General features: G+C 41.7%; 1 protein-coding gene and 2 long non-coding RNA genes across 9 annotated transcripts; 2 read left to right on the plus strand and 1 right to left on the minus strand.

Annotated features, from left to right (window-relative positions):
- Positions 1 to 15,098: 15,098 nt before the first annotated feature.
- On the plus strand, positions 15,099 to 62,911 carry esrrb (estrogen-related receptor beta). 5 transcript variants are annotated; one of them, XM_054797047.1, is made up of 8 exons: positions 15,135 to 15,200; positions 21,637 to 21,705; positions 30,121 to 30,530; positions 39,847 to 39,972; positions 45,473 to 45,583; positions 46,916 to 47,077; positions 56,709 to 56,978; positions 60,159 to 62,911. In XM_054797047.1, the coding sequence occupies exons 3-8, from the start codon at positions 30,134 to 30,136 to the stop codon at positions 60,401 to 60,403; spliced, it is 1,311 nt and encodes a 436-aa protein (XP_054653022.1). In that variant the 5' UTR covers positions 15,135 to 15,200; positions 21,637 to 21,705; positions 30,121 to 30,133; the 3' UTR covers positions 60,404 to 62,911. The 5 variants fall into 5 exon arrangements, with proteins under 5 accessions (XP_054653021.1, XP_054653022.1, XP_054653017.1 ...); XM_054797042.1 differs by lacking the exon at positions 15,135 to 15,200 and adding an exon at positions 18,069 to 18,435; XM_054797043.1 differs by lacking the exon at positions 15,135 to 15,200 and adding an exon at positions 18,069 to 18,435 and having other exon boundaries at positions 39,847 to 39,963.
- Positions 62,912 to 66,002: 3,091 nt separating this feature from the next.
- LOC129193112 (uncharacterized) lies at positions 66,003 to 78,919 on the plus strand. Of its 3 annotated transcripts, XR_008573549.1 has the most exons (6): positions 66,003 to 66,116; positions 69,247 to 69,317; positions 69,401 to 69,778; positions 73,496 to 73,678; positions 75,966 to 76,026; positions 77,141 to 78,919. It is a non-coding gene; the product is annotated as an uncharacterized LOC129193112 (long non-coding RNA). The 3 variants fall into 3 exon arrangements; XR_008573547.1 differs by having other exon boundaries at positions 75,966 to 78,919; XR_008573548.1 differs by lacking the exon at positions 66,003 to 66,116 and adding an exon at positions 66,558 to 66,794 and having other exon boundaries at positions 75,966 to 78,919.
- A 3,024-nt stretch (positions 78,920 to 81,943) lies between these two features.
- Positions 81,944 to 88,744, minus strand: LOC129192871 (uncharacterized). The gene is made up of 3 exons (XR_008573514.1): positions 88,653 to 88,744; positions 87,302 to 87,392; positions 81,944 to 82,171 (listed from the first exon to the last, which is right to left on the minus strand). It is a non-coding gene; the product is annotated as an uncharacterized LOC129192871 (long non-coding RNA).
- Positions 88,745 to 105,367: the final 16,623 nt, after the last annotated feature.

Consider the following 105,367-nt stretch of genomic DNA (forward strand, 5'->3'; position numbering starts at 1 on the left):
TTTGGAATGTGGGAAGAAACCGGAGCACCTGGGGAAAACCCACGCACGCACGGGGAGAACATGCAAACTACACAAGGAAATGCCCAAGGGAGAATCGAACCCGGTCTTCCCAATCTCCTGAATATGTGGCCAACATGCTAAACAATAACATTTCTCTCTATACATTTTCAAGATTAAAAGCATGAATAAAATACAATGTAGTAATAATATAAGAACGTCAAAGACAATTAAATAGTTGAATTTGAACTGAAATCACATGGGAAATGTACATTCTATAATCCCTGTTATGTGAAAATGGAAGCAGTGCAATTGAAAAATATACTGCAGCAATTGGACCAATTTTGTGAAATCTGTGACAGAGTCTAACACGGTAAAACTCTAAAATACTATTCACACTAGGTTTTTTTCCCCCCCAAACTTGGTAACTAAACTGTTGGTCATGGTGTAGACTAAGACAACCCCTCTGAGACCATGTAGAAAACATGATTGTGTGGAGAATGCTGTTCAATCTGGTCCAATCAGATATGGCCTTAAAAACATAGTATGATGACATAAATTAGTAAACTTACCAATCTTGTCTTCTTACTTCGTTGAATTTGACCTTCTTTTCAATTTTAAGTCCTCTAAAACGGTATTTTCAAAGTGTGAGACAGGCCCCCGGAAGGTAGGCCAAGGTAGGACTTGAGAAAAATAAAGAAAATAACATTTTCAAATCTGCGAAGCTAATAAGTTCCATCCATCCAAAATTGTTTTGGGCATGTTTGATGCGAGTGTTTCCAAACCTCCGTTGCCTTCCATGCCCAATTGCCCATCCGCCATTTGACGACCCTGCACCACCTGAAGCTCCAGTGTTCCACTGAATGAAAAAGCACCCCAGACAATGATGGACCCCCCTCCACTGTGCCGGGTAGAAAACATCTCAGGTGGGATCTCCTTGTCATGCCAGTAACGTTGGAAGCCGTCTGGACCGTCAAGGTTATATTTTTTCTCACCAGAGAATAAAACTTTTTTTCCACCTTTCAATGTCCCATGTTTGATGTTCCCTGGCAAAGTCTAAACGGGCAGTTTTGTGCCGTTGAAGGAGACGAGGTCTTTGAATTCGTTTTTTGTTTTTTAAACCCTTTTCCCGCAGATGCCGTCGGATGGTTATTGCGCTACAGTTGGCACCAGTAAGGGCCTTCATTTGGGTCGAAGATGCCCTGTGTCTTGATGGACAGCCAATCGGATCCTCCGGCTCAGCGCAGGTGTGTTTTTTTTGGGTCTACCACTTGACTTTTTTGTTCCATAATGCTCAGGATCTTTCAAAAAATGTAGAATGACTGTCTTACTGCTCCCAACCTCAGCAACAATGTCACGCTGCGAGAGGCCTTGCTCATGCAGCTCGACAATCCAGCCACGTTCAAAAAGAGAAAGCTTCTTAGCTTTAGCCATCAGGAGGGCCTGACAGTGTGAATGCCTGACAGAAAATGATAATTTTGAGCAGATTTTGGCTTTTATAGCATGTGGCCTTAAACCTTTGATCAACTGATAAACAGCCAATTTCAGTTTAATTGTTGTTTTCAATAAATTACTTTTTCAAAATGTTTTTCGTCTCACTTGCCTTCTTGGTTTTGCATGTTGTGGCTCTACTTAAAACCTCATTAAGATCCAAATGTGCAAAATGCAAATTCTAGCAATTTTTCAACTGGTCTTAAGATTTTGATCAGGAGTGTACATATTTTCATCCCACTTCCAAAATCTTGCCAAGACATAATAATGAAAATATATATAAAATACATAATACATAATAACAATAATGAAATAGTAACATACAGTGAGAGCAGTAGGAGTTTCTGATGCCAAATTCTGGAGACAAGTAAAGCATCTGATTAGCAGTTTTGAAGTTAAAACGCTTTCTCAGCAATATCTACTTAGATTGTCTATTTTTCACATGTGCAGGTTGCCATTTATTAATCATTGTTTAGGGGAAATTACAGAAATGCGTTAAATGAGGCACGCTATGCATGGGCTGGCACTGCACTGCCAGCATTTATCAATCTCACTCTCTCTGTGTTACTAAAGTGAAAACTGAGGAAAGTCATTTGCTCCCAATGAAAGTTTTCCTTTGGAAATGTTGCCTTCCATTAAGAACCAAATTAACCACTAGACCAGTGCTTTTCTCCAGTGTACTCCCCACCCCCCACCCCTAGTGAAGTAGAGTTGTACACTTCTAATGTGTGATTTATTATGTTCTTGGCGTGGTTGTATTGCTGCTTGGTTTATCCGCTCCATCGTGGGTACAGTATGTGTGCACACGTGGACCTGTGTGAGGTGTGTCACAGAGGCGGATGAAGCACAAGGCAGCCATCATTCACTGGTGTGGGTCAGCTGTCACATGTGACAGCAGGTGACCAGTGTCAGACAGGAAAGGTCACGTGAGGCATGGACCTGGCTTACAGATGTGTAAAAGCCCTGCATAAACCAACACATTGTGCTCCTCTCAACCACTTTACATCACACAACTTTATAATGCATGTTTGTGACCAAATTATCAGACCGGTTTGCCTATATGTGCCCTGCGATTGGCTGGCGACCAGTCCAGGGTGTACCCTCGCCCGAAATCAGCTGGGATAGGCTCTAGCATACCCCTGCGACCCTAATGAGGATAAGCGGCATAGAAAATGAATGGATGGATTATCAGACTGATTCAGTTTTTCTCCTGCTGTGTCACTAAGTTCACTTTTATTATGTCTTTTTTTTTTCTTTGTCTAGCTGCATGGACCCAGATGTTGAAGTCTGTTGCCGTTACTCCCCTTATTAACAGGTAAACTGTGTGTATCTTTAAGGCGTACATTTCTCCATAGATTCTGCTTTTTTGTTTTTTTTACTTCCTTTGATTGTACTGCAAATCATATCAGATAAAACTACATTAGATTCAAACATGGATTTGCTAAGGCAGGGGTCACCAATACCCGCTTGCACCAGGTAGCGCCCCACGACCACATGAGGAGCCTGCAAGCCTGCTTTTCATTCAGGATTTCATTTAATAATGTGAGAACACTAGAAAGAAATGCATTCTGAAATACAAAACGTTGAGTTGTGGATGCAAACATTTTGTTAATGCTCTGGTAAAACAGGCATATTCAGTTTGTTTGGGTTAAAATAAGCTATGAAAATAAATGTCACAAAAATGAGTAGCTCTTGGACGTTTTCATTTTGTGAAAGTAGCTCTCACAAGAAAAAACGTTGGAGACGGCTGTGTTAGGGTGACCTCCTGTCCTGGCCATCCTGATTTTTTTCTAAAGTGATGAAAATGTTTTTCATTGGGCCAAACAACAGAAGTCCCAGGGTTTTGTACTCCTGCTCCCATGCCCAGACGACAGCCAAAAGGTTGTGTGGTTTAAAATGAATAACTCAGTAACATACAATTACCCACCTTTGTTTTGTAAAAGCAGCCACTACCTGCCAGATTAGCGGTTAACAGATGATGACTGATTCTCTGACTATAGTGGGATATTAGTTCAAAACTAAACTAAACTTTGGGCATGAAAGGTAGAAAAGCCAAATGGCTGGGCTGTGGGACTTCTAGTGTTAAACCGACTGCCGTGTGGGCAGCTTTTTAAATTAGGGGAGTGTTCCCAAAAATCAAAAGAAAAAACTAAACATATGGAAATTATTAATTTGAGTTGAAGTTCAAATGCGGTTCAAATGCGGTTCAAATTCATAAGTTTTCTTGCGACTTTTGAGGGCACATTTTTCCCGAAAACAATACAGTATAACAATAATCCATCCATACAGAGCAGACATACTTTAAATGTATTGAAAGTTTAAGGCTTATTTGAGTAAACATTATTGCCGGGCCGGTAATCAAAATGTGGGATATCCGGGATATCCACTTTTACATTACAGCAGGGTGTGCAAAGTCTGGCCCTGGGGACATTTTCAGGCTGCAGCTAGTTTTTTACTGGCCCTTGGCATATTCTAAAAACTAAATGGATTAATTGTTACAGTAGTCCCTTGCTACATCCCGGTTCGAATGTCACTCCTTCACTCTATCGCGTGTTTTCAAACATTAATTAATTAACTAGATGATGCAATGTCAGTAGACATTGTGTGTGAATCCTGAAAAGCTGAAGCAAAACTGAAATGCTTTGAAAAAGTCCGAAAATCACAATTTAGAAACACACGAGCTATTTGGAGGCTGAAGCGCGACTGAAATGCTGTGGAAATATGCTAAAATGTAGAACGAAAGTAGGAGTAGTTTGAGCTTAACTCTGGAAATGAAACGATGATCTTTGGGTCAGGAAGCAAGCACGCTATAAGATGGACTATACAACTTGGACAATCGCCCCAGAATGGGTGTAATAGCGCCAGAGTGATTCAGTCATGGAAAATGTGAAACACCAGCAGAAATATTTTGAATTATATTTTCTTATTGATTTTCAATATGAAATGACACTAACTGTGGGAATATTTTGACAAATCTGAATCGGTAGCAACCTTGTCCCGAGTGAACTGAAGAAAAAACTAAAATGTACTATCATTGTTAATCAAGTGCTGGCTGGAGGTTAGATGGTTGCAATCAGAAATCAAAGTTATCAAACAGAATTTACCGTCTTCTCAGTAAAACAGCATTTACGGTCTTCTCAGTTAAACCATTGCCCCTAATTAGTTGACAGCTGGTAGTGATTGGAGGACAATGACACCCATCTGTAATATAATTTTATACAACATGATAAATGCATACATCGGACTTGAACCGGCCACCTTTGGGTTGGGTAACTCTTACCACATACGATAAGCCATGTTACTGCTGTAAATCCAGCCGACTGATTCTTTAATGGTATATGTAAAACAACATTTCACCAGCAGAGGGCGCCTTTTAAATTGTCCATTCATTTTCAATGGGAACATTCTCACAGAAAATATGAAATTACAATAAATGTGGGAATATTTTGAATTGGTAGCACACTTGTCCTGAGTGACCTGAACATTTTGATGTTGGATTTGTTTGAATTGGTTAAGAAATGGAGAAGGAGTTAGCGAAAAATGAGGCAGAATAAGAAGTAGGAAGAAGACGAAGCGGAAGAATATAAAGAAAATGAAAAATGGTGCACAATTTTATATATGTGAATACTTTCAGCATTCACACAATTAATGATCGCTGTTTCACGGTGGCGTGGTGGTAAAAGGCATTCAGAAGATGCATTCAAAGACGCTGTGATAATATGTAGTATTCTACGCTTGTTGCTACGTGTCAGTGATGTTACTGTAATGTTTGGTGAGACATATCAACACCAGACTTGAAACATCAACAGAAACAATAGGCTTTTATTGCAGGTTTGAATTATCTCACAACAGGCATAATAATTCCTAATAAAACAAGGGCGAACTGACAATGCTTTTTAGGTTTTTAGTGTAATGCTCATCCCCCGCACCCACCCCATCCTCCATGTATCGGGGGGATGGATATTGTGCCAAAAAAAGTTAAATAAATGAATAAATATTACTACTACTACTACTAATAATAATCCATTTATCCATCCATTGTCTTCTGCTTATCCGGGCTTAGATCGCGGGGCACCTGTCTGAGTATGGAATCCCAGACTTCCCAGTCCTCGGCAACCTCTTCCAGTTCCTGCCCCTCCTGGATAACTGAGCTCCTCACCAACTCTTAGGGTGAGTCTAGCCACCCTAAGGAAACTCATTTCGGCCGCTTATATCCGCGATCTAGTTCTTTTAGTCACAACCTAAAGCTCATGACCAGCAAATTGAGAGCTTTGCCTTCCGGCTCAGCTCTCTTTTCACCATGACGGTCCGGTAAAGCAACCGCATTACTGCAGATGCTGAACCGACCGGCCTGTCGACCTCACGCTCCAACCTTCTCTCACTCGTGAACAAGACCACGAGATACTTGATCTCCTCCACCTGGGGCAAGATCTTACTTCCAACCCGGAGGGTGCAATACACCCTTTTCTGACTGAGAACCATACACTCGGATTTGGAGGTGCTGAGTCTCATCCCAGAAGCTTCACACTCAGATGCAAACCTCCCCAGTAAACGCTGAAGGTCACAGCCTGATAAGGCCATCGGGACCACATCGTCTGCAAATATTAGCGACGGGATCCAGACTGGACTCCCTCGACGCCTTGGCTGCACCTAGAAATTCTGTCCATAAAAATTATGAAGAGAATAGTGACAGTGAAAGGGCAGCCTTGGCGCAGGCCAATGCTCATAGGGAACAGGCTCGACTTACTGCATGCTGCCAATGCGAACCAGGCTCCTGCTCTGGTTTACAAGGACCAAATGGCATGTAGAAGCATGCCACCAATACTGTACTCCCGGAAAACTCCCCACAAAATAAAAATAAATAAAAAATACATATTATAGAATAGTGAGTTGTATTGCTAATGAAAATCAGGAAAGCGCAGATGTCCTGCAGCGTAGTATCCAGCAAATCTATGATGGACATTTGATCAAAATTCTTTAGAGTGTCTTTAAGTGAAGAATAGTTGTTTTTTTTTTTGTACTTTGGTTCAAAATTAACGTTGCTTGGATTTCATTTTTTGCAGTAGGTCTGTGGGATCACGTCAACCATCAGGTCATGACTGTTATCTTGTTTTACATTTACTGCAATTACAGCGTCTAGAATTTTGATTCATCACCTCATTCTTATTTGCATGATTTTTGTAAACCGAGTGTATGCAACTATCTGAACGTCACTTTAGAGCTCTATAAAGTCGATGGCAGCTCCATAGGGCAAAGATAAATCTGTGCAGGTTAAACACTAAGAGCACCACCTTTGACATTTGATACAATGTTATTAGCAAAATATCTATTACAACTGCCTTAAAGGTAAAAAATGCAACTATTAAGAGGGATAATATCTGCAGCCATGAAGTTTTACGTTGGCAACCTTTGTACTAGCCCCTCCATTGTGGAAAAAGGGCATTGATAGGAAGGCAGATAGAACGGATCAATAAGAAGTGCAGTTTTCTCCCGAGGCATCCTTTCATATCTCTCCCTTGTTTGTGCTTTCAAGGGGTCGGGGGTAGGGCTGCTAAAGTGGTGGCTTGGGCGGGCTTTTACCCCCTTTATCAATCGGGATTTTAATTACACACGTCTGGAGCGACAGCTAGATTAGAAACCAATCGACGCTATCGGCCACAAAATCTAATTACTGTTTATTGACAGATAAGGGCAGGGCCCCCCCTTGCTTTTCCAAATAAGATAAACTTCCCCCCCCCCTCATACACAATGAAGAGCAGCTCATGCTGTCATGAAAGACTCTATGATAAGTAAACCACCACCAGAGAATTCCTCCACGCTTGTATGGAGAGACGTTACCTCTGAGGACTTCTCTCTTACGGATAACACGGGATCAGTCAGAGCGAGCAGTATGACACCTCTCCTCTGTCTTTGTGCAAGAAGAGAAGCGGAAGATGTAAGAGTGGAATGTTAGCATCATGTTTACCCCTTTGCTCATGACTCAATTAGGTCTTAATGATGAGTAATGAGTAACCTTTAACCTCCAAAGAGAGCAACACAAGTGAACAACCCTGCTTCCTGTAGATACACATCTCCCCACAGGACAGAACACTGTCCAAGAGCTGCCTCACCCCATGCCAACCTTACCCATATTGTTTTTTTTCCTGCCTCCGTGGCTGCCGTTGCCTTTAAAGCTGAGAATGTGCCTCAGGTAAATATGGGAGTAAATGATTGGATTATTGTTCTTTCATTTGGCTGTGTAGTAATGGCGGGATTATAAACATTGCAGGATATAGATTTCCTGTCAGATCCCATGAATCAGACATCCTTATCTCATTTCCAGACTGCCGCTCCACCCAGTGAGGCTGCACACACACACACACACGCATGCACACGCACACACACACACACGCACACAATAGCAGATACAGGCAGCATGTGATTGAACAGAGAGACTCTCACCACCAGCACAGCACAGGCAGTCCAAAGTCCATTTGAAGATTTCAAAAACCACTTAAGCCCCCTGTCCATATTTGTTAAGCAAGTAAATCTAAGGGCTACGGCACACAGAGGGACAGCGACGCACAGAGCATCAAAAAGCAGGAGAAAGGGAGTAAGATGTCTTCTAAATGAAATTTAGGGGAGGGATGGCTGACAGCATTTGGAGAGCGAGAGGCGGTTCGGACCTTCTGATTCAGTTTGAATCTCACAAATAAAAATGTTTGGGTTTGAATTATGCAGCATTTTTTATCAGAACTGGAGATGGATGTCTGGTTTAACCGAAGCTTGCATGTCATATCAGAGGTTGTGCCTGACATGTTTCATGTTTTTCTCTTTCTGTTAGTCTCTCTCTTGCTGGATTACCAACAGTGTAACAAAGTTAAAGATCTGAGTGCAACTGGTGCACTATGACGCTTTGTAATCTATCAAAAGGTTTGCTTACTATTCAGGTGGTCCTGGGGTTAACAACGAGTTCCGTTCCTGCGACGTGTTGGAAGTTGAATTTTAGTGTAAGTCGGAACTAAATTCACAGCCACAATATTGAGCACATTGTGTATTCTTACGCCATCGTGCGCTGTAACTATCTTTCGAAAAAGTTTTTAACTAATGTATGGGAGTTCATTCATAACTATGAAAAGTTTAAACACGGAACATCATAAACCGAGGACCATCTAAGAAGTACTCTAACCATTGATGTGCAGTCAGGGCAGGCAAGTAAGGCAGAGCCTGAGTCATGGTGAAAAATACAAAAATAAATAATAACATAAAAGAAATATTAATATTTGTCCATTGAACTATACAAGTATTATACATTTTCTGTATGATTCCAATCGTTTTTAACTTTTTGCTAACTAAAAATTGATGGATTTGCAGATTTCGTGATCAAAAAATCCATGAAATCCATGAGCGTGGCTTCTCGGCTTAGTGCGCAAACGCCTGCCAGTTTGTCAGCATGTCGCCAATAATATAGTGCTGCAGAAACATTTATTATACACCCAGCCTTTGTAAAGTCTTTAATGTAAGTGTGGCTTCATTATTCTTGCTAATTTGACAATAAAATACATAGAAATGTCACAGGGGAGGCACTTGCTGTACTGCTGCATCCTGAAGGAGTGGGGGCGTGTGTGAACTGGAAGGTGCTTGTCACTGACGTCCTTCCACAGAGGAAAAGCTGGTGTTTTTGTGGTTTTATTTTCTTAATAATAGAAAACCAAATGCATTGAATATAGTTTTATGCTCTGCTGAATGAATCTGACTGCCAAGGTGGAGTATTCGATATACCCAAACTCACCAGGAGGTGATCAGACTTTTACAACAAAGTATCAGAACTTTTCCTGTAAAAGGAAATGCTGCATGCACACAAATGTTTTTCACTGTATCAAAAATAATAATAATTGGGTCTAAGAAGTATCTGAAAACATTTCGAAAAATTTTTTTGAACCAAAGTGAATTATTCTTTTTTTTTTTTTTTCTAAAAAAAGAGTAAATGCCTCACCAGCCATGAACCTCACCTCACATCAGTGACTATAACAATACAGTATAAATCTACCAGAGCCAACAAAACAACACACAACACTGTAATAGATGCCAGGACACTAGCATAGCTATGTAATATACAGTGCTAACATGACAGTCACACCAGGCTTTGTGTACTACATGTGTAGTGAAGCCTCTTTTTTTTTACAAAGTTGCCCTCTACAAAGTGGTGGGTGTATGCACAAGAAGGGCTCATGACCAAGGAGGGTTTTTGTTCACAATGTCATCATAACCAAAAGGTTGAGTGCGTCTTCTCTCAAAAGTAGCGCAAACAAGTTAGGGAGATGATAGATTATTGTCACGTTTGGTGATCATAAAAAGGCTCTCGGGACTCATATTACTGTTATGACATCATTAAAAAGTCACTGTTGCATAATAGGGGCCTTCAAGTGCGTGTTCCTTTATCTGTACTAACAACGAAACAAAAAATACACAGACACATCAATGCCCTTTATAACATAACATGGTGTTCGCTGGCTTTATCTACTTAGCACATGAAGGTGCAGTTACTCATAGTGTCCATTCATCCATCTATCTGTTTTCTATACTGCTTGTGCTCATTAGGGCCGCGGGTGAGCTGGGTCCTATGCTTTCTTCCATATATTTTGTGTGTAAGAAACATGTCAAAACATGTAATAACATTTGTGGACTCCTGAAGCAGCAGACCGGTACCGGCAGGCCAAGAGGCATGTGGCTTCGGCAGTGGTCAAGGCAAGAACCCGGGTGTGGGAGGAGTTTGGTAAGGCCTTGGAAGAGGTTCTGGCAAACTATTCGACGCTTCAGCAAGGGGAAGCAGTGCCCGGTCCACACTGTTTATAGTGGAGACGGAGGAAGTTGAGAACAGCACGTCTGGTTGAAAGACCGGGGTGGTGGTCCCCCTTTTTAAGAAGGGTGTGTTCCAACTGTAGGGGGATCACACTCCTCAGCCTCTTTGGGAAAGTCTATTCCGAAGTGCTGGAGAAAAGGTACGACCGTTAAGCGAACCTCAGCTACAGAGGTGCAATGTGGTTTCTGTCCTGGTCACAGAACACTGGACCAACTCTACACCCTTTCAAGGGGTACATGGGAGTTTGCCCAGGTCTTCATGTGCTTTCTGGACTTGGCAAAGGCATTCGACCGTGTCCCTCGTTGTGTCCTGTGGAGGGTACTCCAGGAGTACAGGGTTGGTAGCACGCTAATACATGCCATTTGGTCCCTGTTGAACCTGTTCCCTCTAAATGTTAGCCTTCGCCAAGGCTCCCCTCTGTCATGATTCTGTTCCTAAATTTTATGGACAGAATTGCTAAGCTCAGCCAAGGAATCGAGGGGGTCCAGTTTGGGGTCCTTAGGATGTCGTCTCTACTATTCGCAGATGATGTAGTCCTGATGACCACATCAGACTGTGATCGTCAGTGTTTACTGGGGTGGTTTGCAGCTGAATGGGAAGCTTCTGGGGGAGATTCAGCACCTCCAAATCTGAGGCCATGGTTCTGAGTCAGAAAAGGGTTGTTTGCACCTTTCAGCTTGTGAGTGAGGTCTTGCCTAGGAGGGACGAGTACAAATATCTTGGGGTCTTGTTCACGAGTGGGGGAAGCCTGGAGCGTGAGATCGACTGGCGTATTGGCGCAGCGTCTGCAGTAATGCGGACCGGACTGTTGTTGTGAAGAGAGCGCTTAGCTAGAAGGCAAAGCTCTCAATTTACCGGTTGGAATGAGAAAAGAACGAGATCACAGATACAAGTGACTGAAATAAGTTTCCTCCTTAGGATGGCTGGGCTCACTCTAAGAGATAGGGTGAGGAGCTTGGTCATCCGGGAGGAACTCAGAGTAGAGCCGCTGCTCCTTCTCATCGAGAGGAACCAGTCGAGGTCGCTTGGGCGTCTTGTCCGGAAGCGTCCTGGACACCTCCCTGGTGAGGTGTTCCGGGCATGCCCAGCCGGCAGGAGGACTTTGGACACCCTGGAGGGATCATGTCCCACAGCGGACCTGGGACCATCTTGGTGTCCTCCGGGTGGAACTGAAAGTCGTGGTCGTAGACCAAGAAGCCTGAACTTCCCTACTGAGACTGCTGCCCTCGTGATCCCGACCCGGATAAGCAGAAGAAAATGGATACTTAATACTTAGTACTTTAGTACTTTATGTCTCCCCAAACTCATGGTCCTGCCTAGTATACATGGTTTTATGCCTACTGTTATTAATTGCCTACATTTATACATTTTTCTATTCTTTTATGTCAAATGTTATTGTTATTGTTAGTGTACTTAAAGGGATAGTTCGGACTTTTTGACATGAAGTTGTATGACATCCCCATCAGCACTGTGGTTCACTAACAGCGACTTAGCCCCCACTTGGTCTCCTAAATCCAGTTCTGGTCAGAATTCCGTGATGAAGAACGTAGTTCCGCTTAGTTGCTGCTGACAATTAAGTAAAGAGTTTGGCTTCTCAAAACAATATGAGTTCAAAAGATTAACGCTTGGCATTATATATTATATATGTCTCCCACCGTATTCCTGCACACTGTCGCCTGTGCGTTCATGTTGTTCATGTGTATGTGACAAAAAAGCTCACATCCAATTCCACGACGGAGCGCCGCGGCCATCTTGTTTACGTATGTGTTCCACAGCAGAAGAAGATGTGAGTGTCTTCGTCACATTCACATGAACGCACAGGCGACAGTGTGCAGGGATACGGCGGGAGACAGATATAACCCTGAGCGTTTTGTGAGGTTTGAGTTTTTTGAGAAGGCATTTTTGTGATGCAAATGTTTTTAATCTTTTGAAGGCATATTGTTTTGAAAAGCCAAACTCTTTACATAATTGTCCCCAGCAACTAAGCGGAACTATGTTCTTTATCACAGAAATCTGACCAGAACTGGATTTAGGAGACCAAGTGGGGGGTAAGTTGCTGTTATTGGACTACAATGCTGATGGGGATGTCATACAACTTCAAGTCAAAAAATCTGAATTATCTCTTTAACATTAACCTGCCGTCAGGGACTAAATTAGCCACTGGTAATAATCTTGCATATTTACATGGAAAATGATGACTAATATGCACTGTTCCTGTCCTTCTGAAATAAATATATTTACAAATCCCAGCAGACTTGGAGCAATAGGTGGAGTACACCCAGGCTGGGCACCAATCACACAGGACACATACAGAGATACAATTGTTCACATTCAGATGTATGGCCAATGTAGAGTCTCCAGTTAACCTAACATGCCTGTTTTTTGGTATGTGGGAGGAAGCTGGAGCACCCAGAGAAAACCCCCGCAAGCATGGAGAGAACATGCAAACTCCACACAGAGGTGTTGCAACAGTGATTTGAACCCAGATCTCCAGACGTAGACGCACTATCATACCACGATCATCATAGTTTAAAATAGTCATAAATTGGATTTAATTGTACAAGCTAACCAGTGTCTCATTCAGACAAATTTCTGACATGACAGAGGCTTCAATATGGGGGCTTCAATATCTCTTCATTCCCTCCTGTAAACTGCACAACAAACAGCACCCATGACATTTTAAATCTGCCGATTCAAAAGTGAGATTCAACTTTCACACTGACTTAATCCACACAGCATATGTCGAGATTTGATGGGAGGCTAAAAACATGTTTTATGACAGGTTGCAGAATAAGTGTGCAACATGTCTGCTTCCTAACTGATGGCTTCTCAAGAGAGAGTGACTGTGTGTGTGTGTGTGTCTGTCTGTGTGTTGTGTGTGTGTGTGTGTGTGTGTGTGCACCTTCAGCCTTTCTAATTTTAAAGTGCTTTAGCTTGTCTTGTGTCAAAAATGTATTTTTAGAGCACTTCACTTGTTAAGCGTCGGGCCATCAGTGCAAGCAATAGAGAGAGATAATCACAGTTTGATTGAGGATGGCTTTCAGACAATACACACACACAAACACACACACACAAAGACACACACACGCACACCATTAAGTTACACTTGGAGGAAATAATTGGTTGCTATCAACAAACAGTTCTAAAAGCTTCCTTGTGGGTCAATATTTCTTGTATTTTTGCATTCACCAGCACAACTTCAAACTTATTTAAATGTCACTATTAGTTCTATTTTAAAAGTTTTTTAAAGTTTGGGTTTCTTTTGAATTATAAATATTTTAAATTAGTTAATTTAAAAAAAAAATCTGTTTTTTGTGAACCACTGACTGATTAGTTAATGCACCCAACTGAGGGAACTGAACAGGGTTCTGTTGTCATTCCTTAGTGTTAAAGTGCTATGTCATTACATTTATAGATTTTCTCTTTGATGGGATAATTTGGCCTTTATATTTCTCTCAAATGAAGTGATCCTCAGTGCTCCCAGGGTTGGCTTCATGTTCAGGTCCCATTTTCAAATACCGTTAATTGCATTTGAAAATAATCAATGATACTTTCACAGTCACAATATCATTCTTTTAATGTCACTTAATTTCCACCATCAATAGTCTGCAGCCCATTTCTGTCTTTCAGCATGAATTAATCTATGAGGGACAATAATTACATGTTTGTAATGGAGAGGCTTTTTGTGCTGAGCAAGTCAGAGCACTTGAGTGTCCATTGTGTGCCTGCTTGTTGGCACTCTTCTGGCTGTCATTTATCTGTTTTATGAATATCTTTGTAAGAGAAATAAATAAATAAATCAAGACATCTCCGCTGCAGCGTGGCCTTGTTGTGAGAGAGCCCTCCCTCTAGTGGAGATTGCTTTCGGCTGTTACAAACTGGAGCCCACAGCAGAGGCATGATGGGCTCATGGTGGAAATTGTGCAGGAACACCTGTCATTACTTATTGAAGGCAATACAGTGTAGTCAATTGTATTGATCAATATTTGTCTTCTGATAGTTCTCTAATATGTGATTTTGTAATATTATTGTTTATGTGTGTGCCCCGCGACCCGAGTGGGGATAAGCGGCATAGAAAACGGATGGATGGATGGACCATCAAAGGTCATGGATTGCTTGCTCATGCATTGTCAGTGCACTTTAAACAGACATTGTCACTGGGGCGGTCCCCTGGTTTTATACCCTTGACATTAGACTGCATATTGGGAAACCAATAATTCCCATAAGGCAGGGGTGTCCAAAGTGCAGCCTGAGGGCCATTTGCAGTGTACGGCTCGCAGTTTATTGGCCCTCGGTGCATTGTAGAAATCAAGTTAAACAATAAAATTAAACACCAAAAATGAAGAAAAATAGAGCAAAATGGCACAATTTAAATGTCTTTATTACAATGTAATGTATTTAAATGAATATTGATATCAGGGTTTTTTGTATCATCACTAACCAACAGTTACAAAATATACAGTATATATATATATACAGTATATATATATATACAACTTAATATATTACAACTTAATTTAAAAAGAAACAGAAACGTCGTGGAATATACACATTGTTAAATAATTATGTGTATTTGTGTGTGAATAATTTAATATCGTAGATTATTAACCTATTGTGACACATTTCTGTTTGACCTGGCTCGCGCAGCTCAGTTGCCGGTGGGTGTGTTTGTTTGGGCAGTGGGCGCGTGCCGGAGGAGGAGTTGCCAGTGAAGCTGTGGTGTGTGACAGTTATACGGCCTGTCCCGGAACCGCAGAGCCAACATAACACCACCGCCACAACAACCAGGACATCCACCACCACTGCTGTACCACTTTACCACAGAGACCCGGCAGTACGGTTGTCACCCGGGACAGTGGCATGAAAAAAGGTACTTTATGTGTTAGTTAGCATATCTTTCTCATCTCTTTTGTCGCTTTGAGGCACACTATTGTATAATTCTACACCCTTTATCCTAAATACATGTTCCTATCCTAAATGACGCACCTGTGGCCGTGTACAGCTAAATGACACTATAGTGTACACACACCGTATTAATCGCTGCGTAATGAAAACTTAGTAGCCTATTGTTCTTAAATCTGGCATCATATGTTCTCATTTACTGTCATAAACATGCATACATTTGCAGTTTTTTTTGTCTGTTTATTAGGATACACAGTTGTCTCTATTGGTTTATTAGGATACATAGTTGAGATATCTATTCCACCGTCAGACCTCAGCTCTACACTGCATTGCAATGATCATTTACTGTATTTCCTTATTTGTAGTCCTAAAGGCACCTCATGCAGTCATCTTTGCTTTAACTGATACATGTCACAAAAGTTGAGTGCACTAACTTTACTCTCATAGTTATTCTCATTTACTTTCATATCCCATCCTTACGTCCACAACATCCCATATTGCAGGGAGATAAATGAACACAGGTATAATTGATTTCCATTGTGACAAAGTTATTTTCTGTTTGGTATGCAACAATTCCAACAGATTACATAATCGGCCACTATCCTACTCCTGTTACCGCTTTAACTTTTCATGCCTTGTGATAGAGTGCTGGCCTCACACAGCTCTATTCTTTATTTGTATCAGATCCTTCTCTGTCAAATCAACTGTCACATCCTGTGATTTTTCATAACAGAGCTGATAAGGAGGAGCGATAGCAGCTTTCGGCGGGGTCTTTCATAGCTCACATGGTGCGACGCACAAGTCAGGATGTTACTTAATAGCTTTGGCAAACCAAATAAAAATGTGCAAGATATGAGATTTGTCACGTGGAGGCACTTACCAAGGTGAAATGCAGGTTAGGTAGATTGATGCTATTGTGTGTCATGACATTATTGCCAGTTCCTCTGAGGACCCTCTACGGTTGTTTGACCTAAAACTCAACTTAAAACAACACGCCTTTGTTTTTATTTTTTGAGGAGCAGTGTCTCATTGGACTCTTACAACCATGTTTGACAGTGTTTTTATTCCTATCCTAGGAATTAGGTGCTGAATTGGGACCATTCTTGATTGGATTTCATTTATTTAGTCATTTGTTTATGTCCTAAAAAAGTAGACCAGATGCTTTTGTAATCTGTGCCATGGTGGGGACACTATTGTTGCACGCCAATAGGCCTGTGATGATCAATAGGGATTGCGTGATGTTTTTGCATTGATTCTAGAAACGTGAGCCGATGAATGGAACAGGATTCCTCTCCAGGGGCTATACTGTTCCTGCTTTGCATCCAGCACAAACGCTGCATGAATCCACCAGTGTTATTTCCACTTTGAAGCCACTGTCATCTGTGTCGGGACTATTCACAATCAGTGATAATCAGACATTTTTTCAAGTTATTGCTTCTCATTTTTTGTCCAAAAGGTACCATAAGGTCTGCTCTTATAATGTGGGGATACAATAACACATTGACCCTCGCTGACTGTGAAATGGTATCTGCATTCTCGACATTCTTACTGAGCTTGATCAACACTGAAACACAGGCGCTTCTAAAGCTGGGGTTAGAGTAGCAGAGCTGGATTTTCCGCTGCTTTAGAAGATGATGGGCCTGCAGAATATGAGTTATAGCTTGTGATCATCTCTCGCAGGTGGCGAAAGGTTCACAATGCTCTCTCACATGTAACACCCGCAAATGGAGCCAGCGACACAGCTCAATAAATACATTAACTGTCCTTAGTGGTTTGAAAGCTATTGCATTTTGGAAGTGAAGTGCTGCAAATGCACTTGACTACTTGGTGTAGCATCTATACTGTGGTTTAGGCTGCCGTCGAGGCTTTTTTTGTGCTATACAGCCACATTTGGTGACACTTTTAAAGATGCATATAGCAGGTTTTTAACTGTAATGATCAAGTTTGGAGGAGTCGACTGCTTTGAAAAGTTCTGAGCTGTTGTTTGAAGTTACACTACTTTAATTTACACTAAAGCGTGGTATGCCAATGAATAACTTAACGAGGATTTTCTTTTATAGTCATAGATGTCTAGGCGCAAAACAATGTCTATCTATTAATTTGAATTAGTTTTACAGTCTTTACAGGAAGTGATGATTCCATGAAGGTTAGTTGTCGTTACTGTTAGTGAACAGGACTTGGAAATAATTACTAAACGTTGCTTGTTTGTCAGTTTTCTTGAGGATCTGCTATCTGGAAGGTGCTAATACAAGATTATTTTCCAGTTCTGGTAAAAATGTGCTAAAGAAGATTTATCAACGTTGTCCTTAATGTCTCAGTCATGACAACATTCAAGCATATGCAGAAGATAGGAATTCAGTGCTTTACTGTTTAGCCTTGACGGAGGGCCGTGCTTGACCGAGTGCCTACTATGTTTCCAGATACTGACTACTCACGGATTCTCATCTTGCTAGACTTTGTTTTCCACGTTTTTAGTGCTGGACGTGTGATGTGATTCAGGTATTGCATCTCTGCTGTGACCTGTAAGTGTGTTGTGCTCTAGCATGTGCATTGTGTCCATGCATGGGGTGGAGAGTGTGCGAGGGCCAGCATTTTGGATCTCTCTTCCCCGGCGCTCTGCCGGCCCCTCTGTCGCTTTAAGTCCTCCCCCTCGGAGCCAGCCAACAGCAGCTGTTCCATATTCATCAGGCCCTTGAGTCTTAAAGAGCCCTATCCCGCCTGTGGAAAGAGTCATTCCTCTCACTCGCTCGCGCTCTCCATCCCAGCGCTCATCCCGCCGCTGCCTGCGCTTCCCTCCTCTCTCACTCTCTCTCTCTCCCCCTTTTGCCTCTCTGTCTGTCCCTCCCCTTCTCTGCCCCCCCTCCCTCTCTGTCATACACTCACATGCACTCTCATACACTAAGAGACACACTCTTCTTTCCACACATCTATACATAAACACATACACAACACACATGTTCCCTCACACACACGCGCAGCCACTCAGTCCATCAGAGTCCAACATACCTGTGCAGGCTGGGGGAAGCGCTAGTAGAGGGGGTTTTCAGCAGCAACGTCTCTGAGGGTGCTCTGCTGTCATTTGGGGGAAGAAGCCGGTCTCAATTGGTTCCTCTTTCTTCTTCCTCTCATTCCTGGAATGCTAAAACTGGACTGATGGACATTTCAGAACTTTGTCTTCCAGACCCTCTCAGCTATCATAACCAGTAGGTGCTCTTTTTCTTCCTTCACTTCTTTCACTTTTCATTTTAACTCCTCTTTGCAATCTTCTTTTTGCCTTTGATTACTCTTTTACTTTTTGCTTTGCATTGTGTCTGCATTTCAAACCGGGTTCTTTCTTTTCTGCCAGTTCACATGAACTTTTCCTGTTTAGGAGTGAAGCACATTTCCTAGTTTGGTCTTATTTACATTTTGCACAATACAGGATTTAGTTGATGCTGTTCAAAGCAACAGGGCAGGAGAAACTCTTTGCATGTAGATTCATTGTGTGAGAACATCGCTTATCTTGGGCTTTCCAGAGTTCATTCAGAGTGTGGACAATCAATTAAGTTTATCCAGCTCAACTTACGTTGTTTATCATAAGTAAAGCCGTCATACCTGTCCAGTTACTTCCAAAGATGATGGCTGATGAGTTTATATACATGGTTGCCTCGGACGTGTGGGAAAAATACTCCACTACTGGGATAAATGCAAATGTATAAAGAAGTGAGGTGTGTAAATTGTGTAGTGAAATCTGGGAATCCAGGACAAGATGAATGAAAAGACCCAGTGGCTGTGTGCTCTGGGTCCCAGTAGCGGCAGCGAAACCAGCTGACACCTCAGCTAAGCCCTCTGCCTTACCTGATTTGACATCATTGCATCTTCCAATTTTGAAAAAAAAATGTATATATATATATATATATATATTAAATGCAACAATTCTTTATTTTTAGAAATGTAATTGAATCCAACTTAATTGCACAGTTTGAATGTTACACACATTATAGAAAACAAGTAGGATGTTGGTTTTGGTAAAGACTTTTACAAAGGTGTTTGAAATGTCCAAAAGTTAGACTAAATGCATACTTTTTATACAAAAGACAAGTCAGACATCTGAAAAAAATTATATTTGCTTAACACCTCAGTTAATTAAACATCATTTATGTTCGAATTCAGAAATTAAAGTTTCAATTTATACTGTACTTTATTTTTAAACTCGCACAAATGGTCTGCCAATTCAAATGAAATGAGTTATCATTGAGTATTATATATTGCTGCCATAATTAAGGGGAGTGTTTTATTTTTATAATTTATACATTTGGAAAGAATCAAACCCTGGCAGGATAGTAAAAATAAGCAAATGAGGAACAGCTGTTTCCTTATTAAACCCATGTTTTGCTTTTATTAATCACTGCAATTAAAAAGTTGTCAGTGCAGTCATACGACTATATTAGAAATATGTGCAATAATCTTTCCTTTAAGAAACATTTTACATGTTCAGTTTTCAGGTATAATAAAAATCACACACATTATATTATGTCTGCAACACACCAGGTGGAACTTAAATCAGAAATGCCTGCAATTGTTATTACTTTTAAGCAGATATATGTTCATGTCCAAAGGGTTCATGTGTTTAGTGAATTGTTTACTGAACCTTATATGTCATTTTCTAATATTATGAGTCTGAAGCATCCAATCTCTTGTCTAGTAATATTTTTTTTAACATTGAACACAGCAGCAGGAACATTACATTTCACTTTTTTACATATAAATTGAGAATAATTTATAGACAGCGTTTTTCACTTTCATTGAGCTCAACTTTTCACTGATACTATTTTAAAACAGACAAAAACATAACAAAAAAACGTCTTTTCAATGTGAATTGAAGCAGTTCCATATTTGCTCATTGAACTTTTCAGTATTATATTAATATTCGCAGTTTAGTGTTTTTCTTTAACGTGCCTATATTTCAGTATACAGTATCTAGTAATGTATGCGCTCACGTGAATATTTTTTATATAATTAAAATTTCAATGTCATATTTATAACTGCATTTACATTATATTATAGTTTATATAAATTGAATTATGAACAGGTGTAATCTACTATAGAAATATTTACAAATCTGTGCAGTAAACTATTCGGTGGGATTTCTTTTCCCTCAATAACCAGGCAACAAAAAAAAAATCCTTTTACCGCATGTCATTGGTACCCTAAAAGACTTACATAATTTACATCGAGTGCTTTTTGGTTTGGTTTGAGGTTGTGATTCATTTTAGTTCAGAAGCAGGCCCCTTTCTATGAAACATTCAGTGGTATTTTTGAATCTCACACACACTCACAAATACACATGCACACACTTTAGGCTGGATGAGAGGATTAGTGGGATGTATGGTCTCCATGTAATTAACACAGTAACATTATAAAATCACTTTAGTATCACTCTATAAATTGACCTGAGGACGTTGCAGCTGCCTGAACTGTCTTCAGAGTAAAGAAACACTTTTTCAATGCAGTGTTTTTTTGCTGTTTTTAAAAAAATGTTTGCATAGTTAAATTATTGACAACATGGTATAAGTTGCATTGACTACATTATTTATTTTTTCAATGTGATTTATTTGCCAGAAATAAGTGGGCTAAGAATTGTTATTTGTTTTCTTGCAAATAAGACAAAGTATTTACTGTTTCTGCTCATTTTTATTACCAGGTAGTGCTGCTCAACACATGCAACTTAGTGTCAGCCGGTCAGGATGTGGCTTTATTCTGTCCTAAAATGTTCCATCACTACTCTGGCTTTCCGGTATCTCATCATTGCCACTGCTTTAAACTGTTAATTTCGCTATCCATTTCCCCCTCATGAATTTAGACTTTTTTATGTATTTCTTTAGAGAAGCAGACAGAAGTTAGCACACAATGATGGATTAGATTCCAATTTATTTGACATTATTCCCAGCTTGCTGCATTAAAGCCTGCAAACACCCATGCAGGAGTCCATCCGCTTGATTCCTATTAGGTTTCAGAAAACAAGGCGAAGGAATTGCATTAGTGTATCTTAAGTTAAAAGCTCTTTGCTCTTTGACCAAGTGTTTCATTGTTGTTGGCCTAATCAGATTTTTGCTGTCTTCATGGAGATGCTATCGCAGGGTAGAGGCAATCGTGGGTAACCAAAGCAGCCGTGCACAGACACTATCCAGATGGGATCAGCTTACGATAATTTGGTTTCAGAATACATTACCAAAAGAGACTCCCGGCTGAGAATGGCCACCCCGCTAGGAGCCGCAAGCCTCTGTGGCCTCTGAAGTTGCCGCTCCAGCTGACTGGCCCGTCTTTTCCCATGCCGCCTGCATTCAGGAGGCGTTGTGCCGTCTGTGATGTCTATAAATTCAGTCTGTCACCCCGTTCTAAATACTTCTTCCTTGTACCAACAGGGCTTTGTTGTCCAATTCATTAGAGAGATTCCTGAGTCCACTGGCCACGCTGGAGCCTTCTCATTTCTGGTATCTAGTATCATTACTTTCACTGTAAATGTGTCACTCAAATTGAGCTGAATGAGGGGAGAGGCGTGCGAGTCCCCTGGCCAAATGGGAATGCAGAGTATATTAACACTTCTTAGATGCTCGATATTCTATAGCGCCATAGATATTCCACTTCATACATGCCAAGTATAGGCTTGATCTTAAGGGACTGCAACTGCAACCCATTTGTTAAAGCAACCCCTTCCTAGAGAAGTGCATTTCAACTAGCATACATTTTGTCTTCGTAGACAACTTATTTAAACACTAAACCTTTGTTCAAACTGAATTAAAATCTTTCGCAAACACAATGTTAATGGGAGCTCTTCAGAAATGTTTACTTTTGTTTTAATTTTTAGGCAATATTTGAAGATTTTGACTGTTGTTGTTTCAAGGTGCCCATGCGTCATGATTGGCCTTTATACACGTGTTCCACGGGTTATGAACGAGTTCCATTCCTAGACTGTGATGTAAGTCGAGTTTTAGTGTAAGTCAGAATTAAATTATGCTGTACCTGAATTAAAGGGTCTGTATGCAGCAGGTTTCTCCAGCTGCCTAGAGGGCGCCAACATTTGAACGCACTGTAACCATAATATCCTCTTCCTGCTCTTACTACATATGCTATGCTGACGTAATGCACGCATGCGCACTACTTACGTTTGTCAGGTAATGATACTGAGTTTAACTACTCACGTTAGGTATCAGTAAACGTATATCCTATCACAACAACAACATGACTGCAAATTGTTGATCGCCTCTCTAAGACTGCTTTTGCTTTTTTGAGTGACAAGAATGGATACCAGTTATTTCATTGGGGTGAACGAAAATTTATGTCAATTTTTATGCAGTTTAATTTGTAGTTGTCAAAAATGTAGACATTTTTTGGAGCGAGTTGCATACAGTCCCTCCTACTTACACGGTACACTGTTACTTACACTGTACATCAAACACATAAAGTACATCTAAAATACAGTAATACAAAGATTAAATCCAAAATTTAGATTGAAGAATTAGATGAAACAGTAATCAAAAGAGAACAACTTCTTACTTTGATCCCTGTGGTTGTCCTGCAGGCCTTCCTACGTTCTTAAAATATTGTCTGAGGCTAGTCTGGAAAGATAAACTCTTCTTCTTCTCCCAGATCTCCTTGTAACAGCGCACGGAATCCATGACCCCTCTTGGATTCATTAGCATTCAATAATCCTTATCCTTTATGATGGTCACTAGAGTTGTTTGCGACAAAAAGAGCGGCTAATATTGATGAGATTCTGAGCCTCTGAGCTTTTTATGATGTGCCTTTTCTTTGACGCAGTGCCTCTTGGGAGTCATAATGAAGTCGAACAGTTCTTTCTTAGTGTGACTTCGCAAGCACATACTGTATTCTTGTCTTGTGTGTGGCGTGTATTTTCCCGCTGGCACATGCTGAAAGTAGTTCCTGAGCAAGTCTCGTGTTTACTAACCAAAATTAAGTTTTTAATTAATTTATGAGAGCACATTCGTAACCACGAAACGTTGAAACACAGAACGTTGTAAACCTTTCAGAAACTGGGGACCGTACTACTAGCTTACAGTAGGTACCACCTAGTGTCATCACATGTGCCCCACCTGATTTCTCATTCATGGTAACCTTGGACACCTCCGCTGCAGTGTGAGAATCTGTTTAAAAATAACTAGCTCCATTAGTCTAGAAGGATAATGCTAGCCTACGTGGGCTCTTATGCCCTTGTGGCAGCCGAGTGCTATCACTGACACAGCGCGTCAGCACTTCTTCCTGTTGCTCCAACATTGAAGGGTTCCTCTTAATTTACAGACACATTTTTGCACACACAAACACACATGCAGTTCATACAAGTTCCCAAAATAACTCAAGAAACAGCTGTTAATAAAGACCAACAAAATTGGTCGAGAGTATGTTTGTAAAACTTAGCCTGCACATTCTGTTCCACTTGGTTGACAAAGTAATATAAGTGCGTGATATCATATGATATAACGATATGGGTGTTTATCAGTGAAGGCTATTGGTATTGAGCAGCCAGTTGTTTGAAGGTTATGTTTCTGAGCATTAATTGAAATGCAAAATAACATTAGGATCGATGGTTAGCTTTGTTTATTTATGAAATCAATATTGAAACTGCCTGTCACAGCAGCAGCTCCCATTCCCACTGACAGCTTCACCAAGTCTTCTCTGTGTGGGCCGGACCAGCCTTGCACCCGTTACAACTTTTACACAAAGCACTTCTTCACATCGATGTTTGGAAGGCTGTGAGCAAGTAACAGGCCAGTGTGTACATACTGTAAACTCACAGTGTCAAGGGTTAGGATTAATAGTTTGGCATGGCATCAGGAAACGTTGAAATAAATAAAATACAACCGACTGGTGCATTGAGCATGTATGATATAAAAATCAGGCAAATAATCGCAGTGTCTCATTTCTGTTTTATAAATCATTTTCACACGTTGCATTCAAACTTTCCAACCTATTTGGATGCAAGTCACAAAGCATGCTGGCGTTCAAACACCTCCTTAGGAGAGCACTGTAACAGCGCTAAGTGCAATCAAATAGTTACATTGAGTGGCTGGTTGTTGAACCTGCCCCTCGGAGGCAGAGCCCCCCCCTCCTGACTGCTTGTCCACAGACACCAGACGTAGCGTGCGCTGAAATGTATGTTTAGATTGTCCCCTGAAGGAGACGCATTAATTCATGAAATATCCCCCAAAGTTTAATTATTCCTGAATGGTGTGGTGGCGGACCCCACTGTATAAATCAGTAAGGTCCACCCGCCTTTTTATTACCAGCACTATTTATGGGAAATATGTGGCAGCTGGTGAAGATGAGCTTGTAAAAAGCTAGAGGCCATTGCTATGACGATTTCTGCCATAGCTGCAAACATCGTCATAGCAATGGTCTTTTTAAGCATCATCGATTTATTTAGCCATAATTTGCATTGTGTGACTTGGTGCTACTGTCATTTTTCGACATAATAAGTATGCTATAGTATGCTTCCTGATGACCACGCTGACTGTGAACTTATACAAAAATATATATATAATTGTGTACAATTTCCTGGAAAATGGATAAAGCTGCTTGTTTTGGCCTGATAATTTTGTGTATGTGTTGTCTGTATTTGGCTCGTCTTTTGATGGGAATGATAATTTATGGTGGAGGAAGGACAGGCTCTTTGTTTCGAGCAGGGAGGGTTCCCTCCTAAACAAGAACAGCCTATCAGAGGAAGATTAATGAAGTAATTTCATGCATGGTGCTATGCCTCTGGCCCCCCGTACGCACAGTCACTGTGTCTAAACCTGTGATTTACACTGGACTGTGTTAAATAGCCTTAACCCTTGATAATAATATTTCTTTCTGTCTGCATGCATGTGCACATTCAGGAATACCTCTTATATTTCTCACAGAACAACAACATTTTGAATGTCTTGCTTTCTTCTGAGTTTATACACAAGACACGCATCCAGACAAGTTTATGTTTTCCTGTGTATTTTTTCTTTTGATGGACCACTTTTTCTTTTTCTATTCTAATCTTAAATGGTTTAATTTGAACAGATTTACTACTTATATTATATTTCTTCCCCCGTGCATTCGATTGAACCTGTCATACACATAAATAAACACGCACGCACACACACACACACACACATTGCCTGTATTAGAAGTTACACTATTTTCCAGTTAATAAGAAATCTTTCAATTTTACTTGTTGTGAAGAAGATTTTGAATACATTTACAATATACTGACAGTTCAAAACTTTTCTGCGGTACCTGTCAAAAAGCAGACAGATAATTCCTTTTTATATTTATACTTTGTGGGCCATTGTAATTGTTCATGTGGATCAAATGTGACAGAACACATGTAATGGAAACTTTTGTTGAAATGAAAAGACACAATTACACGTTTTGCACAGAGTATGATGAGCTATTCAGTGATGCAGGAAACTTGCTCACTGGGTAATGAAGTGTATGTTTTACTCTGAAATAATGTCTGTTTTGCTCAGCAAAATAAGTTTAGTCGGTCTCCAGGACCTCTCTTACCTCCACCGCTGACAATATCTCTATTACAAGGCATTTGCTTCCACCAACATCGTGAACTCAGCCCCTTATAAGAACTAGATCTGCCCTGTGCGACCCAGACGGTTTACGTCAGACAAACAGTAGTGCCTATATCACAAGAGGCCTTCTCCTTCCTGCCAGCAGCTTCTCTCCAACAGGAAAGAGCGGGAGGTGGGGGGATGGTGGGGGATCAATAGATGTGATCTACAGTACTTCTTGATCTGGGCTATCATATGGTGCCGCTGGAGCGTGGGGCTCATGTTGTCATAGTGGAGTGAGCTCATTGCTTTATAAAGAAGATATCAGCGCTGCTGTGGAGCAGCTAAATATAATCCTATGCTGGAGACTGAGAGACTTAATTGTACAGACCTCAGAGTGCATGGTCCCTCAATGGGAACCAGGCACTCGCGCCCAGCCTAAAGACTATTGACTGAAGCCCATCAATCTCCTTTGGCACCACAAACACTCTAGTCACATATCAATTACTTTTTTTTAGTCTTTTCCTGTTTTTGCGTCTTCTCAACTTCCTTTTTACAGCATGGATTTGCATTAGGAAAATAGCTGTCAACTTGTCTGTCATATTGATGAATACGCCCAGCTTCCTCCAGCTGTCTAGCATTCTATCCTGCCTCTTAATGCTTTCAGTACGTCGACGGTGCACTAGTTATGTTTGTTGTCAGCTAATGATAGCAGTTTGTTTTGTTTAGCTAGTTTAGCTAAGTTTCGCTACTAATGGTAACTATCATAATGCCTTCCTATCATAGATTCAAATGTTTTCCCAAGGAGTGCTAAGCTTGCCTCCAACCAAACCACAGCAGACCACACCTCCTTTTCTCAATGTTTCCATCTTTCATATTTTTCTACAGAAAAAACAAACATTTAGATCAACAAACAATGGCAAAAAGTGCCTGTCCCAAGAGTGCAATTACCTCATATTAACCTGATGGTCATTAACGTAGAATCAGTCAGTTGGAGAGGACGTTTTCATTTATAGGCTGATTGCAGAGTATAATATAGTCTTTACCAAGTACTTTTCCTTGTTTGTTTACCCCCATGTGAACACACCCTGCAAACTTCTTTTTTTTGGTCAGAAGGTTTTTCAGCACCCTCCTCCCATCATTGCTTTTTTTTCAAATGAGTCTCTGGCTGTGTGTTGAAGCGGTAAAAGATGGCAGTGGCCCCTGGAGGAGAGGTCAGCTTGGCAGCTGCCAGTGGGCTCAGGTTGTGCTGCAGAGGCTGGGCTGTGAGGAGGTTTGTCAGGAGCTAATTGAGTTTGTCCTACCTGCACTGACTCCAGGGCCAGTGGCTTATCAGGCCACATCGCTTGGGGCCTTCCAGACAGATCTGCCCCTACTGGGGCATCTGATATCACCATTCCCTGCCTGCAGGTGTCAACTCCCACTACCACTGCCCAGCCCTACTCAGTCTGAGGTAGCAGGGACCTGACACCTTGGGATGATGTTAGTAAATGTGTTTTTGGCATAAAGTGGCCTTGTGCGTAAAAAGGACATCAAGAATGTAACTCATTCTATGAGCTGAGCCTTCAGTGCTGCTTCGCTCGCAGTGCATGTTTTACACATGAAGCCTAGGTTACAGTGAAGAATGTCAGATCCTGTTGAAGTGCACAAGAAGCTCTTCACATAAATACTTACAAATTGGCTCAATTCGATCCCAGATGTTCTGCAATCTGAAGACGTCGTTATAACATTTTTTGCCGACAGGCAAAGGAAGTGTTGAGATGTGGGGGCAAGAGTGTTCTTTACTTCTCAGATGTTGAGGAACAGTGAGTATGTGAGATGAGCTGCCAGATCATTAGACCAACTAATCCTGGTCACAGCAGCACCAGGGGAATGATATTAGGGATCTGTTAGAAAGACCAGGTTGAATCAGATTAATACCAAACTGCGTGGTGTGCATTTGTGGACCAATATCCTTCTACTCTGCATGAATTTTGATTTATACAAAGGGAACAAAAGAAGGAGGAACAGAGGAAAGACATTGAGAAAAAGCAAATATGTACAGTATGTAAGAAGGGCACTGTTTCTTTGGGCAGAAAGTCAACTGAATATTGAATGCACTTATCTTGAATAAGCAAGTAAAACACAATTGTAGGTTTTACACCACCGTGTAGGAATGTTCTGTAGCACACACACTAATTAACACCTGTCCAACATATTAAAATATTTATCGGGACTATTGCGACTCTATCACACTATTTTATGTTCATTAATCATTTTGTCATATAATGGTATTCTTTCAATTAAATTGGAATAGTCCCGTTCCAGATCGCGAATATTTATAGATGTTTTTTGGTAGACTTATTAATACCGCAGATTCAAGGGGTTAGTATTCCTTCGGTATCATTAATCAATATATGCAGACTTGTTAAAAACATAAGCATAGCAGTGGTATAATGTGTCATAGCAGAATGAGTTAAGGGGATTCTCGCCAGCACATTTATAATAAATGACCACATAGAGCTGGAGGGGAAACAGTTAAGACACTTATGCAATTATGCTAAGTGTCACCCTGAAGCTGGCCTTTGAACCAGGGTTAGGCTTACTCTGAATTTGTGAAATAAAAGCTAAATGGAGCCATCTTGCGCGCCTGCGTTTTAATATATAGCCTTTAATAAGCCAAGTGCAGGTGCCCTATCACACAGGTGCACATATCCATCTGAAACAGAGAACATAAAGCAGATGAACACAGAGCCATGCATTAATTTACGCATATGCAATCTGCATTTATTATAAGAGCAGTAAGTTCTATTTTAGAAAGACATGAAAGTGATTCACTTTTTCAATTTCTGTCTCGAAGGACATTTAAGAGCACAAATAGACTATGTTTCAAACTGCAAATCTGAATAACCTTCCTTAATTACACCAATAGTCATAAACTTTGCATATTTTCAATCTGAGTTAAAAGACCTAATATTTTAAACCTGCTAGTTTAGGCTTGATATTACAAGAAAATATGTAGTTGTGCTTAGCTGAAGAGCTCATTCCACAAGGTCAATGGCTTTAACAGGGGGCATTTTTTATTATTTATTTTAGCAGTTAACCTTTTTTTGAATTTCCAGAAGTGGTAGGCACCTGGAGTTCCAATGAATATACATGACAGCAGGGAGAGAAACCCGGGAATGAGATTTAATTTGACACACTGACCCCCATCTCCACGGGCCCAGGAAGCCAGGGTGAGAAAATAAGGTTGACCCACTGACCCCTGGGCCTGAACTCCTCTGTCACCCACCCTCGCAATTAAATCATCCTCAGAGAGGAGAGGCAGTTTGGCCAACTGAAAGGAGACATAGCAGAGGTTTTCTCCTAGACTCAGCAAGAAGCACTCGCAGACTGACAACTATCACCCAAACAGGCAGCTAGAGTCTGGTAGTCTGACATGTCATATATGTAAACATTACCATTAGTTGGCAATATGCTAATGGCCTTCTGTGTTAAAGGCCCAACTTTGGCTGCATTGCTGCCTTTTTGGAGCCTGTGTATTCAAATTTTGCATAATACATGCAACTCTCAATTTTGTTAATGCAGGCAAGTGTTAGAGACCTTTCACCCCCTGTGTGGTACCTAATGCAAAGGGGTGTGTCTGCATCCAACTGTGTGCCCTTGCCTTCACCTTAACAGGTCACTAAGTCTTCCCATTAGCCACAATACATTGAGTTATCCACATGTACCGCGGTGTACCTTTTCAGTTTACTCCATTTGCTGACAGAAGAAATAGTTGAGCTAAGTTGTTTTGTGTTTTTCTTTTCATTCACTGCTAAAGGTCACAGCACAGGACCGGAATTGCTGTTGGCAAGGCAGGTTTTACAGAACATTCTACGTCTACAGCCAAAATGCTGCACTTTGTCCTGCACACACTACTGCACTGGGCTGCATGTGTCCCAAAATATAGTTATTATATAGACAGAGGAAAAGGTGATATCTTGCCATCATGTTTTCTTTTTGGTTCACTGCTGACTGAAGGAGACAATCCAAGCACCACTCGGCTTTCGTCTGTATGCAGATCCCCCCACTATTTCAGTGTGTGTGTGTGTGTGTGTGGGTGTGGGTGTGGGTGTGTGTCTGTAAATGTATTTCTTCACTGTCACTGTTTCTTTCATTGTGAAAGTGACATTAGCTGCATATAAAGTATTGCCTTTTCAAAAGAAGTGAGTGTATTTTTTAGTGACATATATATCACATATAATGTAGAGTAAATACATTTTGTAATGGCAGTAAAATGCAACATAATCCAGATGTTTACATAAAACATTGGCTAATCATCTATCGCTACTCTTCCTCCCTATCCCTCCTCTTTTCCTCTCTCCATACTTACCACAGGCTGCTGAATAGAATGGCCGCTGATGACCGGCACCTACCCTCCAGCTGTGGGTCCTACATCAAAACAGAGCCATCCAGTCCATCTTCGGTCATCGACACGGTCAGCCACCACAGTCCCAGCGGCAACTCAGATGCTAGCGGCGGCTATGTGAGCACCATGAACAGCCACTCCAACGGCCTGGACTCTCCACCTATGTTCACCCCTGGCGGGCTAGGAGCCGGCACCTGCCGCAAGCGCTATGACGACTGCTCCAGCACTATCATGGAGGACTCGTCCATAAAGTGCGAATACATGTTGAACTCCCTCCCCAAGAGGCTGTGCCTGGTCTGTGGAGATATAGCCTCGGGGTATCACTATGGTGTGGCCTCTTGTGAGGCCTGCAAAGCCTTTTTTAAAAGGACAATACAAGGTATTTTTCTCGTCTCCCCTTCCCCCAACAAAACCTTGAACACATGAATGGAGGTTATTTCACCCATGTTTTGCCACAAGAAACACACCTCTCTAAACAATGCACCTCTGATATTACAACAATGAAATATATTAATTTTCAAGAGTCATTGTGTAAAAATATCAACTCTTAGAACACTGATGCACTTCAAGAATACCCTTACGATAGAGTATTAGAGTAGTCCATTTATAGTTGTGTTTACAGGTTGCAGTTGGTATTTGAGTATGGAGACACTTTGCTTGCAAGGTCACCCTTAAACACCAAAACAGAAGAACAAGAACCAGACAGTTGTGGTAGCCAATCAAAACTTGAATAACATGTTGGGTAATTAACCCTCATTGCCTTCATTTGGATAATGTCAGAATATTGAAGTCCATGAAAACATTTACACACAGATACACAGTGTTCAATTCCAATACCAGTTTCCAATGTGTGTACAAACCCAAATCAGGGAAACCAACAAATCTTTTTTCCATGGGCCATGGGTGGTGACAGTGTGATGACATCATCTGTCATGGTTGGTGGTGTATTGTCGACATGACATCCTCACTTAGATGTCAGATTTGGTGGAGCAAACAAGCCCTTTGCCCAGATGCTTCCTAGCACATGCTTTATTATTCTTAGCCTCTGTGTGTGCGTGCGTGCGTGTGTGTGTGCGTGCGTGTGTGTGTGTGCCTGGGGACCAGGGTGCGACCGACTGGCTATCTGCAAGGCATGATGTATCACAGCTTCTCATTAGAGAGGCAATGAAAGGCCCCCCCCCACTGTGAAACCGTGCACTCTGTTCCAGATTAATCATGAAGACGGAGATATTTTACAGCCTGGAAAAAAAACCTGCACAGAGCACAGCGGTCCAGGTTCAAACCTAGCTGGCTTTAGAGCAGAATACATGCAGTTGAAAAACTAGGTGAAAGAAAATTGATAAGCACAGTAGACAATTGAAAAATTGTTATGTTAAAGGTAAATGAATGTGACGTATTGCTCCCAGCAAATGTTCACTCGCATAGAGAGGCATGCATTACTGTATGAGCAGGCTGCCCGGTCTTGATGGGTGGTGTTGATTTTGGACCTTGCATCCCTATCAGCTTTAGACAGTCTATGTACCTTTTGCAGGCAAACAAAAGCATTAGGCCAAATCCTCATGTTTACCATTGCTGCCATCAGCAATCCTGTCTTATTGACAAAAGATGAACATTTTCTCCCAAGTAACATAGCTGGGCTTTTGTCCCCTCACTTAAAGTACACCGGCGATAACACAATGGAACAGAAAAGAGGCATCAAGAGAAGAAAGAGACGTCTTAAGCGAAGCACGGGCCTAAACAATTAAGAGGAAGGTACATGGAGGAAGAAATTGAAAGCTCCTACCCCCAACCCCACTCTCCCTCACTTTGCATTGTCGATTTGAAGCCCCTCTCTTTCCCTTCTTGGAGGGCTGCCTGTAATGGAGCTAATCTGCCGTCGTTTGTCCGAGCCACAGGAGTTTTGTCAATAACAATCAGCGTTTGGAAAGTGTAATTAAGGCCGAGGCTTTTCATTAGGAAGAAGGGAGGGGGCCGTCTCCAGGGACGGGCATGCCAATTAGAAACTCAGGCACGCGTCGCCGGGTAATTTCAGGGAAAGGAGGGGAAGAAAACCCTGGACTTCTTTAGATTGAAGAGGGACTCTGCTGCTCTTTCAGATGAGAGGAGGGAGGCTTAATGGCATAATAATCAGACGTGGGTCCCAAGCAGAGAATGCAGCGACTTTTTGGGGGTAGTGAAAGCCCACCAAAATGATAAAAGAAACACATGCAGTGTAGCTGGAGGAAAATGGAAGCATTAAATAGCATGATGTAGAGCCTTTGGAAGAATGAGAGGGCGGGGTTGATGAGAACTGATTAATTAAAGGAATAACGAGGCAGTCAAGGTTGTAGTGTGAGACGGCCCTCGCTAATGAGAAGAAAACAAAGGACCTGTCTTTTCTAGCCCTTTATCACATTGTTCTATAGCACTTAGGGCAAATAGCATGCTAAGTTAATCTTAACTACCATCCTGACAGCTTTTTTAATCACCTTGAGCTCACCTTGTGTGCATTGCTCGGCTTCCTAAAGTAAAATCTTATTTGGGAATGTAAATTTTCCATTTCTGACATTTTCATAACACACTTACTGATCAAGACCATAGACTCACCTGCACAGTATAATGAGGTTAAAAAATAGTGGTTTTCCAATACCACTTTTTCACTTTTGATCAGATTTTGATATTGCGACCTTGAATATTGTCCAATACCAATACTGATGTGCTATCAACACGGATCATACATACTTTGTAAAAAATGTATTAGTAGCGTGGAATGTTACAAAGGGCTTGATCAAGTGATATTACTCAAACAGAGAATAATAGCAACAGTAGGTATGATACAAACTGACCCATTTACTTATTAATGCATGTGGTGTATAGTTTTATCGACAATAGGCAGAATGTAGCAAGACCCGACGTGCTCAAGCGTTTAAACATGACTGACCACCGACAGGGGCTGGCTCTTCTCTTTTACAGCCAATGACTTTTTCGTCCCATGGAAGTATCGCACACTTTGCAAATGTTTCTAACAGTGGTGGATGTTTCAGGAAGTCGTGTTGTTAGGAAAGTCCTTCTTCAAAAGCGTGATGAGATTGGTCGTATTAAACTTTACAAGTCCTGCACTCTGATGCAACGTCTTTTTCGGACTTTAACGAAAAACACAGCCCCACGGCTGACATCACTCCTACTTCTTGCTAAACACGCTAGCTCAAGCTAGCACAAGCAGTTGTGAGCACGTTGGTTCTGCATGATGAATAGAAGTGCTGCTGATGTGGGATAGAAGTGCTGGAGTCTGGAATGGACTACTTATATCGGAGTGGCAATATCACAGATTCTAGATGCGGCCCAATACTATCCGATAGTGTTTTATTGGATCGGGAGATCCCTATTAAAAAATTGAAATGTTCATGAAGCTTTTTTTGGTGGATGAAGGGGTGGTAGCGGACAGATTTGAAGTGAATTAAAAAAAGACATTTCAGTAGGTACACCTGCGCATTCTCACAAGAATGCGCAAAGATAGTTATCTTTTAGCTCGAGTTGACACTGTCAGAGAGTTAACATGTTAAACAATATGTTTACTACTGTGTTTGTGGTTTGCAGTGGTGTAGAAGTAGCACTGAGATGGAAAATCATAGTAATCGTATTATTTTACTATCAAGCCTGAAATGTATTGTCTTCTTAAAGGCAGAATATTTGAAATACTTTTTTGTTGAATCTTGTTAGATTGTACCTATTGCAGTGTCCATTCATTAAAAAAGAAAAAAATCATCCCTTTTGTCCCCTGTAACCTTTTCGTTTCATCTACCAAAAAAGCCCCTCCAACTCCTCCATGGAGATAGTTACAGTATATTAGTCTTGGCCAAGCCCAAATGAATGTCAACCTGAATCTCAATCCATCCCAGAAGCTCCCCTGTTCTCATTGCCCTCCAAATCATACCCCTTCCCTGCACCTCATGTCCACTACCAATCAAAAACATGTATCACCTATTGAACCATGTTTTCTTCCCATTTTGAACCCAAGTGTAAAATTGGTTGAAAAACCAACTGAACTCGGTGACCCTCCTTTATATGAAGTAATAGACCTTGACAGTAAGCCTGTAAAAGTCAGTTTAGATTTTGATGAGAAATACCTGCCATTTTACTGTAATTTACTTACAAGACCTGACTTTCCCCTCTGTGTCCTGGCACAGGTCCTGAAAAGCCATAAAATAGATTGAGACAGATACTTATCAAGAGAAGAAGGAGGCAAATCTTTTTCTTCTTCCTTCACTCTGAGACGTTATTGGTAACCAAACCATAACCTCTCTGAAAATGGATCAAATCCGTGCATGGTCTTTGAACAAAGATACAGTAAGCCAAAATGCTCCATTTCAGGAAGTGAGACTCTTTATCCATATTTCTAATATTTTAGTGGTGCAACAAAATGGCATCCTTACTGTTCGCTACGTATCTCAATATTAATGTCATGGTTCGGTATGTACTTTGGTACAGTAGGCAGGTAATTTTGAAATTAAAAAAAAATATATTGATATAGCATACAGAAAAATTGAAGGATGTGGGCGGCCACTTTGATGTGTACATTAAAGATGCTAAAACCAATTCAATGTAGGACGACAAAGCAAATGAGTGTAATGAGGTAATAATCTATCTCATTAATAACAAGTTTTACTTTTAGAATAAGCCACTGGCCAAAAAGGAACAAGCTTTGTGTCAAAAATGTGCCCTGAACCACACTTTGGACACCCCTGGTTTACAGTGTTTCTTTTTAGGAATATGCATGTGCAACAGTAACAATTTGAACAGATAATTATTTTATTTTGAGAAAAGTTCCTTATTACCTGAAGCGCAGCGTTAATAGTCACAGTATGCAGAATCGCTCTCATCTGTATTGAACAATGGCAGCACGCTGTGTTCATCTCATGGACTCATCTTTGTGCGTTTACAGAAGTAAAGTGTTCAAAAACAGATGCACCTTGCCTCGAGTTCGTGGCCAGGAGGCAGTGGGCCAGGCAGGCAACGTAGCTGAGAAGTAAAATCTGAAGGCGGGGCACCTCCACTGACTTGTACGAGGCCAGGCAGCAGAAGCGGGACACCGCTCAGGCCACTGTTGTTGCTTAGCTCTGAGCTTCCATGCCAAATGCCTCCCCTTTTTGTCTGCTTTTAGGCAGACTGTCCCTCACTGGCACATATGTGCCGTGTGGGAAACAGGCTTTTCTCCAGCGCAGACAAGCACACGCTCACACACATACACGCACAGTGCAAAATGAATTGCAGTACTGCAGTCCATAAAGGCGTATTGTCCTGTGCAGGACGGGCCGAGTATTGTACCATTGCATCACTACAATTCATTATATGTGTGTGTATGTCACTTTGTTCAAGCTCATGCAAAGACTGAATGAACTGAATGATGAACAAGGGATGGGCATTATAATAATAAATCATCTTTTAATGGGATGGGCAAATAGCTTCTGGAATGTTCTGACCTCCCGTTTCCATGCCAGTCTTGTCGAGCAGATGGTTGCTGTCTGCTATTGCGAAGGCGGGCACGGATGTAACCCATAACTGACATCTTGTTGTACTTCTCCAGACAAGGAACTAGTGGAAACAGAGTCAACAGCACCTCTGCTGTTTGCAGCAAAGTAGTGCACTCTATTTTGCCTCCATTGCTTCAAGACACGATTAATCAATGATCAGTTCCACAAAATTGACAGAATTGTAAATAGACGAATGTATTATTATGCCCATCCGTAATTGAAGTACGGCTGTCTGGTATTCACGTAATGCATGCACATACACAAAAGTAGCTATACAGATATACGGTCGTCCCTCGCTACATTGCAGTTTGAATATTGTTCCCTCACACTATCATGTTTTTTTGAAAATTATTATTATTTTTTTTTTGTGGTTGACTATGGAGTATTATTAGTAAATAAAATATTGAAAGACAATTTATATGTGGTATTCTGGTCACTAGGTGTCATGTTACATTGATGACCCATGACATTAGATTAGATTACCTTAACATTGCATGTAGTCAGCAATGACATCATCAACATGACATAGTTAAAATAAGTTCTCCCATTCTGTGTGGAAGTGGTAAGTTTCTGCTTTCGGACTTTGTCCTTCTTTCCCACTCCGTTGGAAACCCTTTCTTAAGTTTAGAATAAATAAATTCAAGGCTAACGAGTTAGCTCGGTAGCATGCTATGTTTAAAGCATCAGCCGTCTCTTGTGTCCCCGCAGCGACCCCATAGCCTGTGCATTACAGTTGAGCAATGTGTTGTAAAAAAATAATAATTGGAGTGTTAAGGTGACTATAAGGGTGTTATTTAATGTCTACAGGGCTCTAGTAATGGTAAAAATCTTATTTAGCATAACGCTCCATAATGTAGCGCAGTTGAGGAGTATTGACATTGAAAGTTTAGCAAACGATCAGACCTGTTGCGGTGCTGATTCACAACATCAGTATGTAATATTTTTTAAAACATGCACCGCTGCTGACTTCCTTAATTTTGGGGGATCGACGATCAGGCTGAGTCCTGAATAAGGCAAGTGTGAACGCCAACCACATCAATGAACCGAAACAATGGACATGATGATGTCACCAAATGCAACCGTAACCAAGCGATGCATAGAAACAGCCAATGTAGAGCTCAGTGAAAGTCATCAAAAGCAAGAGTTAAAGGGAAGCCCGTTAGCCTACATACAGTACTTAAACACAGCTGCCTCTTCTGAACAAAGGGGTCGTGTTGATCATTACAGTTCAATGAAGTCGTCAGAAACGCCGTCTCCTTGCAGCACGTTTGTGAGAACCGTGTTGACGTCTTTATATAATTTATATCCTCTTCTTTACATCCCAGCTGAAATGACAGCAGGTAAAAAATCTGCCAATGGAAACAAAGGTCCTACACGTTTATGTGACCCAGAAGAAGTCATGTTGTTTTGGGTGTGTGAGGTCGTTAGGGAATGTAAACATCACAAGCTGTCCAATTGAGGCACGACTTGAAGCATATGTTTGAGGGCATTATTTGGTCCGCTGACAAGATACAAGAGTGAATGCAAACAAGACCGCACTAAAGTGACTACAAAGTATTTAAAATTGGTCTGGACTACAAGGGTGAACGCATGCTCTTTGGCAAATCATGATTTATGAGAAGCTCCCTTTCCCTCAGACGCACAGAGAGCTGGACAGGATAGGTGTACATGGTGGCATGACTGTGTGTGAGATTGTCTACTTGTGTTTGTTTGTGGAGTGTGTAATATCAAAGCTGTCAAGCTCTTTTAGTAAACCACCAGGTGCAGTTCTCGCATGTGTTCCCTCAAAGCAAGACGAAGTGAAGCAGGGGCATGAGTGGCAAAAAAACACAAGCTAAAGTACCCTCGGGGACACACGAGGTCAATTGGCTGCGTTCCGTGATGATAACTTGAAATGAATATGAAAGTAAACCTACATGCCGAATTACCGCAATCATCGCGTCAGCTTTTAAAATTTGTTCTCGGTTGTAGCTGTTTCCTGTGTCCATTTCATTTTGTCATATCTTTTTCAAATAACATGGTTTTTGTACTACAAGTAATGAAAAGTATACTTCATGAAAAATGATTAATGATTGTTAATTGTAGAAAGAACTGCACAAAAAATCATCTATGAATTAACTCCTTCACTGGGCAGCACTGATTGCCTCCTCCTGGCATGTGTGAAAATGAAAAGGATTATTATGGTCTGGGACAACAGAGAAAACAGAGTGGAGAAAGACAATCAGAGCTCATCAGACGTTTGACTCACACCTTTATTTACCCCCAATTCCAAAGAGATGAGGAGAATTAGCATAATGATTTCTTACCCAGATATAAGGAGGAATTTCTAATTATTTATAACATCTTGGGACCCTCGACTTGATCTGTCCAATAATGTTAACATAATTGCATAAGTTGTCAACGGGTGTTGGAGGGCTAGTGGAGGAACGCCAGTGGAATATTACACAGCTTGCTGCTTCTCTGGATGCAACATGAGGGTCAGCGCTGCAAGAGATGATGTGTGTGTGTGTGCGTGTGTGTATGTGTGTGTGTGTGTGTGTGAAAAAAGGGTGCAAAAAGGAGTGAACTTTGCTGTATGTATATTGTATACTTCTATTTAACAGAAATTTAAATGCATAATGGAAAATATTGTAAATTAATGCTGTAGCAATTAAACTGGTCAATTTGTGTTTATGCTAACTAGTTATGGACGATACCAGATTTTTTTTTTTCATTAATTCATTAATTTTTTGGCTTTTTTTTTTCAATATCGCTACTGATGGGGTTTTTATGGCATTCTTTCCCAATAAAACACATGACAAATACTGGCTATTTAACAGCTTTAATGTGTATTTTTCATAACATATTAGTCATAACAAATTACAGTACTTTATTTGTACACAATGTAACTTAAATAGTTTAATTGTTACCATTAAGGGATGAAGGTATCCACTTTAAAAATCGTGATACTATTTTCCGTAGCTTTTGATCAACTTCAACCCTTATCTCCTAATCATAAAGGTTAAAATTCTGAAACCAGTCAAGTATTTGGTATTTATGATCAAAAGATTTTTGTATACAAGTTAGATCACACAGTGTAAAAATTGAATATTATCACAACTGGTTTGATGCTAGTTTCTCTATGTTGTTGTGCCAGTTGACTCCAGCATAGAGTTACCGCTCTTCTGGTCAGTGGTCACATGACATGAATGGATCAGTTCAACGCCCGACTATGGGGGGTGTTGCAGCCAAAGGCCTGTATGTAGTAAGTTACCCTAAAAAATGTGGAAACTAAACACATTTTTTTCATTTATGAATTAGTATCAATACTTAATGAGAGTAATCAATACTCATTCGATAATCGTCTGAGTATTGATACAGTACCACAGAATCGATGCTCCCATCACTAATACTGACAAAAGGATCATCCTTGATCCATTGACAGTGCCCAATGTCAAAAGCTTTAAAGCCAAAAACCCACTTGAAATGAGAATCATTCAAATTCATAAGAACTATAATTTTGTGAAACCCTTTTTGAAAACCCCTAAATTCAGTAAAGTGTAGGGACAGAGGCAAAGGATGTCCTGCCCTTCCCATTCCTAATGTTAGAGCTGAGTATTACCAACCTCTTTCTTGTGGAGCAATGCAACTCTTTTTCATAGCTCCGTCCTGGAATCAGACTTTGAGTTGCAACTGAATAATGCATAAGGTCTCTTGCCTGTGCAGTATGTAAATAGTCAACAGTAGCAACAGTGGTAAGAACAGGTTTAGGTCTACAGGAGTATTATGTAAAGTGGTCAGGGGCACCATGTCTGGCTCTCTAGCCTGCTATTGAAGCAGTTGAGCACAGGGGGACATGGCCTGCACCCGGGGCCCGGAGGGGCCATGCACAGAATTAATGAGGCCAATTTAGTGTTGGACCAGTTTTGCATCCACTCTTGAGGACCATTGTAGTTTTAGCTCAACCCCCCTCCATCCTAACTCTATACCACACACCACATGTCATTTTTCTCCTTTGGGTTCTAGCACTGGAAGGACAACAGCACAATTGTACAATATGTTTAAAAAAAAAAAGGGTCCCATTCCTGTTTACCAGTACATAAACAACATTTGTGTTGCAATGGTCGATTCACCAGTACTTTTATGCTTAATCCAAAATATTCTATCTGATGGCATCTAATTCATCTTCTTCATTCCTTTTCTTAGGCAACATTGAATACAGCTGTCCTGCCACAAATGAGTGTGAGATCACTAAAAGGAGACGCAAATCATGTCAGGCATGTCGCTTCATGAAATGCCTCAAAGTGGGGATGCTGAAAGAAGGTAAGAAGAGTAAGAGCATTTTTTATTTCCTATTACATCCGTATATATAAAATAATGGCATCACTTGTTTTTTTAATCCATCCTTGATTAGAGAAGTTGTTGAAATGTTGCAGCCTTCAACAATTGATGGCAAGATACTTTTTTAAGAATACCTCAGGAACAGTATTTTTTTCTGTCTATAAATGCAAACCACTGGGTGGGCAATACAGTGGCTTCCTTTCTCAACCCACACAGCAGTAAATAATATGCAGTCTAGCTGGGAACAAGAAATATGCTGAATAGCTTCATTCCACCATCTGAGTAACAGCAATGTAACAGTATTCCGTCTGTAAAACGCACTCACTGGGCACACTCTCAGCTCTCCCTGGCGTATTGATCCCCTAAATGCTTTCTGAACATCTCAGGTCTCTTCCTGTGGATGTCCTTTTTTTTATGTCGTGCCACTGGAGAATTCAGTGACAATTAAACATGCTTTGGATGGAATCGTCCTGCTGGGTTTTTCCCTCTCCCTGACCTCTCTGAGCCCTGTGAGACCCAAAATCATGGCCATTCTGGCGGAGAAAGACATGCCCCTGTTGTGCCTCTCTCTCTCCTTTTTGTACTTGACTGCTCCTAAAAAGCCAAATGAATAATGATAGATGCGGTTTTGGAGTGATGTTCCAGTGTGGCGTTATATTTATTCAAGCCTCCTGTGGAAGAAACAGGTAAAATGTCATTAGCTGTTTTTCTGTTACCTTGTTTTCCTAAAATGCTGTGAGTGCAGTTCAAGAGGCACTTCGTACAGTATGACTGTCCCTCATGATTATTCAGTAGCTTAAATACTCTGCCCAATAGAGGGCCTAATAGATACAGCACTGTACAACACTGTATATATTCTGACATTATTCCTCCCATTATTCACCAAAGAGAGGGATTTATAGATGCATATATATCCAGCTGCCACCTGAAGCCAGAGTCATAACCTATATGGATCTCTGCACAGAAACCGAATCCCCTGGACTGCATGCAGCCAGATAAAGACTTAGTGCCAGAAAGACAGAGTAATCGCATTACTATCTGATGAAAAATTTATGCCAATATATCATCTTGGAGAGTAGGAGACTAGAAAAATATGTAGTCGTGGCTGTGGATGAATGACCAGTGTCAGGTCAGAGTAAAAACAGTGTAAAACTCAAATATGCTGACTCTTTTTTTTGTTAACTTCTCTGCATTCAGCACTATCTTAGAATGGCACATTTGGAAAGTAGTCATCATTCTCTGACGAATATTGTGACAGATCCCGTTTGAAATGAAAATCATTAGACCGTTTGTCATGATTAGCAAATGTCACATATATTTTTACATAAGCATTAAAAGTGTCACCGAGACGAAATGGAAATAGAGACATGTGGTCAGTGTAAGCTCTATGAAGCCGTTAGCTCAACGCCATGCTCAGGCCTGAGTGTGGAAACGGCTACTGCTCATGTGACTGTGGTTGCCACTTACTTTCCTTACGGCAGAAAGGTCACATGTGTGCCAATGGAAAATCACCTAATTATAACTCCAACAAGGTGCAGCACTGGCCCACAGTCGTGTAGGGAAAGAACACCAAAACAATGAAAATGTATGACACCTTCTGATAAAATTAAGTTTGCTCTTACAACTGTCAAACACTCATGTTCACGTCGCATCAGTGCGGTACTTCAGATCACATGGTGCGGCAGCTCAGATCACACCGTGCGGCACGCGGTGTAAAGAAAAATCTTCAGCTGTTTGATTACAGGAGACCTGCCCAGAGCGTGTGTTGTGTCGCTGTACTTTCCCTCCACTGTATAAAGGAGGAAGTGATCAATACAAGAATCAAATGTCAGAGGCAACAGGTTTTTCCTCTGATCAATGGAAACGGGTCAGAGCTTAGAGCAAGGGAGAAGACAAGATACTATTGAGAGATTACATTGACATGGCTCAGTGGCAGTTGCTCTTTGCTCCGACTTCATCTCCCTCTCTCTTGCTCACATACACATATGCCGATACGTACTTGGACGCACCCATTAGTGCAGAAAGTAAGTGTCTTTTCTTGTGTTCTTTCACTTCTTTACGGAGCAAGAACAACTGCACAACGTTTAAGATCCTAAAGCAGTTAATATTTCTCAATATAGATTTATTTGCGAAGAATTACTACTTTATTGATCACAACAGCAAACCGGTCATAAAATACTCCAACTGGGCCTGTGGGGCATTACAGGAATTAGACAGCAAAATTCGACGCATTGTGCACAACTGATGGCCAGTTGACCACACAGGATTTATCTGTTAAATGCATTAATACTGTCAACATAGATGATTCAGCAGAGATGATTAGTTTATCAACAGAATGATTTTTTTAGTCTTTGTAAATAAAAAAAATGAGCCGTGTTAATATTTTTAATGAATAATGCATTAACTCAATAAATAATTTCTACTAGGAGTGAAGTGATTTAATGTGTCATTTGAGTACCATTTAGTACAGGCAGAGATGTCAGTTCACCCGGGAATTTCCAGCTAACCTGTAAATGGACTACGTGACAAGGGGGTCAGTGCGACAGCCCCTTGGGTCAGAAGATGTTTAAGGGTCAGTCTGCTACCTTCTCTCATCACCATTCGTGATTAAATATGCTACAACACACTGACAAGCATGCAGCACTGGCAACAGCAGCCCTTGGAAACAGTGCTGACAGCAGTTTAGGAGGGCGGCTTCCTTGAAAGGCGAGGTTCACCATGCCTTGCCATGTGGCCTTCTGATTTTCCCAGCTAAAATAGGGTCTGCCTAAGCCCCCCTTGGCATTGCCAACCATCCCAGACATCCTGACACTTTCCCCAGGGAGAGAGACACAGAACAGGTGAGAGACTCAAAATAAGGGTCTCTATCATGGCCGGCTGCACAAAGTGAGTGAAGACAGGCTCTTTTGTAGGAGTGTGCTTGGAAGGGGATTATTATTGTTTTTGGAGAGAAAGAAGAGCCGCAGGTCAGCTGGCCCTAGCCCCCACCCGGAGGCCTGTGCTAATCCGTGCACAAATGCCAGTCGCCTTGGCCAAAAGCCCTTTCCCCCCGCACCACGCTTTGAAGAGATGATACCGCGCTCAACCTCTGCTAGCCTCGCCGCACTGTGTGGCGGCCCATAAAAGAGTGAGATGACTTTAGATGAGGTGGCAGTTAAATCTCTTTGCACATTATAACACACCTACTGTTTACTATGGAGAGAGTCAGACCACTTATAGCTGAGGGCCACCAAGGGGACATATGAACCTCACAAAGGCCCCTATAATGTCCCATCCATAGTGCCTGGCAGAGTGAGTGAATGAGTTTGTTCTAGCTGCTATTGATGGCCCTTCTCTTCTCCCGGGCCCATCGCTGGTCCTGTCGGACAGTGAAATTAGGCCTCATCGTGCCAAGTTTTAATTCCTGTCAGCATCTGTTAATTATGACCAGGACTGTTCTAATTAAAAGAGGCACCCACCTACGTTTCAAATGCTGGCATTATACTGGCTGACACAGCCACATGACTCAACTGGTCAAGAGGATCATAGGGAGCGGGAGTGCAGCCACCTGGCAACGGTCGGGTTCATCGGGTGAGCCGCAAGAAACTGTAGAAAGTGGTGACATCACTTTCGTCCATGTGAGGAATTTTCCATGGCTGTGGCAGTTGCTGTAACATACAGTGGCGAGTGGAAGGTTTTAAAAAATGATTCCAAGGACATCCTCATAGATCAAATGCTTTAAAAACCAGCAGGATTTCTTGACTTGACTTGACTTGACGTTAAGAGAAAACTGTCACAATGAGTGTGCATGTAAAGAGCAGGTAAAGTTGCCATCAGATGATTCTCTGTGTCTTGCTGGGAAGAATGAGGCTCTGTTGGGAATTGAGGGTAATTAGGTTAGTGGGTTGTCAGTGTCAGGAAATTGAAAGACAATCCTAATCAGATTTGTGTTCCTAGGGAATCAAATAATTTATATAAGTGGAAGAAATCTCTATTTTACAGTTAGACGATAATACACTTTACAACCCCACCCATGTGGGGTAGCTGCCGGGCCATGGCGATATAAGATGAGTGCAAAAAATCAAGAATATATTTTGCATAAATCTATCATAGAATTCCTTTTTGGTAAATGACACTTCTGGTATATATCGTCTGACTTTCCTTTTGTCCATTCACCGAGTGACCGCCAATCACGTGCATGCAACTCGTCCAAACTCATCCTCTCCAAGAGCATTTGCTGATGGGCAAATTGTATTAGGCTCATTTGCAGTGGCCACACAATGCCCAGGTTTGACACTGTCCTCCCTCTTATAAAGTGATGAAATCATCAAGGAAGTGCTCTGGCTTCTGGTGTTGTTCGCTTAGAGGACGCAGGAGGCCTGACAAATTAACTCTTACCCCCACCACAAGCATTTCATGAGCCTTCTCATCCGCCCTTTAGTATTAAATTTGTTTGGGGGATGCGTTATGCATACGAGGTAAATTGAAGGGATTCTCCCTCTTGACAGGATTAATATATCAAGGATATTTAGGCTTGATGGAAACAGTGACAGGCTGGTCCAAATATGGGGTGCAGGATAAAGGTTTGCATACATTTGCATTGAATAACTGAATACCTGCTTGGTTGTATCAAATAAATAGAACAGCGTAGATTAAATATTTTAACTGGTCAAAATTAATAGAATAGCAAAGACAACCAAATAGAAACATTCTTATCAAATAATGAGATAATAAATAACTTATGTTATGATGAGGCCCGCTTGACATTTACAGTATCAGTGTGGAACCTGGACCCCAAGGTGTGGCTGGGGGTGATAAGGCTCTGTTGCTGCTCCACTGAAAGAGGGGTGAAATAAGGGTCTTTTATGAGGAAGCAATACCTAGTTATCTATGTGGAGTATGACAGCGGATGTTTTGTTCACTGTGTGTGGGGTGAGGGACTCTGTATTTGCTTGTTGGCTGGTCATGTTTCTTTTACTGGATCTTCACGACCACACAGCCGAGCTCTCACTTGTGCACACACATGCACAAACAAGTAAAGAGCCAATTAGTATGCAGTCTGCCTCACCCAAAAGCTAAATAATTAGACGGCCAGTCTGTGAGATCATTGACCCCACGTTAAATATTCATATGTTTAGACCTGCTCTGGGCTCAGCTGTGTCACAGTAGACCAGCCAGGCATGGAGCACATATGGGAAGACAGCACTTGCTTCTGACACATCAACACACACACACACCCGCACACACAGACATGCATGCTTACACTCACGCACACACACTCTTTTACGAGCGGATGCAGTCATTGTATAATGTTTACCTAGAAGCCAGAGCCAGCTCAGTCCCTGACAGTAGTGGTTTTAATTGTCTTAATTACACACCTACTGTAAGCTGTACTATATGCAAATTCTTTCTGTTTTTCATAGAATTGGTAGATTGGTAGAACACATCTGATCATATGCATGATAGTCTAATTGTGTTTATTTTAATGTACCTCTGACTGTGTCCTTCGCAGGGGTTCGCCTGGACCGAGTGCGAGGGGGCAGACAGAAGTACAAGCGGAGGTTGGACACTGAAAACAACCCATACCTGGGCTTGGCGCTTCCCCCTCCTACCAAAAAGCCTCGTGAGTACTGCCCCGTCTCTAGCCCATTGTCTCCCTTCTTCGTCGCCCCTCCTCTGCCAGGCCAGAAATCAGGTAACATTTAAAAAGAATTAAAGGCCAAATTAACATCCCCCATCTTTGTTTGGTCAAGTCAGAGTTTGTTGTTCAGGAATGTGGGCCCGATATTATTCAATAAATCAAAGACACCCATGCTTGAACACATGCACACTTTGCGTTGCGAAATAGGTTTTCATTTGACTCACCAAATCCAGCTCTATATCCATTATTTTGGTAATGGTGATGGTTTAATTTTATTTGAACATGCACGCAATTTACAATGGAATACATCACATAATTCAATTCACGGTTCCACATGTCCAAAAGGAGTAGGAAGAAGCAAAGTTTATTTAATCCTACCCCCCTGTATTCCATATGTGATTTTTTAATACATACAATAATGATAAGATAATGTAACAATATGATGATATAATTATTAATGTTTTTGTTCACAAGAAATATAATAATCAGTATAATAATAAAGAAATAATAAAAATTGAGACAAGCATAACAAAACTCAAGACTCTTCTTCCTTGTGTTTTACAAACATCAGCTGCTTGTATTCCACATACTGAAATGCTGTGGGGTTTTAGCATTGTTCTCCCAGCAAATCAGCAAATTTTAAGATTTGCGATTTTAAAAATAAAGGATTTGTATGTACTCTATACGCGGCATGCTGGATTATCCTCACTGATCTTTTTTGCAGTACATTGAAGCATTCTACATTGAAGATTGCTTTTATAGTTATCACCCCTTATCTCCACACAATAAGTTAGATATGGTAATACCAGAGAACAGTAAAGAGTGTGGAGTGATTTTTGTGATCAGTGATCAAGAACAAATTTTCCTTTATTCTATATTGAAGTATTTCTCGCCACCTTATGTTGTATATTTTTGATGTGAGATTTCCATCTTATTTTCTTTAGCTTTACAAATTGCTTCCTCTGTCTAGGTAACTTTTAACCCAATTCAAAAGTAATCCTCTGATTCCGTACCTTTCTAATTTTGTTGTTAGGATGTTGTGATTAATTGTATCAAAGGCTTTTGTGAGATCCATAAATGCACACTTTCTGTGGTCCATAGCGTTAGTAATTTCTTCCGTGAATTTAATCTGTGCCATGGAGGTTGAAATGTTAGCTCGGTATCCGTATTGACTATCTGCGAGAAATTCATTCTTATTAATCAATTTGTCCAAAAACAAGAATGCAGCAATCTTGGTGATGTGTTTCAAATGATGATACAACCTTTAACATCAGTATTGCTTTGACTCTCGTCCCTATTCTCCTCGATCCTCAGTCACAAAAATAGTGTCTCACCTGTTGGTGGCGGAGCCAGAGAAGATCTACGCCATGCCTGACCCCACCATGCCAGAGAGCGACATCAAGGCTCTGACCACATTGTGTGACCTGGCTGACCGCGAGCTGGTCGTCATCATCGGCTGGGCGAAGCACATCCCAGGTATAATCTTGTGTGGTGCTTTTTAATCACTCTTTTCTACCTGATTTTTCCTATTCTCTCGCTCTTCTGTTTCATGCGTTACAAATATAACATGCATCCACACACACAGATAATTAATGACAGAAGCTCACACTGCTGCAGGGCGTGTGGCATGGAGGGGGTGTGAAATGGACATAGCCGCGCAAGAAACAAATCAATAGAGTGCATCTAAAATCCCTGCATTGAATAGAGAGGGGAACACACTGACCCGGTGCCAATGCATGCTGTAATCACCAGCGAGATATACAGTAAAGTTGGGGTCTTGCCCATTCAAACAACATCCTACGCAGATGCGCACATATGCACACATGAAGGCACGCTCAGCACAAGCACAGACATTCGTTGCATTATTGATGGGCATAATCATGTTTCCTCTTCGGCCCATAGACATTCTGATAGACGAGGTGCTAGGTTATAAGAGCCTGTTGAATTAAGGACACAGCACACCTCATGTCAGCAGAGATTTTGTTTCCTGCAAGAGTTTTCCTCTCATTTTGACAGAGAGCACATTGTTTAGCCCTTGTATTTTTGCAACCAAGGCAGATTCTCCTTGATCCTGAGCTTTACCCCATAACTCTATAACATCACAGTGTGTGCTTAAAGGAATAAAAGACACACACAGTAGTGAAGTTACATTTCAATCATAATTCATTTATTTCCACTAAAGTCCATTGACCTAGGGCAGGTGTATTTTGTGCTGAAAAGGTATTAGGCTTCTTCTCAGAAGTAAGGGTATTAATCAGGTACAGATCTGATAGTAAGGAGATTAGAGATGGATATGCTCCCAGCTCCTGGCCTCAGCCCCGGCCCGTTATGCATCTAAACCGTTTGGATAACTCCCCACGCTCCATGCATGGTCAGCAGGCAGAGAGTTTAACCAAGAAGCTTACTCAGGGCTGGACCTCGACTGACCTGGTAACACTCTCTCGTCGTACAGTCCCAAAATTACCCCGTGAGTTGCCGCTAAGCTGAAAACTTGCATCATCCTGGTTTCTGGCTTCAAAGTGTGCAGGTGCAGAAGCAATATAAAATCTTTACTTTTTCCCCCTGTAGGTCCCTGCCTTATTAAGTTATTTAAGTACTTAAAGGTACATTGTTGCTCTATTGTGTGTACACGTTAACTAGGAGTTTATGTGTCATAGTTTGGAAACACTGTGATAATCAGATTATACTAACAAATATTCCACACTGCATAGATGCATAATGTTAATGGGATTTGTGGCAGAGGACTTGTCATTCCAAATGCGGCGGTAATGATCATTTAACCCAAAACCTGAAGCAGTAAGCCAGAGTGTGTTGTGCTAAACAATGTGCAGTACCTGCAGTTTCGTAGACTCTTAGTAGTATAAGTGGATTATTCAGTCTGCTTCCATATAAATACCCATACATGCACTTCCTTCTGTTTTATATTTGTCAGCTTTTTACTATTATCTCACATTTTTGGCAAAATAAAGATGTCTGATAGCTGAGTGCTTTGTCTGCCACATTGGCGGTGTCTATATTAGGACAGTGGGTGTCCTCTGGCCATGAAATAGCAGCATAATTGAGTTGTACATGGCTGAACCTGATCAGAGACGGTTCAATGGTTTTGCAACTCCATGCACTAACTCTCCATGCACCAAAGCTACCCCAGGGTAGCGTACTACTGTATGCGTTTGCCGTGTGTTGCAGTCTGCTCCGGGACAAAAAAAGAATGGGGGGGAAAATGGTGATTGCATTCTGATAGATTTCTAAGTCCGTAGGCGATGGAATTAAAATGATTAACAGTTCATTATGAACTAGACCACATTGATTAGACCGCTGACAGATGGGCCAATAACTAAAGTCCAAATGTAACAATTTAAAACTCGTGAAAACTGCCACTTATCCTCCCAAATGATTTTTTATGTCATTTGTTCTCAGCTAACGTTTGAAAATGTGTTTCAAAAGTGCCATAACCTGGAATGGAGCACACCTAATGAAACGCGGAATGGAGGATATCAAAACTTTATCATGAGTTTAGATGGGTGCAATGTTCTTTTTATAAACACCATGAATGGCCAATATGCATATGAATTCTGTATTATTTCTAAAAACAAAAGCAGAATTGGGTTAATGAGTCCCCTTAATGTAATCAAGTATCATGTGGTCATTCTGAATGTCTTTGATGAACTGATTATCACAGTGGATATTCTCGTCACTGCTCCAAATAGAACTACACAATGCAGTAGAGTGTTGCCTAACGGTGACAGGGTCATTATTAGCAGTGTAAGGGGGATGCTGAAAGATGCCTAGTTGGTCCTATAGGTACTAACAACCTTTGACACACATAGCAGTCCACCGTCCACTCCTCTGGTCCCCTTGCATCTCCTAAAGCTGCACTTCACTTGGTCAAAAAGGTTTAATGTACGAGGAACCTAAGTATAATAACGACAGCTTTAGTGTGGTTGAGGCTTCCGAGGCAGGAGTGTTTTCAGATGGGAATTCTCAGAAGGCTAAAGGGCCAAGCCACTCTGCTGGAGCTGCTGCTTTACTCCTAAACAATAAAATGTATTTTATCTCTGGGAGAAGGTATAATGTTTGAGCAACATGTGTTGCATTGGTCTTCTTAAAATTACCCGAAAAAGCAACTCCTCCTCATTCGACTGACAAGCATGTTAGTTAGCAGCAAATGATGTCGTCTTGTAAGTTGTCCTGTTAGCATCACCGTAGCCCTCCACCATCATACCCCCCCCCCCCCCCCCACACACACACAAGCCAATCCTATGCCTTCTCCCTCGCGTGGTTCTTGTTTTCTCTTTGCCATTAAACTGTGAAATCTACTTACTGTGTTGCCATCCTGATCCTACTCAAGCTACGTAATCTCCTTGTAATAGAGTGCGAATACTGGCCAGCTATAAATCAGCACCTCATCAGTGCACTTTATTAAATATAGACACCAACAGACAGCTCTTAGTATATTCAATTTACCATCTGACGTAGGCTTCAACACAGGAGATAAAGATAGATTGAGCAATCAGGTGGAAGCTCAGGCCTGACGTCCTAATAGGACAAAGGACTGCTAGAAGGTGGAAAAGCTGCAGGGAGATTGAGTTGAGATGCAGCATATCAGAGGCAGGCAGAGAGTCAGGAGGACACAACACCAGAGGGTGGACATCTGCCAAGCAGGATGGGGGAGGGCTTTGTGTAATTTCTGTGACACACAATCAGGTACATCCACCATAATGACAGCTGGACGAGCTGCCTGCTAAGCTGTTGTTTGGAATTTTGGGTATTGTTGTCACAATTTGGTGGAATTTGTTTGGCAAATATTAATATTAATGTAATTTCATTCAACTTGGTTATACAACCATACAGCCTCAGTTACAACTACAAACCTTTGACATATTGTTTTACCCAGTGGCAGGTGGTTCATTCCATACCGGGGTCTTCCGTGGGGACTTAAGCAACCCAATCGATGAACAACACTATGTCTATCTCCTTCCCTCGTGTCGGAACAGGATCAATTAAGCACTGTTCATGTGATGACCCTGTGAGGCGAATCTGAAATCTGATTGGTTAAAGAAACAGCCCCATTAATGATAGTGTTTAAGTGACATGGGCCAGCACTCCTGATTCTGAAGGCCCTGTGCGACATCTAACATTCACATACACTACTTGAAGCAGTGCAGCCAAGAGACACGCGACAAAATGATAATAGACTGCTGGGAAGAAATTAATACAAAATCATTGAGCAAATGCTCCAATTTAAATTGTAAATGTAGGTCAGTGCTTCTGGTAGTGTATAGGCCAGTAGAGAAGACTTTGATTGCTGTGACGTCACACCACTGGTTTTACCTCACATAGTGGCTTCCACATTAATGGACACAATGCCCCCCCCCACTTTTGCATAGTTTACTTGTACAATGAAAGGCTACACCAATAAAAGACATACATTCCGTTTTCCAGAACCTTTAGTATGAGTGAAACCACCCTGTGTAATGGTAGACAACATTACCACGATACACATTGCCAGAAGTGCAAATGTAGCACCTGTAACACTGAACAGTGTTTATGTTATGTGTTGTACAAAATGCTAAACATCTTAGCATTTAGCCAGAAATAATTCGAGATTGGAAATAAGAGAATGGAGGGGGAGAAATAAGGATAGCTAGGAGTTGGACACAAGAGCGGATTTATTCCATGTGGGACTAACACAACCACGTGTCCAGAAATATAAGACAGAAAGGGACCAAGATCTACCCTTGTGTGAGTGACACAGGCTATACAAGAATAAGGTATGGTACATATGGTAATATATTAACTACAAATACGTATCATATTGTAACACATATTATTTTATTTTGGTAGCATTAGTTGTGTAACAATGATTTTAAAAACATATATATATGTTATTTAATACTATTAGAAAATGTCATTGCCACAAATAAAGGCCTTCCCACTAAAAATACTGTATCTTACTATCTGCAGTTCAGTCAATCAACGGCGTTTGCCAGATTAGCACATTTTAATAATTGATGATTTTAGGAATAAAGTTTTTGTGTGTTCTCTATAAATTACCTTTTTTGTAGTACACTTAGTGAATGAAGTGTACTTTTGTAGTTATTTCCCTATATTGCTACACAATACCTCAAATACGGTAACAGAGGGTATGGTGTGATTTTTGGTCCAGAACAAATTTGGCTTTGTTCAGCACTGAAGTATTTCTTGCTGCTTTGTGTTGTATGTTTTTAAGGTGGGATTTTCAGCTCATTGTGTCGTAATAGAAATGTATTGTCATACACCCTTTCAATGTTTACGCTGTCTATGTGTATTTGCACACACAGTAAGTGTCTTTCCTGCTATTACCAAAAAATTATTTTAGTTTTACTTAAGGTCAGATATTGTCTGTTTTTGTCAAACCATCTTTTTAGTATAGTCGTTTCATTTGTGACTGTTTTATTAGCTGTTGTGTGCTTTCTCGAGAACACAATGCAGTAGTATCCTCTCCAAATAATACTAACTTTAGGTCTTTAATGACTTTACAGATGTCATTTATATATACTGTAGTATACAGTTATATGTACAATTATATATGAAATTAATTATTAATGATTAAAAAATCATTTTTTATGTCTCTTGAAAGTGATTGAAAGAGAAGCATCTGAAATTCCTACGATGGTAGTACAGGTATGCCTTTAATAGCGCGTCAACACATCTTCATCCCTCATTAAGCTGTGCTGCTTCATGGCTGCAGAGATAAATTATGTGTAATTATGGCAATAATTAAAGGACATTTTTTTGAGAGCCACACAGAGATAGCTAACATCAGGTTTGGGCAATCAGACCCTTGGGAGGGCTAAAGACTTTCATACTGGGGTCAGGAGGTCATGGGGTGCAGATTAAAACATGGGGATTACTGTATTTAACGTTCTTCCACCCCATAATGTTCACAGGCTACTGGTCAAATCACCCATTCTTCAAATACTTATAATGGGATAATGGGGCGGTTATCACCTGGAAGAAGCTGAGTCTCCTAAAAGGAGTGCACTGACGCTGAAAAAACAAGATTATTTGATTCATTCAACACATCCGTTGTGTTCAATAATGTTAGTGTCTTGGAAAAGCTTGTAGTGTTTTTGTTGCGTGTGCTTTTGTGCCGACTGTGGGTCACATTATTTCTGTCAAGTGCTGCAATTTATTATCAGTTTGCTATTGATCCTGATGGTAACTCGTTAATTACACACACACACACACACAAACATTGCTGTATGGGTTACATATACATCGTCCACCGTAATGTGTCACCTGGAACGCTCAAAGGGTTCTGTACAAATCAGAGGTCCATACGTTTTATTTTACAGTAAGTGTCATCTGAAAAGGGTACTTTGATACAGACAAAGTGTATTGCAGCACTATGAGCCCTCTACTCAGTTTCAGGATAGTGGGGTGGGGATGAAGTGGGGAACCTCTGGGGCCCAGTTAGAGGCAGTTTGACTCCAACTGGAGCCCAGAGAGCATTTCACTTGGCTGAGGTGAGATTGCTGCTGGGCACAAGTCTTCAGGGTATGCTTGTCCTTCTGATAGCTGGCCGTGATAGATCAGCCTCCTGTCCAGTCAGAATGACTGTCTATCCTCCCTCTATCTCCTGCTTCCTTTTCACTTCATGCTCCTGCTCTTTTCTCCCTCGTCCTTATCTGCCTCCTCTCTGCCACGTATCTTCTCCTCCTTTTATCCTCCGGTTCCCTTCTTTTTTTTCTCTGGTGCCATTTTTTTACCTTCCCTCCCTCCCGCTTGCTCGGTCCGCTCTGTTGTCTGATTGAGGGTGAGTTACGAGGGGGCTGCAGCTGGAGGGGGCCACCGTGCCTCGTAATTACATCTCTTTTTATTACCCGCGCTAATGGCCCTCGGGGAGAGGGAAACAATAATAAATTAATAGAATATGAACTCCAGCTCAACAGAAATCTCCAGCATTTCATTTTGGACTGTCCCATGCTCTGGCAGATGAAACGGTGCTCTGATTAATCTCTCTGAGAGGCGGCCGTGTGTGGGTTTGGGCTGCCCCCTCCTGTTTAGGCCCTCTGGAGAGATAAAAGCAGAGAAGATGGTTTTGGCTTCTGTCGTTGCTACCTTTTGAGCAACAATGCAGTTTAATTCTGTCAGCTGTAATCATTTTTGAAAGCTGATGGAACTGAATATGTCAGTGGCAGTCACGGCCATTTTTTACATCCTGTAATCTTGAAAATGAAAATCCCTTAGGAAACTAAATGCATGCTGTATTATAATCATTATTATGGCTGTGTGTGACTGTTAGAGAGAAATGTGCACTCAGCAGTGGAGTGGAAAAGGCCCTTCAAGTGTGCAGACAGGCCTCTCTGATTTGGTCAATATTGTGTCATGTTTGGTCGAACCCCACCATAGGCACTGGGCTGGAAATGAAGATGTAAATATTGATATTTCATTAGAGGAAATCACCCACTCTGGCGGCACTTAACCGGGCCACCTTCAGAGTGCGGCGGCCGGAGAGCTTTGTGACCTGCAGAGTCGGGAAGTCACTTCATTACTCGATTAAATTGAGTGGAAAAAGGCGAGGCAACGACACGAGATCCCATTTGGAGTGATAATTTAGGCCCTGAAGAGAATGGATGGAGCAGCGGGAAAACACCACCTCTCCATCTCACAACAGCGGATTAAATTTAAGGACTTTTAGCGTCAAAGGTAATTGTAGGCTGCTAGGTTGTGTGCATATTGCTGAGGGGTGTGTGCTGTATCAGAGCAACTCTAAGGCCTCTTCAACAAGACCCGAACCGAGGCCTTCACATGGGCTGTCACATTGGGAGCGCCGCTTTAGTTCCGCTTCAGCCCTCCTTGGCATTAAAAGGCTAGACAGAGCTTTGCCTGTGATTGTGATGCCAACCTGATGCGGCAATCAAGAGGGCGCCTGTGCTAGGATGACAGTTTCCCTCTGGCCAGTCCACATTCTGTCTAACTTAATGGACACGTATGCAGACAAGGAAATAGCGCAACAAAGCATTTTAACATTCAGCCCAAATACATTTAATGGCGTATGGCTTATTGCCTCCACTGATAATAGTGACGTGTTTTGAGTGCTTTCAGCAGTTGTTTTTGTGGTCCAAATTGGGCCAGACATTTTCCAGCCCTTTGACCAGTCCTGCTGGACTGTTAGCACTCTATTCTACCGACTATTGATTCCCCTTCAAATTGTGATGGCCCGCACATTCTGATCACAATCTCTTAATTAATGTATCCTGCAGCTCTTCCCCTGCAGTGGTCATCACCACGATAAGGGGAATTGAACACAGGTACCACTCTGCCGGGTTCTGGTTCTTTTTCTGCTTCTTCCCCATCATGGCTTTTATTTCTGTGTGTGTGTGCGCTTGTGTGTGTGCGTGCGTGTGTAAGTGTGTGTTCACTGTTGTCCCGGCAGGAGGAGATAAACACAGAGGCTGGTGGCGGCCCCCAAGTGCGATCATTTATATTTCAGAGAAAACGCGGGGCGTAGAGTGTTGAGCGTCCCCGGTCAATACTGTAATCTATCGCCTCTTAATCACGCAGTGGCAGGTGGCATGACAACAGCAAACTTGTAAAACCAATCATGTTAATCATGGGTGGAGCTGGAGAGCCTAATATGCTGTCAGAATAGGCCGCCCGCAGGCACAAGAGGCAGGTGGGGGCTGGAGGTGAAAAGTGGGCTGTGTGTGAGGGGGTTGGGGGGGTCGGGGGGTGTTGGTTTGATAGTTTATTGTGCTGCCCAGTATCACGGGAAATTGACATAAAGAGCTTTCTCTTTTTAGATCAACCCCGTTTTGATTTGTTTGAATTTGTCACAGCTTAACTTTGTGTTCTATAGATAAAGTTCTATTCTGAGGCGTTGAAGAGGAAATAACTGACTGTTTGTTGCACCTGAGCCAATTTGAGCCCATCCAGCTGCTGTTAGAGTGGAACCCTGTGATTAGTCTTGAGTCTGGGCTTTAACCATGTGACCCCCTGTGTTTTCTGTGTGTGTGTGTGTGTGTGCTTTTTTTTTTCTTGTCACGTGTTTCCTTTCCTGGTTCGCGTAACTTTGTGAATCTTGCTTGTATGCGCTCTCTCGTCACCTTCTTCTCCCTACACGCATGTGAATGTCATGTCCTCAGCCCCTTCATCAGAACTCGTCCCAGCGCTAATCCTGCCGCTCACCAGCACAAGTATGACAGGATACAAGGGGTAACCACCTGGCTTTGTGCATCCCAGACCTTTGCACCGATTTACTGTCCTGACCCACAGTAAAGGCCACTCAAGCACCCTGACACCTGCTTCAAAGACAGGCTTCCTGTGTGCATTTAAATGTAGGCAGTGCTTTCTAATGTGTGACTCGGTATGTTTGTTTTGATTATTGTATTTGTTAGATAGCGTTTGATAGATAAATGCATACACTGTATTGGTAGTGATACAAATTAGCTATCTATTTTCATCAGTTTTTTTTTATTCATTTCTTGTGCTGATGCCAAATTATTCAACCCCAATTGACAAATTACATTCTCTTACAAAATGTACTTTCTCTAGATGACTATTAGAAAATAGTGACACGATATTTGAGGCATTGAATTGATTTGTTTTTTCTAATTTATTAAAAACTACCACAAGTTTATCAACTTTGAAAACAAATGGGATTTACAGTGAGGTTTGAATAATTCAGTTCAGTGTAAATGCTCTTTCACTTGTATAACGCAGTCACAGCGCTTTGATACTGCTAGCACATTTACCTACTGATGACAGAGCATCAGGAGCAACTGTATCTTGCCCAATATGACCACGTGGGCACGGAGGATCGAACCCGCAGCCTTCCGTCCGGTTGGGAGACATGGTTCATTAGGATCCTTCATTTCGAAGTGAATAATGTGTGTATAAACTGATGTGGACCCAGGTTTAGAGGTCCGCACTCTCTTTATTGCCAATTTTGTTAGATATCAGAGGGAAAAAATGCTCTACCGTACCACAAAGGACAAAAAAAAACCACATTGGGGGATTGATTTTTGTTATTGCTAATTTTATACATTTTTGTAACATTTGGTGCCATTCTAAATGGCTTTATCCCCCAGCCCTCATACACACTCCTCTTCTGTTCTTCCAGGCTTTTCAACTTTGTCTTTGGGAGACCAGATGAGTCTGCTGCAGAGCGCCTGGATGGAGATCCTCATCCTCAGCATCGTGTTCCGCTCACTGCCCTACGAGGACGAGCTGGTGTACGCCGAGGACTACATCATGGACGAGGAGCACTCGCGGCTGACGGGGCTGCTTGACCTCTACGTCTCCATCCTGCAGCTGGTCCGCAAATATAAGAAGCTGAAAGTGGAGAAGGAGGAGTTTGTCACCCTCAAGGCCATCGCTCTCGCCAACTCAGGTGGGCTATTGTCTAGACACACACACACACACACACACACACAATGCTTTTTAATTGTAACAAATCTTATGTTGTATTTTTTGTTAGATTTGTTACAAATATATTTGACATCACATCTTTTAAAACACAAGTTCTAGCATCCAAGTAGTAGTATTAATATCTCGCACCAATGACTAATTAAAATGGCTTTCTAAAATGAACACATTTTGTCAGCGTGTTTTAGAAAATTGACGCACATATGTTCAAATGCATGTATCATATACAGTATATGGTTAATTTATTCTATAATGCATTTGCAGTTTGGAATGAACAGAATATAACTGTTGAAAGAGTAAAATATTTGACATGCTAGTACTTATAAAGGTTTTAGCTTTTACACAACATGTTCAATTCATGTAAATGATGATTAATATTAAATGAATGTGGTAGAGTATCAGTTGCATTATTAAATGAAGTCATATAAATAATATTCAATATGTTGTAATATTGTCTGACTTGGCAGTTGAGTATGGCGGCCAAACAATGACACATCTGTAAAGTTGAGGTGTTGGCCAACAGTTTCCGCATGACATTTCTCACTTTTCCAGGAGTTTCAGCGTGTAACCTTTAGTTTGGAGCGTGAGCCGCACAGATGGGGAGAAGATAAGGGCAGTGCACGAGAAAGAGGGATGGAGGAGAGAGCTTTTTAATTGAACACCTTCCGTGTTATGGTATTTCTCCTCCTCTATCTCCATAACAGTAGCTGCAGGGCACAGCAGCCACTAGAGATAAATTTAGCATTTCATTAGGAGCACAGGGGCTGTCAATAAAGTGTGTTAAGTCGAATGGAATGAGTATCAGGCTATGATAGAGCTCGTTTGTTCCAATGTGAAGACCGCACGCTGCTATTGACAGGCTCCTTTTGAGAAGGCAGGACTTGTCCCCCGCCCTCTGATCAATGCACGCTCGGGTCACCGGGCCGCACCCCCTCATCCCTTGTTTTGTCCAGGCTGAAAAATGAAAATGCTGAAACAAGCACTTTGCCTTTAGACAGCAGGGCGTTGGTCAGGAGGTGGAGAGGCTAGAGGGGGTGAAGAGGAAGAGGAGGCGAGTGTCCGCAGCGGTAGAACAAGGTCTCTGGGAAATCGTTCTCCTGGGAACCACCGCTGTCTGACAGCTGTGAAAATTCATAGCCATTGATTTTGTAATTAGCAGTTTATCAATCAGATCGACATTGGCTCACTGATGGATTGCAAGGAAATTGTTTCTTCAAAGTTGTTTTTTTAAGTGCATCCCTCCTTCAGGGACTACACAAGGCTTTCTTCCCCTTTTCTTTTGTCCATTTGCTTGTCTACAGAGAATATTTATGATAAACAGGTATTATTCCCTGCTGTCCCCTCAATAAGATTAGGTTTTAGAACACTAACCAATTTAAACAGAATGAACTGTACCGTATGTGTACAGTGTACAGGGTGACGTTCATTCCAAGGCCTGTGCTTGTTTCTTCAAGCCAAACATTCCTCACTTCATGTCTGTCAAATGTGTGCTTTTTAGTTTGACAACGTCAGCGACAAATATCTGATTATTTCAAATACTCATTAGTAGTCTGTTTTAGCTCATTATGTTCTTCTCTACGTCTCTCCCACTTCTCTGCACTTTTCCAAACGACTTATTCTATTTCACCGCTGTGAAATAGTTTAGGGAATACACTCGTTCCAGTCTGTGAATTCGGGGCCCAGTTTGAAATCTTTTTCTTTTTATTGGCCCGTGTGGTCCAATACACGGCGACAAGGTGAGATGGGTGAGGCGGCCAATGACTCACCACATCTGGCCTGTGTTAGACGCCGGTTAGCGAGTGAGAGGACCACCAGCCTGGAGTCTCCCTGAGAGGGGCGGACTGCGTAGGAACACATGAAAAGGAGACAGTGACACGTAACAAGATGTGTAAAAAAATACATTTGGCCAAATTAACAAAGAGATTTAGTATTTTGCACTAAAATATCAGGATCACCCGTTATTATGTGACATCAAAATAAGATGATCAGTGTATTATTATTCCTTTTAATACAGTAGAGACTCGCTTTTCACAGGGGTTACATTCTGAGGCCACCAGCGAATGGTGATCCGGACCACCACCAAAATTTTATCAGTTCTTCCATATCTCATTTTTTACATTTCCTGAAAATTTCATCCAAATCCACTCAGCACTTTTCAAGTTATTTTGAACAGAAACCAACAAACAAATAAATGCCAGCAAAAACATAACCCCTGCGCTGTGCTTACGCTTTGCTCTGCGCTCGGTGGAGGTAATTACGTTAGATTCAGCTCCAGAACCCTCCCCTTCTCTCTTCAGTTGCCATTGTTTACTCGCGACACAATCCAGGTTTAAGCCCTAAACATGTTACAAACACTCATTAAACGCATTTTCAAGTATACAAAGTATAGGGAGGTGCTCAACACTGTAAATGATAATGGAAGATGATCGATGGACCGATGGAATTGGAGACATGTAGTAGCGAGTCGCAGCACACAACTATGGTGCGTTTAAGGACCGCCGAACAAAGTCAGAAGTCTCAATATGATGAAGAAACATTATTAGTGAAGCATAAAAGACATAAACGTGTTTATGCGGTACGTTGTACCTGTATTATCACATATTATCACATATTTATGAATTATTACTGACTTACGGTGAATGAGATGTGTTGTCTGCAGAAAGAACATCTTATTTTCGTAGAAGGAAAAGCATTTTAATCTGCGATGTTGCAGGGCCGTGAATGCTGAATCACGGCGGTGCAGGGATCCGCTGTCATGTATATTTGTTCACATATTTAGTCCCCTTTTGAATCTTCATCTTTGTTTTTTCTAAAGAGGTTGTTCAGTGTGTCCTATCAGCACACGGTTTATGTCGTTGTTAGCAGGGGATGGCACTGATTTTTAGTCTGGCAGGTCAAAGGTCATTTGTACAAGCTGCACAGTAGCCCACAGTTAATCAAAAATAAATAAAACAAAGCACATGTTGTTTTTATGATCCATTCTTGCCCTGTCAGAGTCTGAGATATACTGATGCTTCCTTGCTCACTACACTGATAGCATTAAATATCAATCATGGAGTTTCATTTTGTAAAACGAAAAAAAACTATTACCATTGCCTTAAAGTGAAAACCACAATTCTTCAAATGTATCTTCTCACCCTGACAGACTCCATGCACATAGAGGACATGGAGGCGGTGCAGAAGCTGCAGGACGCTCTGCATGAGGCCCTGCAGGACTACGAGAGCAGCCAGCACCAGGAGGACCCGCGACGGGCGGGAAAGCTGCTCATGACCCTGCCCTTGCTGAGGCAGACGGCCACCAAGGCTGTGCAGCACTTTTACAGCATCAAGGTGCAGGGCAAGGTGCCCATGCACAAACTGTTCCTGGAGATGCTAGAGGCCAAGGTCTGATTGCTGGAGCTACTTTAGTGCTGCAGAGTGAGACTTTTTGGGTGCTCTGGAGGAGGAGACCTCAGCTAGGCGAGGCAGCACACAGACGGACCTCACTCCTCCTGCACCACTGGGACACCATCCAAAAAAGAGAAGAAACTTGGTTATTAGTATAAATGTAAGAATGATCAAGATTAATTTAAAATATATATGAAATACTATGTACAGTAATAATTTTTTTTGTCAATTGTTGGTGGTCATGCACCCTGGTGTCCCTCAGCATCTTCAGAATAAGTAGACAGACTCCAGTAAGAATAATTATTTCTTTTTTTCAATTTGTTCTGAAGACAGCAGAAGTGTGGAAGGCACTAATGTATTTCTGTCTGGACTGGACAGGACATGTATATTTATTACCGCAAGACTGAGTGTACAGTTTAAAGTCTGTTGATGTCGGTGGCCATTTTCGCTCGCCCTCCACTCGCAGGGAGGGGAGGGAGAAAGAAAAAAACGACTTAAATGTGAACCGTTAACAGCTCAAACGTCCTCGGATATTTACAGTACCTCTCAAGAGCAGTGTGGAACCGTCTCAGACTGGAAGGCTTGTTTAACCAAACTAGCTTAGGCAGTTACAGTAGTCGGTAGTCTTCTTCTGTAGTGACTCAGCAATAAACGACGGTGTGGGAACGCCAGGCTCAACCTTTCTATCTTTCATGTGCTATGTTGCTGCTGTTGCCAGAAGGCCGTGCCTGCTTGCTTCGCTCCATCACACACACACACACGGACACCCATGTAGCCCCAAATTTGTCATTTTTGAGGCTATAAGTGGAAGATGATCAACTGTATCAAAGGCTTTACACAGAATGGCAGCAGTCCAGGAGATTCCATGTTCTAACAATCACAGGCCCATATGTCAAGCGCTCTATTTTGGAACCCTTTAAGCCTGTGGCAGAGTCATCCCACACACTGCGAGCAAGGTGCCCAGCATCTGCTCTCGCCATCTTAGACACTTCTCGTTTTTAAATAGCTGTGTTGGCATTTATAGAGCCTGGACCAAACCAAGGTAAATGGCAGGTGCAGAGCAGGAGTGGCGGCGGCACTTCACACTGGGTTTATTTTTAAACCTGCAGGAGGTTGTTGTCTGCGCGGCGGCAGGCATGTGGGCCGCTTCTTGACCCTCATGTTGACACAGTGGCCGGTGCTGACTGAATAACACCAGCGCCCAGCAGCAGCCCTGTGTGGGGAGAGCGTCCACATGCGAATAGCTATGCAAGAAACAAAGTGTCAGCATGCTCCAAAGGGTAACAGCAGGCCAACAATGTGTCACTACAAGGTGTCATCTCTGCTGGGAGAAGGAGATCTTAAGCTCCCATTTAGCTCCATGTGCATTGCGCTGGGTGTGAGCTACACTCTTGTCCAGTGCAGCACACTTGTGAGAGGTGTGCGCTTGTACTACTGAAAGATTTTATGTGATGTGATAAACGGTGGCGCTGTCACAAAAAATATGATACCCCGATCAAAGGAATAGAAAGAGTGAAGCAGAGCTGCCGCCATGCTTGCAGTATCAATGGCTAGCACTTATCCAGTTGCTGCAATTCTGTTTTACAGCACCCTGGGGCCCATGTTATGAAGGAAGAACACTCCCAACTTGAACTCTACAATTGTCCACTCGCTGTTGTGCAACACAGCAGGCGCTTCTTGTGAGTGAAACCATGCTAAAAGCATGCTCTGACCTGCATTTGGAACAATTTCTAATGCTCATCAGTAACTGAGTTCCTCTAATCAATCACTTGTAACCTGTATATCAGATTAAGATTACTTTGCTCAACTGGCAAGGAAAAAAAAACATTTGTGCTTGTTTAAATGAAACTGCATTATAAAGGAAATGTTTTTAAAACTTACTTTTTTTGTAGTGGACAAAAGAAGGGTTTTATCTTTTATTTTCACTTTGCAATGTGGCAGTGTTGGAATGGAACATGTCTTACAATACAAGCTAAGTGTGTAAATATCAATCAGCCTCAGTCAGGCCAGTAGGTTGCCATTGAAAATAAAGTATGCAGCGCCCTGCTGACTACTACCTCATGATCATATTGTCGATATTTCTCTGATTCAACCATCTTTACGTGTCTGTGACATAACCTGAGCCATCCATGTTGTTATCCCCTTCAGTGCTCCTGCCAAATATATTTGGAACTGTAATTACTGGCCGTCCCTTTCATTGTTCACTGATCTGTTTGTAAAGGTAACGCATGCTTCACCTTGACTCTGACCACCCATTACCCCTCCCCATGTTGGTTACTAAGCGGGTATGTTTCTTTTCTTCCTTTTTTTTCAACAGTGTGTCACGATTGGTTGCTCACTGATGGACTGCAGACAGGGACTCCCTGCTTCTGTGTTATTGACTGTTTATGGTGTGAAATATATCATTTGCAATGGTGTACATTTGTTATTTCTGCTCATTGAATTGCCACTGTGTGTCCATTTTGATTTTCAATAAGGAAAGGGATCAATGAATTAAATATTCCCTGAAATCTGTCAATCTTTTGCATTATAATTTGAATGAGCTCCAAGACAAGTGTGCGACATTTCACACACAACGTTTCACTTAAACATAGATTGTGACAGCCAGGTAGTCAGTAGGTGGCTCCTGGCAAGAGGTTATGTCCACAAAATAGTTACAAATATAAAAAAGGTTATGATTATGAGCATAGTCAGAATGTATTTTAAAAAGCTGAACTATTACAAGAATAAAGCCATATTTATGGTGCTAAAAAAAAGCAGTCGTGCTATAGACACTGACATATATATTGTCAGGATCCCCCCAGATCCCTACCTTTTATTCCTTTATGGCAGCACCCTGATGTAAAACACCTTTGATGGCTCTGATGTGGAATCATCGTTGCATCATCCTTGATGGCATCCCTTAAAGGCCCACCGAGAAGAGGAAATGTCACCAAGATTGTTAACAACCCTCGAGTGGTAACACCGGCGTTCTTCAAGTAAGATTGTTTCTTCATGTTTTTGCCCCTCTTCTTGACCACCTGTTTTTTCGTGCACTTTTGCAGTGGGATTCATCTTCTTCCGGCAGAGAAGCAGAGACGTGTGTCTTCCACTCAGAATCTGTCATTCTGGGAAAAGGCAGTGTCGGGGAGGACCCAGAGAAAATAAAGGTGGTGGCAGAGTGGCCAACACGTCAGACAAGAAAGGAGCTGCAGCATTTTCTAGGGTTTGCTAACTTTTATCGCGGATTTATTCAAAATTTCAGCCGTGTTGAGGTACCGCTTTCTGCAATAACATCGACGAAGACCAGTTTCAGTTGGAACCTCCATGCAGAAAAAGCATTCCAGGAGCTCAAGCATTTGTTTACCACTGCCCCAATCCTAATCCAACCTGAACCTTCCAGGCATTGCATTGTTGAGGTGGACAAGTCGGACACTGGCGTCGGAGCAGTGTTGATCAAAACCCGCACCCATGTGCTTTTTATTCCAGGCGCCTTTCCCCAGCAGAGAGGAATGAATTATGATGTGGGTGACAAGGAGCTGCTGGCTGTCAAACTGGCCCTGGAAAAGTGGCGTCACCTGTTGGAGGGGACTGACCGACCATTTCTGGTATGGACAGACCACAAGAATCTCTCATACATCCAGTCAGCTAAAAGGCTGAACTCCTGTCAAGCTAGATGGGCCTTGTTTTTTGCCTGATTCCAGTTCCAACTTACCTACAGACCAGACTCTAGAAAAATCAAGCCGGATGGCCTCTCTCGTCAGTTCAATGGCCCCACTGATGAGATGTCATAACATGTGATCCTACCACCTTCACGGATAATTGGAGCCATCAAGTGAATCTGAGGTCAAGCGTGCCCGAGTCGACGAGCCCGATCTTTGAACACGACCTCCGAACCGACAACTCGTTCCAGACACTGTTCGTACCTAAGTGCTGAACTGGGCCCATGAGTTCCGCATGGTCTGCCACCCGGGAATTAATAGAACTAGTTCCTTTATTAAGACGCGTTTTGGGTGGCCCATCTTGGACAAAGATGTCAGGAGCTTTGTGTTAGCCTGTGAAGTGTGCGCCACAAACAAGTTCATCCACAAACCTGGGTCGCATATTGCAGTAGTTTTGTTTTTAGATTTCCGCCTTCTAGTGGCAAAACTATCATAATGACCACTATAGATCGGTTTTCCCAATGCACACACTTCCTCTCACCAGACAAGCTCCCCTCAGCCTTGGAGAAAGCCCAACTCCTTGTGTTTCACGGCTTCAGACTTCACGCAAAACCCACAGACATAGTCTCAGATCAGGGCTCCCTGTTCATATCCTGTGTGTGGAAGGAGTTTTGTAAGGAGCTGGGAGCAAATTCCAGCGGGGCAATTCAGTTGAGTGAAGCCCAGTGGCAGGATGCTCACCACAGCCCGCAAGGTATCAGAACCCCAGATGAAGCACACCCAAGGAACAGAGTCCCAAGCCTACCCAGCTGCAACCAGCACTAGAGAGGAAGATCGATGGACGAAAACCTCTGATCCTGTGGCCAAAATCCTGCCAGAAAAAAGAGTGGGGAACCACCGACACAGACCTTGTCCATCCTCTCAGAGGACTGAAAGGAGATGTAGAAAGGAAACTGGAGAAGATGGGAGAGATCATCTACAGCTATGGTGACAACTGCATTGCACAGAAGAAACCATTAGCCCAGCCAAACTCCAGAAGCCAGCAAGAGCTTGAGCGCCTGGTGACAGAAAGAAGACACCTGAGAAAGCAGTGGAAGAAGGCAACAGAAACTCAAAGGATTGGAGCGGAGGTGTTACAGGCTGGCGTCAAGCAACACTGCGAAGGGCAGAATACTGTATCTGAGAAAGCAAAGGCGAAAGAAAGAGCAAATGAGGACTGCCTTCTACAGAGACCCGTATGAGCTCATGTCGGGGTACCATACCATGTATTATACACTGCTCCAAAATAAAGGGAACACTTTCATCAATCACACTTCCGTCAAACCAGACTGTCCACTTAGGAAGCAAGACAGATGGACAATTTCACATGCTGTGCAAATAGAAAAGACAACAGGTGGACAGCAAGACGCCCCCAACAATAATAATAACAATATAATAATAATAATAATAATAAATTGGATTTCCATTGATCATTTTGGTGTGAAAATATTTCATTCATTCAGATCTAGGATGTGTGAGCATATATATAATGTTCATAGTTTTCCTTTATGCTTGTAAAATGATTGCATCGTCATGGCTTTATTTTGGTCAAATTAAAAATTACAACTTTTTGTAAAAATATGTCTTTTTGGTCATATTAAAACTTTTTTTTTTTTTACTTAGCTTGGCATTTTTCTCATGTAAAATTACGTCTTTTCTCGTATTATTGTTTTCATTACAAATTTAGAGTTGGAAAACGACTACTTTTTGTTGTCATTTAACACACTGATTAACTGCCAAAATTAATCAGCCACATTGTCGGAATATTTAAATAATTGTTTCTTAAAATAATTACAATAAACTTGTAACTGTCTGTCCCAGTGATGACAGCTTTGGATGCCAAGCTAGGTGAAGTGCATCCTTTTTAGTGACTAAGGATTGTTGTCATGTGCTTTCGTGAGTATCTCCTGCATTGCTGGCACTGTCACCATGAGCCAAAACCGACCGGAGGACCCTGGGCTCTTCCAGGATAGCTGTTCTTGCGTGGCGTACTAATCACGCAAAGGACGAGAAAAAGAAGACCAGACGTGGTGGCAGTAAGTGGCACAAGTCGCTTTCATTGCTTCCACACTATAACCATCATCCAGTGCAGCAGGAGCATAGAAAATGCATCCGTCACGGGGAACACACACGCGTTAGCTGTGATGAAGGCGGAATGGAGGGGCTGTATTATTCCAGGAAGTTGATATTCCAGGGAGTTCAAGTATTCCCTTCTCGATATAATTATATGAGCCAATTTCCCTTTTTGAAAGAATGTCTGGCGAGCCAATTAATTGTAATAATCCTCAACATGGAAACATTGGGGACAGTTTAAAGGAAAACTGCACTTTTTTTTGCAATTTTGCTCATCATCCACAATCCTTATGTGAGACATAAACACACGTCTTTCTCTTTTCTGTGCGTACTGAAGATATAAAAACAGCTAAAAAGACGCAGCTAAGAATACACGTAATGGGAAACACTTATTCTGCCTACGAAGCCTTCTGAAAAAAACCTCCAAATAGTGCCCACATTGCTCCATTTACACGTAATCTGACGTGCATATTAACCAAGCTACAGTGACACTGTTATTGTTATTATTAACATTGTTACGCCAGTCGAACTACGTCACTGGTGTATTGACACCTTACCACACCAGCTAGCTACTAGCCGGCTAGCGGCTAGCTTCACCACACGCTCGCTCACAGCGCATTAGCGCAGCGCTCACAAAAAAGGTAAGTCTACATATTGAAGTTTTTGTTTTGGAGTTTGGAAAAGTTAATGCTAGGTACAGTGTTCGGGTCTATGTGAAGTCAATGTGCCCCGGAAGGACGTAATACTTAAAAGGGCCAAAATACGTCAAAATGCTGTAAGTATTACATGCTATCTTGATTGTACCTCTCACTACATGGTTACAGCATTTATATACAACCATAAAACCCTTTTGGAGGTTTTTGGATGTGTTTTAATAGGGATCTTTTTTAGGCGGCATAGGTGTGTTCCATTACGTGCAGTAATGAGACATCTCTTTTTATCTGTTTTTATGTTTATTACAATGCACTGAAAAGAGAAAGACGTGTGTTCATGTCTTACATAAGGCTTGTCGATGATGGGCAAAATTCCACAAAAGGTGCATTTTTCCTTTAAGGAATAGGGAGCAAATACGTATTCATTCTGCTGACGTCAGTCCATATAACAAAACAGCAATACCATCCTTCACCACCATTGACTGGTCCAACCATATGCAGTATCTTCTTCTTAGCGGCGTTGCTCGTCGAGCTATAGCTCGGCGTGTTCATTTCATTATTCCCAAACCAACAGTGATGACAGTGAGGGAAAGGATTACACGTCAGGCTGACTGATTGGCTTTGAACAGAGCTGCTGCGCGCACTTTGTATCAAGACCACGCTCAAATTACACTTGGCTTGAAAAGGGAGCACTCCGAGGCCCAGGAGAACTGCTGGCACAGAAAGCAAGAGTGGGACACTTTCACTCTCTCGCTTTCTTTTTCCTCTGTCTCGCACGCACGCCTCTTCCCCTTCCTTTGTCGGAATGTCTTTCTTATTTGTCGACATGTGTCGTAGGATTTTTAACTTCAGCGTTATTGCGAAGCCACGGCATGGCTACTCTGCAGTTACACAGCATTAAAACATGCAGACTTCCAGTTTAGTGCAAAATAGGCTTCAAAATAAATGCAAGGCAATGTTAATTAGTTAGATCCTAAAGATGTGGTGACCACAGCTGCCTGGGGAGAGCCCAATGTGTTTTTTTTCATGGGGCTCATCATACAGTCATTTTGTAAGAAAATTCTGCTTGGGACCCCAATTGGGTCAGGGGCACCCCTGCTCCCGTCACTGCGATACACTTGATAACAATTTTAAGAACAGTTGCAAAATTGCAAGAATTTACATCTCGCAATGTTGAATCTTAAGGAGAGCTTCAAAATGAAAAAAGAAGAAATGGGAGTGAGACACAAAAAAACATTTTTAAGGAAGCAATTTATCATAAACAACCATTGAACTGAAAAAGGCTGTTCATCAGCTGATCAAAGGCTTAAGACCATTCAAAACTTGAATTCAAATTTTCAAGTAGCAAATCTCAAAGTTGACATAAAATGAGCAGTAACTGCATTGGAACAGTCCAGATCAGGGGTGTCAAACTCGTGCCATGGAGGGCCGAGACACTGCAGGTTTTCTTTCCAGCCAGTTACTAAAGCAGGTGATTTTAATGACCAACACCTTCAGTTTGAGGAAAGGAGCTCATCAATTAAATCACCTGCTGAAGAAACTGGTTGGAGAGAAAACCTGCAGCGTCTCGGCCCTCCAGGGCACGAGTTTGACACATGTGGTCCAGATGAACCCTCTAAAACTACTTGAAAGTATACTTAATTGCTTCAGCTTTACTATAATGACAACTGCTTACTGCCTCTTATGAGCAGTTGAGCGCTGTGAATCTGTTCATTGATCTTACATGACATTAATTAGTGGTGCGTACCTACGAATTTTAAATGGGTTTACTAAGTGTGTGAGGCATATTTGGTTTAATTTAATTTGAACATGCATGCAGGTTACAATGGAATACATCTCATGAATCAATTCACAGTTCCACATGTCCAAAAGGAGTAGGAAGAAGCAAAGCTTATTTAATCCTACCCCCCATCCGTTCCACATCTTGTTCAGTACATCTTATTCACTTCCTGCATTCCATGTAATATTATTCCATAGAATAATCAGTGTAATAGTAAATAAATAATAAAAAATAAAAACAAGCATGACAGAACAATAAATATAATAATCAAGACTCTTCTGCCTTGCATTTAGCAAACATCAACTGCTTGTATTGTTTTTTGAATTCGCTCGTCTTGGTACATTGTTTGAGTTCCTTGCTCAATCCGTTCCATAATTAAACTGCGCGTACTGAAATGCTGTGGGTTTCCAGCATTGTTCTCGCATATACTGTAAGTGTTTTAAGTTGAATTTTTCTCTAAGATCATATTTCTCCTCTCTTATAGAGAAATACCGTATGACGTTTTTGGGGTAACAAGTTATTGTTAACTTTATGCATTATTTTAGCAGTTTGAAAATGTACTAAATCAGCTAATTTTAATATCTGTGATTTTAAAAATAAAGGGTTTGTATGTTCTCTATACTTGGCATTATGAATTATCCTCACCCGTCTTTTTTGCAGTACATTGAGTGAGTGAAGATTGCTTTTATAATGATCAGCCCATATCTCTGTTACGCTCTACTGTGACACAGGTTTGTTCCCTTTAAGTTTGTCTTCATTATGCTGTTTTACTATATTGTTTTGTCCCCTCATGCCTCGTATGCTGGTCTTGCAGACGCAGACACCTGAGCTGGGCGGAGCTACTGGACTCCTGCAGCTGTTCCCCATTAGCACCCTTTATTATCCTCTCAGCTGCTCCTGGCCAGTGCTGTATTATTCTTCCTATTTGCTCCTTCTACCGCATGTTTGTTCTTTGTTCTGGACTCACCTCTGTTCAGGTGCTTCAGCTGCCGTCCTGCGGCCCAGTAGCCCGTCCAGCTCCTACAGTGGAACCTGCAGAAGATAGTTTTGTGTCTCTGGTGTCGCCTTCAGTTCTTGTTTTTTCTCCTCTGTTTGGACTCATGATGCTCTCACTGCTGGAACTCTCCTGTGTCTGCGTCCTGGGATTCATCCACATCCCCGGCATGACAATCTCCGCAATAAGTTAGATATGGTAACGCCAAAGAACAGTAAAGAGTGTAGAGTGATTTTGGATCAAGAAAAAATTTTGCTTTAGTCATTTTTCATATGAGATTTCCAATTCATTTTTTCATCTATTATGATCACCAGAAATGTATTTTCTTTCATTCTTTCAATATCCACTCCGTATATTCAGGGCTTAAACCTGGATTGTGCGCAGGGATAGACATTGTGAACAATGGCAATTGAAGAGAGAAGGTGAGGGTTCACTTTTATTGCAAGTATTGATTCGAAATCAGAGGAGAATGTCAGCATTTAGAGGGGGGTGGCGCATGTCCAAAATAGACATTTTAATAGGTGTATCAATTACCCGCTTGGCTTTTTCGCCATTCGCTGGTGGTCCCGGAGCGTAACGTGCCAACATGCAAAAAGCAGGGATCTATTGTATATGTGGTCATAAAGGCATAGCTAAACTGGCTACATACTGTATTTAATGGTTCTAAGACAGTACTGTATGCTTAGTGTTTCTTTGCTGGGCTGCAAATTACAACATTTTCAGTATTTGCAGTTCCCTGTGTGGCGCATGTTTCCATTTCTACCCTTCAAATTCAAAGTAATTCAAAGCAACATTGTGTGTGGAATACAATGTTTACGTTTAATGAGGTGTAACGTCTTGTTTGGTCAAAGTACATGTTTTGTTTGCAGCAAAATGCGTTAGGTGTTGTACCTCGCGAATCGCGGCAGCCCAAACATCAGCTACACTGTTTTGTATTATTTTTTTAATTGTCTTTGTCACAAACTTTATCATGTCACAAAATGCGCAAAAGGGCTGAAATTGACATCAGATCGTGTTTTATACACAACAGGCATGTAGCAAGTGTTTTATCGTGTAGCACATGGCACACACAGCTAGTAAGTGCACATTCGCCAGCGCCTCGCCTCTCCCCACTGGGACAAAGAGACTGACCGACTCCATTCATTCTGCTATAGAATCAACGCGCCCAGGAGTTGAAACAGATGCAAAGTGAACCCTCTTGTCATCCAGCCTGTTTGGTAGAGAGACCGGAGGAAAAGAAACAAGCATTCATGTCAATATATCGAGGCCGGCAAAATTATCGAGTTTGTGTTGAGTTATAATGCAGTTAATTGGGTTATTGATTATCGTGACAGGACTAATAGACTGCACTGAAAACTTTATTTTATTATTTTTTTTAGAACGAATTCAGTTATTTTTCGTTATTTTAGATACATGCTTTCATAGTGTTCTCTTATATGGTTAGTTAATGACTGTTTTGACTCTTTTCAATGAAGATATGTCAAAATAACCCATTTTAGAGCTGTAATTGTCGTACCGTGAAACCATGACGTTTTTGCTCAAGGTTATCATACCATCAGAATCTCATACCGTCCCATGCCTAGTCTTGGGTTACTACAGCAACATTTAAGGATTTTTGTTAGGGACTGTTGCAACTGCTGTGACATAATTCAAACCTGCAATAAAAGCATGACGTTCCGGCGATAAAGTCTGGCGTTTGTGCGTCTCACCAAACATTACAGTAACATTACTGGCACCTAGTGACTAGTGTAGAATACTACATATCATTCACAGCATTTTTGAATGCATCTTCTGAATGTCTATATTTGTATTTTAGTTCATTGAGCCGTATTTATGCTTGAAAATGCTTAATTTAGGCAAAAAATACATACAATTTCAAATCCCTATTGACTAATAATAGGCTGTATTCAACCATGAAACAGCATGATTTATTTATTAACATATTTTGGAAAAACCTTGATAGAGTGAAACTGCGAAATGGGGAACCACAATGTGGTGAGGGATGACGTACGTACAATCCAAAGGCCAAACAAATAATTTCAGACTACGCATCAACAACCATTCGCTCTCACATTCATATCTATGGACAAGTTAGAGTCTCCAATTAACCTAACATGCATGTTTTTGGAATGTGGGGGAAGCCGGCGTAGCGGGAGAGAACCCACGCATGCACGGGGAGAACATGCAAACTCCACACAAAGATGTTCCAACAGAGATATGAACCTCCAATCTCCTGACATGTGAGGCCAACATGCTAACATATCCAAACCATTAGTGTATAATTAATTACATTTCGGCAGTAACTTGTGCACTAATTGTTCTCTTGTACCTGTTACACAGGTGGTCCACATAATCCATGAACCCCACACCTCCGACCCCGCCCACGTCTCCCTTTGGTAGATCAATAGGCTGTCAAAGCGACTGCAAGCCGTCTGAGATTTCGCCCTCTCATTGTCCATCTTCACTGTTTTGAGTGCATTTATCAGGTTACACGGCTACTCTCCTCCGTGCTAAATGCACGACTGAGCAGCTGTCCTGAAAAACCTAATGGCACATCAGCGGACCTTTGTTCGCCGCTCTGCTCAGAAACTTTCATCGCACGATTATGCAAGCGCAAATACAGTGAAAGGTGAGACGATGAGACACGCGTAGTCGCTCTTAAAGTCCCATTCAGTTCTCTAGTTCACGTCAGGCGACAATCCAGATTAGATGATAGAAAAATTAAGTATGATACAAGAAGCAGTAACTGTGTCATTCTCCTCGTTTCAGCTTAAAAGCGTGACAACATTTAAGTCCTGGTGAAAAGTGCACCAGCAGACGCTACAATGGCTCTCCAAGCCTAGTAAAAAATGATTGCTTTTAGTCCAAATAGTGTGTTTGTGCACACTTGAACACTGTATGATAGCTGCTGGCTAATAAACAATAACACACACACACTATAAGTGCATGTGAAGGGTTTTGCTCCTTCCTTTAAGATTTATTCACTTCTCTGTATCTTTATCTGTGCTGCTCACCGAGGGAGCAGAAATATTACTAACTATCTCCACAATGTATCTACCTCCAACCATGGAAACACTGTTGTGGGGTGTGTGTGTGCGTGTTTTGAGGAGGGGTCTTTTCTCACTGTTTTATTGCCTCTGCCATGTATTTACACGTTCTTATGGGCTTTTCCAATTTAAACACTGCTTTGGAAATAATGAAGGGAGATAAGGAAGGCTGATAAGGGTGGTTACGTCCATCAAATGGAGAAAAAGCCACACAGGTTCATTGCAGCGTTATTACCAAGGGCTGAGGCGCTATTTTCAACTCTATTAAGACTATTGCTTCATCTTAGCGTGCAGGTCCCTGATATTTCAGGACGTTTGATGCCTGCACTTTTTATTGCTGTCTCAAGTGCAGTCAAAGTCTTACTTGCCAGCATATGACAAAAATCAGCCAGTAATTGACACGCCCAGAAAAATGTCTGTTGTTGTTGTGTTTTTAACACAGGGCTCCCTCCTTCCCTTCGTCTGACTTCAGATCAACATTCGCAATATATTCTGTAACTGTTGATTAAGCTTCAGAACCCTTCCCTGTCCCTCTTCAATATGCCTCACACACTTATTAAATGCACTTTAAATGATAAAATCTATAGGTACTCAGCACGAATGAATGATAATGTAAGATGATTGATGAACAGATGGAATCGGAGTCACGGTGTAGAAGTTACACTTTTGCACTCACGACGATGGTGTGTCCAAAATCTCAGTGCTTGACATAAAAAAATAAAAACCAAAAATTGTCAGTGAAGTATGAACATATAAAAATGGTGGACGTGGAAATTGGAGCTATTAAAAAACAGTTACTGTTAGGGTCTGTTGTAGTTGTGCTGCATTTGGTGTTGTCACCTTTTGACCTGTTGTGACTCCTTTTTAGGTTCCTTCACTCCCTGAGTGGGCGGCATCACAAGGCACACCTGCAGCCACTCTGCCATTGAGAGCTCTTAAGACACCTGGCTGCAGGAAGAGGACGTGGGATTGTTACTACTGGTCTGCATGCTGCCTGTGAAGCGCCACTTCATTTGCCTCTGGCGCTGCATTTTGGGATCTCCACCTGACTGTGCGTAACAGTTACATCAAATTCTGTTTAACACCACTATATATATATATATATATATATATATATATATATATATATATATATATATATATATATATATATATATATATATATATATGTGTGTTTACGCCAGATTAACAATTGTGTGTTTGGAGAAACAGGAAACAATACAGCTGGAACGTGTGTGCAATGTTGAAGCACAACTACTATTCAGCTAAATAGGACGAGATATGGCTACAATAATAATAATAATATCTCGATAACCCACAATTACCCACCTATGTTTTGTAAACGCAGCCACTACCTGCCAGATTAGCGGTTCACAGATGATGATTGACTCTCTGGAATATATTAGGGTATTAGTTCAAAACTAATCTAACCACTTGGCTGTCCTTTGGGCATGAAAGTCCAACCAGATGGTTCTACTGACGAGAACAAAGTTATTTGTAATTATTGTCACCCTGACCTGAGTTGAGGATCGGTCTTCTTGCAAGTGAACTCTGCTGTGGTTTGTTTCACTTCAAATGTGAACACTGCCTGGATTAAAGACCCGAGGCAGTGGTAAAATTACAGCAAAGGCATGCAGAAACAAGCGTTCTGCTCCTGCATTCTTATATATATATATTGTTTAAAGAGAGCATTACCGTCTGCATTCTTACAATCTCTTTAAATTAAACGGAAATTATTATTATTAATAATACCACTATGATGTTATTAATTTGTGAAATTATCATTTTAATGTCAGCATATCCTGAACTCTTGAGTGTGTGAATGCCCTCATTCACCTCATTCCAACATAAACTCATTCAGCTAAGTCAGGACATTCGTGCTATTATCCACATCACAAAAATTCCCACTTTTCTCGACATGCCCTTATTTCGGCAATGCTGAATGCTTTTGATCTGATTAGATCAAAGGCATTCAGGACATCAAACCATTCAACTAATTCGAGACATTTATGCTATTAAATGTCCATCATTTTACAATATGAACCAGAACTTGTTGAACGCACACCAAATAACAGCAATGAAGACTGAACGGAAGAAAGTGTGGCAAACAAGTGTGTCTACTTGGGATGCAACCATACACGGTAAAATACCGGACCGTTTGGTCCGCCCTCATGGCCCACGGGTTTGCGCGTGTGTGCCTGTCCAGGCTGGCAAAAGTCTTCCCCGTTTTGTAATGTCGCATTTCCCTCACTGAACATATTATACAATTACGGGAAAGTCTGCCTAAAAATGGATTTCGTGTGGAACTGCGAGGCTTCCCCCTTCTGCTGCCTGGCCTTGCGCAAGTTGAGATGCCCCTCCCAGAGGCGACTCAGAACACGCAATGGGTTCTTCCAGCAGATCTCCTCAGCTGTGCCTGCCAGGCTTCCCGCCTCCCTGCCCTGACCTCAAGGTGCGGTGCGCTTGTTTTTGAACACCTTTTATGAAATGCGCAAACAGACAAAGATGAGTGCATTAAAGATGAAAACAGAGTGCTGTCATTAGAGTAGAGATAAGAACGGTACTGCATGCTGCAACGACTAACGCTGCACTTCAGGGATGGAACTATACTAAAAATAATCTAATCAGCACCCTGTTCACATTGAAAAAAGTTCTCTTTACAGACAACAAACTACTGAAACCATGGCCCAAAAACCAAGGTATATTCTTTAATATAAAGGTAACCCCAAAAGAGACAATCCTCATAAAAGTTATTTTTGTAATATTTTTAGTGACCTAAATGGAGTTTGTCGAGGCAAAAACACATATAAAAATACATGTTTTCTGTGGACATTGTCTGAGTGTCTTGCACTCTCCCTGACTCTCCCTGACTGGGATACCTTCATCTGAGGATTTTATTGGGGCCCAAAGGTGCACGGAGGAAATGGTCCGGCTTAACTCCAGAGGGAAGCCATAGATGGGCTTGACCTTTTGCAGCGTGTCAAGCAAAGGTTAGAAATCTCCACTGGCCTTAAAGCAAATGCACTTGTTTGCCATAATGGAGGAAGCCCTTGCCTTCTCGCAGCTAGAGACCAGCAGCGTCAGTCTCGGGAGAATTACCGATGATGGAATTCTCTCTGCGTACACACACGTGCACACGTACAGTTTGGTTTGCTGTAAAATTAAACGAAAGTGTCCCGCTTTATTGTTTTGAACCCCTAATTATTTTGAACCCACATGGAGTAATCTATTATGTAATATACTGACATCTAGTTGAGTTTGTGGCTATAACTTCAGTGTTAGATCAGCCCACCTAAGACTGCATATGGGCCATCACACATCTCTTATCCTTTCTCCAGATATACTGCAGAACTCTCATAAATATCAGCAAGACACGCTGTCTGTGGAGGGCCTACAGAGGTATTATACATCAACACACACATGCCTCGCTCATAATTTACACATTTATATTCACAAACCTGATTTCGTATTTAAAATATGACTCGTAAAGTGTGATATATGGAAATGGACAGATCACATGTGATTCCTGAATGAATCAAGTGCTTTAGTGTCCCTCTGCTCTCCTGTGAGAGGAGAGAGCCTTGACCATGCAGGTAATTTACAGTGTTATGAGATGAGTGCAAAACATGCTGTAAATAAATAAGAGCCTACCAATTTCATTTTAGGACAGGGGGAGGTTAGACACACCCCCACCCACCCAAGCACCCACTTCCCCTGCATACCGCTGCCCTTTTGAAAAGTGCGGTGTCCCTTGGCTGGGTGCATGTGTGTGTATATCATCTGCAGAGGAGGCGAGCACAAATGGGGCAGCAAGCGACACTATGCAGTCCATTTGCTAATTTCAATATAGTGTCCGTCTGCGCGGGTTTGGCCTTGGGCACAGGCGCAGCCGCCACGCCAACCACCCCCCACCCCTCTCTCGTTGTTCACCGCTCCCCAGTTGCCAACCCTGGTGTCCCTTTGACCTTGCTCTCAATCACAAACACACATGCACTCCTATTGAGTCCATAGGAAAGCGTACACAAATCACTTTCAGTATGCACCCCTGCTCCCTTTCACGGTGTTTACTTATATGGACATTTCCACTGTACATTTTATATAAGGCAGTCAAACACGTGTATTTTATGTTCCTCGTTTAATTTTGTGTTTAATATCAGTCTCATAGAAGACCTGAAATGCAAAGTATTGAATCGTCATTAACACCAGAGTGCAGCGTCACCGTTGTCTTTAGCCCCTTGAATACAGAGATGCATTAGAGCCGTAACCTAAGGTCCAACAATAAGCCACCTTTGCTTTTTACACAAAACCCACCTGAATGTGAGAGCACAGTGCCTTGGCATATTGCAATAAGATATGCAAAATTACGTTTGGCATGACATCTACTGTACTTGTACATACTTTCATCACAACAGGGCAGGAAAATGTTGTGTCAAGTTTGAAACTCCCCCCCAAAAAATCCCATCTTTTGCAGGCAGTGTGCCTTCCTTAGTAAAACTTTCCCCCCTTTTTCCAGATTGTTGTTTTGTATAAACGGCACAGACACGGAATATTCCTTCCGAGGCAGGCGGAGCTGGAACAAAGGTAATGCTGTAATTCGTACTGCACTGTTGTGTTGACAACAATTGTGGCTGTCCAACAAGTTCCGTATTGACATGAAAGCAAGGCAACCATGACTATAAAACGACGATTCTCTTTGGACAAATATTATTAAGGCAAACCGATGAGTAAATGTTTTCAATATCAGTGAAATAACAAGTAGTAAATTACAATTTAAAAAATGATATACGGTCGTCCCTCGCCACATCGCGCTTCGAATTTCGCGGCTTCACTCTAACAGAGTTTTTCAAAATATATGAATGAACAAATCATCACTTTTTGTGGTTGACTCACGTTTCTAATATTAGTCAAAACATGAATGTTTATGTAAATTCTATGTATTTTTTGCCTAAATTAAGCATTTTGGAACATCAAAAATATTAAATGAACTAAAATGCAAATATAAGACATTCACAAAACACATTGAAAGACACGCTGATTCTACACTGGTCAGTAATGTTACATTTGGTCGGCTCTGGAACCAATTGACTGCAATAAACGAGGGGTTACTGTATTTCTTAGCTCGTCAACAATGACTCTCTTTCACTGATCACCATTATCTTAAACTTTGCGTCATACCCCCTCCTCTGTTGTTTGCTATTACTTGTTCAGCCTTTCAGACACTTTTTTGTCATCTCTTCAGGTCACTGGTGGGTTCTAGACCACAAAAAACAGCCCTTAATCACTTGAAGAGACGTTGTTTGGTGTCATCTGTTGGTTAGTGTGTATAAATCTTTACACCCCAAATATAAGACGACCTATCTTTTTGACGTTTTTCTAGGCAAAAAATAATCTGATATTCAATATGCACACGTAATTATCTGACTGTGGGGTGCTGCACACATAGATGCGTCAATGCCCGCTGGGTTCTGTGTGAAAGGCACAGGCGGACAAACACCAGCTGTACTGTCTGATTTGTTTTGCTCTGTCAAAAAAAAAAAAAAAAGCACAAGCTAACATATTGGCATCCCTGTTAGGACACTTTTGTGCAGAATTAAGAGTGTCAGTGAGCATGTCCGGGGATAGATTCTTCTAGAAATCCCAATAAGTGCAGCCTGTGTGTGCATCTGTGTGTGCGGCTTGTTACTAGACAAGGAGATCCACTGCAAATGTCACTTTGAATTGACGTGATTTGCTCAATAACGCTCTACGCTGATGTGGCAATGATCATTCCCCAGCTGCACACTGCAATAGCAAATCGAGTGTGTTTTCATGCTAATACTGCTCTCTTTTGCCAGCCATCCACCTTCACACGGCGCCACTTTGGAGAAGCCATAAACCGAATGAAATCATGTGAAATGTCTGTTGTTTTTTTTATGAAATAACAGTGTCATTGTAATGTCCTGAGCAGGCTGCTGTTTCTTTTTTTTTTTTTTTTTTACTGGCCCATGAATCGTGATTAAAACATCTCCCATGAAATGTTTTACAGTTGTTGCACATTGTGTCTTTTTCCCCACCGCCGTGCCTCTCACCCGCCACACATTCTCTCCCATGTGTGTGCTCATCTGTGGGACAAGGTGTTGAACAGAAGCAGAGGGAATATCCCACAATCCTCTGTGCATTATTGTAATTAGATTTCCCAGGATAGCTCAATTAAGTCATCCTGCTCCAGGGACCTGCCAGTTTGTGGTTTTCTCACTGGGGCGTCCGCTGTGTTAAGTAAGGCAGAGAAACTCAAATGGACCTTAAGAAGTTCGATGGTCCAGCCCTTCTTTCTCCTTTTAAGTGTGTTGCCTTTCTGTAGAAACCCAGAGGGAAAAGAGCGGAACCCAAAGGCAGATGCTGCTGAGGATACAAGCCTTAGTGGTATGTACTGTCATGCATATTGTAATGAGACGAGCTCCACCTATGGACCACCTGTTGAACTGCAATCATAGCATGTAAATATAATCAAGCATATTTGTGGTAAAATGGTAGAAGTATTGATACACTTCATTTATCCCTATTTTATGCTTCCAACTGTTTGGAAACAGCTGAGCCATCGTTCATGGTCGGATGAGTGTGGTGTGAAAGAACTCAGTGATCTCTGACCTCCCGAAATGCTCTCCGAGCACTCCAACGTCTTGTAGGTTAAGTTGTTCACATTTCAAGACACGGGAAATAATGTACAGTAAAGTAAGTTAAGTGGTTAAAGGAATCACTGTATAATAAAAATAAAACTACTCACCCTTCAAGAATGCTTGAAAGATACAGTATGTAAAGAAGAAGGAACACCAAAGTGTTTGTAGAGTGGTGCTTAAACATGTATGTACTAGAATTGCACAGGAATTGCTGGGATTAATAGATTTATAATAATTAGATTTATGTTGGCCTCTGCTTGGTCGAAAATTGTACGACAGTATATCCCCACTTTTCACAGGATTTCGGTTCTGGATCCATCCACGGTTGGCAAAAATTCATGAGTAATTAATACGCCCATAAAAATGTCTATTTTGGACACATGATTGCTCCCCCCGTTATGCCAATGTTCTCTCACAACACAGTCCAGGTTAAAGTCCTAAATGTGCCTCACACGCTTATGAAACACATTTTAAAGTACATAAAACATGTAGGTGCTCGCCACTCATGAATGACAATGTATCAATGAAAAGATGGATTGATTCAACTCTGGAAGTGTCGGAAGAATGCACAGATAAGTTTTCTTTGCATTCTGGTGCATTCATTCATGCTTAGCAAAAAAAACATTAAAATGCATAAACGCGTAAAAATTGTGGGTTGGTACATGTATTCTGTATATTTTACCTGAATTATCACGTATTTGTTAATAATTACCAATTTAGGGTGAATGAGATATATATTCTGCAGAAAAAAGCCTATTTTTGAGGGGGAAAAAAATACTGTATATAATTAATATGATTTTTTTTTTTTTTTACCAAAAATCTATGAATTTGCAAAGTCACAAATGCTGAATCTCAAATGTGCGGGGAGCCACCGTATTTTGTTAATTGGCCAACGGCTGCCATGGGTGCCCGGCAGCAGAGGGACCTCATGCGCTCATGAAGTGCTCTGCTTGGAGTAATGTATTATGGATAGAAGATAAAATAGCTGTTTGTTATTTTAAACTCCTATTGGTACTTGTCTTGTATATTTCCTAGGTACCTTTAGAGTGTTAAGTTACTGTGTGATGATTCTAGCATTCTTTGTAAGATGACACCGTGAGTCAGACTCTTATATTGAGTAATGATTCCTGTGATTTCCAACGGGTTGACAAGCTCCTTGTGAGTTTTCTCATCGCTCATGATCAGCTCCTGTCAAATAAAGAGCTGCCTGGTCCTCACAGACTCGTGCGTGCCACAATATTTCAGTTTATGACGCGGTGCGGGTGTGTCTTATACACTGTAAATGACGACATTTATCTATTTTGCACAAACAGTGTTTATTTGTGAAATACATCGCAGTAAAAGAAGCGTAATGTGTTTGACGGAAGAGCTGCTGCCAATATCGGTATTGGTAATGAAGTGTTGGACAATATTGATACTGTATATAAGATATCGGTAGGAAAGCCAATTTGAAGCAGCTCAGGTTGCCGTGGTAACAGGCTGATGGACACTCAGCATTAAGTGGAGGTGGATGTTAAGAGTCTGTCCTAAGTCTTACATGATTATTTATTTGTGTGAATGGCAACCAGAGTGAATATGTTTGGACGAATTGCACGTCATGTGTGGTGACAAAAGGAGATTCAGCACTTTTGATGATATGTGGTTACATTACCGCTCTCAAGGCTGGCGCTGAGTTTAAATGCGCCGCTAACATTTCCTTTTATTTATATCCATAGACCTTGGCTGAAATAAATGAGTTGAGACAAGTGTGAGGGCCCGATGTTACGAACAATTTCTTCCTGACACGAGGAAACGACATTCAACTCTTTCACTGCCAGCGGCTGACAGGCCGTCGCGGCTCTGCGGCGGGAGGCCTCTTAAAAAGATTCAATGTCGGCATCAATGTGAAAGTCATTGTGTCATTATCTTAAATCTTAACAATGCAGCCAGCATGAGAGTGTGAGAGACAAGCATATCTGTCAAGCCTCAGCAGGGGATGTTTTATTCTCTGTGTACAGTTAGCCTGAGATTACTGCTCCAAACCCAGAAAGTCACTCCCTTCCCCACAATTTACTGCCTCTTTTAATATTCTGTCATAGTTAGAATTTTTATTGCTGCCTTTTACGGCCATATCCTTATGTCCCATGCTTATGAACTTTTCTATGCAAATCACTCACTTGAATCAAAAATAGACATGGATGATCAAGCGACTGAGACATGAGGAAAACGGTCTTCGCCCCGTCTTTTCTCCTCCGTGTATTTAATGTCCGCTTTCTGTGTGGTCTACTGGATGGAAGCGGACAGCTGTCCCGACAGAACCACCAAAGCATCGTTGTCAGAGATCTGGAATTCAAGCTGACGTCAACTCAAAAGAAAACCAGGCGAGTCAAACATATTTTCTCATTGTATGTAAGTGGTCAAGCGGTTCCAGTGTGAGAACAAACAAATCCTTTGGCTCGCTGTAGTCCCCCCCCCCCCCCCCCCCCCCCCCGCACCCCTGCAGCACATGCAGTCACAGGGGACTACTCTCTGTAAACCGCACATTTGTGCACGCTTCACCTCGCTGTGTTTTCACACACTTCTTCCTCACGTTCTTCTTTATACTTTCTCAGAAGCCTCACAGGCCGGCGGTGGCAGCCGTAGTAGCGGCAGGCAGCGAACTGAAAGGCGAGGAGGATGAGGAGGGGATTTACAGGGGAGGACGATGTTCATGAATGCATTTAGATGTTGTCCTCTGTCTGGTGCTGCCGTCTGGGGCGTCCCATGTCACAAAGACGAGCATCGAGAGCCATGCTTTTTAATCTGCTGCCGCATGGATCACATAGCCAGCCGATGGATCGGGGGAGGATGTTGCTGGGGAGGCTGACCATAAGCCTGCGGGACTGGACTTTGTCCTGGTGCCATGGTGACTGGGGGAAATCAATATTACATTAGTATGATCACACTATATGGATACCACCACCACGGTGACCACCTCTTCTTCCAATGGGCTTTTAATGAGAGTTATTTGATTGGGAAAGGTGCACCCAGGAGGTGGGGGTGATGCTCAATGTGCAGGGGGCCTCTAAAGTGCTCATGAATGGCCTTAATGAGGGTGCCAAATGGAGGCATAAAGAGGCAATGGGTACACTTTTCACTTTCGTCTGACATACCGTTGCTGCCCCCTGAAGCCCTTGAGCGGGCATTTGTGGAGGGTGGGACCACACTTGGAGTTCTACTCCTCCTCCTTGGACTCATTTTGGAAGGCACTGACCTTGGGAAGGAGGAGTGCGCAAGGGAGAGAGGGTGTAATGGGTGAAGGGTTGAGGTGTAGTTCAATCTGTATGCTATTTCAGATGCTTTATATCGTGGAGAAACCAAAAAAGCACAAAAGGATGTGGCACCATAACAGTAGGAATCCATCCTTCCAATCCCAAGCCTCATTTTAATCCCGAGTCATTCATTTGGAGCACACACAGCACTATTGGATCTCATACAGACACAAACAAAACCCCTCCTCCCTTCGTCCCTCCTTCTGTCTATCCCCTGCCCTGACCCTGATCTGCGTGGGACAAGTTCACCATCTTGTTCTTCCTCAAGTCCCAGTCAATGGGTGTCAATATGTTTGATTGGCCAGCAGACAGCGGCTAGAAAGGGAGTCGATGAGGGGCTGATAAGCAGCAAGAGGCTGATTTGTTTTCATAATGACGGCTTAAATAAGCGTACGCTGGCCCTCCCGTTAACCCGACAACACCTGAAACAGCGGGCCTTCGTCAATAAAGGGATGGACACAACATTTTTGGGCTGGCATGTCTTGGGAGCGCACAAACTGAACATTAATTATAATCATGCATGTCTCGTGTCATTTATCACATTTTGTCAACCTGTATTATTTTATTGACTACTCTTATTACATTTTTCTTTTATTTTTAGATTTATGTTAGCATCTTTATTTCTCTGTTTTCCTTCAACATCAGAGGGCCACTTGTAACTGTCAGTATATATGAATCTAAATATGAATATAACCTCATAATATTATTACACAGTTGCCCAAGCATTAGATTATTATATTTTTACTAACAAATTGATAGATAACTTGCTTCGAAATGAGAAGTGAAGTGAGAATGTCATGGTGACAAGCAGACATTCAAGTATTTGTTTTTGAAAAATGCTTGGAATATCTTGCTGCATGATTAGATAATACTGACGCTTAGAAGAACCGCATGCAGTGCAATTTTTCTGTCAAAATGACACGTCGGATACATTTAGAAGGGCAGAGGTGAAGTGCATTATTGACATGCATTATTCCAAGGGTTTCACGGGCCGCATAAAATGATGTGGTGGGCCACATCTGGCCCCCGGGCCTTGTGTTTGACACCTGTGCTTTAGAGGGTAAAAGCAAACAAATATGATTCTACAAAGTAGCAAAATAACAGTAGAAAACAAAAACCAAAAAGCATAGAGTAGAACAAATGCAGTTCAAAGCACATACAAAAGGCAACAAAATAGTAAGTAAATTAGTAAGTTGGTTAGTTTTATTGTAAGTACACAACATGTATTTATGTAATTATCAGTAATAGATATGTAAAAGGGAGCGGATTAAATACACTTTCTTTTCAGACATGTTGAATTGTGTAAAACATCATTTTAGAGGAGGAGTAACTCATTTTGGCATACTTGTTTCCACACATCACTTATCATTGATGCACCTGCCTGAACAGCAAGACCAAAGCCCGAAAACCCGAGCACTCTGGTGAAGTTACTGTACATGTCTCTGTTTGGACTTGCAGCATGGCTGTAAGACCACGCTGACGTAAGTTTTGTTTGTTCTGTATTTTGTTAGTTATTTGTTATTTGTTCCTTTTAGCCTAGTCGTGATTGCTTGGTTTTAAAAAAATGCTGTAGGTTCGACAGCGTATCACAATGTTTATGTTTATTATTTCTAATTTCGGCTAGTGTTGGCCGTATCCTCGAGATTCTGTGGTCATGATATAGCGATAATCACACCAGTATCGAATGAGTAGCGATTACGCTCAAAGTATCTATACTAATTAATCATTTTAAAGAAGTGTGTGTACTCCTAGGACATGCTTTTCTGCTGCAAATTGAACCTGTCATGTCACGTGACCACTAACCAAAAAAGCGGTGACTCCATGCTGGTAACCACTCAGGCAGGGGTCTTCAATTAAAATTGAATAAGGTCCGTTTAAGCATTTTTTTTAGCAGCGAAGGTCCAAACCTTATTTTGCCTTGCATCAAATAGACTAGTTTATATGAATATCAAATGTAATAAAAAGCCTGCACATCGACCTGTTGTTTCAGTAAAACACAATTACATGAGCACCTAAATATCATTTAAAAGAAAACAAAATTTCATTTGTTTACCTTTGAGTACTGTGAGCTCTCTGCAGCACAAGAACTCCTCCACAACTCTCCCGCCAGTGAAGGATTTTTTGTTTTGCTCCAATATCCATACAATCCTTTTGTGAACACTCATTTTTCACGTAGCCGTAATCACTGAAATAATCACGCCCGCGATCGGTCCGCCAGCATGACTATGTTAATGTTATTATATTACAATTCCCATTCACTTTAATTGGTTGCCGGTCCATAAAGGACCAACACCGGGTTCGTATCTGGACCGAGTTCCGCCATTTGGTGATGGCTGAACTAGCACGACGACATGTGTTAACGTGTTGTGTTAACGAGAAACAAGTGCTGTTGTTCCTCGCCACATCGTGGTTCGAATATCACAGCTTCACTCTATCATGGCTTTTAAAAATATATATTGATACATCATGCTGTTTCCTGGTTGAATACGGCCTAATATTAGTACAAAAAATGCATATTTAAGCAAATTGTACGTATTTTTGCCTAAATTAAGCATTTCCAAGCATAAAAATGACTAAATGAACTAAAATGCAAATATAAGCCATTAGGAAGATGATTCAAATTGTGAATGTAGTTTTCTACATTGGTCAGTAGATGTCAGTACATGTTCGGGGAGACAAGCAGATTTAAATTACCGCACAACAGGCACATAATAACATAATAATAATCACAGTAATAACACAGGCTGCTGTTGCGGCCATAGCCCACGACAAGCTGAAACTCCACTCTGAACCGTTGACTTCACTTCCTTTTCCGCCAGCCCCTACTAGCACCAGACCACATTTACTGCGACATGAGTTTTATATTCTTCCAGTTTGGGTCCGTGTTGTTTCTGTTGCCTTTAAGTTCCTGACTTCACGCACCTGACACTCATTTGTATTTGATTATTTAGTTGAAACTTTGGCTTTGGTCGTGTATTGGAGCATTGTGCTTGTTAGCATGTTTCTGTTGCCTGATCCCTTTCTCTGCACTGCAGTCTTCTTTAATTAAAGGACTTTTACCTGCACATGAGTCCTGTCTCTGCATCTTGGGGTCGTCGACAACTCAACACCATGCCCCGTTGTGACAAATATTCCATTTATAAATAAGGAATCCTACTTCACGGAAATTCACTTATCAGGGTCAGGTCTGGAACCGTTAACCGCGGTACTTACTGTATTAAAATACTAATATACTGAATATTTTAAAAATCATGCTAATATATATCAAGATTATACATATGTACTATTATTTTTAACATGTACTTTTTTATTTAATCAACTTCAGTTTTGATCATGAATACCAGAGATTTGATTGTTTTCAGAAATGTAAACTTTGTGCTCTGGAGTGAAGTTGATCAAAAGATATGAAAAATATTACTATGATTTTTCAAGACATCTTTGTCTCTTGATGGTAACTATTTAGGTATAAAGTATCTGTTATGACTAATGCGTTATGAAAAATACACATTCAAGTTGCTAAATGGCCAGTATTTGTCATGTGTTTCATTGGGACAAAAATCCCCAAAAATGGGTATAAGAAATGTCAAAAAAGTCAGCGGTATAGTCATGAATCAAAAAAATCTGGTATCGCTCATCACTAATTTCGACAGATGTAGTAAAAACCTTCACACTCATTTTTTCCATGCTGATTCATCACTATCTTTAATGCTTTTTATAATGCTAGAACGCATTGACAATATATTACTTTTGTTATGCTGTGAGTTCATTTGTAGTAAATTACATTTTCTTACTAATGCCAAAGTGAGTAAAAAAAGTTGTAACAAATCTTAATTTATTTTCAGCAGTTCTCAATCAGAGGTCACAGTACGCATGTATGTGCATACAGCGCACAAACTCCTGTTCAAATTGCTGGATTACACATGAGACAAGAAAATATTGTATCGGCTCCAAAGTCATTGATTCTGTCTCAGAGCTTGTATTGTGTGCACATGCAGGCGGTCATTCTTCCAGTTTTTCTGCTCAGCCGAAACAGGAAAAACATTTGACTCATTTTATCATACTAATAACCTCCCTGCTTGGTTATTCCACAAAGGGTTGTGAAGGCATCGCCCACCAAGGCCTCCACCTCCATTGTCATTGTTACCTATGTAATTGGCTCCTGCTCACAGTGTTAATTTTACTATATGTAGACGTACACATACATGTAAATGACCGCAGATGGTGATATATTAACACGGATGAGGATAAGAGTCGACTTTTCAATGGATCATTTCCTCCGTTAACATAAAGATTGTTGCTCCATTTCTTTGTCCACTTTATTGTATGAAAGCAAACAATAGCCTTTTTACTGGAGAGCGCCTCCTCCTCCCCTATGACAGGCTTTTATGGCGTGACAGTTGCACTATACCTCCGCAATTACTTTTCAATTAGCACGCCGAACATTTCCAACACTGCGGCGCAATTATTTTATAGCTCAGTGTCTTAGCCCATTAATGGTGCTACCAACAGCACGGGAAGTGATAAACCATCTGGCCGGGCTCCCAAAGAGATAGAGCACACTTAATGGAGTGAAAAAGTAAAAGCAATTAATGTCACATTAATATAATGATAATAATGCCTTCCTGCACGGCTCTGGCAGGCGGAGCAGGGCGCTGGCACACGCTGCTAAGCCGAAGACATGCTGCATGGATTCCACACTGTCTGCAGGATGGAAGGAAGCAAACTTACCTCAAGTGGTCATTCAGTAGGTATATAATCATTGTTAAAGTTGGGGACTCATGCTGATGAGGTGCAGTAATCCATTTTGATCCGTGCAGAACTGTAATACAAACACAGAAACTTGATTTATTGTGCGTTAGGTAATGTGTGTTTACAAAACCTACCTTATTGCCCTATTAATGTATACTCTTTGTCCTTATTTAATATCACTCTTTACCCCCCCAGACAACATGGTAATAAGAATGACACATAAACAAAACCAAAGGTAATAAACCTATTTGAACACTCATTGAAATACTTAAAATAATCATTTTATCTAGAATATATTGCCTTACCAAGGCCTTTTTATTATTTAATTTTTAATGCTTCTTACCATTCTTTTTATTACAATAATATATCATTATTATATCACTACCTGTTGTTATCATTTATTATACCACTGGTTGTGTGAAGTGAGGGCGGATATACAGTACAGTGGCTCCCTGGCCATTCGCGATTCAGCATTCAGCCCTGCAAATTCACAGATTTTTGGTTAAAAATTGACTTATGTTTTTTTGTTCTTGCAGAAAACACATCTCATTCGCTATAAGACTGTATAATAATTCATAAATACGTGATGATACAGGCAAAATGTATAACATGCATGTATCACTGTTAGTAAGCTCAGAAAGGTTTATGTCTTTATGCTTCACTGATAATGTTTTTTTGTACGCTGTCAGTTTTTCTGACTGCGGACACACTAGCCGCACAAGTTAACACAAGTTAATATATTATTCTTCAAAATGATATACAGTACCTATATTTGCTATATGTATATACAGTATAATAGTTAGTGGAATTACAACAGGCAAGCATTGTGGATTATGTACAAGTAGACTAGGCGCTGGCGCAGGGGTTGGTGACCTATGCCTCACCAGCCATATGTGGCTCTTTTGATGTCTGCATCTGCCTCTCAACATTTCTTTACGCTATACAGTTTTTCAATTTTCTTTTTTTTTTTGCTGACGTCCATCCATCCACCCATTTTCCTTCAGCCTACCCCGGCTGACTTCGGGCAACAGGCAGGGTACACCCTGGACTGGTCGACATTTTGAAGTAAAACGTTACAGAAATCACAGTGTTAGCAACGACGTTCAAAAATATAAAACATTATAATGCATTTTAATTCATCTATTCATTTTCTTGCCAACTGTCCTTCCGACATTTTCCGGGTCAGACACTAAAGCACGATTAAAAGGGGATAATGCGGTAGCCTACTGGGTCATTGAGAGGTCAAGAAGTACTAGCTAGCTAATGCTATAGCGCAAAGACTTTTGACAAAGAGGATGGCGAAAAGAAAGAAAGATGAGGAGTACCGTACATTGGAGTGGACATACGAGTGGACAGAGGAATTTGCCTTCGTGAGAGAGCAGGTTTGGCGGTGTGGCTGTTCTGAAGGGATTTATAGTAACTCACTCAGCAACGTAATACTGTAGGTAGAGAACAACAGACAAGACACCACCAACAAATAATAAGGCTGAATAACCAACAACCATGTGAGCTCTAAACGTGTAACTTAGCAGCCATTTACAACAACAGTACAGCAGAGCACACTGGGAAACAGGAAGTGCTGTTGTCAAAACAATACACGGAGACGCCGCATCCAGCGCTGAGCCTTACGTCAACGTCGCCTCCATGTTGGATGTGGCAAGGCTTCACTGTAAGTGAGTACAAATAAATGTACTTACTTTCATAAAGGGCCTTTCTACAAAGAAATTCAAGTTAATGCCTCTCGTGTATAGATTCACACACACACTAATATACTTGGGAAACAGTTAGGCACCAAAAACAATGGATTTGATCTTCTCAGATGGCTAAAATAAGACCTTCATTGATCCCACCCAGTAGTAATTCACGTTACATCAGCTATAGAGCACATAGCAGTGCCGAAAAACTAAACCATGGCTCTGATGCATACATTTCTGGAATATCTGGCTAATGTGTGTAAGATGTCACATGACCTAATGCAATGCAATGCTGCTACCACATCCATGTTAGGCTATCGGGTCTGCTTTAGTTTTTTTAATGTTATTCTTTGATGCCAACATTTCTACATTATAAAACATTATGTTATCTTACACAGCCAAATCATCTTTCCCGTCAGTCAGTTAAGCATTATGCATTATTTTGCTTTTAGTCAGCAATTCTGGTTGTCAGCATTGTGGCCCTGGCATGGAAGATACATACATTTGGAGGCGGAGCTTGTGAAGGATGTTGGAGAGATTGGCTGTTATTAATCTCTCACAAATGCTAAATGCTCTTTTAACATTGCACATTTAATCTATTTGAAAACTCCTGCAGTGTATTGTTTAATTTGTTACATGTACGAATAAGTGTGTGCGTGCGTGCGTGCGTGTGTGTGTGTGTGTGCCCGTCACAGGAGTAGCCCCCCTGTCCTATCTGGTGACCCCTCTGTGTTCTTGCCGCCCTGCTCTGTTTGTGTTAATTCCTCTACATCTCCAGGGTGGCTTACATTAGAATATCTTAACCACTGGGCTGCATTAGCATAGTGTGATGGATGCCGCTGAATCTCCATGCCAGATAATGTCCACATTTTGCATTTTAAACTAAGCTACGCAATGGACGTGCTATCCATTTTCACAGGGGGAAATGAGGTCCTGGTGGGAGAACGCTTGGCACTCTGTCATCCCATGCAAAGCTCCCTGCCCAGCTTTTATGACACCTCTGGGGCGCCATACAGAGACAGGTTGAGGGTCATTGTCCAGCACTGGTCAGCTGTGCTTATGTGATGTCACATAAACACAAAGTAAACTTGGGTGTCAGCTTGCTTGCGCTTGTTTGGTCAAAGCTCTCCAAAGTTGGCGATGGGTTGCTTGTTTGCTTTCCTCCTGCAATATTCATGTGCTCCGGGATGTCCACCTGTCTGCTTCGCTCTGCACAGTACACATGGTGCTCCCTCTCATGGAGTTACGTTCAAGTGAAGCGTGATAAATCACGCATAATTTCCATTTTAAACCGTGCCGTCCGGTAGACGACTGGTGTGCAGCAGGCCCGTCCTGGCTTTCTTGATTTCCGTTGCGAGGCTGACACAGTCATCAGCAGTTGATCAATAGGAATAAATCAGTGGGCCCTTTTATGTGACGCCACATACCGTAGTTGTACGTTTATAAGCTTCTTTAAGAGATAACATCTCGACCCTTGAGCTTGTGTCATAGACAGTGACACCCATACACCAGGTACATCTGTGCAAGGGACCCAATACGGGACTGACAGTCATACAGTGTTCCCTCGTTTATTGCGGTTAATTAGTTCCAGACCTGACCGCGATAAATGAATTCCCACGATATGGGATTCGATGTTAATAAAAGGAATGTTTTCATAGTTACAGCATAGAAAACCTGACTTTCTAAATACCATTTTTAACATTATTAGAGACCTGTTGACATGAAATAACAGCCCTATAGTCACCATTACACTCCAATTATGCATTTTTTACACCGGGTTGCACAACTATTATGCTACAGGGACTCTAGTTAGCAAGCTAGTGAGCTAACTAGTTAACCTCAAATTTATGTCTTCTCATTAAGAAAGGAAGAAGGACAAAGTAAGAAGCCACAAACTTACCACTTCCACGGCTAGCTACATCGATGTTTCATCCATGTAAAATTACTGCTGCCAAGTGTCCAGAATACTACATATTATTTGCATTTCAATATGTTTGACTAATATTAGACCATAGCCTACCACATACATTTCTGAAAAAAACCGTGATATAGTGAGGGAGCTATAATCAAACCGTGATATAGCGAGGGATGACTGTAAGTGCACACTATCTTTATCAGTGCCTTTCTAAGCACTCAAGCTCACCAAATTGAAACATTCAACAGCAAAAATGCATTTTAACTTGAAATTTGGCCAGGGTCTGACTTAATTTGGGTTCATCTGTGTACTCTCTGTGTTCACCTAACAGGAATCTACCAAACGTCCTGTTTTCCCATGCAGGGCATGTCTTGTTTTCATGTCCTGTCCTGGCCATTTTGTTTTGGTTTTTTTACAGGGTGATGAAGATGTCCTGGTTTTCATTGTTTTTCATTGGGCCATCAAACTGACCGACAATAGGACACTCCGCTGCAAAATAGTACAGTTGTTCCTGGCCACATCACGGTTTGAATTTCGTGGCTTCACTCCATCATTTTAAAAAAAAATATATTAATTAATAAATCACGCTGTGTTGTGGGGTTTAATCCGGCCTATTAGTAAAAAAACAGCATACGTATTTAAGCGCATTTTATGGAGTTTTTGCCTAAATTAAACATTTTCAAGCATAAAAATGGCTAAATGAAGTAAAATACTAATATAAGACATTAAGAAGATGTATTCAAATTGTGAGGTGCAGTATTCTACACTGGTCACTAGGTGTCAGTAGGTGAAACATACACGCACCAGGCTTGATTGTTGGAACAAACGCTTTGTGATACTATTGAGAACCGATCGCATCTACTTAATTATCTGTACTGGACAGACTGAACTTGAAGCTGAAACCAGCAAAACGCATCAAATTGGAGAGCAGTGAAGCATACAAGTGTAGTCAAGAGTATTCAACTGCATGCTGAGTACAACAAATTCATACATGTTGGCAGGTCTGCACTAATATTGAAGGTCCCCCCTGCCTCTCACGGCCCCCGCCCGACAGTTCACCGCGCCCTCCCCGGGGGGGACCCACCCCGCTATATGAGAAGCACTGCCCTAATCTAACATAACAACGGCGTACCTGTGAACCTGTGAATACCATTAGCAGAATGACAGATGCATAGATGAGTTGTCTCCTTGTTTTCTCATCACACAAGCATGAAAGACATGGCTGTGCACCCTACTAATTCTGTAATGTTCAGCTAATTACGTTCGACTAATTACAATTCCTTTATGTGGCAATATAAGCTAGGAGTTCCCCCTTATTACCGTATAGGATCTTGCTCCGCGTCATTGATCATGACTGTATACAAAGGCCTGCCTTTTCTGTTTATTCTCAAATTAAATATTAGCTCGAAGAAGTTTTTGTGTTGGGGTGTGTGTGTGTGTTGGGGGGGCGGGGTAATTACACCTCCCCACCCACTGACCGCTCCAGAATGTGATCAAGTGAGACTTTAATTAGATGCTTGGACGTTAGTGTGTGTGTGTGTGTGTGTGTGTGTGTGTGTGTGTGTTTCAGGTTAGGAAAAGCAGGCAGGATGCTTTCAACAGCAAGCACATTGACTGAGCTCCAATTACATCCGCCTTTAAGTAGCACATTGATTGGGGAAGGGGAGCTAAGTGTTCCTGAATAGAGCTGCAGCACATACCCCCTCCTTTTCTGCTGCTCCATAAAGAGCGTGCTGGTGGAATGGAGTGTTGAGTCTGTGAAAAGCAGGAGGGATAATGTAACAACAGCAGTGTGGAGCGGGTGTATTGTGGCAAAGACAGGATGTCTCAACAGAGAGGGAGGTGGAGGAGGAGGTGTTGTAGGTGTATGGCGAGGAGTGCCACTGTGCTCTCCTTCTATTTGTCCACACATGATGGATAGCAACAGTGGGGAGAACAAAACCAAGCATTCCTCATGCTGTCACCACAATGAAACGGCGACATAACAGGATTTGGTCACAATGCGGCGTGGAGCACTTCAGAGAGATGCCAAGCCATCATGCCACTTCCACCGCTAGTCAAAGACTCCATCCATCACCTTGGAGTGCCCCCTTAGCACCTGACTCTTGTCTTCCCTGGGACTTCCCAGTCTAACTCATGTGATGAATTTATTACTCTGGCCATTGTTTTGCTGTTGTTGGCATTCCTCTGAGGAGCACGTGTGGAATGGGGGTGTGGAAATCTGATCTGCTTGTTTCCTTTAACACAGTGGTCCCCGGGCCACGGCCCGGTACCGGGCCATGGGTCATTTGGTACCGGGCCGCACAGAAAAAAATAATTTTCATTTTCTTTGTTTTTTTATGTTTTATTTTGAAAAGTGGCCGGATTCTCTCTGTTACATCCGTCTCACTTGACGCATGTCCATTGTTCGTGTGCTAACTTTATCTCATGCCACACAGATAGACTACTACTGTATTTTTACCATTTTTCTTTCACCTCATATTTGGTGTCAAATGCTGATACTATGTGGGAATGCATAAAGGTAAGATTTGATGACTTATTGAGTGCTAATGTGCACATTTGTCTCAAGTTAATTCATGCTAGCACACTGCCTTTACCACACACGTCAAACAGCGATGTAATCATCTCTCTGGAAAAACTTGGCTGGAACTTGAACTGGTGGATGGTGGGTCGGCATTCATTTTGTGCTTTTAATTTGATGTTATTCATGTCTTAGTTTTACACAATACATAATAAATAGGATCAATTAGATCCCTATAATGTACGACCCCTTCCCCCCGCCCCCTCCGGTCCCACGGGAGATTTGTGGGAACACAAGCCGATCCGTGGGTCAAAAAAGGTTGGGGACCACTGCTTTAACACATACCTGTAGGCATCCTGAAATACTTCCTTACGAAAAACGAAATTCACAAAGTAACCCCTACATAATGACTGCAGTACTTTCAAAGACTTGTGTACTTTTTTAAAAACTTTTCCCAAATGTATATTTCTAATTTCATTTTGCAACGTTGTTGGCTCAGAGCAGCTTTTTACTATCGGGGACCTTTTCCTATTTAAAAAGTCCTCTGAGGGACATATAATGCAAGGATCTAACACATGTTTATTGTGATATATTACAGCCATACATCCATCCATCCATTTTCTGTGCCGCTTCTCCTCATCAGGGTCGCGGGGGTATGCTGGAGCCTATCCCAGCTGACTTCGGGCGACAGGCGGGGTACACCCTGGACTGGTCGCCGGCCAATCGCAAATGCCTATTAATAATAAAAAAAATGTCTATTTTAGATTTTAGTCTGTCACACTTTTTAAACACATTTCAAATTGTCCTCACCACTTGACTAATAATGTAAGATGTTGATGATGAAATTTGCTCCTCCCAATGATGATAATTATGAAGACGCCACAAGCATCAACAGTCAATCAGCAGGAAGTACTGGTAAAAATGAACACGCTCAGCCATTGGGCGATATTCAAACCTCCAAATCTCACACCGACCTTGTCATTTTCTATTTCATTTACAAATAAAACATTCAAGTCTTCCTCTGTGCTTGTTTTACATTACAGTGTATAGACGTCCGCTGATGTTGTATTGCCACCTGCTGGTAACACACTGGTAGCACTTATCGCACTGCGTGCTCAGACGCAATGCATTATGGGAAAGCTTTAAAAGAGTTGGGTTTTTTTTCCATTTTAAACTCGTATTTGCACCTGTATTGCACATGTATTTGCGCATGTATATTTCTCAGGTATACCTTTTGAGTGTTAAGTTGCTGTGTGATTAGTTTAGTGTTCTTTGTAAGATGACACCATGAGTCAGACTGTTATATTTATACTTTATTTATACTATATTTATACTTTTATGTATTCTGGGGTTGACAAGCTCGTTGTGAGTGCACTGATAGCTCGTGATTGGCTCCTGCTAAAGAAAGACCTACCGTTTCCTCTTACTAATACTTAGTAGTAGTTCTGAAGTAAAGGAGATGTCATGTGATTAGAATTTAGCCATAAATTAGCCAAACCGCCGCATAAGCCGCAGGGTTGAAAGTTTAAGAAAAAAGCAGCGGCTTATACACCGGAAATTACGATACAAAACAAAGGTTTGAGCACAAATATTGTTCAATTTCTAAAAGTAAATAAATAAATGGGACTAAGAAGTATTTGAAAACAAAAATAATAAGCATTATCATTCTCTTCTTTTTCTTGTCACTGACACAGATTTCCATTAAACGTGACGTACGAGGTGCGACATGAGCAGGGACCCATAAAATGTTGGTGCATGTTAGAATAAAAACGTGGGTAGATTTTATATTCGATTTTTTTTTTTTCTGTTGTCGCCATTTTCTCTTAATGAAATCGTCAACCCAAGAACATTATCAACCATGACTTCCCAGAAGGGAGAATTCATTATTGTAACATTTTGCTGAGATATATATATATATATTTTTTTTTTGTTGTTGTTTATATGCTGCTCTATCGCAAAGTTTGTAGTCTGTTGCAGAATTGATTTACTTGAGCTCATGATAATTTTTCTCAATGAATAAATACAATGTGCAAAAAAAAAAACAATTTTCTGCCAAGAATCCTTTGTGTTGATCTGCAGACCACAATCTTCCACCATGATGGAGGTCTGTGCACTACTGAGTAGTGAAGGGCTTGCAGGTGTTCCAGCGGCATCAAGAGGTAAAAGGTCAGCTCTATCTACAGCGGAGGACTGTGCTCCTGTCTAGAACAAGAACAGGAACAGGAAGCACCTCTAGTAAACAAGAAACAGGGAATGGGAGTACCTGGAATAGCTGGACACCAGGATTGTGTAAGCGCATCTATGTGATGATGACAGTACTCTACTGGGGGGCCCTGGATGTGAAATGAGGAGTGAAAAAAGGGAGCTTTTAGGTGGGGGTTGTGCATTCTTAAAATTAAAAGTTGTAGCCTATTAGTCTGTGTTTGGTAGCTGAGCACGCGTCCATGCCTAGCAAGGCTGCTAATAGGAAAAGATGTGTGGAAGTGTATGATTTATGGTTGCACACAGGCAGGGGTGGAATAATTTGGTGCAGAACGGGTACTTACTGAACGGCAACATCTCGGCTACTTATCCGTAGTTTCTGGTGATAAATTAGCTCGTGCTTAAAGTAGCCGGAGACCCATTTTTCATTTTGATTACTACACTTGATATCTCTTTCTTTTTTACTCTCTCTTTGTCAGCCGCGGTTCTTGGCATTTCTGTATGGTTTGGTGCCTTGTGTTTGTTTGTGTGTGTTCAGCCCAGCGAGTGGTGTGTAACCTCTCAGTGAGTGGACACTGCAGCCCCCACACATGTAAAAACACAGCAACTACGTTAATTGCGAAGTAGACCCGATATGGCCACAGTGACACGGCTTTTCTCGTTGACCGTGAGCTGTCCTGCTGCCAAGTGAATGGCAGGCTCCTGTCAATCAGCGGAGACCTTCTTCCGCTCAGACAAGGTTCCCATTGATCCCCCATCACCCCTCTGACAGGCGGCGGCCTCAGTGGGGAAAATAAGCAGGTGAAATATTAAGTTCATATAAGTCAGCTTCCAATCAGTGGACAGACCCAGGAGCAAGGAGGGACAGCGTGAAGTCCCCATCGCGGGGGCCCGGCTAGCCAGGGGGGTAATGCGATTGAGGTCTGTGGATCACCACAAAGGTCTGCGGGCACAATGGAAACCAACCCTTCCACAGTGAGGACTTCACACAGGAACCACTGCCAAGTCCTGCAATGTTAGCTGGCATCCTCTCCCATTGTCCTCTGCTTGGCAGTGCCACCCGTGCCCGCAGCCAGGCCCAACTGGACGCTCTACAGACAGCATAAATAAAACATATGAGAGCTGTAATGAGGAAAAGAGCTGCAGGGCCAACGCAGTCCAGTTGGAAAAGAAGGCTCCAACCAACAGCTCCCCCTTGAGTTGTCATCTAAAGCTGCATCGTGTCATAGATCACGTCATGTGTCTCAAGTCCATTGTCCCACCTAGCTGGTTTGGATCAGTGTGTCTCAGCCCTTCCGACCCCCCGTGAGGGTTGGCTTGCTTGGCAGGTGTCAGTGGTTATCTTCTGTGGATGGGGGATGGCGAGCCCCATCAGCGCCCCCTGGCTGTAAGGCCTGCAGGGACCAACTGTTTTCCCTGCAGTGCTGCTTCCCTCTCCCCGATCCTCTGTGCTTGTGACTGACAGCTATCTTCCAGCTGTGGGACACGCACCCCCAGCAACCCACCACTGATAAAATGTTAATGTAATTAACAGATAATGGCTGTTGTTTTTAGCTGTCAATACTGTGGACTGTGAAGGGATAAAGGATTGGAGCTGCACAAAGTCACATTCAGATATCTGCCAGTCTTTGTAAAATTCAATTATTTCAGCAACACGACCCCCTCCTGTCTTCAGCTGCTAACTTCCCACCAGCAACCCACGAGGACCCCCTTCACCTTCACATCTGATGGTCTTCATCGGGTATTGACAGCATCTACATTGCAGGCCTGATGTCTGGTCTGACTGGAGACTTTTTTTTTTAATTCAGCCATCTCTCCCTGCTCTCTGCTTAGGGATCATAAATCATGTGACTGAGGCAAGCAGCCACGGGCTCCTCTCACCTCGGACAGCGTGTCGGACACAGCCAGCCAGCCAGTCGGCCATAAGACAAATGTATTTATATTTGTAACCAAAAACACGCCTCCTATCAGGACATGGCCAGCTCCACTTTGGACACCGGCTGCCTCACTATTCTGGTATTTTAATAAGTATCAAGCCCAAACAAGATTAGGCACTTCCAGTTTACAAAATGTCAGTGAAGGCAGCGCTATCACTCATAATAAATGGGCTTATGCAAACAGTGGGGTTTTTGCCATGCATGAGAGCTTGTTTGGTGTGCAGCACAGTGATGCTGTATGCTGATATGCAATTATTCTAAAGAGTATCAAAAGTTCAGGTGTGAGTGTCCCATCTTACTGTCGCAGTGGGGGATGTTGGGGGCCGCTACAGATTACCACAGGAATATTCCATGAATAAAACTTGGGATGATAAGGGGGAGCCTGCGAGTATGATAAAATACATTGCATAAGGAATGCTTCTTTGTTTATACATATTTTCTTTCTGGTCCAACTCTTAGGCAGATATATGTGATGGTTCTTTATAGCCTCACTCTCTGCTGGATTTACTCCCAGCAATGTCAGACAGCAAGTTTGATCAGAGAATCTCAAGTGTTTGTGCTCCCGCTGCCTAATTAAGCCAGTTTGTATGTGCTAATGACATCTAATTATCATTTGTGTAACATCATTGCTCTCATTGCCGTAATGAGAAAAACTCCTTCAATAGTTGCACCTCTTACAAGCATGTTTCTGCCATTGTTAACAATTGCATCTAACTGAAGTGTTAATTCAATCAGAAATGCCATTTTGAGAAGCAAATGTTGGAAATGTGATTAAGAAAAGTGTAAAAAAAAAAAAAAAAGACAGACCTACCATCATACCAGGTACTCTCCAAACTACGACCCACATGCCCCAGTGTGTTTATGTTAAGTGGTTGGAGCTGCTACATTGTTTATGGTATATTGTTTTTAACATTTTTTGTTGCTAAAATAAACTTAAAAGCTGAAATAACTCAAATAACTGTACACAGAGGGTTTTTTTGTATTTTCTAGTTTTAGAGTTTTTAGACTCAATGACTGTAACATTGATTGCCGACCATTTCAGGGTGTACGCCACCTCTCGCCTGCAGCTGGGAAAGGCTCCAGCTCACCCGTGACCCTAATAAATGAATGATTGAAGCCTATCCGAGCTGGCTGAGGCGAGGGGTGTGGTAAACCCTAAACTGGTCACCAGCCAATCAGTGTTGTTTTCATCAGCGATGACGATGACAAAATTATTTCATTGACGAACCTTTTTTTCATGACGAAAATGAGGCGTCACAAGCCAACCATGGCTCTTTGATGACGAAAATGTGGCAAGACGAGGCTGGACGAAAATGTTAGTTGGTGGTCTATCACAGTGGTCCCCAGCGTTTTCTGACCCAGCGTTTTTTTATTTGTGTCTCCACAAATCTCAGGCAGAACGGTGGGGGGGTTCCAACATTTTAGTGATCTAATTTATCTTAAAGACAGTAACATCAAATTAAAAGCACAAAATGAATACAGACCCACCAGTACGAGCCTGGAGTTTGGTTTTCAGAGAGAAGATTATTACATTACTGTTTGATGTGTGTGGAGAAAGGCAGTGTGCTAGCATGAATTAACTTGAGGTTGTGCCCCAACAAATATGCACATTAGCACCTTTATGCATTCCCACATAGTATCAGCATTTGGGACCGAATACGAGGTGAATGAAAAACGGGAAAAATACCGCATAGTAGTGATAGCAGTAATCTGCGCAGCGTGGGATAAAGTTAAACCCCGCACAATGGTGTGTTCAAGAACCTTCGAACAAAGTGGGATGGGTCACCGGTCGCAACAAACAACATAAAAACAGGCAAAAACCATGGGATTTGTAACTGAATATTCTTTTTTTAAATAAAATAATGGCACATATTTTCAAAGTTGACATGCGTTTACATAAAATTTGATGTATTGATTTACAAATTTTGTGTTACGGTGGTGAGTGAGGTGGGCCACAGAATGCGGAGGCAGGAGGAGCGAATCACCGTTCTTTAATGCAATATTTCCATGTGGGAGTCACAGGTGATATAACGAAAGGCGCTGAGGTCCGCAGCTTGTGGAACCCCAGGAAAAAAACAGTCACAAAGACAACAAAATACTACAAACGTCCAGGTAAGGGACAACTGGAAGGGACCCAGCTGTGGAGACGCCGACCATGGAATGTAGGTGAGACGGCGAGCCGTGAACAGACTGGAAAGTCCTGCAAGGAACCGGCGTCTCACAGCTGCCCCTACTTAGTCGTAAGTAGGGGATGGACCAATTAGGTGCAGGTGTGTCCAGTTGTCCCAGCCTTTGCTGCGCGTCCAGCTGTGGGAACAAGAGAGAGAGAGCAGGGCGCAGCAGCAGGTGATCGTCACATTTTGTTTCTTTTAAGTGTCATTTTTTATCATTGCATCTGCCAAGTTTCCTGCGGCCCAGTTCGGCCCCGCCCACGTGACCAGTAACTGGCGTTGGCCAATGATTGGGGACCCCTGGTCTATCGAATGTCGATATGATATACCTACATTTGCTTTTGTATTCACCTGTAGACTCTTACAGGTGTACTTTGTATACAGAGAGAGTAATTGTATCCCCCTTTTTTTTTCCTCATCCAATTTCCAATACATATTGACGTGAATTATATGTTTTTATTTATTTTACTTTATTATTATTTTTTTTTTTACTAAAAATGACCATGTTTTTAGTTTTCGTCTACTAAACCTGCACTAAAACCATCCCGTATAGAAATGACTAAAATGTGACTAAAACATGCATTTTCGTCCAAAAGACTAAGACTAAAAATAAAATGGCTGCCAAGAATCAACAATGCAGCCGATCACAAGGACACAAACAACCATTCACACTCACAGTCACACCTATGGACAATTGTGAGTTTCCAACCCAACAACCTAAACCACTGACGCATGGGGAGAACATACTAAGCCATACAACAATGCCCCAACGGAGATTCAAACTCTCAATCTTCTGACTGTGAGGCTGACACGCTAACCACTACAAAATTAATCCACTGCATTTTCACAACTAACATTCCTGGTTTTGATATATAAACCTTTACCTTGACAGGTCACAGTATTAGGTACACAACCTAACTACTGTAAATGAATGAGAGAATAAAAAAAATAAACACAATTTAATCCTCAGTTTTGATGGATGCTGTTAATTTAACAGTATGGTTGTAGTTGAACTGCATCATAGTGAATGTCTAATATTTTGCCCTTTTTGTTTAACAAATTGGGTGGCCAAAATATTAGAAACACCTGGTATGCAGTGCAGGTGTACCCCGCAGCAACCACAATATTAAAGACAGATTTTGATATAGCTCTTGTATTGGGTTTCATTCGATTGCGCAGTTGTACCTAATGTTATGTGTGTTTGTATAACTTAGACACACACACACTAGCAAAATAAAATACCACTTTGAAGGCCCACGCTGCTTTACGCTCACCTTTCTCTGCCTCAGAGCTATGATCCATTTCTCCCCATTTCTTTCCATCCTTTTCCTCCCCCTCTCCATCTCATTTCATAGCCCAGTCATTACATCACTCCCCCTTCTCCCAACCTGCTCCTGAACAGGACCCAATGGCCCTGATTAATCTGCTGCATTTGACTTAATGAGAGGTCATTCACATATCTGATCACAATGGCTACACAAATCAATGATAGATGGCCACTTGGCAGAAACACTGAGGTGCTGGAAAAAAAAGAAACAATCTGTTAAAGTGTTATTAGATATGCCCCCCCCTGCATGTGTATCTTGTGTGTATTGTTTTGCACTTTGTGAAATATCTCTTTGCAACCCTCGAAAGGCTCAGAGATAACTTCTCTGCAGCATAAGTAAAATCAGTGTCAGTAAGTCGCATAGCTGCACATCTATTTAGATTCTCCCTGCACCTCTGCAAGCGCAGGATAAGGTGAGTGTTGTGACTGAAATGTGTTTGTGTGTGTTAAAACTTCATACGCAATAGGTCATTCAATAACAAAGCATACACACACACACACGTCATGAAAAAGAGACATCGCAAGACACACTGGCACGCACACAGAATCATTCCGTTATTGGACATTATGAATTGATTTCTACCAGGTCTTCCCCGCTGAATGCAGTAATGTGTTCACCTGACCTTTTATGGCAGGCTCCTATCAGCTGAATGGACTTGTGGGCGTTTGACCCTGGCCTTTTCAGCACCGCGGGTGTCCTCCATTCGCAGCGTGGTCCAATCGTCTGACATCAAAATAGCATTAGCAAGATAACGATGATTGTTGTATTTGTACAATGGTTTTGGCCTCGGCACAATGTAAAACATTCACAAAATGTATGATCATTTCAGCCACGTGTCATCAGTGTAGTTCTATAGTAGTTATCACGCTGCTGTAGAGATACTCAATATTGGCTGTCCACAATATACCGACATTGCCCAGCACTTCATTTCCGATACCAATATCAAGCTTTTCCAAGGCAGCTTTTCCTTCAAAGTAATGTCCGGTCACACCCGGTGTAATGAATGACCACATCATGCTCATTTTACTATGATGCCCCTGGATGCATTTCACCAATAGTAGTCCTGTTATGGTTGTCTTAGAATAGTCGACTAGTCGATGATTCGATTCAGAGCAGTCCGATTTGATTATCAATCTTGCAGTTGAATCATATGAAAATGTCATATGATCAAGTTTGTAGCATTTTGTTTTTGTTTTTGTTATAAATAGCCTATTTTGATGCAAATTCAGCCTGATTTGTATTAATAAAATTGAAAATGACGTGTGTGTTTGACAGAAGACCTATACTGACGCAACATGGCGGCGCATGCACACAGCGAAACCCTGCGTCTCTTCCAGATTTGCTTTTTTGGAGTTATTATTTTGCTCATATCGGGTCTGTTTTAACATATTACACGCCACAAGAGCTTTTGGATTTTGGATTTTGCAGCACCAGCATTTTTATCACCGACTCGGCCCTGAGATGTCCGGAGCCACCTCCCAGCCGTGCGCAAGCGCTTGTAAGCGGCGTCCACAATGTAAACATTATGAACTGAATGTAATATCCTTGATACCCTAAGTGCCAAAAAAACAACAAAAAGATATTTAAGATTTAAGGCACAAAAAGAGCCGAATGAGGACAGAATGTAGGCTGCACCTTCTAAAGAGGAGGACAACCCATCGACATACACGAGAAGTAAGAATTAACAACAGCAATTCTACCGGGAATACAATACGCTGCTAAAAAATGGAAACCTTTCCTTATCAAACACAGGTTTGATAAGTAAAAAAAAACGGATGGATTTCTATTTATGTTTAGGCAGTATGGTAATCATCAAAATTCTTCCACAAATCTACGCATCTATAAATAAACCCCTAAGTTAATATTTTGTAAGCTGGAAACGGGGATGGGACCCTGCGAAGAAAGTATTTGGGCACTTTGGGCTATAGTAGAACTATAGTGAGTATAGTTCTACTATTTTCCAAGGACCCTTAGAATTGTCATCCCTTTTCTCCCTTTTATGGCACCATCTGAGATGACCTACAGTGAGAACCGGGGTACCTACTGACAATTTAGGGTCTTTGGTAGAACTGCGGTAGAAAGCCCTAAAATCCACACAGAAAGAACCCTGAACCTTCTTGAAGTGAGGCAGCCGTGCATGCATGGCTGTGCTATCAAGCAAGCAGATCTTCATGCAATAGCCTGTCAGTGATGCATTCCACCAGACCATGATATGATGCACGGTGACAAGTGCATTTGCTGGTCTTGGTCCAAAATGCCACCACAGGCCCGTGAGTGTGTTTAGAGGTCCCGGGCATGTGAACCTGCATCTGTTGCAGACGGGACAGCAGCACAGCGACCGCCCTGTCCTCGCTTTTGGCCCGACACCATCCTTGCGCTCTCCAGTCTGTCACTTTGCAGCTCCCTGCAAAGTTAATTGTGAACTGGAGTGGCGCACCGGGGCCCTTTCACTAAGCAGCCCCTAATGACAGGCGGAGAGACAGCTACACATGTTCGCCGGCTCTCCCACCGGAGGAAGGCTACAGATAGCGCTCGTGCACAGACACTGACCTGTCACAAAGCTGTCAGCAGCCAGCCTGTCAGCCTGCACGGCCCAGCACGCTGCCCTCCTATCCCAGGTGCTCGGCTGACAATCTCTGCACCCGCTTCTGGCAAACCTGCTGCCGCCATGATTCATTAAGGCCAGGCTTTATTTAAAGCAGCCTGGGTCACTTCGTTAAAAACATGCTGGACACAAGTAAACAGCACTTTACTGCTTTTACTTGCTGTCCAAAGTTGTTTTGAGTGCTGTTAAATAACAAGAGAATACAGTGAGACCTAAGAACTCAAGTTAATATGGAAAAATATGTAATCAAAACTCAAACAAAACTGCTCGGCATCAGATGATCTCTTCAATCAATCAAAAAATTCATTGGGAGAAGCAAGCTTTTTTCTTAAATTTCTCAAGCTGCAGAGGTGCCCTTGAAGCCAGAGGAAGCATGATGCCTCATAATTTATGCCTCCGCATTCTCCCGCGACTCGCCGTGGCAGTGGGAGTTATTTAGATGGCACATCTGAAAAGCATGAAGACGAGATTGCGCACTGTTTGCGCTGTATTTACGCATAAGTTACACACTTCGCATGCAATTTGTGACCCAAAACGGTGTGCACTGGCACGAAATGCCACGCTCCCGCATGACTTATTTACACCTAGGTCAAGTACTGTTTACGGCTACTGTACAAAATTGCACGCACAACGCGCATTGTTCCCGCATGTGTGTGCATTGTCACCACCATATCTTGCATTCGTGAAGCAGTCGTGGTGTTATTTGGTCCTGTTTTGTTTGTTGAACTCCAGAGAAGAAGTTCTCATTGCAGAAAAGAAAAGGTATGTCTATATTATCTCACAGCTGCAGAAAGGGAAAGCAGAAAGAGCAGTAAGAAGGCATAACACTAAAAAAGAAAAAAGAAAGCACGGACAGTGTGGATGAGGGAGTTGTTTACTAGAAGACATGGCTTTGGGCATTATGATCAGTTATTTAAAGAAATTCACAAGGACGAAGGACGATCTAAGAGGCAGAAATTACTTGAGAATTCCCCCCGACTTTCTCCAAGAGGTAGTGGAAAAGTCAACCCACTCATGTGAATGGGACACGCTGTGATAAGCACCGCGCACACCGTTTGCGAATAGGTTACGAAGTTACTCTTTGGCACGCAAAATTGTATACGACATACACAAAATGCGTGCACGTGTAAACTGGGCTTTAGTGGTGTTTTATAGATGTTGCTGGAATGAATAAGTGTGGTTTGTGTTTTGCTGGCAGCATGAGAAACTTTGGAGCTGCTGAACTGTTGCATGTAAGTGTTTGCTCAACATGGCTGGCTGTGAAATGGAAAAATACACTTTTTCAACATAGCAAAAATGTGCAGTTTGTTGTTGTGTATGTGTTGTTTTGTTTCAATGCTCACAATATTTGATGTCACTTAATATGACAAGATGTCACGCATCTCATTTTACTTTTGAAACAGATTTTTCCAGAAGATTCGCTTGAACTTGAAATTAAATCGACATTGGATCTTTCACATCTTCTTTGCAGTCATGACAATTGGCTGTTGAAAGCTAATTAGAAATGGACGGTGATCCAGCTTCCTGTAAGAGGCTGTGTTCAGGTCCCATGGGTACACTGGACTCACCAGTGTGTTTTATTCACACGACTTCTGAGGTGTGTTTTGTGTTCATGAAGGCTTCTCCTAGTAGCCTAATGGAGCTCAACACAGACGTATGGAACACATGTGGT

This window comes from Dunckerocampus dactyliophorus, chromosome 13 (genome assembly GCF_027744805.1).
Source record: "Dunckerocampus dactyliophorus isolate RoL2022-P2 chromosome 13, RoL_Ddac_1.1, whole genome shotgun sequence".
Lineage (NCBI taxonomy): Eukaryota > Metazoa > Chordata > Actinopteri > Syngnathiformes > Syngnathidae > Dunckerocampus > Dunckerocampus dactyliophorus.

Bases quoted from the DNA above. Each gene is read 5' to 3' on its own strand.
- esrrb (XM_054797042.1), top strand. From the start codon at position 18,386: ATGGACATTTCAGAACTTTGTCTTCCAGACCCTCTCAGCTATCATAAC. The intron at 21,706-30,120 runs GTATCTAGTATC...TACTTACCACAG, and splicing joins CTGGAGCCTTCTCATTTCTG to GCTGCTGAATAGAATGGCCG. The intron at 39,973-45,472 runs GTAAGAGCATTT...TGTCCTTCGCAG, and splicing joins GCTGAAAGAAGGTAAGAAGA to GGGTTCGCCTGGACCGAGTG.